The sequence below is a fragment of the Eublepharis macularius genome, chromosome 12 (genome assembly GCF_028583425.1).
Source record: "Eublepharis macularius isolate TG4126 chromosome 12, MPM_Emac_v1.0, whole genome shotgun sequence".
Taxonomy (NCBI): domain Eukaryota; kingdom Metazoa; phylum Chordata; class Lepidosauria; order Squamata; family Eublepharidae; genus Eublepharis; species Eublepharis macularius.
The window spans coordinates 78,358,795-78,497,010 of record NC_072801.1 but is presented as its reverse complement, the minus strand read 5'-3'; the positions used below and the strand labels follow the sequence as shown (position 1 = coordinate 78,497,010).

Below are 138,216 nucleotides of genomic sequence, written 5' to 3'. Positions count from 1 at the left end.
AAATAGGGCTTTATACCTCTGGGGGATACAGAGGCGCCTTATGAAGTGGGCCACGCCTCTTGAGGCCACCCCTTGCCTGCCGGGAGGTAAGGCCACACTGTGCCATGTGTCTGTGTGAGGCTGTGGAGGGGGACAGTGTGCCTCCTGCCTCTGTGTGTGTGTATACGTTGTGATTTCTTGTCCTCTGCATGTGTGATTCTGTGTGTGTGAGCATCACGGTCTCTTAGAGTGTTTCGTAGCCCTGGCTGTTGTGCGGTTTTCCGTGGGGCTCACTGCTTCTCTGAGACCCGTTGCTGCATCTCCAAGGCGAGCAAAGCACTTGTGGTTTTATTTATTTGTGTGTCTTTTTGTGTTTGACATTCACATTTCAGTGTTTTGTGTGTGAATCTTCTGGCTGTGTTTGTCTCTCTCATGGGTTCAGTGCTGTTTGTGTGTAAACTTTTAAGATGTTGTTTTTGTCTGTGTGTCTTCCCTGGTTGCGATCTGCTTTTGGAAGGGGTTGACTTCTACCCTAGATGTTGTAATCTTGTGTTAGGCATCCGTGTGCTGAAACTCTGTGTTTGGGGGAAGGGGGGAGTTGTGAGATTCCCCCCCCCACACACACACACTTTGTATATTACAGTGTGTTTTACAAGTGTGTGGTTGTGGGGCCTCCCACTGTGTATTCTGAACCTTTTCGTAGCAGCACTTTTGGGAAGAGTTTTTGAGTTGTTCTTCTTGCCTCTAAAACTTGTGTCTCTTGTCTGTGTTTCACACCTGATTGTATCCTCTGCACGTGGGTGGGTATTTGACTGTCTGTTCCTTTGTGTGTGTGTGATCTGTGTGACAACAGTGTGATTCCCTCTTCCAACTCCCAAAACCTTCCAAGAGGAGGGAAGAGAGACACACTCCCCCGTCTTTGTGTTTCAGGGTGTGTTGTGTTACTGCTGTGTGTGTCCCCATTTGTTTTGAGTTGAACTTGGCAGAGGAAGCCTATGTGTGATGGGAGGCAGAGCTGAATGAAGGCAAAGGTGTGTGGAGGGTGCGGGTGCGGGTGTGACAGCTGGTTACCCAAGTTTTGAGTCTCTCCTTGGGGTTCCCATGTTGTGTACCTGGGAAGAAGGGGAACCCCCTTTCTGTTGTGATCTGCAACCCCTGGAATGCCAAAGGGTTTTCCCCTAAGTTAGTCAGCAGAGTCTCTTTGGGAGGGGGGGCTGGCTGAGCCATATGGCATGGGCATCCCCTCTCCCCCAACCCACAGATAAGCACCCCCTACTTGTATATGAATTTTACATTCTGTCCATCGAGCCCTGGGCTGGAGGGGCGGGGGGCTGCATGCCATGGCACGACCCATCATGGTGTACGCTGTTCAGTGTTTGATGGGTGCCTGTGAGTATTTGGCAGTCTCTGCAGGTGTGTGTGTGTTGTTGTTGTCCCGGGGCAGGATCTTGTTGCCTCTTGCGGCCTTGTGTGAGTATTGTGCCTTTCTCTCCTAGTGTGACACCCTCTCTGACGTGTCCACAGTGATGCGAGGACGAGAGGAGGAGATGGACTGAAGTGCCTTCCCTTCCCTTAGCGGTCTTGAGGGGGGGGGGGCGCCGTTGCTGGTGCTGACTCAGCGCTGACACAGCTGTTCTCATCCTCCTGTGTGTGAATGTGTGGGGACCGTTCATTGTCTCATGAATCACACACACACACACAAGACACACTGCCCCGGTCCCTACAAACAGGCTCCCAGCCCACATCCCGGAAAAGTGTAGGTTGGAAGCTCTCTCGACCTATTCAGTCTTCCCACACAGTTCCCTCTATGCCCCCCTCACTTCCCGCCTGCCAGGAGGGGAGGGAGGAAAGTGGTGTTTGCTACCAGCTAGAAGCATGCCCCCCCCAAATAGGGACCTGGGGGGGCACTGAGTGGCCTCTGAGTGACTCCTGCCTCTCATTCTGTCCCCAAAGGACCCAGGACTGTGGAGTTGCTTGGTGTGTGTTTTTTTCTGTTGCTGCCGCCGCCCGTGCATCTGGCCAGGTCTTGAAAGGAGCTGCCCCCCCCTGTCTCCTGTCCGTGTTGCACTGGGCAGCTCCAAAAACCACCCTCCCTCCTCGCTGGATGCTTTTATGTCCTGCAGCATGCATGCTTACACATGCGCTCCTTGCACACTCGTGCTGAGCCTGGGTGCACTTGCGCCCCGTAGCCGCTCCTGCACTCCTCCTGAAGGCCCCATGTCCCCGCCATCATTTCGGCGTCTGTATTTTCCCACAAGCTGGCCTGTGGGTCTGTGGTTTCTCCCCAACATTTAGACTTATGCAAGTTGCACTGGTGTGTGTTTTGACTGTATATCTGTTTTATAATCTATGCATGGTCCCGCATATTTTTGCCTATGATCTCAGAGCGTGGATCCATTGCGTCTTGTGAGGGTAAACCTGTGTGCGCCCCAAAATTCCTTTTTGTACGCTAGTGTTAATTTTAACATGACCTACCCCCTAGCTGTGGCACACACAGAATTGTAGAACCATAGATTTGGAAGGGGCCTCCAGGGTCATCTAGTCCAACCCCCTGCACAATGCATGTTGAAAGCTGAATTGCACAATGGTTATAGGTGAGGCTAAAATGGAAGAAATTGTTATGTGGGGCTTTAGGTCCCAATATAAACTATAAATTAAAATAAATTATAAATTAAAAATAATAATAAATCATCAAAATGTTTCCAGTGCCATACTGTTCCTCGTATTCTTGCATTCTTTGTGCTTTATTGCATGTGCCCCCTTCCAGACACACTGCATTGTTTCCCCGTTCTTAAACATTTGCTTGTGTGCGTCGGACACACAGATCCAAGCACCCTCACTGCCTGCGTATCCGTGTGTGTGTGTGCCTTTACTACTCTCTTTGTTTAGTCACGCTTACCCGCGATGCTCATGCTCTTGTGAGTGAGTTGCCATTTCCGTTGTGGTTTCTGAGCATTTGCGTTCTTGATGCTTCCCTTTTCTTGTAAGTCCACTTGACCCAGGAGAAACTCCTCTTCGGAGAATGTGGCAACAAGAAGGGGAAATCAGACGGCTGTTCCCCAAAACATGCTACTCAGTGGACGTGGGTGGGGGGCAGCCCACAGGCCTGTCGCTGATAAAGGGGTTCGTGATCTGGCCCGGGGGAGCATTGATCCGTGCTCTTCTGCTGCTACCAGCCCCGCCTAGGGGCATTTTGGGGGGAAGGCCGGTGGTGCAGTTCTTTCCACCCCACTGCTTTCCGGGTAGCCACCCCCGGGAACTGCTCTTTCGTTTTCCTGGTGGTGTGGGAGTGGTGGAGATCCCCTGTGCATCTAGAGTGTAGTACAGAGGGTGGCTTGCGCGCATGCACTGGGAGAAAGGGTGGCCGGATTTGCTTACCCAGAATTCCGTGTGTGGGGGGGGAGGTTATGGGGCGTGGCTGGGGAGAGAGCTGCACTGTGGCCGCCATGTAAGAGAGCGCATGTACAGAGCGCATGTGTGTACATCAGAACACAGTGAATTTTTTTTTTTAAACTTCCAAGGCAGGAGAGGTAACTGTGTAGTGGCCCCTGCTAGGTTGGGCCATTTCCGCTCCTGGGCTGTGTGTATACAGCTGCTTACACAGGAAATGGTTTCTGAAAGGGGGGGCTGCTTCCTGTCTTCCTCCCTTTCTGCCACTCAAATGCTCTGCTCTGCTTCCTCCCCGGGTACCCAGTGCCGGATGACATCTCCATTATTCCCCCCACAATGCGCAGTGGGCTTCTGGAGTGAGGGGGGGATGGAGTTCCTCCGGTCTGCAGTTGCCTCACCCTGCTGGCACAAGCGGGGCAGAGCAAGTGGCCCTCAGGGACGCCTGCGCATGGCCGTTAAAACACACGTGTGGGCCGAAGGGGGTGGGGATCGGCTGCTTCTGCAGTCCGAGGGAGGCAGTGTGTGAGAGCCGAAGGCTGGGCGTGCTTGACACAGGCCAGCCTCATCCTCCCACATGATTTGCACTGGGATGCTCCTTCTGACTTGCGTCAGGGTTTTGCCCAAAACCTTCTTGGTGCTCAGCCGGTGACGGCAGTGGAACGGAGACAAGTACGGGTGGCGGGCAAATCGCTGGCGAAGGGGTCCCGATTTGGCAGTGTGTGTGTGGATGCTGTGAAACTGCTTGTCCTGGTGCGTCTCCACGCAAGACTGAACACAGGCGTGTTGGTGTGTGAAACAGCACTCACAAGCTTGTGGTCGGCTGTGTCCTGGGCACATTAGAAATCCAGAGTCTGAGTGAATGAGGCACAGATGTGATCGTGGATGGGAATATCGTGTGTTTATGAACATGTAAAGCACATTCGTGCGTGAGCATAGGGAGGGCTGCGTGTGAGCCGGCTGTGCAAATGTGGAGATTGGTAGCTGCCGATGGGAGCCACAGAGTACATGTGTGCCGTTTGGCTCAGAGAGAATGGGCAGGTATGAATACTCATGGATTAATTTGTGTTTGTGTGTGTGTTTGTGCATCTCTGCTGAGGAAAAAAATTGCACCCAAAGCTGTGTACGCACATGGCTAAACAATAATAAACGAGCTGCAAAACGGAAAACACCAACTGAAAAAACTAGAAGCTGCCAGGGCTAGCCCGAATCCAACCAGGTAAAATTCCACTCCGAGTAAAATTGAACCAGTTCCATCAGCCAGCAGGAAAAGCTTTCTGGTAGAAGTCATACTTTAACCTGATGGTGAAAAGCCAGTCCAGGGATCCTGCCCTGTTGATGGGACCTGGAATACCACTTCCCCACCTAACCGAGTGGGTGGGCCATAGGGCCGGTAGACGCATACAGATTCCGGGAGGGAGGGGAAATATACTGGGCACTGCCACTCAGTTGGTCGTCTGGCAGTCCCGGTGTGATTGGGTAAGACATGTGGAAATCCTGCATTTCTAAACAGATTGTGTGAACTAGCTTCAGGAAGATCCTGGTTTGGGCACAGGCGTGTGCAGAGATCTTCAGACCTCTACGCCTCCTGTTGAGCGTCCTTCGTGGGCTTACGTGCCGTGTAATCTAGCTGCTGAGGAGAGGTGTTCTTTTCATGAAGCTAGCACGCCATGAGAGCGAGAGAGAGCGCGGCACATGGCCTGGGCTTGTCTGGAACACGCAGCTCTTCTTGAATAATGCAAATAATGTTCAAGCACAATTCCCCTGGCCTGTTTGTTAACGTGTCCCACCTTTCCTGAACGGCTGTGTGTCGGGACAGTTTATCGCCAGCGTATGAATAAGAGCAAGATGGGTAGCCGTGTTAGTCTGTCCGTAGCAGTGGAAAAGAGCACGAGTCCAGCAGCACCTATAAGACTAACAAAATTAGTGGTAGGGTACCCTACCACTATCAGTGGTAGGGTACCCTACCACTAATTTTGTTAGTCTTATAGGCGCTGCTGGACTCGTGCTCTTTTCCTCTATATAAGTAAGAGCTCCAGCTCATGTGGAGAGTTGGCCCAGGGCAGTAGCCGCGAGTACGAGCCGGGCTTGGTGAGGCCCCAGCTTCCAGTCTCACCTCTGCCACACTGTGACTCTGGGAGTTCTCTGAACTGAGCTCCCTGCCCTGAAAATTAAATCTAAAAAAACCTTCCATAGGGAACATTCATGGAATATTCAGTGTCATGAGTAATGGAGCCAGGCCTCGGCCCAGCCTCTCTCTCTCTCTCTCAGCCTCCCGTCCACAATATTGGGATCCTGATGTGGTCTACCTTACAGGGCTGTGAAAGGTGATAATGCGCGTGACTGCTTTAGATTAATGCAGTCTTGTTTAAGATTACCATCCAAGGCAAAGTTGTCTAGCTTTCCTCTGGTGGTGTGTTAACCTGTGATGTTGTGTCTATACTGTAATAGCTTGTGTGTAATTTCCACCCCCTCTTGACTTATTTGAGAAGGTCCAGGCTAGAACAGAAGAGCCAGGCTGTGGTGTGCAGGTGTCATGTGTAGGGTTGCCAGCTCCAGGTTGGGAAATTCCTGGAGATTTTAAGGACAGAGCCTGGGGAGGGGAGGGGTTAGGGAGGAAGGGACCTCAGCGGGCTATAACACCATAAAGTCCACCCTCCACAGCAGCCCTTTTCTCCAGGGGAACTGATCTCTGTGGCCTGGAGATCTCTTGTAATTCTGGGAGATCTCCAGCCACTACCTGGAGGTTGGCAATTCTAGACTCATGTGCTTTCTGCACATTGCTGGCGTTTGCAGTCTTTCTGGAGTGCAGCCGATGTATTCTAATAACAAAGTAACATTCTCGTACACCTGTATAGATGTGTTGGGGGGCTGGTTCCTGCCAGGATCTGTCCCCCCTCCATTCGAGGAGCTATGCTAGAGCTCCATCCCCCCCCCCCCCCATTGCTTGCTCTGTTACAGCCGCCACCCCGCCCTGCCGGGAGCCAAACTTAGCTCTGGCCTTCGCCTCTTCCACAAATAGCCGTGGTCTTTGGCTTCTGGGTTGCTGTTAAATCCTGACGCTCTCCCTGTCTGGAACTCAAGGTTGGGAGGGGGGGGGTCTTTAATCCTGCACTCTGCACCAGGGTCCAAAGTGCCACTGTTTGGGGGCGGTGGGTGTTGACAGTCCACCACCTTTCTCCCCCCATCCTTCATTTCCACAGTGCCGTGGGTGGGCTCACGAGACGCCAGCTGGCTGTCGCCTTTGGTTGGTGGGCAGGCCTGGCTTGCTCTGAGCACACTGGGGGCCAGGCCAGCCTGTCTGGCTGGGGCTTGTGGCAGGACGCAGACACACTTTGGGATGTGTGTGATGAACGGTGACCGGTGAGTCACGGGTGCAGGGTGGTGACTGGAGAGGGCTCCGCCAAGCCCCCGTTTCCTTCCTCCTCCCGTGTCCTGCCGTGGCAGCGTGGGAAAGTTCTTTCCCGGCACGGCACTCAGACAGACCTGCCTGGAGGTATCTTGTTCATAGCTGTGATGTGGGGAGGGGGGGCAGGGGAGGAGGAGCATCCGAGTCTGTTCTCCTCCAGCTCTTGGGTCTCGAAGCCTGTCGTCAGTCCCACAGTGGTGATGGTTAACGGTGCTGAGAGGCAAGTGCCGCAAGTGCCGAGAGGGTATTTCTCTGCTTAATCACACCCGGCGATTGATCTTTCCAGGGGAGGGGCGCGATTTCTCTTGTTTTTCCAGGAAATGTTCACAGTCCCTCTTTAGGTCAGGCCCTTTATTGTAAGGGCTGTAACTTCAAGATAGCACAGAAATCTTCCTCAGGTAGCAGAATCTTGGTGCTTGCCTTTCTAACACCTGGCCTGCTATTCCAGCTCCAGTTTAATCGTCCCAGTTACGGATTCTGCCTTCCCCCATCTCTTTTTCTTGGAATGTTTCTCCCGGCTTTTCTTCCTCTCCTCCCCCCCGCCCCATTTGACGTATTTCAAGCAGACACCTAAGAGGGCCCTGAGCTCTTTGGAGGTTGAATTTCCTGGTGAATTTCTTGGCTGGAGTGGGAACAGGAGGCAGTGTGTAGAGACCCAGGAGTATAGCAGTGCTGGGATTGGGAAATATTGTTTCCCCCCGTGTCTTAAGCTGTGAAAGAAGTTCATGCACTCATTAACTCAAGCTGTCTTGCGTTTGGTGTGTGTGTGTGTCTTAAAAAAATGCGACACATTGCCCTGGAAATGTTTTCTGCAAAAAGAGGAGAGAAAAAAGCCACGTGTGATGTGGCTTTACTCATATTTCGGATTTGGAGTATGAGTGGCTGAGCATGGCTCAGGATTACCCTTCAGTGCCGTCCAGTGGTACCCCCCACATTGCTGGTTGCAGGGGAGGCTGAGAGTTACAGCAACAGTCCCATATTGCAGATCGGTGGAGTTTACAACTATCCCGTCTATGATGGTCTTAGCACTGGGGGGAGGGGAGGGGAGGGGGGGCTGTCTTATAGCAGCTTTAACAATGAGCTGCCACCAGCTTGATACGTATAGGCAGAATACGACCATCAAATGCAGGCTGTGCTTTGGAGCCCCATTAAATGCATTTGGAAATCTGCCTTTCCTTTGAGGCTCAGGGTGCTAGGCACACAGGTTGTTATCAAGGTGCAGGCAAATAATTAGAAAACAGGATATACAGACATTTTAAGTGAACTTGCTTCGCTCAGCAGGTTCGTGCATCTCACCTGAAAGCACAGAGTATATAGATACTTCAGGTAGACTCTTTTCAAAGCTTCCAAAAAGAAGGCCGTGCCATAACTGTGCTGGCCTTGCACCATTTCTGCTGTTTTATTAATAAATGCAGTCATCTTGTCAATATAATGTATTTATTTTATTCATGTTATTTATAGTCCACTTTTCTCACTGAGGCGCAAGGTGGATTTCATAATGTAAGTCAGTACAATCGGAAGGATGAAGAGATATTGAATAATGTAATAGGACTAGGATTGCAGAAATACGAAACAAAGCATCAGTATTGAACGTGAATGCTGTGAGAGCAAGAGAAAAACATACAGTGGTAATACATATGCACATAGTCCACAGTCCTGTTCCCTCTATTGAAACATCTTCCCGAGTCATTCCCTTGTAAAGTAGCATTATCCCTTTATAAAAACACCCTCCCATACCATTCTGTTTACATGGTATGAGGAAAGCCAAAAACATGGGAGCCTTTTTTTAAACAATAGAGGCGAAGGGAGAAAGTGGGGTGGATCCTCTAACAGAGTTGCACGATGGTGTAAGAAAAACAGTGCAACGGAGTTTGATAAGGAGCATATCAATCTATTTCAGCCACCCTTCTGTGGCAAAGAGCTGGGTGCAAATCCTCCAGTGGACCCTTCCCCCCCACCCCTGCACCTTGCCACTTTTCTGTTGGCGGCGCATTCGGGTCTCCAGCGCACAATGCACACTGCAGCAAAGACACCCATGCTCAAGCACGTGCAAAGACTGCTGTGCTCTTTCCATTGCCGAGAGGCGTCTGTAGAGTTCCTAACTGATACCAGAACACTGATTGAGGCTGCCTTCTCCATCTCTGTGATTTCAGGCCTTGTTAGGAGACTGACGTGAAAGATGATTGGTGGCCACTTGAAGGACGTTGCATGATTGGCTGTCTTCTAGGAGAGAGAGAGAGAGAGAGCGCCACTGAGAGCGTCACTGGCACGGTAGGTGAGCAGCTGCTGTGGTTTGCAGGCAGAGGGAGGGAAGGACTCTCGGGCAGAGCAGGGGTTAACACGGGAGAACATCAGGGCTGAAGCCCTGCCTTCTCTCTCCACACGAGGGAATTCCATTGGAGGAGAGCAAGAAGAGGCCCTGCCCTACAGGGGGCGGGGTCTGTTTTCATTGATGGAGATGCACAGCTGATTAACTCCTTCATGGCTGTGTCTGATTGCAGTAAAAGAAATGGAAGCAGGAAAAGAATTCTCTTGCTCCCTGTTCCTTTGGCAAGGCAATTCAGGCCAACTTGAGTGGTGGTGGAAGGCTCCGTGTGTTCTGTTTGGAGACCCACGGCCACCTGGAAACTCTAGAACGAATATAGACATTAGAGAAATGATGTGAAACAACCACAGTGGTTTTAAACCGTGGTATTGTTTCATGAAAAGGCATTTAAACTGTGATTTATTTCGAATTCAAAGCTATTTTTGGAGGAGTTGAGTCCAGAATGAAAGCAATTGTTTTTACTTTATGTGAAAGTTGGAATGCATGCAAAACGTTTTTAAAAAAATCAGTTAGGTGCCCACTAAATGCCAGGCTTCCCAACGTATATTTATGTATAATATTTCTGCAGGGCTTGGGTTCTAAACCCATTTACAATAAAGAGGACGCTCTTGCCCCGTGGCTTTGGAGTGACTGTGATTTTTTTCCCCTTTTCCCCCCTCAGCGTTGCATGTGGCTGTGACCAGAGAAAGGAATAAACCAACAGCAGAGAAAACACAACTGGCGGGCGACTGGGTGGGGGCACCCGTCGCTCAGATCCGGGGGGGTGGAGGGGGGGGAAACAGGACGCATCCACCACGGAAGGAGCGGTAAGAATTTGGATGGGGGGGCAGGATGGGGAGAAGGGGATTGGGCTGTCAGTGGGGCAGGGAGGGGACGTAATTTTTTGAGAATAAATGAATGCCCAGTGAAAGAATTGGGGAGGGCATACCAAGGACGTCATGTATGGGGAGAGGGGCAGAGAGAGATGCATGGGTGAACTGTCAGGTGGGTGTGACTTGAGGGTAGAGCCTTGAATGAATGGGGCGGGGAGTGGTTAGTGGGTGGAGCTGAAGGGTGGTGGGGATTGATTGGTGGGATGCTATTAGAGAGAAGGAGATTTGTGCAAGAAGCTGGGTTGGATCCAACCAGCTTTCTGCAGGTGAAAAAGAGTGGAAGCCCTGTGGAGGATTATAGGACCTGCCTGGACAAAAGTCAGGTGGAATGGCGGCTATATTAAGGAGAGGAATTGGGCAAGATGCAGCAAAAAAACCTGTTTGGATTCCACATGCTATCTCCTCCTCTTTGTTTTCTAATAATAATAAATAATTAGATTTCCCATCGGGCTTTCATTGTTCAGCATGCTTTGCATCTTCGTTTTCTTGTTGTAATTCTTGCAAGAACCCTGCGGTGTAGGCGAGAGGGATAAGCTTTGTTTTCTCTCTTTATCGACCCCAGACTGGATGCATCGCACAGTGGAACAGCTCGGGGGCCGTGCTGGACGCGATCCCTTTTCTGTCGGCAGCCTGAGCTGCAGTGGAGCTTGGAGTTCTTGCCACCCTCGCCCATGGCTCCCGGGCGGCAGGTGGGTCTCTGGCAGGCTTGGACCCAAGCCGGCTGCTTTCGAGTTTTAGGCAAGGGTTGCAGGGAGCTTCTGCTGGTGTGCCAACAATGGCGCACGCGAGTAATGTTTTGCCAGACGTAACGTGATTTGGTGGATTTCGGTGTATTTTCACCCCTAGGCTGCTGTTCGGGGGCAAAGCAGCCAAGTATTAAGCTCTGATCATTGCCTTTGAGCTTCTTTCTTTTTCCTCTGCAAACAATTTTGTTTCCAAACTGTAGGTGGCCATAATGAGGACTAATCAGGGCTTTTTTCTGGGAAAAGAGGTGGTGGAACTCAATGGGTTGCCCTCGGAGAAAATGGTCACATGGCTGGTGGCCCCGCCCCCTGAGCTCCAGGCAGAGGGGAGTTTAGATTGCCCTCCCTACCACAGGCACCACAGGCCACCGGCCATGTGACCATTTTCAAGAGGTTCCAGAACTCCGTTCCACCGCATTCCCGCTGAAAAAAAGCCCTGGGACTAATGCTCATTGACTTTACAGAAGTAGACAAAGGGCAGCTTCTCTTGCAAAGAATCCTGGGAAATGTAGTTTTTTTTAAAGGTCCCAGGAACCCCTTCCTTGAGTATCCGCTTTAGCCTCCTTCTGAAGCTATCCAGGCTGTGTGTAGGAAAGCTGAGGCATTCAAGCTGGTTTTAAAATTGGCTTAAACTTAGAAATACACATCAGAATGTTTGAAGAAAGGGTTTCCTTTTTCCTCTTCTGGATAAAAAAAAGAGGCTTCCTACTGAGCAGGTTTGCCAAACCGAGTCTAAGAGGAAAGTTGAGTGTCTAGATCTCGCTTTGCTTCGGCACGTCTTTCTCCCAAGCGCAGCCATGGTTTAGACAGGCTAACCCCGAACCTGGGGCGTGCTGAAAGAATTATGAAGGAGAATGTCTCTGGTCATGTGCAGAGAATGTACTGCCCCCGTGGCAGAGACACCACCGCCGGCCTCCCCCACGGCTCTTGGGCCTGCCGGCGGGCTTGGTCCCTGCCCGGTTCCCCAGAAACTGACCCCTGCCCTTGTCCCTTCTCCCCTTCCTCCTTGCAGGTGCTCTGCCAGTGTCGGGCAGCCTCAACTGCCTCTGCACCTGCCGCCCAACCATGGCTCTAACATGGGGCAACATGGCAAGGGCTATTTCCCCCCCGGGTAAGTGCGTCTCCTTCTGTTTGGGGCATTGGGGACCCAGGGGGCAGGGAGGTGGCACATCCTGGCTCCTGGTGAGCCCCTCGCCTCTTCCAGCAGCTCCACTTTGCCGAGCCCCGAGTTCCACCTGCCCAGCGGTTCTTCTGGCAGAGCGCCAGAGCACAGGAGGCCAGTTCCCTCGCCCTGACTTTGCTCTCAGCCCTCCCACTGCCGCCATTTCTGATGGAAAAACTGCAGGCGCCTCGCTTTCCACGACCAAATCGTGGCGCTCCTCTTTTAAAATGTATTTAAATGTAATCTATCAAGTAATGAATGACGGGCGAAAGGAAGATAAACGGATGCTCCTTTAATCAGTGGACAGTCCACTTTCAAGTGGCTTCATTTCAATCATTGTCATGCCAGTCGATCCCATCTGTAGGATCAGAACTCTTTTACATCATGAAGATCCAAGATGCTGGGCTTCCGAACCCACCAGCACCCCCCCGCCGCCCCCCCCCGGTCCCAATTCTGTCCCAGGAGTTCGGGGCTTATTGGCACCCTTGGTCGCCTTGGCACGAGTGACATTTTTTTAAAAAAATGATTTTATTTAAAAGGAGAAATAGAGAGTGGACAGTATTACAGTAACAATAAAGCTAATAAATCATGCACAATTTAACGTTGTTATGAATAGTAAGCAAAAGAGGAGTTAGCCGTATTAGTCTGTAGTCGCAAAATAGTAAAGAGTCCAGTGGCACCTTTAAGACTAACCAACTTTATTGTAGCATAAGCTTTTGAGAACCACTGCTCTCTTCGTCAGATGCATCGATGCATCTGACGAAGAGAGCTGTGGTTCTCGAAAGCTTATGCTACAATAAAGTTGCCTGTGACGAAGAGAGCTGTGTTTCTCGAAAGCTTATGCTGCAATAAAGTTGCATCTGACGAAGAGAGCTGTGTTTCTCGAAAGCTTATGCTACAATAAAGTTGCTTCTGACGAAGAGAGCTGTGTTTCTCGAAAGCTTATGCTACAATAAAGTTGCATCTGACGAAGAGAGCTGTGGTTCTTGAAAGCTTATGCTGCAATAAGTTGCATCTGACGAAGAGAGCTGTGTTTCTCGAAAGCTTATGCTGCAATAAAGTTGCATCTGACGAAGAGAGCTGTGTTTCTCGAAAGCTTATGCTGCAATAAAGTTGCATCTGACGAAGAGAGCTGTGTTTCTCGAAAGCTTATGCTACAATAAAAGCTGCATCTGACGAAGAGAGCTGTGTTTCTTGAAAGCTTATGCTACAATAAAGTTGCATCTTCTCGAAAGCTTATGCTGCAATAAAGTTGGTTAGTCTTAAAGGTGCTACTGGACTCTTTACTATTAAACAGCAAAAGAGTGACAAATAGTGCATAGAATAATGCACAGCAAAATAAAGATCAGTTACACGAGTGACCTCTTGTGCTGCTGCTGACCCCTTATCCCTCTCATTACCTCCTATCTTCTTCCCCAGGAATCTGGCCCCGCGCCCCTTGCATGGAAAGCTGGAGGCGATCCACGGCTGTGTCCAAGCTCTGTTGCGAGACCAGGGACAGCCTCAGCTCTGGGAACAGCTGGGAGAGATCTATGAGTCCGAGCAAGACTGCGAGGAGGCTGTTCGCTGCTATCAGAATGCAGCCCGCTATCAGCGTGACTACGGGAGCTACGGCGAGATGCATGCCCGAATCGGGCGCCTGCAGCAGGTAGGGGGTGACTCGGCTGAGCGATGCGGGGGGAAATCTGTGGGTGGATGGTTTGGACGTTGGGGCATCTAGTCAGGGAGGGGGAGGATTTTATCGGGGCTGTTTGAGGTTCCCTCCTCCGCCCTCAGTCCATCGCAGCCTTCCCTGCTCCTCTCCGGCTAGGCTCAGCTGTGGAACTTCCATTCGGGGTCTTCTCATCACCGGCCGAAAGCGTTACCCCCCTTGCAACAAGTTTGGAACCTTCTGCACCTTGAGGTGAGCTGGGAACGGGCGAAAGGGGCGGGGTGCCGAGGCAGGAGCCCCGCCTTGCTGCCTGACCAGGAGGCGCCTGCTCCAGAACTGAGCTGTTAGGAGAAGGCAGCGAAGGGGGACTTACGCCAGGACTTACTTTCTTCCTCTCTCCTCCCGCTGCCTCCAGAAGCGGAATTTCTCGGCCAAGCGCAACCCCCAGCTGAAGAGACCTGGGCCACCGATGGAGCCACCTGTGGTCCAGCCCATCCCCCCAGTCCAGCACCCAGCCCACCCTGGGCACGGCGAAGAGATGCCCGCCCCCATGAAGAGGCGCAGGAGCACCAGCCCAGACCAGGTATCAGGAATGCTCCTTGCTCTGGGGAAGGTGCGTGGAAGACTCCCCTGCTGGGCGCGCCGTCTCCTGCAGTGACCAGTGGCTCTTGTGTGACCCTTGCCTCACCTGCCGCTTCGTTTTCCCCGCATGCTTTGTGGTTTCTCTGTTGCGCTTGGGGATAAACAAGTGTGGGTTCAGGAGGGCCGGAAGGCCCCCTTGATGACTGCACGTTTTCTGGGTTTTCTCTTTCAGTAGCAGAAGGGCCCCTGAGTCTCTGCATGCTGGTTGACTGATCAATTTCAGCCTAAAAGGGATAAGAGAGATGGGGGGAAACGGTTAAGTGGGAGGGGTGCATGGAGTTTAAGACAACCTGACCCTCTTTTCTCCTCCTCTCTTCCTTTTTCTCAATGCCTGTCCTGGAACAGAATGGCAGTGGGGTAGGCCAGCACCCCCCTGGGCCTGGAGTCCCTGGAAACCCTCATTACCAGCTGCCTAAACCAGGATTATGGAATCCCCTCCATGGAGAGACGTGGGGTGTGGAGCGCAAGAGCGTGGCTGCCCCAGAGAGACAAGTAATGTGATGCTCCTAAGCTGGGCTTGCTCCTCCTCACCTTTTAGTGTTAGGAGTTACCGATATTCCATATGTTTAGCATGTAATTCAGTGCTGTTGCATCAGCTATGGGGTGGGGCCGTAGCTCAGTGGGAGTGCGTGCACTTTGCATGCAGAACGTCCCAGGTTCGATCCCCAGCAAGTTCAGATAAAAGGATCGGTTAGCAGCCAACAGGAAGGGCTTTTAATGGTGACCCTGGGGAGTCAGCGCCTGGCAGAAGAGACAAGACTCGCGGAGGGGGTGGGGGGGCTGACTCAGTGATGTGTGGTCAGTGAAGTGCTTCATGAATCGGGCTGCTGGAGTCAGAGGCAAAATGCTTCTGAGTAACAGGTGCTGGGGAGTAGTTGCAGGGGCGGGGGGGACTGGGGCCTTGCCTGTCAGCTTCCCTTTGGACATCAGACAGGAAACGGGTGCTCGGTTAGATAGGCCACTGGTATGAGCCGTCGGGGCTACTCTGCCATTCTTAGCTCCAGTTTGAAAAACCACAAGTTTCTAGCTCTCGTGACTGCTAAATCAAAGGGGTGCTGGCCTGGCGCTCTCGTCGCTTTCCTTTCCCTGCAGCAGCTGACCTTCGCTTGCTTGCTTGAGGAAGCCAAAGCCTCTTCCACTCTCAGCCCCTGTTTTGCCAGGCTCTGGTGACGGGTGACTGGCAGGATGGTTGCATGCGGGCGCAGAAGGCCCTGCTTGGCAGCGGGAGTGGCCGAGCTGATCTTGCGAGCTGTGCACTCCTGGGCTTCGCTCCACAAAAGCTTGACAGCGCATTTGTGCCCTGCTGCGACAAGCAGTCCCTTCTGTGACAAACTAATCATTCCAAATAGTTGACAGGCACAGGAGAAATGATGTAAGCATATGCGGATATTCTCAGTTCGAGTAACTGGTTCTAACGGGTAGCTGGAGTTTTCGGTTTAATGTCTTTCTTCTCCCATCCCAGGACCAGAGGAGCTCCGTGGCTCACCCTTTCCCATACCCGTCTCCCGCCTACGGCTCGCATCCTCCCCCCCACCGCCTGCCAGCCATGGCCCCCAGCCCCCGCACACCGCCAGCACACCGAGCCCCTCTCGAGAGCCATGGCTGCCTGGGCCGGCCCAACGGAAGTGACCTTAGAGACAGCCGAGTCCCCCGGGCACGTCCAGACTCTACCGCCACACCAGCAACTGTTGCCTGCGTGCCTTACGCCCCACGCCCGAGCCCGGGAGGGCCTCCCGTCACCAGCAAGACCACCCCGCGGGGGCAGCCAAACCCTGACAGCCTTGTGAGTGAGACTGAGATTGTGGGAGAAGCTGAAATTAAGTCAAAAGAGTTTTCGGCTAAACCTCAGGAAGAACTTCATGACAGTTAGAGCGGTCCCTCAGTGGGCTTCCTCGGGAGGTGGTGGGCTCTCCTTCTTTGGAGGTTTTTAAGCAGAGGCCCGAAGGCCATCTGACAGCAATGCGGATTCTGTGAACTTGGGCAGATCATGAGAGGGAGAGCAGGAAGGGTTGCATCAGTGTTTAGTTCTCGTGGCCCCCTTCTTACATGCCCAGGGTAATGCCGATGTCCACCTTGGGGTCAGGAAGCAATTTTCTCCAGGGATCCTGGAGGTTTTTTGCCATCTTCTGGGCACGGAGCAGGGGTTACTGGGTATTTGTGTGTGTGTGTGTGGGGGGGGGTATTTGTGAATTTCCTGCATTGTGCAGGGGGTCAGACTAGATGACCCTGGAGGTCCCATCCGACCCTGTGATTCTAAGTCGCGTTGGGCTGAGTGTGGTTCAGGATTGCCTGGGTCTCAGAATCCTCTGGCAATAAGGTCAGACGTCTCCGGCTGAGGCACAATATCAGGAATTGCTGAGGGCAGAGTAAGCCGAGGCAAGGCTGGGTGTGGGAGCGGCCCTGGGGTGAGGAATCGTCTGCTTTTTCCGCCTTCCGATCAAATCCTGTTTCTGCTGCTTCCTTCAGGGCCCTGGCCATCACCAAGCGCCGGCAGCACAGCAATCGGGCCCTGCCCAGGAGAGCAACGGCCGCAGACCGCCACCGCCGCGCTCGGCGCCTTGCCTTGCTTCCCGCATGCCGTCCCCTCCCACTATCACCAGGAGGGCTCCCCCAGCGGTGGCTCCATCGCCCACTGCCGCACCGTGCCCACCGCCGCCTCCCCCGCCCCCTCCCTTGCCCTGGCTGAAAGGCCCAGCGTTCAGTAACAAAGCAGGCGAAGGAAAAGCCAGCGTGGACCCCCTGGAAGAAATTCTGTTTGGGTGCGGGGAACCCCATCGGGGGGAGCCACCTCCCCTCGGGGGCTGTGACTCTGAGTGCAGCTTCCAGGACTCCGCCACCAGCAGTCCGAAAGGGGCCTTCTCTCACCCCAGGGAAGGGGGTGTGGACAAGCCGAGCCCACCAACTTCGGCCAGCCCAGAGGCCTCCCCATCCTCCGAGTTCTGGCTGTCCAAAAGTGGCATGGAGGAGAAAGGTTCTGGGGACACAAGAGCCCCGACCCCGACCCCTGCAATTACCTCAGGAACCTTCAGGCCACCAGAGAGCCCTCCTCAGCTGTCGGCGCTGCCACAACCCCCACTCCTGCCCCCGCCCCCGCCTCCACCCCCACCGCCACACCAGGCCCCCTACCCAAAGACCCCAGACCCAGCAGTGGTGCCCCCAGCCACAGAGGCCTCCCCATCCCGCCTCTTTGACTTCGCCAGCCCCCCAATGGAGGATCAGTTTGAGGAGCCCCCTGAAATCTCTGCTGATGGCCTAGCAAATATCATGAAGATGTTGGATGAATCGATCCGGCAGGGAGAGGAGGAGCGTGAGGAGAGCTTCCCCCCACCGCCTCCCCCTGCCCCACTCCTCCCTAGTCCCCCACCTTTGGCACGACCAAAGCCCCCAACCCCGTCTCCCGCCTCCTTTGATTACCCCAAGCCCCCCGGGCAGGATCCGCCTGAGCCACCCTGTTTATACCGCTTTGGCAAGCGAGACGGAGAAGAGCGGCCCCCGGCTGTGGCGGCGGCGGCAGCAGCAGGGGGCAAGTTCCCCCACCACAGCACTGCTTCTCTGCTCAAGTCTTTGGCCAATGTCTTGGAGGGGCAGAAACACTCCTATCGGCCCAAACCACTGGCCCCCCCTGGTGCTAAGATTGTCCCTCCGGCCAGCGCCAGCCAAAGTGCTGGGCCTCACTTCTCTACCTCAAACCAAGCCTGGTCTGGAGGGGCAGGAGCGGGAGGGGAGCGGGCAGCCACCCCCCCTCCGCCACCCACCACCAGGCCCATCAAGACAGAGTCAGAGGTACTAGAAGAAATTAGCCGAGCTTGTGAGACGCTGGTAGAACAGGCAGGGCGTGAGCAGAGCCCCCCTCCGCCAGCCACCCCCCCGCCAGCCACCCCCCCACCCCCGCCTCCTCCCGCTTCCCCTCCAGCGCCTTCCCCACTTCCACCTCCTCCTCCAGCCCCCACACCGCCACCCCCTCCACCCCCTCCACGCCCCAAGGATGAGTCCCGCAAACGGGATCGGGAACACCGGCGCCACCGGCGGTCTGGTAAGGACGGTTTGAGGAGGCACCGAGAGAGCAAGAATCACAAAGAAAAGAACCGGCAAATTCTGGGCAGCTTGGACGTACAGAGCACTGAAAGCCAGGCCCGAGAAAACGGGGCCAAGCCACCCCCTCTGGCCGCCCCACAGCCTGAGCGGAGACCTCCTGTGAAGAAGGAAGAGGGGACCGCGAGCTCGGGATCCACCGTCGTGTGTTCCGCCGACCTCCTCAAGCTGCGTTCCTTCACGGAAGGGCCCCCGAAGGAGCTGAAAATCCGCCTCATCAAGGTGGAGAGTGGAGATAAGGAGACCTTCATTGCCTCCGAAGTGGAGGAGCGGCGCATCCCCTTGAGTGAGCTCACCATCAACCATTCAGCCGCGGAAGTGGTACGCGCCAGCAAGTGAGTGTCGGGCATTCCGCCCGCAACTGCCCGCCTGCCCCGCTGCCTCCGTTTCCAGCCTCCCGTGTGCCATCCTAAAACACAGCACAGCCGCAAGAGATCACCACATATTCGAGGCAAACGGCAATTTTAAAGAGCAAACCTTACAACATGATAAAAGGGGATCCGTTGCTATGGCTCAAATCAGAATGCAGGCATTGGTTGTCCTGTATGAAATTGTCCCAGGTATAACAGGCTCCGGTCATATAGGAACGAGAGCTAAAATGGGAAGCATTGGATGTAACGCTGGTCCCGTTCTCTCGTCCAGCTCCAAGGGGGAGCCACACACTGCCTTTTAATGAGGCCTCCTGTCCAATGTTTGTCTGTATGCATTTGCGGGGAGGTAGACAAAAAGAAATTCAACGTCTTCCCCTAGGCAGGTGCCCCAGATTGCCTAACCCATATAGATTTTTGCAAACTCTGCCTCCTTTGCATAATTTATTCTGGCTTTGCTACTGAAGGGGAGGGGCAACAAGCTGTCAATATCCCAGAAGCTCCACGTTTCGTCGTCCCCCCCTCCCCCTTTCTAAGATTCGGCAGGCATTGCCGCTGCTCTCAAGTATAACTTCGCAGCCAGGAGGGCCTGGAGATTGCTTTTCCAGCGTGTGTACAAAGGGCGAGGTTGCATTTCCGAGGAACCGAGTTCTGGGACTGGCTTTTGCCTTTCCACGGGATCGCGCTGCACCCTGAATCCTTTCTGTAACTTTACTATCACGCTCGTTTAACACGATGACATGTCCCATTTTACCATGTTGGTAATTTTTATTTGAAAAAAAGGTTTGCATTTTAAAATATGCAGCGTCATCAAGCACAGACATTGCCTGCTGGGAATGAGTTGTGCCCCTTGCTGCTCCCCCCAACCCCCCCCCTCAAAAGAGGCCCGGTCCATTTTCAACCCGGACGTCTTGCAGCCTGCGCTAGGGGCAGACGGGGTGGGGCGGGAAGGGTCAAAGGTCTGGGAAGTGGTTAGTGGGGTGGGAAAGGTCCATGGGGGAGCCCGCATCTGGAAAAGCTGGGCAGAAGCCCTCTGTTCTGAGGTGCTAGCGGCAGTGGGTCCCTCTTATGACCACCTGAGTCTGCCCCCACTGAACTATTTTATTTACTTTATTTTTAACCCACCTTCCCCGCAAGCGGGCTCAGGGCGAGGTACAACATTGATTAAAACACAACTTAAAATCAATTCTGAAAACAGATAAAATACTGTGCCCCTATTGGGTTTTGTGGAGCCTGATTTTAATAGCAAAATAATAAAAAAAATCTCTACCAGGGAAGGGTCAGTTGACCTCACCCACTTCCTCCTTTTGCTTCATTATTATTTCTCCCGCCCACCAGCGCATGTTGGCTCTCTCCAGAGCGCCAGCAGGCAGAGATTGGGACGGGGGAGCAAAAGATGGAAGCCGGGTGAGGGGGCCCTGGGAGGATTGTGCCTAAACCTGGGTCTGCTGGCCTTTGCAGGCTTAGGGAAACATGGAGGGCAGGGCGGGGGTGAGGGGTGGTGGCAACGGTGATGGGAGGGCTTCTGGAACAGACTGTTTGGCGTGCCTCTTTCAGTCATTCTGTTCTCGGAGAGTTCAGCTTGTCCTCTTATTTGACTTCCCAGTGTTTGGGCAGTGATGAGGGGGGAGGTGGCCTGAGGCTAGATAAAGCCTTCCACGGGGAGGCCTCGGGGCTAAAGTCCGGGAGTCGAGAGGCTGAGCCAGGACGGGTGCCCTCTTTGGGATTCTCTGGGTCAAGAGAAGTGGGGGTGGAGCAGAGCGGAGGCTTCGGACGGTGTCCTGGTCTCAGCCCCAGCAGCAAAAAGTGTGATGTGGGCCTGGCCCCTGGTTCTGCTATAATAAATGACAATGTTGTCATTGTTCTAAGGGCTTCACGCATATTATCCTCACAACAGCCCAGTAAGGTAGGCCAGTAGGCCATTATTGCATCCCGATGTTGTGGCAAGGTGGTGGCGGCTGAGGCTGAGAGACAGTGACCTACCTATGGGGTTACATAGGATGTTAGAGGCGGAGGTGACATTTGAACGCAGGACCTTTTGAATTGCATATCAGTCTGTTATCCCCCATGCTTCAGCAGGCGTATAAAGTTTTCTGTGGTTCTGTCCTCCAGTCTTTGTAATGTGAGGCCAGCTGGTTAGAGGTGGTCACTTTGCATATGCTCAGGGGCACTCCTAGCACCTCTGCAGAAGAAGAGGGCCCTGACTGACACATGCATGACAGGCGGGCTCCCAAAGCAGCCCAGCAACCCAGTGCAGCTGGAAAGAATAACTTCAGGCTGGAGGATCCTTGTTGAGTGGCAAGCCGTGAAAATTCGGGGGAGGGTGGGTTTTTTGGTGCCTTCCTATGTCCGGCAGAAGCCTGATAAAATGCTGTGTGTGTATCTTGCTTCTCTCTGCTTTTAACCTCACAACATCCCTGCAGAGTAGGCTAGACTCAGACAGAGTGAATGGCTCAGAATAGCAAAGAGTCCAGTAGCACCTTTAAGACTAACCAACTTTATTGTAGCATAAGCCTTTGAGAGCCACAGCTCTCTTCGTCGGATGCATTATGCATCTGACGAAGAGAGCTGTGGCTCTCGAAAGCTTATGCTACAATAAAGTTGGTTAGTCTTAAAGGTGCTACTGGACTCTTTGCTATTTTGCTACTGCAGACTAACACGGCTAACTGCTCTGGCCCAGAATGATTTCTTGGGTGAGTTTGGGACCTGAAATCGGGTCTTTTTGCTCCTAGGTTGATAAATTAACCCTGGCCCTTTCTGCGTCAGCCTGCCCTGCCCTTGGTAACTGTTTTCCTGCCCTGCCGTTTCATTGTCTCTTCCTATACCTGTCTCCACAGGCATGCCAAGGTGAAGGGGAAATTTAAGGAGTCTTACCTGTCGCCTGCCCAGTCCGTCAAACCTCAGATCAACTCAGATGAAAAGCTCCCCCGGGATAAACTCAACCCTCCCACCCCGAGCATATACGTGAGTACCCTTTTTGTGGGGGGTGAGGTGGTGGGTGCCGTTGGCTAGCCAGTGGGAGGGGCAGGACGGGTGTAATGTTCTCACGAGTAAACATAGATGGGATTTGGGGATCCCCCAAGCATTTGCTTCCTTCGATAACAAAAAGAAGCGGCAAGATGTTAGCCCTTGTGCCACGCAGGATGGGTATGGGTTTGCCAGGTGAAATCGTGGAAGTCAGAAAAGGCCTAATCGAGACTTCTGATGGTGGGGCGTGGGAGGGAGGGTGCCGTTTCATTGCCCTCCTTTCGTAGGCAGCAGCAGGGTAAAACAGGTGTAGAAGATTCACGCCTGCTTGAGGGGGCCAGTTAATTTTGGCATGGGCTCCAGCCAGCCTCCGTTCTGGAGTTGTCGTATCACCCCTGGGCCCCGGTTTGGTGGAGCCTGTTGATACGATGTATTGTAAGCGACTTCCGTGGCTGTTACTGAGATGGTCAGACTCCTCTGGGGTGTGGCGCTGGGTGGCATCCGGGGGAATGTTGCTTGAACCCTATAAAGGAACCTACATAAAAAATGGCAGACGCCCTCTGCCCACTCCCTGTGCCTGAACATCGCGCTTTTGAACCCATTCTTCAGAGCCCTCTGCTTGTGTCTGCAAACCTTTCCGGAGAAGGCAGCATTCCACGGTCTCGAGTCCAGAGTGGCCGTTGCTGCTGCTCGCCCTTTAACCCACCCCGAGATCAGGGCCTTCCTCTGTGGCTTTGCCGTTCTTGTTACACGGCCCTTGCCTTGTTCGTCCGGAGAGAGACGGTGCTGGACTCGGCCGCTCTGGGATTGCATGTTCCTAGAGAGCTGGAGGACTGAGCGCCTGGATCTCTGGGACTGCATGTTCCTGGAGAGCTGGAGGATTGAGCGCCTGGATCTCTGTCCGAGTGTAAACTTGCCCTGGCTTCGTCTGAAACTGGCCTCTTCACCAGAGCTGAGGATGACGGGGCGTTGCGTCGGCGTTCCCATTGCATGATAAAAAAAACCACATTCAGATTTTCATAGCTCTCAGCCAAACCCGGGTTGGGGCCTTGCTTCAGAACCCCCCTCCCCTGTGGCGGATGCTAGTTTCTTGCTCATAGCGGTGGTGTGAAATGCCTATTTGGGTTCTGCGTTGTTGCCTCGGGGCGACTCCATTCCTTTCAGCCAGAGTTGCTGCTGCACAGGCATTAGCCAAGCGACTTTTCCTTTGGAGATAGATCAAAATGGGTAGCTGTTTTAGTCTGTAGCCGTAGAATAGAGCAAGAGTCTAGTAGCGCCTTTAAGCTGTGACTCACAAAAGCTCACACCCTACCACAAATTTTGTTAGTCTTATAGGTGCTGCTGGACTCTTTACTTTTTCTTTGTGCCTGATGCACAGCCAACATAGATTGGCAGCTCTTTCGAAGAGTGCCTCCTCTGAGTCCCTGGTTGACTTTAGAGTAGTGCTTACCCACGGATGCTTTCAGGTTAACCAGAACATTGTTTTGATTGACTGACTGACTGATTGATTGATTGATTGATTGATTGATTGATTGATTGATTGATTGGCCCACTTTTCTGTCTCAAGAAGGGAGCGCTGACTCTTGACGGCTTGTACCCAGAAAGTCATGGTGGCCTCTGCGTTGCCGCTGGACTTGAATCCTGCTGTCCACCTTTCTCGAGGGCACCTCAAGGCCCGGGGCAGGCAACAGCCGTATAAAAACAATTAGAACAAAGATATTTGCCCAAGCTCACGGTTGCTGCTGAGAGAAGTGGCTTGAAGCTCTTGGAAGCCAGAATGAAAAGAGAACCCCCAAGGCGGAGTGCTGTCTCCCATGCCTGGGCTTGGATAGTTTCTCTTCCGTGATCCTCCCCAAACCTTCTACCATCTCTCTCTTCCACGTTGTGTGTCCCTGGGGCAAGTCATACCTCCACATCTTTGCTCAGGGGTAAATCCTCTGCTTGGCTTGTGGAACAGCCTGGGTTCAACTCCCAGCGTCTCCAGGTGAAAGGACCAGGCCGCAGGTGACGTGAAAGACTTCTGCCCGAGGCCCTGGGGAGCGGCCGCCAGTCTGAGCAGACAATGCTCACCTTGACGGACTCAGGGTCTGACTCGGCTTAAGGCCGCTTCATGTGTCCGCGTGTGCTTTGCATTGTGGGGCGCCTCTGGGCCGGACGTCTTGGTCTCCCTTCCCATGCCCGAGAGTCGGTGTCTGGCTCCTTGCCTTCTTTTTAGTTAGCGTCTTGGATCTCGTGCCTTAGATCCGTTGGCTGTTTGGGTGGCTTGAAGTTGCCGGCCGTTCCCAGCCTGGTTCCATCAAGAACTTCCGTCCTGTTGCTTCTAGCACAGAACTTTGGGCCCCCAGGCTTAGGCCAGATTCTTCCTGCGGCGGCGCCTTGAGCGTCCAGGCCCTCTGCTCAGTGTTGCCCCTGGGCCCGTGCTCCTTCACTGGCTTGGCGAAAAAGCAGGGAAGGAAGGTCTTCCGCCACACAAGCAGCGCCCTTTGCGTGGGCCATTCGACAGATCGTGGAGTCTTAAGGCCTGAGTGAGCAGGAGACAAAAGCCAGCCTTTGGGGTGGTTCTGAAGTCCCTCAGTAGCTGGCCATGTTGGGGAGGGGGCATTGAGCTGAACTGGGGGCCGCTGAAGGAGGTGAGCCCACCAGGAACGCGGGGCCCACCGGGAGAGGCGGGGCTGCCGGCCTCTGGCTTGGCGGACTGGCCCGCTGCTCCCGGCTCTCCTCACTGGCCGGCTGCGTTGCTGCTGAGGCCTGTCGCTCAGAGGTCCAGGTGGGCTTCTGGTCTCTCACGCCCTTTCCTTTCCTTCCTCCTCAGCTGGAGAGCAAGCGGGACGCCTTCTCCCCTGTGCTGCTGCAGTTCTGCACGGACCCCAAGAACCCCATCACGGTCATCCGGGGCTTGGCTGGCTCCCTCCGCCTCAGTGAGTCGTCGAGACGCATTCGGGGCTGGGGCGTGTGTTGGGTGGAGGGTCCGAGTAGGAGGCGGGGGGCTTGCAGGGACCAGGAGATGGGTGAGGGGAAGGACTTTGGTGGTAGACAGCGTGACATCGCGCAGTTCAGGGGCGTTGGGTCTGGGGAAGAGTTTGAGGGGAGGGGTGGACAGTCCGGCAAGAAAACGTGTGAGAATGGTTTCCCTTGGAATTGGGGGCACGTGGAACGGGTGGCAGCTTTTCAGCGTCCCTTCATGACTTCTTCCCTCCTCTTCCTCTCAGACCTGGGTCTGTTTAGCACAAAGACGTTGGTGGAGGCCAGCGGGGAGCACGCCGTGGAGGTCCGCACACAGGTGCAGCAGCCGTCGGACGAAAACTGGGACCTCCTAGGCACGAAGCAGGTGTGGCCGTGTGAGAGCAGCCGGTCTCACACCACCATTGCCAAGTACGCCCAGTACCAGGCCGCCTCTTTCCAGGAATCTCTTCAGGTGAGGAGAGCCCCGCTGCCTTCTGGCCCCACTCCTTCCCCAGGCCGATGCCCTTCTCCTCGGGGCGAGGGTGTCTGCCACAGCCTGGGCTCCCCGGGTGCCCCCCTCGGAAGGGTGGAGGGGCGGATTCCTGTTCTGACCTTTTCTTATCTGGGGGCAGGAAGACAAGGAGAGCGACGAAGAAGAAGCGGAAGAGCCGGACAGCACCACGGAGCCTCCCCCCAGGTAGGCCGTCCTGTCCCTGGCTCAAAGAGAAGGGGCCTGGGAGTTGGGGAGGGAGGCTGTCGGGCCGTGGCAGCCTCACTGGGGTTTGCAAAACTATCAGGGTGCTTTGAGGAGAATCTGCCTCTCTGCGTCCCCCTCCCTTACCTCATCACCTTTTTTGGTTGGCTTTTTGTTCCCTATAGCAACCCCGACCAGAAACCTCACCAGATCATCAAGTTTGGGACCAACATCGACCTCTCGGATGCCAAACGGTGAGACGGGGAGGGATACTAAAGCCTCAGGTTCTTTGTTCTCTCCCCTGCTCCTACTTGAATGTGGGAAGGGCCAGATCCAAACCCCTGGACTACAGAGACAGGGTCTTTGCCCTTCAAGCTTTAGTCTGCCACGTGGGTGAAGCAGAGGGCAGTGTGGGGTTTTCAGCCCCCCCCCAATAACATCCTGCCCTTTTGACATGAGATACTGGTTTGTATTGGGATACGGCCTGTGTATCAGAGGGCCCCTGCAAGAAACTGGGATTGTGGGTTTCGCTTCAAGGCTGATTTCAGCGGCTGTCGGTTTAGCCTGCTGCAGCCAAACAGATTGTAATCAGTCTAAGGACTCCAGAAAGTTGAGTGTGTTGTGGCAGAAGCTTTTGTGAGCCCCAAAGCCCACTGATGTCAGATGCACGAAGTGTTGCATTCAGTTGACAGAGAGAGTGATACCCAAGGCTGTTCTAGCTGAATGCAACGTTTCTTGCAGCTGGGAAATTGGGCTCAGTCTCACGGAAGCCTTTGCCACAATAAATTCGTTGATCTTTGGGGTGTTGGAGACTCTTTGCCTTTTCAAGGCTGTGGTCTGTAGTCACCCATCTACAAAGAAACCTGCAAAGGAAATATACAGTGTGAAAGTGCTGAATTAAAACTCATCAAAAAACAAAACGGTACCGCTCATCCTGACTTAAACAGAGACTTGCTTTTTCATTACTCACTATAATTTCTAATAGGGCCCACTTTTTACAAAATTTAACTGGCTCTTCTTAACGTGTTTTAACATGCTATAACTTTTGCCTGATGTCAGTTAATGTTTTAATGCTTCAGGCTGCTGCTTCCTGAATTTATTGGTCTCTGTCTTACTTAATTATATTTTTGTTTATCTGCACCCCTCAGAGAGAGGCTGGAACCTCCAAATATCACACCTGAAAAATGTACGATGGAATTCACACTGAGCTTTTCTCTGACCCCCCCTCCCCGTTTTAGTAATTTTCCTATTAAAGATGTGGAATATGATTTCCTCTTTGTTGCATCTGAGGAAGTGAACTCTGACTCACAGAAGCTCATTTTGGAGTGAAGTCTGTTTAGTCTTTCAGGTAGAAAAAGTTGTATAGCCATATTGGTCCATGTAAAATCCCCAAACAAGAACAAATTTCAGGCAATGCCTTTTATTGAACCAACCAAATTAGCACAGAACACTGCAAGCTTTCATGCTCAACAGAACTCTTCACCAGCTTGGAAGTTACAAAATTTTAAAAGATACAAGGCAAAATCCTCAGGCTGCCCACTCCCCTTCCGTCTTACACAGTTTTGTAATATTGAGCCTGATGAAAAGTTCTGGTGAACTCGAAAGCTTGCACAATATTTTGTGTTAATTTGGTTGGACCAGTAAAAGGTTCAACATGGATTTTGTTTCGTTTTTTAAAGTGTCACAGGAAGACTTCGGTCTATATTTTTTAGTCTTTGCTGCCATCCTGTGGCCATAATTTGTCATTGCAATGGAGGGTAACTAATTGCACTTTGCTTGTGCCTCTGCGTCCCTATCAGGAAATGCAGTAAAACATATGCTCTCTGCTGCCTCTCAGTGGCCATATTGGGCAACCGCCACCCTCTGATGTTGCTCTATCTAACCTGTTTCCCTGCGGCCATTTACAGCCATTGCAAGAGTGTAAACTGATGGTTTTATGCTCCCCCTTGTGGCTGCACCTTGTCATTGCGGTTTAATGAGTTTCTTTGGTGCCCTCTAGTGGTCATAGTGGGTCATTGCTGGTAAGGCTTCTTTGCAGTTATGCTCCCCTTTGATTTGTTTTTAACTTTTCAGTTATTTAAAAAAACCCCACACATTTAAAACATTTCTGTGCCACCTTTCCACCCAAACAGGGTCCCCAGGGCAGCTCTTCAATGTTACTACATGCAGTTTTTACTGAGGGACATAGGAATTTTGGATATATACCAGTACTCATTGAGGCTTATGTAGCACTTTGAGTTTTTTTAACGTTTACTCAGCCTAGCCTTGTTATACCATTGAAAAAAATGGGTTTGAGCATTATAGAATCCTGTTACCCATAAACATTCCTTTGAGGATTAATAGGAAAGAGTCCAGTAGCACCTTTAAGACTAACCAACTTTATTGTAGCATAAGCTTTCGAGAACCACAACTCTCTTTGTCAGATGCAACTGACGAAGAGAGCTGTGGTTCTCGAAAGCTTATCCTACAATAAAGTTGGTTAGTCTTAAAGGTGCTACTGGACTCTTTACTATTTTGCTACTACAGACTAATATGGGTAACTCCTCTGGATGTTTGAGGATTAATGATATAGTTTTCAAACACTATTGCCTCTGGTTTTCCAATTATTTCATTTGGATTATTTTGATTAATGTCTTAGTTTTCATGACTTGCTGTTCTGATTTCTCAATGCCCTGCAGGTGGAAGCCACAGCTGCAGGAGCTGCTGAAGCTGCCAGCTTTCATGCGAGTAACTTCTACGGGGAACATGCTGAGCCACGTGGGACACACCATCCTGGGCATGAACACAGTGCAGCTCTATATGAAAGTGCCGGGCAGCCGCACACCCGGTAAGGGACGCGCATCTGTGTGTATGTTAGTGTCACTGTAGGCCTCCAGTGCAAGCATGAATTGCAGTGTCTCGTCAGCTTTGATATAGCTAATGCTGGCTTCTTTGTTTTTTCTTTGCCAACTTCACGGTGCTGATTTTAACATTCAAAGTTCCAGGTGCACAACCCCAGAGCATTTCTTCCCAAATGCTGCTGCTACTCCTCTGCATTCTTCTAAGACTGTCCTGGTTTGTGTTTGATCTGTTAAGGAGACAAGGTCAAGTTCTGCTAGAGGCAGGGCCTCTTCTGCTGCTGCCCTGGAGTGATGGAATCCCCTTCTTCAGATAATTTCTCTTGCTACCTTCCTGTTACATGTTTTTTTTCCAAAAGCACCTAAGAAGCTTGCTGGTTCAGGGTGCCTTTTGGTAATTGTGTGTTTGTGTTATGTGCCATCAAGTCACCTCCAACATATGGTGACCCTATGAATGAAAGACCTCCAAAACATCCTATCATTAACAGACTTGCTCAGATCCTGCAAACTGGAGGACGTGGCTTCTTTTATTGATTCAAACCACCTCGTTTTAGGTCTTCCTCTGCTGCCTTCCACTTTTCCTAGCATTATTGACTTTTCCAGAGAATCTTGTCTTCTCATAGTGTGACCAAAGTACAATAGCCTCAGTATTGTCATTTTAGCTTCTAGGGAGAATTCAGGCTTGATTTGATCTAGGACCCACTTATTTGTCTTTTGGGCTGTCCATGGTATCCACAAAACTCTCCTCCAGCACCACATTTCAAACGAATCAATTTTCTTCCCGTCAGCTTTCTTCACTCTCCAACTTGCACATCCATACATTGTAATGGGGAATACCATAGTTTGGATTATCTTGACCTTGGTTCCCAGAGAGCCAACCGGCTTGTGAATTGCATTTATTGAAAAGCAGCCTGAGTATCTCTTCATTCAGCAGTGGATACAGCCCTTCTCCGAGCCTCTGTCCTGCCTGGGGTGCCCGTTCTTCCCTAGGAATCTGGGAGTGACATCGGACCAACGCGGACTGCTGGGGTCCTGATCTATGTGGGTGTTTCCCTTTGCAGGTCACCAGGAGAACAACAACTTCTGTTCAGTGAACATCAACATTGGGCCTGGCGACTGCGAATGGTTTGCGGTCCATGAGCATTACTGGCAAAGCATCAGCGCCTTCTGTGACAGGTGGGTGGGGAGGAGACTGGGGGAGGACGCCTTGGCCCCCTTGTAGAGTGGGTGGATCTCCACCTGGGAATGTGCTAGACTTTGTCTGCCCGGATCCCAGATGGATCTGAGCTTGCTTGCACGTCATGGTCTGGCAGAGGCAAGCGATGGCGCGCTGCACTCTCTGCGGCAAAAAGGCCCTGGCCATTCCCTGCCTCAACGGGTGCGGTTGTCTTACAGGCATAGCGTGGATTACCTGACTGGCTCATGGTGGCCCATCCTCGAAGACCTTTACCAGTCAAACATCCCCGTCTACCGCTTCATTCAGCGGCCTGGAGACCTGGTGTGGATCAATGCGGGCACTGTGCATTGGGTTCAGGCCACAGGCTGGTGCAACAACATTGCCTGGAACGTTGGCCCGTTGACAGGTAATGAGCTGGGTCCAGATCCTTACAAGGATGGACAGGAGCAGAGGCCCCGGGCTCTCTTCTGGGTAGCAGAGCTCAAGTTCTGAATGCCTGAGGTCCCAGGATGAACCCCAGGCATCTCTTGTAGTGGGGCTGGGAGAGATGCTGCAAGGCAGGCCGAGGGGCAAACTCGGCATACCACTGGCTCATCTCTCAATTTGTGGACTCGGCGTGTTCTAGAGGTGAACGAGGAAAAGGGCTTGCCACGGGTCCAGTGCAGCCGGTGCGGGCAGTCCTGGCTTCCGTTTTGTGTTTCTAGCTAGATTTTAGAATCTGTGGGGAGATCTTAAGAAACATAAAAGTAGGCTTCACTTAAAAAAGAAAAAGGTCTCCCGCTATGAGGGAGTCTGTAGTCCAAAGTGATATTTGAAGTCCAATTTTTTCAGTTGAAACGCAGCTGTCAGCCAACTGTGCTGCTGTTCCTCTGTCTCCTTTTGTTCACATGAAGAGTTATTTTAATCTACCAATTTAATTTGACACGGTGCTTTTTGCATCCTTGTTCTCTTATGAGCGAGGAAGGAGCCAGGAAATGGAGTTGGCTTCAAGAGGGATCGATACGCCCCCACTTCTCTGGCTTTGTCCATGTGGGGGTCCCCAGACTAGGGCCCAATGCCCCCTGCACCGGGGGGGGGGGCGGCACTGCTGACCTCTTGGGAGGAAGGCTGCTGCTCCGAGCAGCCTGGGATTTGTTGTGGTGCCTCCTCTGTGCAGCTGGGAAACAGCAGGAACTAACAGCGCAGCCGCTCGTCGCGATCCTTCCCAGGGAATTCTGGTTGTGGGGGTGGTCCTCTCCCCCTAACTGCTCCCTTTCTGCTACGCAGCTTACCAGTATCAGCTGGCCCTCGAGCGCTATGAGTGGAACGAGGTGAAGAACGTCAAGTCCATCGTCCCCATGATCCACGTCTCCTGGAACGTGGCCCGCACTGTCAAGATTAGTGACTCCGACTTGTACAAAATGATCAAGTGAGGACTGAGTGACCCTCTCCAAGTGATCTGCTGGCTAAAGTGGTTTTGTCTGTTTTGCACTTGCTCTCCAGCCCCTCCCTCCCTCCTGCCCCAAAGCTCCTTCCTTTGCTGGGGAGATGTCCCTCAGACATCTGGCCCTGCCGAGTGCGTGTGTGTTGCCGCATCCAGGTGTGATCTGTGGCCTTCCCATTTCTGCCTGTGAGGGGAGGAGATGGGCTTGCTCATTCGTAACAGCTTAAAGAACAGCAGGAACCCAAGGGGAGATCCTTTCCCCTTCACTTGGGTTGGGGGGGGGCACACATGCTTCCCTGGGGTGCTGGGTGAATCACTCTCCCAAGTGTATTCTTTCTGTCCTGAAGGCGAGGAAAGGTGTGTGTCTGTGTGTGTTGCTCCAGATAGGTTTATTGTGACTGGGGGAGCTCGTCCTCCCGCTACCCTTCCGGCTTGTCTCCATGTCTCTTGCTTGCTCCCTGCTCCAGTTAATGGCTCCAGGCAGAGATGGATCCATGTGTCCTCATTGCTGTCCGCACTGCTTCCCTCTCTTTCTCAGGTATTGTCTGATGCAGTCGATAAAACATTGCCAAGTCCAGCGTGAGAGTCTAGTGCGGGCTGGAAAGAAGATCGCCTACCAGGGCCGGGTGAAGGATGAGCCAGCCTACTACTGCAACGAATGCGACGTAAGTCTCTGTGGGACGCTTGTGCCGGTTCGAAGAGGTGCAGGCACTCTCTTGCGGGCTCGCTGCCTTCTCGGCTAGGTGCCAGTTCTTCTGCAGGGCAGGATTCCTCCTGACCTGCATCCACATCAGAGGCTGTGTGTTCCCCTGCAGCTGTGGCTGTGGCGGGTGGGGTTGGCCTTTCCCTGCTGGTGCACATCCACCGTGCTCCGTCTCCGAAGGGCCCCCTTTTCAGCAGCTCCTATCAATTCTTCCTGGAATGCCGGAGTGGAGAGACGCTGTGCCTTTGGGGCTGGTTTATCTTTAAGGTGCCTCCTCGTGACTCACCTCCGTTTTTGCTCCTCCTTCGTGCCCAACTTTGCTGAGAGTCAGGGCCCTTAAAGAGTATTTATTTTTATTTGTTTGCATATTTATATCATATTTGTATTCCGCCCTCCCTGCAAGCAGGCTTAGGGTGGATAACAACCTTAAAATCATTTAAAAACGTTCCATATTAAAACATTAAAACATCATATAAAAATAGCACTCTTTTGCCTGGCGGCAGCAATACAACTAATAACCAACGATACAGCAGTACAACTGGCTATAGCAGCACAGCAACAGCAGCTGAAAAACAAACAGTGGTGGGCAACTTTCACAGGGAGGGGGGTAGATGTTGCATCCTCCGGCCAGTGGAGGCCCAGCCTCAGCCATGAGCCTGGCGGAACAACTCTATCTTACAGGCCCAGCGGAAAGATAGTAAGATCCTGCCGGGCCCTGGTCTCGGTAGATAGAGCATTCCAACAGGTAGGAGCCAGGACTGAGAAAGCCCTGGCTCTAGTCGAGGCAGGCCTCCTTGGGGCGAGGGACCGATAACAATTGTTTTCCTCCCGATCGGAGGGTCCTCTGGGGAATTTACAGGGAGAGACGGTCCCTCAGGTATGCTGGCCCCAGTCCGCACAAGGCCTTATGGGTCAATACTAGGACCTTGAACCTGGTCCGGTACTCCACCGGCAACCAATGCAGCTTGTGCAGCATTGGTGTAGTATGTGCCCTATTTGGTGCTTTCATAATGATGCGCGCCGCTGCATTTTGCACCAGCTGCAGTCTCCGGGTCAGGCTCAAGGGTAGGCCCATGCAGAGCGAGTTACAGTAGTCTAACCTAGAGATGACCGTTGCCTGGGTCACTGTAGTTAAGTCACAGGTAGACAGGTAGGGGACAAGTTGCCTGGTCTGCCGCAGATGGAGTTGAAGAATGGAAGCAGTTAGTGTGGGTTCTTTTGAAGAGGAGGAAACACCTGATATGCACCGAGTAGTTGGCACCCTTGGAAAAATAAGGAGCAGCCGCATCCCGAGCCATCAACCGAACGACAAAGAGTCCCCCGTGGAGTACAATCAAGCACTCGCTCAAAATTGCAATGTACCACAGTTTCTATTTATTAAAGTTCAAAGTACTCATGCAATAAATATCAGTAACTTAGAATTATTTAAGGTACAATATATCACAGTCTTACCTTTCAACTGGCACACTCAAAGTAAATCATATCCGCCAGAAATCCTGTATCGATACTCCCAGCTTAAATACAAGGTAAAACTTCATTCCTAAATACACCATGGCTGGGACAACATGAATAAATAGTTGATACGGAAGACATATAATTGTGATTTAATTCCTCTGCTGTTAAACCCAATAATCTGGGGACTGACGTTGTGCCTACAGTGTGTGGAGTCAGCTTCTTACTTCCACGCTGCAACGTTTGTGCAGGCGAGTCGCATGTGATGTCTTCACAGATACAAATATACAAACAGGTAAGTAAAGATAACTCCACGTTAGTGCTTTGTAATCTCCTTCATAGAAATGGCAATGTTGTTCTAATATGTTTTTCAGGTGTATTACACCTGGACTCTGGTAGGAGCATTGATACAGGATTTCTAAGGGATATGATTTACTCTGAATGTCCTGGTTGAAAGATAAGATTGTGATATATTGTACCTTTATTCACAATAATTCACTGATATTTATTGTTTGAGCACTTTGCACTTTAATGATTAGAAACTGTGGTACATTGACATTTTGAGTGAGTACTTGATTGTACTCCACGGGGGACTCTTCGTCTTTCGGTTGGTTGCTTCATACCCGTGGGAGCCTCGTGTGGTCATTTGGCATCCCGAGTCATGCCAGCAGCCTGGCCAAACCATCCAGAGACTCGGCAGCTCAGGTAGACGAGGGGAGGAGAACTTGGAGGGACTGTGGCTGGCACGCGTGGCACGCAGACGGTCCCAGATTCAACCCCCGTCACCTCCAGTTAAAAGGATCAGGTGGAAAGGAAGACAGGGCACCTTTCTCCACCGGAGACCTTGGAGAGCCACTGCCTGTCAGGGGAGACTGGCCTGGCCCACAAAGGCTCGGACTGAGGCGTTTGGACAGACGGAGCCACTGCCTGGCAAAGCAGAGAGATCCTGAAGCAGAGGCGGAGGGCATGGGAGGGCGTGGCAGGCTTGCCAGTGCTGGGAACTGGTGGGGCAAGAACACTGACTGGTTTTCACCTGTCACCTGCTTTAGGCCTCCCTCCCTCCAAGGGAGTCTGGGTGGCAGGCCCAGTTCTCCTTGGCTGCGTTTTGCCCTCACTGCAAGCCAGGGAGGCGGCTCAGCGAAAGGGAGACAGGAGAAGGCCTTCCAGGGCTCCTGGGAGGAGCAAGTTGCGTGGATGTGAGAAGGAAGATCTTTGTGGCCAGCGTTCCTCTGGCACACCAGTGGGGCTCCCAGTCCCAGCTCCGAAAGGGAAACTGGCCCTGGACCTTTCTTATCAAAGAGACCCTGGGAAGAGCAGCCCTAGAAGGCAGCGGGACCTGGAGATTCTCCAGCTGGAGGGAGGTCACAGATAACAGGGTGAAGACCTCTACGGAGGAAGCTGGAATTGCAAGGCTTCTAAAATTCCCAGCTGAGGAAGCAATGGGGGGGGCAAGGGGGAAAGAGCCAGAAGCCTGGATACTCTCTCCCTGTTCGGGAAGTGGGTTCAGGGTTTGTGCCTTGCCCCCCCCCCCATGCCTATAAATGTTGTGTTTGTCCAGAGTGGTGATAAACTCGGCCTCTCTTGTGGGTGGGGTTTTCGTAAATCTCCTAAGTCTGGCTACAGCGGAGTTTGCTTTGTTTTCTGATAAGAAACTTCCCCGTGTGTCAGGAGGTCCCCCGCAAACCCCTTTCCTGTTGTTTGGATTCTGATGGCCACCCGTGAACTATGTTGCCCCTTAGAGAGCAGCCAAGCTCTTCCTCTTCACTGGGCACGCTGATGCCTGAGAAGGTGAATGGGGTGGAGTACAGAGAGGGCAAGCGGTAGCCGGGCGGCCATACTGGGAGCACGGCTACCGGCAAGGGTTGCTGGCTGCCACCCGAGTTCTTTGACCCCAACCCCATGGGGGGCCAAAGAGAGGAACAATCCCTCGCTTGCATCCGTTGACACCTTGCCAAAATACCTGCTGAGATTTCTCACATAAGTGTGAGATTCTGGGTTTGTTTGTTTGTTTTTAAAAGGTGGTAGGACTTCAGTGCAAGAAGGGTGAAGGGAGAGGGGGAAGTTCCAGGACAGCCACCCAGGGGCGGTGGTAGCGGGGTGGGGATTGGTTTCCAGAAACTGCAATGGAAGCTGAGGAAGGAAAAGTGCTTGATGGCCTAAATTTGAAAACAGAGAGGAAGAGGGGAGGGAGCAGACATCCAGGCTGGGCTGAATTTAACCTGCAGTTCAGAGAGAAATGGCCGAGGGGGTGGGGGGTGGGTAGCAGTTGGGGGTTGAACTTCACCAGGAGTATCACTTTTTATGATAGCGAAGAGTCCAGTAGCGCCTTTAAGACTAACCAACTTTATTGTAGCATAAGCTTTCGAGATCCACAGCTCTTGTTGTCAGATGCAACCGTCAGGTTGCATCTGACAAAGAGAGCTGTGGTTCTCGAAAGCTTATGCTACAATAAAGTTGCATCTGACGAAGAGAGCTGTGGTTCTCGAAAGCTTATGCTACAATAAAGTTGCATCTGACGAAGAGAGCTGTGGTTCTCGAAAGCTTATGCTACAATAAAGTGGGTTAGTCTTAAAGGCGCTACTGGACTCAACTGTTTTGCAACTACAGACTAACACGGCTGACTCCTCTGGATCTACGACCACTTTTTATGAGGAAGTGCGTAAAGCAGAACCTTAAGAGGCCATTTCTGTGAAAGGGATATTGCTGTTGTTTTTAATGTCTGTTGAAAGTATGTAAATGTTTCTGTTTTTTAAAAGATAGAATATATTATTGGCTTTTAATTCTCATAATCCAGCTTGAGTCCTCTTAAAAATGGTGGACTCTACATGAAGTAAATGAATCGATAAATGTGAATGGCTCCGACTAGTTCTTGGTTTTTCTTGTCCCCTCCCTGGCTTGGTGGGGTGTTGGGAAATGCCTGGAGATTTGGGGGTACAGCCTAGGGAGACCCACCAAAGCAGCTGTTTTCTCCAGACGAACTGGTCTCTGTGCCCTGGAGAGCAGTTGTAATTCTGGGAGAGATCCAGGCCCCAACTGGAGGGTGGCAACTGCCGGTGAGGGACGAGACCTCTACCCACTGGGAGAGATGGTCATAGGTTTGCGTCTCCCTCAGGTGGAGGTTTTCAACATCCTCTTTGTGACCAGCGAGAACGGCAGCAAGAACACCTACCTGGTGCACTGCGAGGCGTGTGCCCGCAAACGCAGCTCTTCTCTCCACGGCGTCGTGGTGCTTGAGCAGTACAAGACGGAGGAACTGATACACATCTATGACAGCTTCACTCTGGTGAGCATGGGGTGGGGGTGCTGGGCTAGCTGTGGATCGTGTGCAGGGCCTGCTCTGGTTTAGCATCCTGCGCTTTTCTAGCCGGGATCTGCCCTTTCCGCACTGATGGATTTGGGGGGAAGCAATGGCACCACCTGCTGGCAGATAGAGGGAATGTTTTTCCTGATCAGAGCACTTCAGGGCAGTCTGAGGCTGTTCAATTAACTCCAGCGCATTCCCAGGGAGGGCGTCAGGCGCATGTGGGTGGGAAATTTCTGTAGCTCTTGCGCACTTGCCAGCTTTAACTAGCGTTGGCCAGGATGAAAGCCTCCCGTTCACTCTCTTCTTTCTTTGACAGGCTGCGTCACCTAGTTCAAGATGAGCCATACCATGCCTGGACACGGATGCCTGGGCTGTTCCTCCAAGCTGGCCTCTTCCCCCTCTTCACCATGTGCATGGCAGAGGGGGTTGTTCATAGCCTGGCCCCCTCCTCCCTCCATAGCAGCTGAGCCTCTGATCCACTCATTTATGCCCGCTCCGAGCCAGGGCGGGACAGAACTGGCGTACCTAGATGTCTGCCCCCTCTCCCCCACAATGGATCCTTTTTAATTTATTCTTCAAAATGAACCTTTTTTCTTCTGGGTGGTGCTGATTTTGTATTAAAAGAAAAAAAAACAAGAAAAAACTGGATTTAAGAAAAAAAATAAATAGAAGGGCAAGAGAAAGAGACTGGCCAGGGTGTGCTGGCTGGCTTCTCTGGTGGGAGAGGAAGCGTGGGCCAGTGTCCCGTCCCGTGTCAAAACCCACCGTGCCCGAGCGCCCCCCGAACAAGGGTCTGGGGCTTCGATACAGAGGAGAACAAAGGACTTTTCCTTCTTCGCAAGAGCATTACTATTTCACTTTCTCAATGGGATGGAAAGTGAACATGTGGAACGGAGAGATGGCTTTTAATTTGGGGCACGTGGTTTGTGTTTTTTTTTTAAAGCAAACAATTTTTCTCTTGTTGCAAAATTTAAAGGAAAAAGAGAAAAAAAACGCAAGCAAGCAAAAAAAATTAATACGGGTTTCTTAACACAGGACTTTTTGGGGGGGTTCGTTTCTCTCTCTGGTTGAACTCATTGGGAGGGAGGAGAGTGTACATTGATTTCTATATATTGGCGGGGTGGGCGGGGGGCAATTTTGCGCGTGTGGTTTTTAACGACGATGATGGATATTGATTTCTTACATCCTTTTATATATTATATATATAAAATATAAGGAGGAAAAAAATCCTGGTTTGTATTAGAAACTGCTTTTAAAAAACACAAAACATAAAAACACACACAGAGAAAGGAGTCCGGTGGAAATGTTTGTGCAAGGCACCAGGGAATTCCTGTGCAGCGAGTTGCAATGGTGAAAACAGCCCTGTGAGAAGGGCTTGGTGCTGGCCCCAAATCAGACACACGGGTAGATGGGAGAATATTTTGCAAAAACGGGGGAGGGAGCTTATTCCTCTCCCCCCTTTCTTTAGGTGGTCTCTTAGCCCACCCTTGTGCCATTTTGGACTGGGGAGGTGTAATGGGACCCTTCATGCTGTCCTTAATCCCCTCTTCCTTACCTGTGAAATCCCCTTAACTCTGCCCAACCCTTCAAATCCTTTAACTCTTCCCTCTCCACCTTCTTTTTTCTCACTCAAACCCGCCCCCTCTTCTAAACTCTGCATGCTTTAGGCTCTAAAGTTCTCACTCCCAATTCATAGTTTTAAAACCAGAAATGTCTCAGATTTGGGGTAATTTTTTTTTGTTTTTCTTTTATATATAAGTATATTTTGTGTGTGTGTTTGTACCTCCATGCCTCAGAATTGTTTGCAATTTTGTAAATGTTTTCTTTCTCTCTTCCTTCTTTTAATTTATATGTCCTCTTTTTTGGTAATGATTTCTCTATTTATTGGTCCTTTATTGGGGTTTGATCCAACTTTTTTTAAAAAGAATCTTTTTACAATGCTGTTGTATCTGTTTTTTATTTTTAAAATCTTTTTGTTTGTTTTTGTTTCGACTTCTCTCTGGAATTTTTGTTTGAATTTCTGATTTTTTTTGGTCTGTTAATATTTTCCTTGACATATGGTGCTCAGTCTTCTCATACGGGGGGCGGGGGGGGGGCGTTTAATCCTGAATCATCTGTTGATTTCCTTTTTTTAAAGCAGACTCACCCCACCCTGCATTGTAGAGCTCTCTTCCTTCCGAAACCTGCACTTTTTAATTTCCCGATTTTTTTCTTCTTCTCACAAACACACTGAAACAAAACAGATGAACATCTAGCGTCTTTGGAAACAAAAATTTAAAAAAGGATTCTTATTGTACTGTAGGGGACAAGGATAAACAAATCTTATTTTGTAAATGTAAAAAAAAAAATTAAATTAACTCACAGAGATAAAAGAATCCGCCCTCTTTTTCTCTTTTTTTGTTCTGGGCTGTGTGTGTTCGGGGTGGGGTGGGGGTGGCATTTGCAATTGACCTCATTTGGCTGGTGCTGAAAGCCATCTCTCTGCGTTCTCCTTTGGGTGGGACATTCTTGCGCAAAGGTCCACCTGAAAGGGGATTGATTCCCTGCGGTTCTTGGTTTGGGCCACTTCCATAGGAATTTGGGGGTCAAGGGCCCAAGACCGCTCTTGTTGGAACTCCTCCTGGGATGAGGCTAGCGCAGGAAGGACTGGGCCCTGCAGGTTTGATCTGATGGGTTAGATCTAATAGTGCACGCATCCTGCCTGCGAGCAGCGCCCCGGTTCAACCAATTGTGGTACAGGCTCAGCCGGTGGTGGGAGCATGCCCGCTATTGTTGTGACCTAGCAGGTCAGTGCCGTGAGGGGGTGGTTCAGAAAGGGAAACATCTTTGGAATTTGAGCGCATGGGACAGCCTTTCACGCACACACCGCCTTGGGGATGATGCAGTGAGCCGGAATCCCCTGGATGGGCTTGGGGTGGCTGGTTGTGTTTGGTGCAGGCTCTGTGGGTGTGTTTGTGTGTGTGTGTGTGTGGCATTCCTAGATTATCCAGGAGTGTTGGAGGCTGGGCCAGCAGCAGGGGGTGGAGATGCCTCCGAGCACGTAAAGGATGCTGTGAAACTTTGAGCCAAGCCAGAGCTTTGCAGGAAGGGAGCGAGAGAGTTTGGGGAAGAGGCCAGCCCTGTCCCATCCGTCGAGAGGCCGCTGGAGCACAGGATGGGCTTGGACAGCCGTTGTCAAAGGACCATGTCGGGATCCTCCGATCCAGAGAGTGGCCAGGGGGCCTCTCCCCTGCCACCCCCTCCCTATGCTGGGGAAGGGGCTTTAGAGCTGCGGGGGTCACTGGACTGCTGGGCTTGTGCAGTGCTGGTGACCCTCCAGAATTTGCTGGTGGGGGTGCTCAACCTCCTCTTGGTGGGGGTCGTCTTCGGAGTCATCTTGTTCCCCGCAGGGGTCCTCTTGGGATTTGGATTCCTGTGCCATTCCAAGGTAAGTCCGCAGTCACACATCCTACTCCCCCCTCCTCAATTTGCAGAGGCTGCAAAACAAGTGGGGGGGGGCGCACACGCATTGCAAGAAGCGGAGGCAACCAAGGCTGGGAAGATGGCATCGGGGGCAGAAACGCGCTTGGGAGCGCAACGTGTGTGCGCAGATCAGCTTGCCAGTGCAGCGGTGGGCCTTCCTGGAGTAAGCCAGTCTCCTGCTGCATCCTCCTCCGCTCCGGAGGAAGGCTTCACACCTGGCTTAGCTGAGTGGCAGGATATGTGCTGTTGTTTTAAATGTGGCAGCCTGATGCTGAAGGACGCAGCAGAGTCCCTGAGCATGTCCAAAGCGCCCTCCATCCCCCACGGAACAACCAGACCCAAAGCTTGGGGGAGAGGCTTCAGAGGCAGAGGTGAAGTCTGCAGCCTGCTTAAGCCCTGCACCTCTTACTTTAAAAAAAAAATAAGGCTAGGCATGTTGCTGATCCACCTGGGTTGGCCAGTCTCAACATTCAGCCGCTTTGGTTGTACAAACCGGGCTGTTGATGGCGAGGGAAGCAACGTGCTGCCCCGAGGGCTGGAGCTCTGTCCTCTCCTCCTCCCCCAAATGAAACCCGAATCCTGTCAGCTAAAGTGTATTCAAGCTTCTTTCCTGGCACCAACGGAGTTAAGATTTTCTTTTTAAAAAATTGCTAGTCTTAAAGGCTTCCCCAACTGGCTATCTCCCCCGCCCCAACACGGTCCATCTTCCCTCTGTGTTCATCAGCCCCCTTCCCCAGCCAACTGGCTCTGCCAACTCCAGGCTGGGAAATCTGGAGTTTTGAGGGTGGATTGTGGGGTTTGGAGGAAGGGAGGTCAGCAGGGTATAATGCCACAGCACCCACCCTCCCATAACAGCCATTTTCTCCAGGGAAACTGATCTTTATCATCTGGAGCTCAACCATGATTCCAGGAGCTCTCCAGGCTCCAGCTGGAGGTTGGCAACACTAGAAGCAACACCCCAACGTGCTTCCCAGTCTTTGGTTCCTTTTCTGGGTCCCCTTTTGTGGATGGGCAGGGATGAGGAAGTTGCCCAAGACCAGCCAGTGAGTCTGTGGCAGAGGAAGGAATTTAAATCCAGGACTCTGTCCTCTGTCTTGGATAACTCAGGCGGTCTTGTTCTCCCAAACACTCTGAACCAGGCAGTTTGTTTCCCGCTCCCAGTCCTCAAGTGGAGGAAGCAGATCACAGAGATATTTTTGGAAGTGGGGCTCAGGGCACCATAGTCAACTGGAGAGTTGCAGGCCCTTCTTCAGCTTGCTTGGAAGGCCAGCCCACATCTGCCATGGGCAAGAGAAGCACTCGGCCCATGCTCGTGGTGCCGCTGCTCCAGGCCTGCCTGCCACACAGCCTGTGTTGTGATAATTGCACCTTCAGCAAGGTTTTGTTGATGTTTTTAATTGCTTCCAAGCAGGCCTGGTTTGTTTTGTTTGCGTTAATGGCAGGCACCAGCCTGTTGCCTTTTTCTGGGAAGTTTCAGGAATGCTTCCCTTTGCCCACCCACCCCCACCTCTCCCAAAACAGGCAGGGATTTTCTAAGCCCTGGAATTTAGTTAGCTATTTACCACCACCACCCCCTGTTTCCTCTCCCCTTTTCCTCCGGAGTTGGCCCAGCAGCTGTGGCAACTCTGGGGTGGTCTTGGCAGAAGGGGATTTTGGGCGGGCGGGGGGGGGGGGTTCTGCTGTGGAATGCTGTGTGGCCTCAAGCGGTCTTGGTGCCTGTCACATCAACCTACCCGTGGGGGCAGGCGGCCAAATCTGCCCGGTCACAAGCTCATTGCTGTTCGATTCAATAACAACAATAATAGTAGTAGCAGAAGCAGCAGTAGTAATCTCCTTGATGGTTTGCAGGGGTGAGGGAAATATGCTGATTGCAAGGCAGATGGCTTGTGGCCTAGGATGGCTGGCCTCCACATGTGAACCAGAAACACGAGCTGAGAGTCAGGTTCATGCTTGTGTCTGCCTTAGGGTTGCCAACCTCCAGGCAGGAGATGATCTCCCGGAATGACAGCTGATCTCTGGACAAGAGAGATCAGTTCCCCTGGAGAACATGTCTGCTTTGGAATGTGGACTGTATAGCATTATACCCTGCTGAGGCCCCTTCCCTTCCCAAACCTCCAGGTATTTCTCAAGTGAGAGTTGGCAACCCAGGCGCCTTCTCTGCAGTAAGCTTTTCTGAGTACCTCAAACACCTGCCTGTCAATGCCCTCAGTCACAAATTGGAGAGCCCCACAAAAAAAATAACTGGAGAGCCAGTGTGGGGTAGTGGTTAGAGCATCGGCTTAGGCTCTGGGAGACGCAGAAGCTTGCTGGGTAACCTTGGGCCAGTCATGGTCTCTCAGCCTAACCTACCTCACAGGATTGTTGTGAAGATCAAATGGAGGCAAGAAGAATGATGTCAGCTGCTTTGGGTCCCCACAGAGGAGAAAGGTGTGGGTATAAATGAAGAAAATATAAATAAGAAACCGCCGAGGGGCTTCCGCATGCGGGCCATTCCGGGCTAGCGGAGATCAGAGACGGGCGGTAGGAGACATGGCAGGAGCTCATCAACGTAGGGGGGGAAATCCCCCGAGGCATATCCCAAACCATCACTCTGAATGTTGCAAAGGGGGAATTCTTGAGCAAGGAGCCACTGGGCACGGAACTCTGGAATCTGGCGCCAGGATCTCCTCCTTGTGCACCGTGACACAAACCAGATGCCAAACCCCAGTGGCTTTGATAACCTCCCGGGGCCAGACAAAACGTGCATTCCAGAAAGGCCGGCCCACCCTGCCCCTCTTGCTGCAGGGATGTCTGTCCAGGGCAGGGGTGTCTTTGCAGGAAGCAGCCTTGGGCCCCTACCTGGGGGGCAGAGAGGGCAGCTGGGAGCTGGTTGGCCTTTCTGAAGAAGAGGGGGCAGCCAGCAGGGTTCAGAAAGGGGTAGGGGGATCTCCTACTATTACTAATGGGGATAAAACTATTGTGATAGCGATACCACTTCTGGAGTGGAAAACAGTTTCTCAACCCTTACCTCCTTTACCCTTTAGTAAAAACGCTGCAATCTTTTATAAAGCAATGCAGCCAAGGAGTTATCCCGGAAGTGTGCCTGGTCTCTGAACTACAGAGATCAGTTTCCCTGGAGAAAACCACAGCACAGGACAGACTTCATGTTGCCACATGCCTGCTGGACTCCCTTCCCTTCCCCAGGCATCGGCCCCAAATCGCCAGGAATTTCCCAAGCCAAAGTTGGCAACTATAGTGACAGCCGCAAACTGGCTGAAAGGAAGGGCAGCTTTGGGGAGAGGGGACTGACAGTCGATGAGTGAAAGCTGGGTATGCCAGCTACAAAAGGAAAGGGCAGGGAAGACTTCTTAATCTGGGCCCCATTCAGTACACCTCTTGTGGCAGCCCCCCGCCCCCCAGGGTCAGGAACTTACGGCCTGTCCTGGTGAGAGCACATGAGGCCTACTTGTGCATGGGGTGCTCGTGCTCCTTGCATATAGGCGCTGGCTGACTGTGGTCTGTCTGTCTCTCTCTGCAGTTTGTGAACACCCAGGCCCAATATTGCACAGCCCACCTGCACGATACCGGCTCCGTTGCTCTCCTTGTGGTCGGATTCGCCCTGCTGGTGCCCCTCCTGGTCTTGGCGCTGGCAGCCTATTGCCGTGTGGCACGCCGCCTACAGCTCGGCTACTGCCTCATTCCCTACAGCAAGGCTGTCTACAAGAACCTGCCCGCCTCTCGCTATCATGGCTCCAGATGCTGCTGCTGTACCCAGGATCTTGACTCCGTGGAGAAAGTTTGGGTTTGAGATTGGAGGAGGAAGGGAGGGGTGGTTTGGGACTGGGTGGGGCATAGAAGTAAGTGGGGGAGGGAGAATGGAAGGAGTCTGTTAAGAAGCATCTTCTGAGAAATCTGGGCTGGAGAGCTCGGGGGGACTGTTCACCTCACCCCTGCAACAACCAGGGGCTACTTTGCAGCAGCGAGATGGGCCACGGTGCATCAGGCACTCCCTGAACACAGGCTCACAGGTGTGCACTCCTACAAAGAGTGGGGAGAGAGGTGCTAAATGCCATCCGAGACTTGTGTATCCACTACCAGGGGGGGCGGGGGGGAGAGGAAAGCGGATTTGGCTATTTGCACAAGAATTGCAGCACCAAAAAATATCCTTCCGTGGATCATAAGCAATTCAGCCTGGAAAAGGATCCATACATGACTTTGCCTGACTCTGGGAGTGGGGCAGGGAAGCAGATGCACCCCCACCCCCCACTGTCTGGTTACTACATATTTTTGAGTGCCTCCAGGGATCTTAACAGGCAGCCCCGCTTCCCCCCAAAAAGAGCCAGAGGGGTGCTGATCTCAGATTGTTTCTCTCATTGCTGAATGGGAGTTGTTTATATGTGGGAAATTTGACAATTAATCCATTCTAGAAGTTGGGATGTGGCTGATGTAAGTGAAGTGGGCAAACGGAGGGAGGGAGCTTTCTACCCCAGCAAGAAGTTCACCTGCGGCCAGTGGAACTCACTGGGACATGAAACCCACCTGCAGTTCTGAGACTGGCCAAATGATAGGAAATGGAGGCTGGAAAATAGCCCCATGGATTGTTTTGCAGCAATATCAGAACTTCAGCGCCACAGAAGTGCCCAAGGTGAGGAGTGGTCTTCACCTGCATCAAGGGTGTGGGCTGCAGATCTTGCACTCATCGGCTTTTTGCTGTGCTTGCCTTGAATTCTTGCAATATTCACACACGTATGCAAAGTTTCTGCTTGGCTCAGGCATTGTTGCAGGCATAATTATGCCCCAGAAATGTATTCAGACCATTTTTTTTCCAATATACTTTCTTTATTTGCTCTGTTTGTTCTCCTTTCTTGTCAATAGGCTCGTGAAGTGGCTTATCTCATTCTCCTCTTCCCCATTTTATCCTCGCCACAATTGTGTGAAGTATGTTAGGCTGAGCGTGTGTGTGAGGCCAAAGGTAACACAGAAAACCTCAACGGCAGAGTTGGGATAGGGGTTCAAACCTAAATCTGATACTCTAACCACTACACATCACTGTCCCTCATATGTTAACTATGCCTTTGTTGCACATTGTGAGGGCAACTCCTAGGGACTCCCCTACCCTGTTGTTCTCCAAACTTTGCTTGGTGGAAAATTGATGCCTGCATTTTCTGCTAGGGAAAGGGCATGCGTGCGTCGCACACAAGAAGTTTGCCAAGCTCTACAATTTGGAATGTTTTTTTCTCCGTCAAAAAACGGTGGGTTCCAAACATCTGTGGCCATGAGGGCTCGGCCGGCCTGAGTGGAAGAGATCTCCACCTGTTCTCTGACCTACTGGAACCGGAGCTGGAATGGGTTGTGTTTCCACTGATCCCTTCCACTGGGCCTGCCAGCTGGGCGGGTAAATTGGAGTTTGACCCAACGGTTGCCTGCCCCCCGCCCCCCCCAAGAACTGGGGTGAGAAATTCAGAGTCCCATTTCCCAGCACTTCTCTTTTCCTTCTTTCAACCCACCAGGCTAACTGGAAGGCTTTGGTGCAAGAGAGAAAGCAGCAGCCTGAAGCCACACACACCTTCCTACTAGATACCACTGACTGAGTGAGGTACGGATGTGGAGAGAGAACATGGGCACTTGCGGTTTGTTCCCCTCTGCAACTCATGGAGACATGAAAGCTGTTACACCACTTCTCAGAGTCTAGAAACTGTCCTACAGAACCTCTGTTCACTGCAGGCTTCTCCCCTCCCACAACTAAGACACTGGACCCCTGCTCTCTCGTTTATACCCATTCTTTGGATTTGAAAATAACTGACTGAGGCTTGTAACCTGGGTTCAGATGTAGCCTGGATCACGGAATCGCTTGGGAGAGTTGTAACGTCTCAGTTCTAGGGTAAAATAGTAAAGAGTCCAGTAGCACCTTTAAGACTAACCAACTTAATTGTAGCATAAGCTTTCAAGAGCCACAGCTCTCTTCGTCAGATACATCTGACGAAGAGAGCTGTGATTCTCAAAAGCTTATGCTACAATAAAGTTGGTTAGTCTTAAAGGTGCTACTGAAATCTTTACTATTTTGCAACTACAGACTAACATGGCTAACTCCTCCGGATCAATTCTAGGGTATGAGCTTTTGAGAGTCAGATATCTGACGAAGGGAGCTTTTACTCTCAAAAGCCTACACCCCAGAAATCTTGTGGGTCTTTCAAGGTGCTACTGGACTTCAATCTTACTCTTATAGCATCGCAGGTTCTCTATCCAGCCCCCTCCACTTCTGACCATAATGATGATCAAACATTTTGCTTCATAAAAAGGGCTACAGGAACCCCACATTCTCTACCCGCGCCCCGCCACACACACACACAATGGGGGGATTCACCGACTGCTGTGTGGCAAATCAGGGTTGCAGGCAGTTGAGGTGCAAAGCAAACCTGCGGAGAGGCTGACCCTGTGCTTTGGGCCTGGAGAGGGGAATATCCTGTTCCAAACAGGATAAGGAAGAGTTGAGTCAGCCCTGGGCGCCAAGAGGCTCTGCTGGAAACTCCACGTTCAGGGAGGAAGGAACCTCGGATAAGATAAGACAGCTGCTGTTGGCTCCCCCAGGCTCCCCATTGTGTTTTGGGAGCAGCACAAGCCGAGGGGGACAGACCCCCCCCCCACTGTCTCTGGAGGGGCCTGGAGGGAGAGGGAAGGAACTTCTGCAGGTTTGGCAAAAGCTCTCCTTACAAAACTAACAGTGAGGGAGGCTGGGACGACACCCTTCAGGGCTGGGTCTTGGAGCCTAGTCGATCATTCTTAATCCACGTGGTATCGTCAGGGCTGGCAGGAGTATGTCATTGCCCACAATTGTAGAACAGGAGCCGAATTCAACAAGCTGCCGCTTTGTTTAGAAAGGGGCAAGTTTCTAGCCCTTAGCATTTGAAGACGTATCGGGAACACTTGGTGAAACCCTGAGAGTTGGGGCAGGGGGTGACTTGAATTTCCAAGGACTGTGAACCTAGGCAGATCATAGGAGGGAGGGCAGGAAGGGTTACATCAGTGCTTCGTTCTTGGGGCCCCTTCTTACACGCCCAGGGTAATGCCGATTACTACCTCCTGGTCAGGTAGCAATGTCCCCCAGGCCACTTCGGCTAGAGATCCTGACAGTGTTTTGCCATTTTCTGGGCACGGAGCAGGGGGGGGTCACTGGAGGGGTGTGTGTGTGGAGGGGGGGGGGTAGTTGTGAATTTCCTGCATTGTGCAGGGTGTTAGACTAGAGATCCAACCCTATGATTCTATAAGTCTATTCTACGTGAGGCTTTGGGGCCCTGCCCTTGAAATGTATACATGGGTTTCTTGTTTGGGATTTCAAAAAACTCCCCACAAATACAACATGGCTCTGATCGTTACCTTCCAGTCTCCTGGAAGGGGAGTGCTTAGAACACGAAGCATGATTTTACCTTTGGCTTTTACTGCCATTTCTGAAAGACTTGGAGAATTCTGCATTGGGGACCATGCACCTCCGCACGTACGACACTGCTGGGTCCCCTTGTCCCTTGCCTCTTCTGTTGCAGGGAAACGCCAGGGCAGGAGGCTGCCTCTCCTGAAACAGGCCTCCCCTTCCGCACCTCACGCCTGTTCCTTTAGAAGGGGAGCAAGGCTGGCTCTAGGCATTTGGTTACCCCAAGCAAGGCATCCACATTTCCTCCTCCAGTGCCGGCCAGGTCAAACCTCGGGGGGGGGGCAGCTTGGGCCAAGTGGGGGGGATGCATGTCACTTCCCCGTCACTGATGGCCAGGTGTGATGGGAACCCCTGCTGTGTCTTGGTTCCCACCCCATAGAGGCACTCCAGCAGACGTTTGGGTGGCTTGACTGACAAGCTGGCCGAGCTGTGAGGATAACAACAACAACATTCAATTTATATACCACCCTTCAGGACAACTTAATGCCCACTCAGAGCGGTTTACAAAGTATGGCATTATTATCCCCACAACAACAAACACCCTGTGAGGTGGGTGGGGCTGAGAGAGCTCCAGAGAACTGTGACTAGCCCAAGGTCACCCAGCTGGCTTCAAGTGGAGGAGTGGGGAATCAATCCCAGTTCTCCAGAATAGAGTCCCACACTCTTAACCACTACACCAAACTGGCTCTCATGCACTCAGAGAGTAAGATCTGGGTCCAGCGACACCTTAAAGACCAACTGGATTTCCAAGGCTTGAGCTTTCGAGAGCTCAAAGATCTCTTTGTCAGAGGCCACTTGGGGGGCTGAATTTTTGAAATCTTCCATTTCCTTGTGTAAAAATAGGTGTTTCTAGTCCTGTCTGCGGAGACAAAAACACTAGAAACTATGCAGTCTGTCTCTCCCACCGCCAGGGAAAGAGGAAGATCAGGTCCGGTTGACAGCCTAGGCTGCACACTGGACAGAAAAGGTTGGGGCTAAATTTAACAGAAAATAATATTTAGCAGCCAAAAGAAAAGGAAGGAGAGGAAGTTGCTTCTTGTGACCTAAAGAGGCCCCATTGCTGCTCTCTCTGTCCTTCCTGCTGATCGGAATCACACAGTGTAACCTCCCCCCCCCACTATTTCCTGGAGGGAAGACAAAGACAGCAGAAACAACAAAGAGGAAGCTTGTTTCCCCTCCCCATTTCAACCACCTTCCTCCCCACCCCCAGGGCATCTCAGGTAGCCCAGGCAGATCAAAGGGAGGGCTGTGGGCCTGCTGGAAACTGATTAACTCCACTCCAAGGCTGCATTTATCTCCGAGGTCACTAATGGCTGACCCCCCAGTGGGGGGAGATGGGGGCCACACAGTTCTCCGAGAGGGATACGGGAATGAGAAAATTACCACCACTTCAGGGCAATAGCCAGACTTTATTAGATTTAATAAACATCTTTAAAATGCAAACACCTGGCTTCCCTAGTCCTGGGAATGAGGAATACTTTATGCACCGCAAATCAGTCCAACGCGGGCTTGATAGAAAAGTGCTCGGGCAAAGCCGTGGGGGAGATCTGAACATGCGGAAAAAACCCTAGGAGTCCCTAGGAGTTGCCGGACCCGTTTTTTTTCCAAGAGTCAAGATGGGCCGCTCTCTGCTGGTGTATCAGAGGTACTGCAGGGAAGCCAAACTCTCAAGCTCTACTTCAATGGAGACGATGTGATGTCCAGGAACCATGGCCAGGCCCAGGACTCGGGGTTCTCCCGTGGAGAAGGAGTCTGCAGAGGGAGAGGAGGAGACGGCAGGAGTACATCTGTCTCCCTTGTAAACCCCCCCTTTCTCCAGGGATCCCAGAGGCTTGGTTACCCAACTGCACCCCTCTCTTCTCCAAGAGGACCAGAAAGGCCTAGCCTCCACCCACCTCCATCCTGCCTCAGAGAACCTGGGAGTTCTCTCCCAGATCCCAAACTAGGCTCAGCAGCCCAAGCGTGCAGCTTCTTTGCACAGGTAGCAGTCCAGTTTTGAGAAGATGCCATGCATCTATAAAGTCCCTGGGAGAGTACTTTGGCCTATGTTGGTGTTGCATTTAAATAACACTTTACTGCGGCAAACTGGGGTTAGGACTCACCTGTGGGTTTGAGGTACTCTTGGGCAGAGCCCAGGATCACGTTGCAATCTCGGTCGGTGCACAAGAAACAGCCCACGAGGGTCCGGCCGTCTGTCATGCGGATGCGCATGCTCTTGTTGAGGAGGTTCTCCAGCTTGCGACGGGAGCGCTGGTACGATGACTCACCTTTATCCTCAACGGATTCCTGGCAAAAACACCCAGCCGGTTAGTCCTCAACAGTATTCTTTTTGTAACAAAAAGTTGCCAGTACTCATAAATAAGGCTGTGCCAATTTTCACCGATTCCCCCCTTCAGACTTGGGAGAATCATGAAAAAAGTTACCAGCTCTCAGTACCTGTGAGCATCATCCCAAAAACAGCTCTGGTCTTCAAGGGCCACAGGACTTAGCGGACACTTCCTGATTAACTTTACTGATCGCATTTTGATCCTACCCTTTCCCCAAAGGATAGCCCAGTGTCCTCCCTGCCTCCATTTTATCCTAACAACAACCCTGTGAGGTTGACTACACTAAGAGGGAATGATTGCTCCAAAGTCACCTGATTTGTTTTATGATGAGCAGAGATCTGAGCACACTCTCCCCAAGCATAATCCAACACTCTAACCACTGTGCTACACTGCTTCCCTCACTTCCACATTGAACTCCTTTAATTTGTTTGCTTAACTTTATTTTCAGTTTTAAACGTAACCAAGTTTCTTGTTGTCATGACAGGATGAAGATATAGTTAATGCTAGGTCACAGATCCAGGAGTTAGCCGTGTTAGTCTATACTAGCAAAATAGTAAAGAGTCAAGTAGCACCTTTAAGGCTAACCAACTTTATTGTAGCATAAGCTTTCAAGAGCCACAGCTCTTTTAGTCAGATGCATTGTCAGCTTTCGAAAACCACAGCTCTCTTCGTCAGATGCATCTGACGAAGAGAGCTGTGGCTCTCGAAAGCTGACGATGCATCTAACGAAGAAAGCTGTGGTTCTCGGAAGGTTATACTACAATAAAGTTGGCTAGTCTTAAAGGTGCTACTGGACTCTTTGCTATTTAGCTAATGCTAGGGAATCTCTCTCTTGGGCAGACTCCAGAATCAGATGTGACCTCCACATCGGGTCTCATTGACCAAAGAGAGAAACTATAGCAGAGGGTTAAGTGGTTGGGTTACGAATCAGCCCTCTGCTGGTTCGACTTCCACTTCTGCCCTGAGCTCAGGAGGTGGCCTTAGATCAGCCTCTCTTCTCAGCTCAGCTCCCCAGCTGTATTGTGGGGATAATAACAACACTGACTTTGTTCACCACTCTCAGTGGGGCACTAATCTGTCCAGAAGGGTGGTATATAAGCACACTATTATTATGATTATGATCATCATCATCATGGAGCACGCCATTCGCTGTATGTCTGTGAGTCAGACCCTTAGTCCATCCTGCTCAGGACTGGTTACTCTGATGGGCAGATGATCTCTGGCCCAGAAGGGTCTTTCCCAGCACCTCTTAAATGACAGCTTTTATATGGCGATATCAGGAACTGACCACAAGATCTCCTGCAAAGAAAGACTGTGCTCTAGGGACGAGCCCTGCTTCTCCCCAAAGTTAAGTATTTATTTACTTCCAAATTGCTTTGGAAACTGACTTTTGGTGGGGTGACTTTTGACCGGGTGAAGATACAGCCAGCATGCAATTGTTCCCTCTGCTGCTGAGAATGTTGGCTGGTGAGCAGCACAATATTCAAGAATATAGACGCTACTCTGGAGTAACTGGACTGCAAAAGGGTGGTTTGAACCTCTCTGTGAACACCAGAGGACTCTTTCACACCCACAAAAAGTGAGCCCTTTAGTGTGTGGGGGGGGTTCCATCCACGCACAACCACCAAGCTGGGCCAAACTGGTGTAGCCAGAGGTGAAGCCTAGAGGGAATCTGGCCTCTGCAGTGACCTCTTTTAGGGGGCCTTAAACAAACCATCTCCCACCAAAAGGGAGAGGAATAGGAGGCAAATAATACAAGCCTACCTTGCAGAGTTGTCGTAAGGCTGTCGGCAAGCGCAAGCATGTGAGATGCTTTGCAAGCTAACAGGGCTGCCCATTGGAGGGGGGGGGGCACTGGCACCTTCTTTGCTACCAAAATAAACAACCCACTGTGAAAACAGGCTAATTAGAACCAACGTTTAAAGAAAATCTTTTTATACAATCTCTCATACACACACACACAGACAATTATAACAATTAAAGCCACAATAACAAAATAGCATAAAGTGTTCTATAGCCAACATTTACAATAGCCAATAGTGTGTGGCTGTTGCAAATATTGGCTATTGTTATGATTGTCTGCTTGTGTAGGATAAATTGTATACCAGACTTCCTTTCAACTTTGGCTCTAATTAGCCTGTTTTCACAGCGGGTTGTTTAGTTTGCAAGTATTACACTGTGCATCCTGTTGGTCTTTGCTACCACTACCTGCCCCCTAACCCCGCACCTTGGCTCTCTTTGACGACCTGCCTCCCCCCGCCCAGATTCTGGCTCCTGAGAAATGATCCAGCCGCAGGTGAAGTGAAAGACTTTGGTCTGAGACCCCAGAGAGCCGCTGCCAGCCTGAGCAGGCAATACTGACCTGGATGGACCAGAGGTGGGGAGGGGCTGTGGCTCAATGGCAGAGCCTCTGCTTGGCATGCCAAGGCCCTAGGTTCAACTCCCGGCATCTCCAGGTGAAAGGACCAGGCAGGTGATGTGCAAGGCTTCCTCAGTGCGAGCTGCTGGAGTCCCCCACCACCCAGCTGCGGGGCCTGCACAGCTCCTACTTACCCCGGGGCTGGGGCCGTCCTCGCAGCCGTTCTCCTCCCCCCTTTGCCGCCGCCGCTGCTGCTGCTCTGGAAGCGCCGGGGCCGCCATCTTCCACCCCCTTCCCACCCTCCTTCGGCCGACAACAGAAGAGACTACAATCCCCAGAAGTCCACGCGCGCCTCCGCAGAGCAAGGCGAGTCTGGGAGGGGCGAAGGAGCTCCCGGCAGCCCGTGCGCGGGATTTTCTCCGCCCTGCGCAGGCTCCGTTTCCCGTCGGGCGTCGCGGCCGCAGAAGGGTTGCCATGGCAGCGACGGACGCGGCGGCAGCGGCGGCTCTTCCGGATGGCCGCCTTTCGGCCCCGCTACTACTCCCCGCAGGAGGTGTCGGTGCACAACCGGCCTACGGACCTCTGGCTCTCCTTCTTGGGGCGGGTCTATGATCTCACCCCCCTGGCGAAGGAATACAAAGGTAGCGCCCCCCGCAAGACTACCCCTCCCTGCCCCTGGGATGGCCAACAACCTGGAGGGGAGGGGGAAGATATTGTTATTATTGTTGTTATGATTACAGGTGGGTAGTAGAGGGACAAGACTTGAGTCCAGTAGATCAACAAGATTTCCAAGGAGATAGATCAAGATGGGTAACCATATTAGTCTATCTATAGCAATAGAAAAGAGCAAGAGTCCAGTAGCATCTATAAGACTGACAAAATGTATGGTAGGGTATGAGCTTTCCTGAGCCACAGCTCTGGTATCTAGTGGTAGGCTCATACTCTACCACTAATTTTGTTAGTCTTATAGGTGCTACTGGACTCTTGCTAGATTTCCAGGATGTGAACTTTCTAAAGTCAGATACGTTATTGTTATGATTAATGTTATTTATAGTCCCCACTCTCATGGCTTTCCCTACTGTTCTGGCAATGCAAAACTGAATTATTCAAAAAGGCTTTTTACTGAAATAGGAGGGCTGTATTATAGGGAGGGAGTCTCAGATGCTCCACTAATGAGTTAGGGACCATAGACCTCACCACTATGTTGCCTTACGTACTATCTGTTGTTTTAAATATGTGCTCCTATGTGCCACCTGTGCTTCATGTTGTCTAATGTCAGCCTTGGAATTGCTTATGTTCTGTTTCAGCATTTCTTCAACTCTGTATTGGATTCTTGCTAATGCTATGTCTTGTAAACTTGTGTTTATTTACCCTATGGCATTGTTTATGGAAATGTCCTTGATATTCTCTTTAGAAAAAGGATTTTCTTTTCTCTCCCCGTCCTGCACTGCTTTTACCTTCCCCAGCACTGATGCTGGAAGTTCTTAATGCACAAAAGGAAATGGCCCTTTTGGGAAAGGATCCTTTGCCTTGCTTTCAGAAGCCTTACTGCCAACGAGTGAATAATGTAGCCTTAACTCAAAAGTATCTTGTGGCACTGATGAGTCAGGAGAAATGGGGTATTAGTCCATGAATGCCCCTCCCACAGGTATCTCTTAGGAATCTTTAAGGTGCCCCAAAGGTTCCGTTTTGGTTTTGCTGCAACAAATGGCTCCCCCCCCCCCCCCCGCCGCCGCCTTTGGAAATTGTTGACTTGGTTTTCTCTCTGCCTGTCCAGGTGATCTCTTGCTGAAGCCTCTCCTTGAAGCAGCAGGGAAAGACATCAGTCACTGGTTCAACCCCAAGACCAAGGATGTAAGTCACCAGCCGAGTCGCATTTTGGAGGAAAGCATGTTACTGGCCCACAGGTAGTTCATGCCTAGGCCTCTGAGTGCAGTAGGGCTTACTCCTAAGTGCACAGTCTTGTAGCTGAAGTTGTTTAGAGGCTGTGACTGGGCATTAATGCTTATCCCTATGGATTTCTGTTCAAGTGGCAGTTGTGAAAGGCCAAGACCTTGAAGAGCCACTGCCAGTCAAAGAAGGCAAGACTGAGCTCTTAGTTCTGGCACCTGAGAAGGAGGGGAGTAAAAGCTGAACGCAGAAAAAAACTAATTTTGTAGTAAACCAAAGGAAGTATTATTTGGACAGAAACACTTTGCTAGAGTTGCAGTAGGACTAGCAGCAGTTTTGGTTATTGTTAAACTTTATAACTTTCAAAACAATAAACTCTTCAATGGTGCATTATCATATAGCATAATCATTACAAACATTTAAACTGTGAGTACATTTTTGAAAATGTTGGGTATGTCTATAGTCTAGATAGGAATTGTCATTCTCTAATGCTGTAGGTTGTCTGGGATAAATATCTTCACTTTGAGTGAGTAGAATCCTGTCCTAAAAAAAGCAGCTCATTCTTTCCAAAACAGAAAACTATTCACAAAAGGGTTTCTTTTGTATCCCCCAAATTCTCCAGTTTTTTTCAGGCCTTCACATCTCTGGCCTTGGCTGATTCTCTAAGCAACAACTGTGCCCAGTTTTGTCTGCTCCACGATTTGACAGATACTATTCTGGAAAAAAATCTCCCTAACAATGTGATTTTTATAAGTTCTGTGTCCTTTCATGCCATAACTAATGGATATCGCTTGTTCTTTCTCCCCTGTCTGTATCTTTTTGCATGGACTTCAGGTAGAAATTGATGCCACCCCCCCAAATCACAGACTTTGACCATTCTTTGATTCCTTCCTGGTGTCATGATGAATTTTTTGACAATTTCTTCCTTAAGTTTGGTGCTGCAAATGGAAAGACGTCAAAGAGTTGCATAAAGAGGCACAATTGTTTCTGCTCTCGCTAAACCCTGAAGAAGGTTTTTAATTTTGAGCCTGTGCCATTTTGTAGGCCATTGTTGAAATCCCTTTTAACTGAAAATGGAAATTGGGGCTCCTCTTCAGTCTTCTCTTCCTTTCCAGATCCAGATGCACATCAACCCCCTCACAGGCTGCCTGAAGTACTACACTCCCCAAGGTCGCTTTGTGCACATCCCTCCTCCACTGCCTCGCTCGGACTGGGCTAATGACTTTGGTGTGCCCTGGTGGAAGGATTCCAGGTATGAGGTGGGCATCTTGTCTACCAAAACCAGACACATTCGGATCATCAACACTCTGACTTCCCAGGAGCACACGCTCGAGGTGAGTCCCATTCCACTCCCGCCAGAGAAGCAGGGGGGGGGGAATCCACAAGACATGGGGGCTGCTCTTCTTCTTAGCATATTGTACATGCAGAGGGATGCAGTTTGTGATATTTATTTATTTGCTCAATTTATGCCCTTTCTTTTCCCTCATTGGGTACCCAAGCAGCTTACACCATTCTCCTCCATTTTATCCTCACAACAACCCTATGAGGTAGGTTAGGCTGAGAGTGTGTGACTGGCCCAGGCTCACGTTGCAGATGAAACATTGTACGTAACCATGTAATCACCCTTGGTTTGGGGGATTGGTGAAAGTCACCTTCCTCTCGTGCCAATGGAGAATCTAGACAGGATCCAAGCTGAAAAGAAATTTGGGGGGGAAGCCCCTTCTAAACAGATGTCAAGTTTTATCTTCCTAACTTGTCTGGAAGAAGGTAACACTGAGGTATCTCATCAAAACACATCATATGTAAGAAGTAGTTATCTATCTATTGAGTATTTACCACTGCATATTGAAGGAAGTAACACAACAAAATGAACAGTTTGAAAAATCCAAACCATCCTTTAATTTTTTTTAAAAAAGTAATTCCTCTGGATTTCCTGTTTCCTTTGGGATCCAGAGATGTTCCTTATTTCCCCCTTTTATTATATGTGGAGAGCATGCAATAAAACATGGCTACCTTCTCCTGCGGAGGACATGGGGGCTGAAGAGATTTGCTTAGTTCTGAGATGCATTCAGCCTTTCTGCAGTTCCAACGGTGAATGTAACACGAAACATCTGCAGGTGTGCTCCGAAGAATCCATGTGGGAGATCTTGCGACGTTACCTTCCCTACAACGCTCATGCAGCCAGCTATACATGGAAATATGAAGGGGTCAACCTGGACATGGACCGGAACCTGGAGCAGAACCATATCCCAGATGAGGACGAAGAGTTCTTCAACCTCAACATGGATGCTGATGCCTTCACCCCGGCCATCCTGCTGTACTTTAACGATGACCTCACTGAGTTTTAGGTATTTCCCGCAAGAAGAAGGAGGGACAGTTGCCTGATCAGGGGAAGAGCTGGGCCTGTAAGAGCCCTACTGCTTCCTCCCAGCCCCTTAAATTAGAATTCTGTTTTGTTTGTTGGTTGATCTGTCTCTCTTCCTGCCGAGACGTGTTCTAATCCTGTGTCCTCTCTCCAGCACTGATTTTTTTAAAGAACAAAAGGGCCTTGATGAATCAGAGCAAATGTCCATGTAGCCTACCTGGCTTTTTTTTTGCCCAGTGGCCACAAGCACCATTGCTTCTCTGCAATTGGTATTCCCTTTAGCCATCATGGCAAGTGGCTGTTCATAGGCTGCTCCTCCTCCACAAATAGATCTTCGGAAACTTTTTGAGCCAGTGTCCCATCCCCCCATGTTGTGGCAGTTAATGCCATAACTTAGCAAAGCAGAGGGCCTTTAGCTTGTGAAGTAGATTCATTTCTTCTTTAGAGATGGAATTCCTTTATTTTGTAAATTTAAAATCTACTCTCAGAGTGTTAGTAGTATCATCTAATACTTTCTGCGGTAAGGTAATAAATGGGATTATGAGAGAGCATTGGAAGATGTATTGTCGAAGGCTTTCACGGCCGGAGAACGATGGTTGTTGTGGGTTTTCCGGGCTGTATTGCCGTGGTCTTGGCATTGTAATTCCTTACGTTTCGCCAGCAGCTGTGGCTGGCATCTTCAGAGGTGTAGCACCAAAAGACAGAGATCTCTCAGTGTCACAGTGTGGAAAAGATGTTGGCAGGCTAACAAACACCAGGCTAACAAAACATTCTACCCCCGACAATAGCCCTGCAGAGAAGATTAGCACATCAAGCACCAATCCATATGCCAAAGAACCTCCTCGGGATACAGTGAAGCCTCCCGCCATTAGCATTCCACACCCTGGGAAACTCTTACAGGATGACTCAGCTCAACCCCACCCCTCCTGAGTAGATACAAATGACCTGCCAACATCTTTTCCATACTGTGACACTGAGAGATCTCTGTCTTTTGGTGCTACACCTCTGAAGATGCCAGCCACAGCTGCTGGCGAAACGTCAGGAACTACAATGCCAAGACCACGGCAATACAGCCCGGAAAACCCACAACAACCAGCATTGGAAGAGCTTCCCCGTTTGAGAAAGGGTGAATTTTCTCCGCACCCTCCATCAACAATCCTCTCCGTGTGAACTGTGGGAAGCTTGGTGAAAGAAGGTGATGGGGGACTTGCAGAGAGAATGCTTCCGAACCCTGAGGGTGATGTCCTTGCACTCTTTGAATGCCCTAGGTGCAACAATGCAGACCTGCATATCCTGCAGTGTTTACAAAGGCCTTTCAACCTGTTTTGGAACTGGACACTGAAACGGCAGCAACGTGAGACCAAGCACGGCTGATGGAGTTTCACACTGGACTTGAGGCACTAGACTGATGCATTTCAACTTTTTAAAAAAATACTCCGGTTTGAAGTTCTGTTTTTTGTATCAAACAGGGACAGCATGTCTTTCTAGCAACATTAAAGCCTTTATTATAAAACAGACATCGTGAACATCTTGTAGCAGAAACAGAAATGAGTATGACATAAGCCTGTTTAGCTTATTAGGCCTATCTTTGGCTCCATTCAGATCTTTCATATCTGCTTGAAAGTGAGAGGTACCAAAATGATTATTGTGATTCAATCAGATAACTGGATTCCCCAAATGTAATTTTATGGACCCCCGAGGATCTCTCTCTAAATCTTTTGTGATAGGCATGCCATTTACCATGGTAGCCACTAGATGTCAGTGTTGATTTGGAACCGAGAAGAACTCCTGAAATAGTTTTAAATATTGAATGTGGATTGTTGTATTGGGTGATTCGTTATTCTGCTGCACCATGACAATCTGAGAGAGCTCTACTGGTACTCTTCCTCGCAGGGGGAAAAACTTACGGCATCCAAACTCAGGGCCAGGCACAGCGGAGATCCACACAATCAAATACAAATAGCAGTCAGAGGAGGGGGAAGTTGGGTCAGAGCTGTGGCTCTGCAAGAGGGTTTTTAAAAACCCTTTTCTTCTGAAATGTTTTCATAGTATGAATTGCCATGTATGAGAAACAGGTAGGCTCAATATGGCTATCTGTGTTTTCCTCCACTGGGCAAGCAGCAGTTCAGAGGGCTTGTGTGTGTAAGTTGCTAAATAAGAAAAATGATGGGGGGAAGGGTTAAAGTCCCCATGCCCTAGCTCCTTAACTGAATCACACCTTATTCTACTTCCATGACTTTAAAAAAAGGGCGTCAGGGTCTGATCAGGGTTCTCCCACCATGACATCTCATTGCACTTTCAGCTGGCAACACAGTGAAAACCAGTGGGGTGCAGAGAAATGTTTCAGTCATGGTGGAACTCCAGTCCTTTGATAAGAGTGGTGGGTGGGATGTAATATACCAAAGGTTGAGAATGACTGGTGTAGTGGATACCGTGTTGTTCCGAGATGTGAGAGCGCCAGGCTCAAGCCATGAAGCGCTTGGGGATCTCATAGTGGTCAGTTGGTTGGTCACTCTCAGTGGAACCTACCTCCCAGGGTTGCTGTGAAAATAAAATTGGGGGCGGGGGGAGGAATGCATGCCAGCCTCTGTGGAATAAAAATGTTACAAACAAAACTTAGACAGTTCATTACCTTTTATTACATGTAAGGGAAACTGTTGACTAGTGCTGATCTCAGAGTGCTGGATCAGTTTAAAAAAAATCGCCCCTTCCCCAATCCTAAAGCATATTTTGGAGTCAGAGCATTATTATTTTGATGTCTATGTCATATTTGGTTTTAACATTTGGGAGGGGCTCAGAATCAATATTCAAAATCTGCTTTGACATACAGATACAAAACAAAGTTGCAGAGAAGATAACTCCATATGTTTTGGTGCTGTTAATGGAAAAGTCTGCCCCCCCGTCCAGTTTTCTTTTAACATATAATGTGCATGCATTGGGATAGGGGACCTGGTAGCTTTCTCCTCACCCAGGATTCTGAACATTGTCCTCTGGCCCCACACCATACAGTTCTGTGTTCGGATTCTCTCCGCCAGGTCTTTGCAAGTACTGTATTTTTTTTTTTTATTTCTAGTCTGCCTTTCTCCCTCAGACTCAAGGCAGATTACACAGTGCAAGTGAATGCAATATAACGAACAGCTAGCCAAATACAGTATGATCAACAGTTAGGATATTCAGTCAGGTACAATAGGGTATGGTAGCAGAAATTCTGAAAACGAGCATAAAGCCCAAATAGAGATACAAAACTTTTCTGAAGCAAAAATTAACGTCATCTTTAGCGATGTCATTGTCTATAGTCCCTGTCCCTTACTAAAGTATTTCTTTGAGCTAATTATAAGCAGGGCTCATTTTGAGGGGGAACGCACAGGAGCGCAGTTCCGGCAGTTCCCCAAAGAGGTCACATGTCAGGTGGCTCTGCCCACCTGACTCTAGGCCATTTTGGGCCCGTTTCTGCCTGGATTGGGGCCGAAACGGCCCGGATCGGGCCTCTGACAGGTGGTGGATCACTCTCCCACTCAGCAGCCGCCTGATCCTGGCCATTTTGGGCCTCTTTTCAGCCATTTTCAGCTCCTTTTTGCCATTTTGGGCCCAATTTCAGCCCTGGATGGTCAGGATTGGGTCCAAAAAAGCCAGGCTAGGTGATGGCAGGGGGTGTGGCATATGCAAACCAGTTATGCTAATGACACACTTCTGGTGATGTCAAGGGGCGTGGTATATGCTAATGAGTGATGCTAATAAGTTATGCTAATGAGTTCCTCCAGCTTTTTTTCTACGAAATGACCCCTGTTTATAAGAAACCCCGATAATCAAAGCAGAAGACCCTCCTGAATACTTCAGTTTTGCATACCTAGTGGAAAGCAAGGAGGGGGGGAGCTTTCCTGATCTCCTCAGACAGACGCAGACCATTCCATAAAATGGGGGCTACTGCAGGAAAAGTGTACAAGGGCAGCAATTGATTTTGCCCAACTGCAGGGTGGTATCTGCAGAAAGCTCAGTTCAGAACTGGAACAGAAGGAGAGAGGCGGTTGCATAGATATAAGAGGGGCCAAGGTCATGAAAGGCTTTGAATGTGATAGTCATGACCTTGAACCGAGCCCAGTAACTGATGGGTAGCCAATGGCGTGACTGCAGAATGGGAGTGCTATGCGTGCTCCATCTACCTCCTGAAAGTAAACAAGCTGCTGTGTCCTGCACCAGCTGGAGTCTCTGAGCTGACTTTGAGTAGAGGGTATTCTGAGTCGGGAGAAGATCATCTTTGCAGCTGAGTTTACTTGCTTCTCTAGCAGCAGTCCTGGATCCAGTATAAGCCTAGGCTCTTAACTGAGTCTGCCAGGGTCAACTGAATCCCACCCAAGGTCAGACGTACAATGTCCTTCAAGAGCGCCGCTCTTCAAACCAGCACCATTTCTGTTTTGTCTGGGTTCAGTTTCAATTTGTTTGCTTTCAGCTGTTTTACAACAGTTGTCAAGGTGCGACTCGGTACCTCTAATGCATCACCAGGGCATTTGGATAGCGAGATACAACTGGATGCATATTCATGGCATCCAATTTCTTAGCTACAAATTACTTCTCCTAAAGGCTTAACATAGAGGATGAATAACATGGGGGATAAGATTGCACCTTGTGGAACCCTGTAAGGTAATTCTCAGACTGAAGGTAGCTGGTCTCCAGTAGCAACCCTTTTGAGTCCATTCCATGAGGAATGATTTAATCCAGTCCAAGGCACATTCTTCTGCCTCCAAACACCACAACAGGATAACATGGTCTACTGTATTGAAGGCTGCGGATAGATCTAGGAGGCGCAACAGTGAAGCGTGGGCTTCGTCTACATTCAGGTTGAAATCATCAACTGGAACTACCAGAGCCATCTCCATCCCATGGCCTGGCCTAAAATGAGACCAAAAAAGGTCCAGAGCATAGGGAGTTGTCTAAGGAGGCCTGGCATTGGTCGGCTACTGCTCTCTCGACCCCTTTGTCCAGAAAAGGCAGATTAGAGGCTGAGGGGATCATCAGCTGCATCATTTTTGTCTAAGGATGTTTTTTCAGTAGCGGGAGAACGACTGCCTCTTTGAGAAGCTGAGGGAAAGTGCCTTGAGTTAGTGACCGATTTATGATAGAAATTGAGGGTTCCTTTACCAGATTTTAGCGGCCAGGATGGGCAAGGTTCCAGTGTACAAGTAAGTAGTGGCCTTCACACTATTCTGGCAATATCCATCACTATAACTGGGTCAAAATACAACGTGTTAAGCATTACATCCGCCTCGCCTATATTACAGCTGGCATCCGGATCTGAGCGAATTCGAGCTATTTTATCAGCAGAAAACTTTGCAAAAGTGCCACAGCTAATTGCCTGTTCTTGAGCCAGTGAAGGTCAGATTGAGGAGTCAAGAGCTGTCGAGATACCTTAAACAGTTGGGATGGATGTGAAACAGCTGATGCAGAAAAGTAAGTCCTTTGCTGCTGTCACTGCGGCTTCATAAATCTTCCAGTGGGCTCTGTAGCATGCTCTATCGGATTCAGCACAAGTTTTCTGCCCGTGTATTTCTAGATGCCTTCCAGCCTTTAGATCACCCAGTTCTGTGGTGAACCACAGGCCTGGCTTTCGCTGCAAGGGTGGGAGAGGTCAGCGAGGAGCCATCTTGCCAATAGCTTCAAGGAGCTTCAGGTTCCACGCTTCCACCTCAGCCTTAACAGAGTCTGTGCTTGGAATGCTAAAACAGAGCGTTTGGGAATCCAAAGGATCCATAAGCCTTTGTGGGTGGGTCTTCAGGGCCATATTCACCCTTGACTTCACCAGATAATGGTCAGCCCATGGTTCTGGCCAACTCTCCAATCCGGAAAGAAGACCTTCCCTCAAAGGCTCAGAGCAAAGGATTAAGTCCAAGATGTGGCCTTTTTTGTCAGTATGAGAGTGGCCGAGGGCTGCCAAGGAAGCATTGAAACCCTAGGTCGGCCCTGATGTGGAGCATTCAGCACGGATGTTGAAGCCACCCAGAATGATCAATCTGGGTGTCTCCGGCACCTGTTTCCAGCCCTTTCAGAACAGCTGTTTGTGACCCTCCATTTCTTAGCTTCTGGGCAAGATGCTGGCCATTTGAAATGGAGAGGAACTCACCTGGTTCCCTGAAACGTTTCTTCTCAGGAGGAGGGGCAAGTAAAATGTGCTGAAATCTCTCCTGGCAGGGGCTGAGTCAAGATCTACCCTGTGGGATACTGTATAAATTAACCTAAACTAGGCATGTAGTTACTGCATGCATTCTGATTTTCAAAAGGCTCTGTCCTCAGAATTTCAAAGTGTCTGACAATATTTCCAAAAAGGATTTAACTATTTAAAAGGCGCTGTTCTCTGCTCATCCGGGAGCACCCCAAGTTTGTTCCGTTAGCCTTTGGTCACTTCTAGACCATACTTTGTCAGACCCCTGAAGTTCTTTGGCAGCAGCTACTGAGAACACGCCTGTGTGTGTAAAAACTAATACTTTCAGTGAAATCCTAAGCAGAGTTACTCCAGTCTAAGCCGATTGAAATCAATGGGCTTAGGTTGGGGAAACTCTGCTTAGGATTTCACTGTTAGTTAATGTTTGAAATCTAGCTGGAACACATACAGAGAAACAAGAGATAGACAACTCTAGGCCTGGAATATGGTACAGGAACATCTGTGTATCCTGCTGGGGGGATACCCGTGCAGGAGAAAAGCTGAGTCAAACTCAGCCCATGGGAACGGAATCCCGCGGAGAGGTATAGCCCCTCTAGCGAGCTCACTTGAGCAGTAATTGCTTAGGGGGTGTTTCTCTCTTAGCGAGAAGCAGCTGGGCTCCCTGCCTGCTGACCCTTGTCTGTAGGCAAAGTGACGTCCTTTGAGAAGAAGGAGGAAATCTTTCTTTAGAAGAAGAGAATGTGACAGATCTCAGGGGAGGCTGAGCAAAAACAGCCTGTTAACTTTCAAAGGCAGCATCCACTTCCATCCTAAATGCTTGGGAGTGTTATGTCTAAACTAGTACTGCAGGCCCCAGTTAGGAGGAGTCTTTGGGGATCAAAGGGACATAGCCAATTCCTAAATTTATATGGCTTGTGTGCATGCCCGTACACACGACAGGAATGCAAGAAAGAATGTTTTCTTCCATTGTGCATATTGGAGCAGAATAGTTTAAAGTACCTTTTGATCCAAATAGATACGCACATCTTCCACAGCCCTAAACACATAATATGGCAGTAAGCCCTGTGGCTGGCCATGCCACTGTCTTCAATACAGTATGTTTAAGATTGGGCTACTTAGCTTTCCAAGGACTGTTTCAGTTCCAGCAATGTCTTTCTCAAAAGTCATCTCCTTGTTGCCACACCAAGATGTGCAAAACTATGAAATGAACAAGTGCTACTGGACTCTGTTTATGGATTACTCTGAACCCCAGTGTCATTTCTCCTTTCCTGCTGGTGTTGCTGTGTTTTCCCATTTCTTTCACAAGTTGGCTTGTGGCAGTTTATTTGGAGCGTGAGAAACCAAGAAGTCTTGCCTTGTAATGTCCTTCCCTTCCCCAAAACCTAAGGGAAACAGCACCGAGAAACTTGGAGAAGCAGTTGTCCATGAGAGTGAAAAATGTTTTTTTCCCAAGCTTCATTTAGTTATGAAGCTGGATCCCTGTTTGCAGACTCCCGAGCTGGCCATGTTGGTCCATGCTTCTGTAACCTCGAGGCTAGAGTACTGTATGTGTGCTACACGGGACTGCCCTTGAATACTATCTGCAAACTTGAGATGGTCAAATTTGTTATCAGGTGCTAGCCAGTAGGACCAGATCACCTGTATTCCCAAGTCCCATTACTGGCTGCCTATTCCTTTTCAGATCCCATTCAGGGTGTGGGCGCTTATCCTTAAAGCTCTTTATGGCCTGCCTGGAAAAGGGTGCCTGCACATTCCCATATGGCAGCTCCATTGTTTCTAGCAAGGTCTATTTTCAGAAAGTCTTTGATTAAGGTGCTTTCTTTAAGGACCCAGGCTTTTTTGGTAGTTGCTCCATACTTGTGAAAATGCCTCTTGGAAGAAGTTTGAGGGCTTCTGTCCTTCTGGATCTCTGGTTAGGCTGAAAAGAGAATTATTCCAGAGACTTTTTAAAGTAACCTGTGTCTGGGCAAAGAGGGTAAATAGCTTGTTAGCTGGGCATAAAGTGTTTTTTTGGAATATATTTTATGCTTATTGTTTTAATATGTATATTTTTATCTCTGTTTGTATACACCTATTGTATTTTAGAATGATGTTATACACTTTGGGTCCTGAGTTGTTCAGGAGAAAGGTGGGCACATAAATATTTTAAATAAATAAATGTATAAAGTGTTCCGTTTACTTTAAGAAAGAACACTGAGTATGAAGCAGCACAGGTACTTTTTGTGTGTCACTTATGACTCTAACTCTGTAAGATAATTAAAAAGAACATTTTTTAAAAAAAACCCTTCAAGTGTGGAATGTGTCAATTTTCAGTGTATTCCCCACGAAGTCTACTCAATGGGTCTTACTCTCTGGAAAATGTTCTTAGGATGAATTGAGGGTTGAATTGAGGGAACTCGTCTCGTCTGTTTCGGCTCTAAGCTGCTTAGGGTGCTCAGGCTCTGTTGAAACTGCAAGAGAGGCCGAGGTGGAGGCTGTCAGGTAGTTCAGGCTGAGCGGAGGTCCTCGCAAGGACAGGAAAGGCAGGCACCACTGGCTGCACGGGGCTGGCCTTCGAACCAGGCCCTGTCTCTCCATAGGCAGACTTGCACACTTCCGCCCAGGCTGAACCATCATCTCGCACCTGCCTCTCCTAAGCGCTGCTCCCCTCCACCCCACCCGGTTGGTACAAACGGCTTTTGGGAACCCTGGGCAATGTTCGGAAACAGCAAAAAAAGATGCACAGAGGTGTGATGGTTCTGAGGTGGCCACTGGCAACAGTTGAATCAAATGGCACAACCCAGAAACATACCAGGAAGGTGGAGGTTGGCTGTACTTGTGCAGTTGCGGTTCAGAGGGAAGGTGACTACATCCCTAACTGCCCCTCAGAGGTACAGCAGGAAGTCCAAGGGCACTCAGGAAGTGAGCCCACTACAGCGGAAGTCCTGATTGCTGGCCTGGGCCTATAGTGAGTCTGAAGACCTACCAGCATACGTCTCGATATGAAGAGGGAGTTCCTATATCGGAGTTCCCTTATGGGACCAAGTCAGGTGGAGAAAGAGGTGGCTTGCTATTTCCGTCTCTTCCCAGTTGCGGTGGTTTCTTTCTGCCCTTTTGTTAGTCCTACCTACAGATCTCCTGATCCTGTTCTGCACCCTTCCCTTTTCTTTCTGATCCACCACTCATGGGACTTTCTGTGAAATAGCTGAGTGGTATGACATAGTAATGTGGTTGAGGGAATGGCTCTGGTGGGCTTGCAAACCACAGGGTTGGGCGGGATGGGTGGAAAGGAACCAATATCTCCAGGACGCATTACCAGAACACTGGGAGTAGAAAAGAGCAAGAGTCCAGTAGCACCTGTAAGACTAACAAAATTCGTGGTAGGGTATGAGCTTTCATGAACCACAGCTCATTTCTTCAGATGAACATTGGGGGAGCTCAGTTCTTGGTGTGACAGAGCATGACTTTGGTAGGACTGTGGTTAAAGTACCTCAGAGAATCCTTCCTGGTGATTTGGACCTCAGTTACTCCTGGAATGAATGTCTATCTTTGTATTACGATACCTGTCTCAGTCCCCACCATTTGGAGAGTCCTCAATGGGTATATCTTCCTCCTTCTGGGGGTTCAGAATCTCTTCTCAGCTGTGGAAGAGATAATGGGCATCTGTCTACCTCCATGTAATGCCAACGAGGCTCCTGGCTCTCATGACACTAGGCCCACTGTCTTATCCCTGAAAGCTGCTGTAGGAAAAGGAAAAGGCCTTCTGTAAGCATGGCTTTACGAAACGGAACTTGAAGGTGAACATTGCCTTGTGTCATGGAACTAGCTGGTCCCATGATCTCAGGGAGACTTCCACCTGCGAATGGATTGCTACCATCCATCCTCCAGTCTCCACCTAGAAAAATACGCCGACCCAAGAAAACATGGAGGCTGTTGGTCTGCAACTGTTGTCTCCTCTTTCGTATGTGCTGTAGCTGTTTCCCCAGGCCAGTCTGAACCTTCTCTCAAACACATTTTAAAAGAAACCGAATACTTCTCCGCCTTATCACATATTCCAAATTGGCTATTCTTTCACCTGGTGTAATGTGGAATTAAACTTGGTTAAGATCCTCCACTTTGCAGTAGATGATGGAACTCCAGTCCAGCCAGCGGTGGTTTTTGCAGAGCCTGGACAGGTGACTGTCTCTAACCAGAACATTCTCCAATGTTTCTTGTTTGCTAGAGAGCTGAAATGAGAAGAACCACTTGTGGGGAGATGAGAGTTCCCCCAGCCAATTATAATGTTGTTGTGACTCTTAAGACTCTTGATGGAATGCCAAGGAGTGGGAGGGCTTGTTAATTCCCCCCCCCTCGCCCTTGTATGCTTAAAGTAGGCAAGGGTATCAATTAATTGCCTGAGGTTATAGGAAGAATCTTCAACAGGTGCCAATGGCACTCTGAGTTTTCTGAATCAAAGTTTAGTATTCCCATATCTCCACACGCTCTCACACAAAGTGTGTGTGTGTGTGTATTTCAGCCATACTATAATCAGCAGGGAAAAGGCCTTGAATGATTCTCCCTCAAGCCAAACAGAAGCAGTTCCCTTGAGAGAAAAAACGGGCTTATGGTGTAATGAGCAACACGTCTTTGACCCTCTTGAAAGACAAGATGCAGTTGGGGGTGAACTATTGAGATAAACACTACACTTTCTCCCCCCCCCCATTAGTATTATGCTGTAGGTTTCTTGATGGGATTCCTGATGGTTGCTGCATTGTGGAGAAACATCAAAGGCAGGTAAGAGACAGAAGAAAAGGGATGTTTTACTCTTCCCAGGCTTGGATGAAGAGCAAGGAGGATGAAGCCACAAACAACTAGGGTTGAGATTCGGAGGAGTTTCCCTTATTTGGAGTGTTCTGTTTTGTTCTCATTGCTGTTATTTTTAACAAACCAGTCTCATTGTGCTCGAGCCAGTTGTGGGGCTTACATCCAGATTTTGCTTTACCCCTTGAATATTCTCCCTTTACGTCAGGAAGAGAAATGCTCTATACATGAACTGGAAACAGCATTTTAGAGCAAAGGATTTTGTCAGCATGAAACCTCCAAGGTTCTTCCTGAAGCATTGGCTTTTAGCATTGCCAAGGAAATGACATGAGTGGACGGGATTGGCGCCCAAGATCCTGGAGGGCTTCAGAGGGTGTTGCGTTAAATATAAGAGCCAGGTGGGGGATAACATTCATTTGGCAAACTGTGTGTCCTCCAGGCACAGTTACTCCTCAGTGGACACTTATAAGTAGTCTGGGTGAAGTGGGGAAAACGCTCCCTCGCAAGGGCAGAGCACTTTCATTCAGGAATTACTTTTTTAATAGCTGGATTGTGTTCCATTTCTTTCTTCAAAAGGGAAGCTCCCATCCACAATCATTTAAGAAGGGTAAGGCGACCACTGATTACAGTACCACTATTTTCAGCCTGGATATGACATGGTTTTAAGTGGGCTTGCACAGAAAGATGTTCTACCAAAATAACATCTTCCAAATGAAATTTAGGAATGCAGTACTGGTATGCAGGTGGATTTAGCACCTGGGACCTTTGTACCTAGTGGTATTCTTATTTCATGCTATTTTTACTTCCAACAAAGTGACAGATGGAAGGAAATCTGCATACTGGTATTCCTGAAGATTATTAGGCAGTGGGTCAAATTTGCTGCTCTGCATACCACAGTGTTACAAAAGGGTTAGGGTTAGAATTGCACCTGTGATTCAATATCTGTGACAATACCTTTTGTTATCAGCTTCATCTCAGATTTCAAGGTGAACCTACTTTTGTTTAACATTACTCTTATTTTTTGAGAACCACAGTTCTCTTTGTCAGATGAGCTACGGTTCTTGAAAGCTTGTGATACAATAAAGTTGGTTAGTCTTAAAGGTGCTCCTGGACTTTTTACTATTTTGCAACTACAAACTAACACAGCTAACTCCTCTGGATCTATTTTTTAATATTCTGGTACAAGAATTAGGAATACACTATAATAGGATTTTTTAAGTGAGTGGGACAACATGGGCAAGGACTTTACATCTTCTGCATTTATGTATTGTATGAAAAATATTATTCCATAACAAGTCTGTTATTTTAAGTGGGACTACTCTGGTCTGTAGGCCTTGCATTTGAAGACAGTCTTTTGGTAAGACCTTTATCTTACAACAAATATCAGAAATATATATAATTTAAAATAATCTGTTAAGGAGGAGGGTAGATCCCTGACACTGTTTGAAAAGCATGGTTAAGAAATAAAAGAGAAATTAAAAAATTAGCATAAATTTGTCTAACTAATATGGATGGTGGAGAATCAACTGTGGCAATAGGGTATTAAAAAGTATGTGAATTACATTCCTGTAATGTTCCTATCCTTTGTAGGAATAGTTTTTAAACCACAGCATAACACCAGATCAACCAAAATTCTGAGCGAAAGAACAGAGAAGTTAAAAAAAAAATCTGGTCAGATCATGTGGAATAAAATTGTTATTCTATTGTTCCAATTAGCTATAGGTAATATTTATTTGTTTAAACAGTTTCTTTGCTGCCAGTGGAAATACATTAGTAAAATACTGCATTTTGCCAAATTAGGTTCTTGTATACGGGACAACGTTTATATACTCACAGGATAAGGATCAGTGTAACTTCCTTTCATAGATATCAACTTAGTAGTAAATGAGCCTTAGTCTACACTGGATCTTTACTAGGTTCAGACAAACAATCCACTTTGGATGTCTGCATGCTTTGATAGCAGAAACCGTAGGCCCTTTCCAACCTTAAATGAAGTCTTACCTTCATCGTTCTTTCTTGTTATAAGCAAAGCACCATGCTTATATTTGCACAGGTATGCTTTTTCAATTTACTCAAAAATAGCAATGAGACACTGAACTGAGAGATTATCTTGAGGCTTTCAAAAACTTGTATTGTTCAGAACTTACTTTTGGTTTTGGAGCCCATTGTTATAATATTATTAAAAAATTTTATCTGCAACCACATTTTTTTTAAAAAAGCTAACCTTTTCTACATATTATTGAAAGTCTTAAATTTTAAGCTTAAACAAATGTTTAACCCATGAAGTTTGTCTATATTCTTTATAAAATGCTTCCTCATTTACATTGCCTTTTTCATTTATAAAATGAAAGGTGGAATTATAGGCCATGATCTGGCAAAGGGTTATTCAGAGGGACTTTTAAAGTTTGTGTAACAGTGTGCTGGATTGTGGCCCATACATATGCTCAAAATAGTCTTTAAAAATGGTCCCTAACAGTTTGGCAAGAGAAAACAGTTTTTAAGAAAGGCAGAAATAACTAATAAGATATTTTCCTCTTGGAAGCCCTGCACTTTCATTTTACATCAATTTGTTCCTGTGGGGTAAAAATATTGCTATGGGGTAGATAGAATCTCCCTGTGTGTTTTTAAAAGGACATGTTGGTCTTTTAAAAATTTGTGGTTGCAGAAAAAAATTACAGAATATTCTTTTAAAAGAAAAGGCTTTTTTAAAACATTTTTTAAAAAACTAGAAAAACAGCAGTCTGTTTACGTGAATTTGGATACAATCTTTTAATGAACTGCAGTAATCAGTTTTTCCCCTCCCCCCTTCTCTTCTTCTTCCTTTCTTGCCCTAGAGGAAAAGGAGTGAAATAAACCACTCCCTTCTGAAGTATTTAAAGTTAGAAAAAATAAAGGGGGGGGGAGAGGAAAAAACCCACCCCTATTCTTTCTTCTGGTGCTAGTAAAGCAGCCACAAGCACACACAAAAGTCATGGTCTGACTAGTATGGAACTAGTTAACCTTTAACAATTTTATGCTGATGTCATAACTGAGCATGAGTACTGATTAATCCAACCTTTTCTCTCTCTCTCTCCCCCTCCCTGTAAAAAATATTTTTATTGAGGGAGGTGGGGGTGGGGGGGAAAGAGCATAAGAAAAAAAGAAATAATTTAGAGCAGCCATCTTTGTTTTATGCAGAAATCTTGTCAGTTTCCCCCCAGTGCCAGGAATGTCTAAATATTGTTCATGATCACAGATCTTGGAGATTGAAAAGAAAATATAACAGCAAGAAGAAAAGGCCTTTATCTTTATTATCAATTTCTTTTCTTGCATGAGATTTTTTTTTTAATTTGGAGCTGATTTTTGAGAAGGGGACAGATTTTTTTTTTAACCCTAAGGAAGAGGGGGTTAAATTAAACCAGCCATTTTGGTTTTTTTTTTTTAATATAGGGGGGGCACATATATATTTTTTACCTCCTGGGGGGGTCTGTTTTAAAAATAATTTAAGGGCGGCCATTTTTGTTTCTTGCTCTTGTGGAAAATATTATCCTGAACTCCCCCCTCAGAATTTAAATATATCTTTACTCCCCCCTTCTAATTTTTAAGGGGGGGGGCGAGGAAACATTTTAAGGAAAGACAAAGTTGTACAGAAGGGAGAGTTCTTTAATCCATGGGACTTTTCATTTTTTATTTTTTTGGACTGAGGTGATTTGAAGGGGGGGTGGAAGAGCTTTTGTGTGTGTGAGGGAAGGGGGGCCGACCCCCCCTTCTGCTTTTCTCTGTGTTTCCCCCACCCCCCTCCTCCAGCACCACCATGGCTTCCCCTCTGAGGGAGGACGAGGAAGAGGAGGAGGAGATGGTGGTGTCTGAGGTGGAGGGGGATGAAGACGAAGAGGAGGAAGAGGAGGAGGAAGGAGCAGGGGACAACAGCCCAGGCGACATATTCCCGCCCGCTGCTCAGGCTGAGGCTGCTCCGCTGACACCAACAGCATCAACTCCAGCAGCAGCTGAGGGGACTGAAGCGCCGCCAGGTAAACAACACCCCCCCTCCGCCCCCTCCCCCCTGTAATTTCTCCCTCGGAGCTTTGGCGCCAAAATCAGAACGCGGCGGGGGGGGGGGTGGGAGGAAAGAGGGGGCTGTTTGTAAACAAGCAACGGCTCTGGAACGTTGAGGGGCCGCGAGCTCCAAGCCGCCGCCGCCGCCCTGCCCCCCCCCCCGATCCGCGCGCGCGCTGCCCAACGGCTCTTTCCGGAGCGCTGAGGGGCCAGCAGTTCCACCCCCCGCGCTGGCCTCTCCCCCGGCCGCGGCCCGCGCTCCGGCGCCTCCTCACCCGGCGCCGGCTGCCCACTGCCCGGCGGCGGCGGCGGCTTCGGAACTGGGGGGGGGGGCGCTGTCAGTCCGCGCGCAGGCCACTTCCCCCCCCCCCCCCGCTTTCGCCTCGCCGGCCAGCGGCTATGGGCTGCCCGGGAGTTCCCAGCCGCCTCTTGCGACTCCCTTCTTGCCCGCCCGGAGGAGGGGGGCTTCGTTCCCCACTCCCACCTTTGGTGCTTTTTTGTCCCCACACGTGCTAGTGGGGAGGGGGTTTATAAAAAGGTCCCTCGTGCCCTCCCGACTTTCCCACTGTCCCAGATAAATAGTGAGGTCCATAAAGACTTGTCTTCTCAAAAGCGTTTTCCTCCCTTCGCCCCGTTTGGGCTTCATCCTGTATATACTGAGTACCCTCAGTAGAAAATGAAAGTCATATTTATGGGGCGGGGGGGGGGAATAGTCTCCAAATCACCGCCGCCCCCCCCCCCCCGGTATGAAGTCCTTCAGCCTGCGCAGAGGACACACTGTGGGTGGGAAGGGATTGCCTTGGGGTGGCAGCGTGATGCAGGTGGGGAAACTGAGATCAATAGGGTTGGGGGGAACTGGGGCTGCTGGTGGTTTGGCACTGGGATTGGAATAAGTCCTGTGATTCACAGAGGGACGCTGAAAAGTGTGCCCGAAAAGTCATGGCCATGGTGGTTAGTGTGTCATTATTGACAGGAGCAGAGGACTTCCTGGCAGCAGGACAAGGGGATGGATGGGAAATGATAGAGACTGGCAGGAGTGTTTGGCATGTGGTGACAGGACAGCAGTGGGAACAGAAGTCCTCTGGCGATACTGGGGAAGAAGGACTGCAGATGATGAGGTTCAGCAGTCTCCTGGAATATCTGATCCATCGGCACTGCTTTTGGAACGGGGTTGGCTGGGTGTCGTGTGTGGCCTGTAATTGGTGTTTAGGCCATTGATGGAAATTGGTGGGGAGACACCGGGCGAGGAGGGATCTGTGCCTCTGGAGCTTTCAGTCAGTAGTAATATTAGTATTTGTACATGGCCTACATTGAAGTGCTATACAGCAGTAAATAAAAACAGACCTTGCCCACATACTTAGTTTTGAAAAGACAAGAGTTGGACTCAACATGAAGAGATTTGGAACCTGGCAGGAAAGAAGCTCTTGGATGGTGGTATGATGTGAATTGGATAGGTTCACGGCTAACCAGGTGATGTTGCGAGCCTAGCTTGTTTACAGGAACCCATTGCCAACCAAAAATCAGAGAACAGATGAGGGGAAAATTCCTTTGGCACTTTAGATGGCCACTGTCCTGCAAAATGATGTTCAGATAATTGGCAGGGAAGACCTAATGCATTTAAAAAAAATTCAGCTCTAAACTGATAAATGCCACCCTCCCCCATCAGTGTCTTCCTTGACCTGTATTTCAGCATCACATAGCACTAAAAATATCAAATAATAAATTATTGGTAGATGTAAAGAGAAGACTTGTTTGTTTGCTTTTGATTTAAGTACTATTGAAAACAGGATGAAAACAAAGTGAGAAGCAAAACGGCTTTCTGTCATGCAGGGTTTGTCAATGGATTGGGTTGTATGTGCTGATTACCACAGGAAGTGTTTCTTTGATTGTGAGGTTCACATATCTGCATTGGTAATTCTGCTGACACTGACTCTTGAGTCTTGGTGAGAAAGGCGGACTATGAATGGCGTCAATAAACAGCTGGATGGGCCAGTCCCATGTTTTATGTGGCTTTCTTGAAAGTCCAATCTGTGCTTAAGGTCCTCTGGGGAGCTTTAGTTAGAGTTGTATTTCGATCACTTCAGTAGATGAGTTGTGATGTGTGGATATGTGCACCAGTCTATTGAAGACAACGCGGAGGTGACAAGCAGTTCCTAAACAGAATCCTAGAACTATAGGGTTGGAAGGGACCTCTAGGTTTATCTCATCCAACCCCCTGCACAGTGCAGGAAATTCACAACTACTTCCCCGCTCCACACGCCCAGTGACCCTTGCTCCATGCCCAGTTGATGGGACTGTGACTGTTTTACAATTTGATGAAACTTTTCCTTGAGTTTTGGAAACGGCCATGAGAGCAATATGAGAATGGTCCTGAAAGAATGTACTGTTTTGCTGTACCTAAGGTGTGTTGGTTGTCTACCGTAGCTCCTCAAAAGCACTAGTAAACTGGGTAATGTGATCATTGTGGAAAAAGTGTGGCTGGTCAGGTTCAAATCCCTGCTCTGCCATGGAAGTTTGTTGGGTGAACTTGTGTCAGCCACACACACAGCCTAATGTACCTCACAGGGTTGTTGTGAGGATAAAATGGAAAATGATGTAAACCACTTTAGGTCCCCACTGGGGAGAAAAGTAGGATATAAATGAAATAAAATCAAAAAGAGTCCAGTAGCACCTTTAAGACTAACCAATTTTATTGTAGCATAAGCTTTCGAGAATCATGTTCTCTTCGTCAGATGCATGGAGGGCAGAAGAGAAAGTGATTCTCGAAAGCTCATGCTACAATAAAATTGGTTAGTCTTAAAGGTGCTACTGGACTCTTTTTGATTTTGCTAGTACAGACTAACACGGCTAACTCCTCTGGATAAATGAAATAAATATGTTAATAAACTTGGTCAGTTCCTGTTATTTGTCCCAAGTCTTTCCAAGAAGGGATGTGCATGTTTATACAGACACACATATTTAAATAAACTGTAATTCTGAGAATTTATTAGGGAGGCCATGTTTGTAGCCAATGGATAATGTATACCTTTTCTGGCTGTGGAAGAAATTTTTGTTCATAGGGATCTGTATTAAAGCTGGAGGCCTTCAGAAGTTTAAAAAGAATCTCAGGTCTCTTATTTTGTGGCGATAGATTTTTTTTTGCTATGGGACTGTCCTGCTTGAGGCAAATGTGACCTACCCATTGCGTGTTAAGAGGAATTTGTTGGTCCTATGTTAGGTGAGCCCTGCCCTGGATAGTCCAGTTGAGCCTCGTCAGATCTCAGAAGCTAAGCAGGGTCGGCCTTGGTTAGCAATTCGATGGGAAACTTCCAACAAAGACCAGGCAAACTGGCAATGGCAAACTGCCTCTCTGTTAGTCTCGTGCCATGAAAACCCCAGCAGGGGTTGCCATAAGTCAGCTATGACTTGAGGGCACTTTCTGCCACCACATGTTAGGTGAAGTACAGTGTGTGTTTATGCTTTGCACAACCCAAAGTTGTGACAGCAAGTGTGGTGTAGCAGTTGGAGTGTTGGACTAGGACCTGCGTTCAGGTCCTCACTCATTGGTTGACTTTCAAGCAGTCGCTTCTCAGCCTATTTGAGGTCACATGATTATTCTTGAGGGAAAAAAACGGTGAGGTGAGGATCATGTACAGTGTCTTGGGCTCTGATGGACAGGCTATTTATTTACTTATTTACATTCTTTTTAGTCTGCTTTTCTCACTGAGACTTCAAGGACTTTTAAATAAACAATGTAATAGGGTTTATAAATGCAAATTTGTAAGAATTTAAAACTAGCAGAATGTATAGATGGATAATAAACAAATCTTGGTGCTCTCTACAATGGTCAATAACTCAGAAAATATAAACTGTAATTATATGATATATTTATCCCACCCTTCTTCCCAGGAGTTCAGGGTGCTATGCATGGTTCCTCTATTCATCTTTATAACCATCCTGTGAGGTAGGTGAGAGACTGATTGACCCAAGGACCCAGTGAGCTTTATGGCAGAGTGTGGATTCGAACTCAGCACTCTCTAGACCAAATTTAACAATCTAACCATCACATCACACTAACTGTCTGCTTTTATTTATATGATTAACATAAATATAAGTTGGCCCTTTGGCCATGCTGTGTCATGACATCTTGGCTTTCAGTCTGTTGAAGGGAGAAATTTGCTCCTTTGGCTTCCATGTTCTCTGGGGCAGGTTATAAGGTTGACAGTACTGAAAATGTGGGGAACTGATACAAATAAGAGAAATTAGCTGACCTGGCTCTTCAGGCTCAGCCCTACTGTGGGTACAAAGGATGGCTTTTCTCTTACTTTTTGTTGAGAGGGGAGAATAGAACTTAAGTAGGACTTTTGATAGCAGCCAGTGCGTAGTTCCCCACTAAAATCTGTGAAGATTTCTATGGCAGTCAAATGTGGGGTGGAGGTGGGTTCCATTTTCTTTTGCTATGCTACCCAGACTTTCCTCTATAGAATACTTCTTAGCATAGTAAATACTTTACAGTTTTTACATACGTCATCCTTATAACCAAGGTTCTTTTGGCTGATGTTCACTCCTAGTTGGGATATTCTGTGTGATGAATGAAACCAGCTCTTAAATTCCAGTAATCTCAGCATCCTGGCTGGTAGAAGTTGCCCAAAACATCAGAAGATGGTCTCTCAGGTGTTTTCAAGTTTTTCTCCCATAGCTTGTAAAAACGAAAAGCACACAGATTGAAAAAGTAAGGCACATACTTTTGCCAGCAAATTGTCAGCTAAGAAATGACATTTTCATGCTGTGGTGACTGCATCAAACAGTATATATTTTCAGCCCTGCTTTGTCTTTTACATAGTGCTTCTGGAGCTGATGTTAGGGACAAGGAGCTTACTCCCCTAAGCAGTGTTTCTTATGCATGCACTACAGAAGAACTTGTGGTTCATGGGATTTTAACAGCAGTTACCAGGATCACAGAGAGATCAGTGCCAACACATCATACTTTAACATGCTCTGATGCATCACAAATGCAAGTGTATTAAGGAAAGGAACAATCACAACAACAGAATTCTGCCCATAGAGCATTGCTTTACATGAGAAAGAAACTCAGGTGGGGGGCATGCAGGAAAGGAGAATCAGGTCATTGCCCAGAGGTGGTAGAAGGAGGATCAGGGGCAGAGTTGGGGCAATGGAGAAGGCTGGGCTGTATTCAGGACTGTGCTTCACAAGGAAGAAAGCCAGCCCACCACTCAGCACCTTTGATCAGGGTGAGCTGGAAGCACAGAGCAAGGGCAACGGCTGGCTTTGCTCTGAACAGAGAAGAAGATGGGTAACCACAAGAGGATAATGGTGGGGAGCAGCAAGCAACCCACCAGTGCAAGGAGAGATTCCAGAGAAGCTAAAGAAGTGTTTTGAAAACCAGCTCTGTCTCTGATTTTCATAGGCTTCTGGTTGCAGATGACTTGGATCACTTGCTTGACCCACAAACGCTTGCATTCTGATAGTTCTTGAAGGTAGCCTTGTTCAGCCAATCCTCTTCTCCAAGCCTGTCCTGCATTTCAGCAAGGTAATTTCTTTCCCCCTCGCAACAGAGGAAGGTCTGAGTGATCTGGGATGAAAACCCCTAGTGCTCTGACTTCACCCGGCTGTGTACAAGCGCAGATCTCTTGGCCATGTGTGCCAACAATGTTCCTTGCCAGCTGGTGCCCTTCTAGTCCAGATTTGTAGCAGTGTAACTGGCTAGAAGACAAGCGCCCTGTTTTCAGCCGCTGGCTGGAGATGACAGCAGGTTGTCAAGTTATTTTTGAACATCCTATGGCTTTGCTCTTGTCTTTTTCCTATCATACTCAACTCTTGAGGGGCCGCCATTTAAAAAAAACCTGTTTCACTATTAATCTACTGTAGTGGACAAATCACAGCATTGAGGCATCTCATAAATCTTGCCTATTTCACTGAATACGTTGCGCTCCCTCCCCCAACCACCCTCATCCCCGCATGCCTGTTTTTACTCTGGTGATTAAGATTTCTCACTAATGGAAATGGCAGTTATTTTCCTCCATTAACTGACAGATAAAAGGCGCTGTTCTTCCCCTCCCCCCTTCCAAATTGGCCGTCCCTTTTTAATATTAAATTGAAATACACAAATGCCGTTTGTCATGAAAGAGATGGCAATTGTAAGCAGGGTTTGGTCTTCAGTAATTTGTAGTTATGGCTACACATCTACATTCCTACCCTAGTCTCGCCCCCCCCCCCCCTCCAGATCCTTTGTTAGCTTTATATAATATATATTTTCAAGGTAGGGAGTAGAAATGTCACGTGTGTGGAAAATTCTAGTTGATTGCTTGCCAAATATAAAAATCTTCTGCGCATGTGTGCCAATATTATGATTAGGGAAGGGGGGGAGAGGGGGGAGAGGAATGCGTGGAAGAAGTAGGAGGAAAAAAGATGGATAGATGGATTAGAAATTGACAAGAGTTGTGGGGGGAGGGGGTGTCTGATAAGCCTACCCTGATGTATTCCCCCCCTCGTATTTGTCAATTCCATCCCACCAGAAGCGGAAGGAAGGCGGCGTTGTATGAGGGAAATGCAACAAGGTGAATCAGCTTGGAGGATTCAGAGATAAATGTTGTATTGTCAGAAGAAGCTAGGGTTGTGCCAGATGCAAAATGTAGCAAGCGGAGAAAGAGAGGGAGGAATGGGAAATGGGGGCCTCAGTTGTGGTTATTGCACCAATATCCATTAATCTTAACAGCATTTGTTATCTGAGGTGGGAGGAAGCTTTTGGGAAGGGATAATTATTTTGGCTTTATTTGCAAGATGAAAAAAATGTTTGATTGGCTAAGTGTAGGCAAGGATTGTGTTATAATTTACAGCCTATGCCCAATATGAAAGGCTTCCTCTAATGGAGCATCAGCATCTTCTTGGTTGGCTAAATCCACATTTGCTTTGTACCTGTTTTTAATTTTAGGCACTACCATTAGGAGAACTGCTAGGAAAGATAGTGTTTTGGGCTGCAGTTGACCAATCACTGGATTGTTTTGTAAATCTGGCAAGATTGCCAGCGTTGTATGAGTTGGCTGATCTCAGATGTCTGAGGGTGGAGAAAGTGCGAGGGCAGATCTGAACTGGGAAGGTGGGCTAGGCTGACAGTGGCAAAGTCTAAATGTGATATTCTTTTCTCACAGGCCTTATTTAGCTCTCAGCATAACTCCCATGACTATTTTGAGTTTGGCAGTGTCTGAAAAGGAGGTTGGGTTGGCGTGAACAAGGAAGAGCTGGCTGGCCTGCAGTGTGGATATAAAATCCTGTGGGGAGGGAGAAGGGGTTGGTTTTTTAGCACATCCGAACAGAAAAAAACCCACAGGCTGTGTGTTTATCCACAAAGAGTGGACTCCGTGCTATTCCCACGCACGCTGGCTCTCTCTGTAGTCAGTATGTTTAATCTTTGACCTGGAGGAACCCCCCTGCGGGGGCACAAGAGGGCAGTTTAGCTTCCTGCAGCCCCGTTTAGCCTGCGACCTCTCGGCAGAGGCTGCTGGCGCAGTGAGCCAATTAGTGCCAGCTGTGATTTATACAGTAGTTTGTGTCCTGTGGCTTGAGGGGGTGGGGTGATGGGAAATGAGAAAAGAGGGGCTGGGACATAAGAGCAAGATAACGCATTGTGTGTAAGTCATCCAACAGACAGTGGGTGGCTGTGACTCCTGGCTCCCTGTAGTTGAACTGTGGAGTTGGAGGCAAATGTCTCTGTACTGGTTGTGCTCCCGAAGATGGTCCCCAGTCTAGAGCTGCATTCCTTAATCACACAGAGTCTCAGATTTTTCTGGGCGACTAAGGACGGGGCGGGGGGCGCAAATCCAGTGAACGTGTCTCAGTCCAGCAACCGTGGAGGAAGGAGAGACCATGCGGTTCTGCTGTTAGAGAGAAAAGAATGAAAAATGGTTGTTGTGGGTTTTCCGGGCTGTATTGCCGTGGTCTTGGCATTGTAGTTCCTGACGTTTCGCCAGCAGCTGTGGCTGGCATCTTCAGAGGTGTAGCACCAAAAGACAGAGATCTCTCAGTGTCACAGTGTGGAAAAGATGTAGGTCATTTTTCCACACTGTGACACTGAGAGATCTCTGTCTTTTGGTGCTACACCTCTGAAGATGCCAGCCACAGCTGCTGGCGAAACATCAGGAACTACAATGCCAAGACCACGGCAATACAGCCCGGAAAACCCACAACAACCATCGTTCTCCGGCCGTGAAAGCCTTCGACAATACAAAGAATGAAAAACTTGCAGGTGAAATGGAAAACTGAGCAGAGCCAGCCACTAGGCCTGGGCAAGCTGTATATTGTCTCTGTGGTGCTTCTACACTGTGGGTTGCTTGATGGGCCTTAATGAAAGCTGTACATGGGCTTTCTCTGTGGTGGCCTCTAGCCTGTGGAACGGCCTGCCTGAGGAGGTCAGGAGAGCCCCATGCCCCTGGCTTTCCACAAACAATGCAAAACCCAATCGTTCTAAAAGGCCTTTTTGCTCAGGTAGGAGGGCTATATTGTAAGGAGGGGATCGCAGATGCTCCGCTAATGAGTTAGGAACCATAGACTTCACCACTGTTAATGCTATGTCTTTGTGAACTTGTATCTGTTTACCCTATGGCATTGTTTATGGAAATGTTCTTGATATTGACTGTACTAATCTCCCACTGTGTAATCCGCCTTGAGTCTCAGTGAGAAAGGCAGACCATAAAGAACATTAAATAAATAAATAAATAAATAAATAAATAAATAAATAAATAAATGTGTTGGTCATTTCAGTGGTCCAGTGTTAGGAGTCGGTGTTGTATAATGCCTTTGAGAAAGAGTTCAGGATCCTGTTTAGCTACAAAGCCCACCACGTGGACTTAGAGCTGTTTTACACAAGGTGGTAGGACGAAAGCTTCCCTACATGTAGTAAATTAGCACATGAGACCCTAATTTCTTAAACACAAGGAGGCTTTTTTTAACATGGGGAAGTATTTGAAAACAAGACCACCCAATTGCAGTCTGAAGTGGTAATGTCCACTACTGCAGCTTAACATGGGGCATAGTGTACCTATTCAGCAGACTGAAGTAATAGAATTGTGAAGTGATGGAGTGGGCCGACCCACTTCAGAATGCGGGTGGGGGAGTTTGAATGTTCCCCCATATATACATGATTTTTTTTAAAAAAACCAAAACCCTAGTAAAGCAAGAAAAAATCCTGATTTATCAAACGCCCTATTATGCTAGTTTTCCACTTGCAGTCTGACATGGTACAATCTATCCCAGGGGTGGGCAATTGTTTTGGCTCAGGGGCCACTTTGTGGGAGCGGAGGTTAGCGGAGGGCCGCACCTTTTAAAATGATTGCATTCATTAGTTAATTTTGCATTTCAGAAAAGGTATAAATTGTATCATAAAAATCAATAAATATAAATTAAATAAAATAGTGGTAGTTTTATTCAATTTATTTATTGTGCTAATTTCATATCATCTATAGCTGCAAGCACATTTATTTTAGGAAATCTCGGTTCAAGGCGGATTTTTCTGACTGTCTTGGCGGGCCACAAAAAACTCTGTAGCGGGCCGCATGTGGCCCGCGGGCCGCAATTTGCCCACCCCTGATCTATCCTATCAACTCAGGAGTCATTCTTGTTGCTTCCTAATGCCCACATCCACCAGGCTGTATAGAACAGCTCTTAGGCAGATGACTTTCTCACAACTCTATCGCATTTATTATTCCACTGTTCCTCCAAGGAGCTCAGGGCAGCATACCTAGTTCTCACAGCAACACTGTGAGGAAGGGTAGATCAACTGACAGTGACTGGGCCAAAGTCACCCAGTGAGTTTCATGGATGGATGGAGGCTTGAGTGTTCATCTCCTGAGTCCTAGTTCAGTAGTTAGCACCATTACAACTCGCTACCTGTCTCTCACAGGGTGACTGTTACAGCAAATGTAGTGGTTTCACTCATCTGAGCAGGGCCTTCTGCAGATGCCGCTCTACAAACGGGCAAAATCAACAACTGTCCGTACACACGCATTCTGTGTTGCGCCCCCCCCGCCTTACTGGAATAGCCTACCTGAAGTTAGGGGGGTTCCCACTAGCCTGGCTTTCTGCAAACTATGCAAAACTGAATTTAGGAGAGCTTTTTGACATAGGCAGGAGGTCTGATCTGTACGGAAATATTTCAAAGAGATGCATTGATAAAAGGATAGGAACTGTAGACTATACTAATGTGTACTGTCTGTTACTATACATATGTTCCTACTGTGTAGTTTCTGAGTTGTTTCGTTTGTCATGTTTAATTGCTTAGGCTCTGTTTCAGCATTGTTTCAGCTCTGGATTGGATTGCTGCTTGTTTGGCATTTGCATACCCTATTGCATTATTTATTGAACATCCCTGCAGTTAATTGTATTGTCTTACACTGTGTAATCCTCCTTGAGTCTGAGTGAGAAAGACAGACTATAAATAATGCAAATAAATTATTCAAAGGGATTATAAGAAATTTTATATACTGAAAGAGGCGGCAGGAATGAATATTCATTATTGTCCCCATTTTACAGATAGGGAACTAAGGCTGAGAGGTACTAACTTGGCAATCATGCATTTTGTTATTGTTTCAGTAAACTGCATTGTTTTAACAAAGTATTGAGTTTGGTCAGCCAGCTAAAATGAATATTATATTATCTCAGCACAGATGCTGTTCTGAAGATAACATTTTGTCCTGGGTATCAAATCAATTTAGCCTTGTGTCTGAGCAAAAAAGGGAGATCTATATGCATCTCTTGTCAGCTATAGTTAACATTTTCTTAATGGATTTGCCCAGTTAAAAATATAAATAAAAAACCATACATATTGTTCAGTGCAAGTATAGGCAACTTTTTTGCCTACATTTTAAACAATATATAGTTTCTTCCTGTGAAGATGTTGGCGTGCCAGTAAACAAAGTGGGTGGGATGAGGCTTGTACTCAGCTAGACACATTGAAGCATGCCAAGCCCTGGTATTTCTGCCAGCAACTCTGGGATTAGCCTTGGCAGGGGCTGTACAAGTCTGTGAGGGATCGTCATACGTAAGCTGTACCTGTCGCTTTCCCCTAAACCTCTGGCCCCAGCAGTGCTGGGTGAAGATCGGGCCTTGGATGCCAAGCAAAATGGTGTAGAGTGCTGCTGTTGGCATGTGTGCTGGGAGTTGCCTACCCCTGGGCAGTGAAGATTGATTCAGTGGGTCAGTGGAAGTTCTGGCTGGTGCTTTCAGCCATCAAAAGGAAGTGCTGTTAACTACTTATCCATGAGAGGATATTTCCAGTTTTAGAAGCTTTTAAATTTCTGCTTGAGGTAAGCTACCAGATCCAATTTAGTATTCTTGTATTTGGATTTGGCTGAGGGGAATGTAATAATTTCGTCCGTGGAGTGAATATTGACTTGGGTAAAAAATGTTTTGGCATCAGCAAAGGCTCACAGTTATCTGTTGATGCACTTCGTGGCTGTGAATGGGAGAAAGTTTATGAAAAGAAGTTTCTTCCAGTTGACTGCTTTTTGCAACTGGAATAGGAATATGTAAGTGAAGCAGAATCTTTTATATTAGGTATGGGAAAAGGCACAGTGCTGATTTTGAACCTGTCTTGAGTCCAGGCCCAATGTGCTGTCGGCAACATATGCATGCCCTGTGTGAGCGTATACTGATTTGTTTATTCTTGTATACACGTGCAAAAGACCATTCCTCTCCTCCCATTTTAACACCATTTCGACTGGAATATAAGTGAGTTATCCTTCTGTCTCCACAAAGTCCCTCAGCTGTGGCAGCCAGTGATTGTGTTTGTTCCTTGAACCCCTTGGTGACCTTGACCAGCTTGTATTCTCTTGGGCAGCTTATGTTCAGACACACGGCAAAGTTAAGTGGCTGCCTTTGGGAGTCTTTGCTTGGCCTTTCTTTGACTCTCTTATATTGCCTAAGCAGGCATCAGACCCATAGTATTCGAGTCCTGTGAGAGGAAACGGGGAGACCAGATTATGACTCCACTGATGTCAAGGCCTTGGGAAGCAGTCCAAGACAGCCAGGGACAGGAAAAGCAAGCCAAGCACTAGGAGGTGAGGAAGAAACCAAGGGTCGGAGCCATGGAGGAATCTTCTTCATCATCAAGTGACCTCACCTACTGTTCTTGTCAGAATGCATGCAAACGCACACTGGAGGGTGGTGCCCTTTCCACACATGCACACTAGCAGCAGATCCTTTCAAAAAATAGCAAAAATAGCAGCAGAGCTCTGTATGGCCCAGCAGGTGCAACTCACTGAGGGTCCCGATAAAGAGAGAAGTTGTGCTGGCCAGTTCTGTGTTTAGCCATGCTTTGTGGACAGCTATAATTGCACGCTCCCGTTTTATACATGCAACACCCAGCACAAACCTTGTTGTTTGATTTGACTACCTTTGCTCAGTCACCTATTTCTATCGATGCAAGCAGCATGGTTTTATTGTTGTTGTTGTTGTTATTTTGCATAAGAGGTGCCCTGCTGGATCAGACCTAGTGGTCCATCTAGTCCAGCATCTCTTTTCACACAGTGATTAACCAGTTTCTAAGCTTCTAGTGTAACTTTGGTGCAGTCAGTTCTGGTCAGAGTGAACAGCCATTTATGTTCACCCAGTGTGGAATGCTGGTCAGAGATGACTGGGGAAGGCAACGGCAAACCACCCCGTAACAAAAGTCTGCCAAGAAAACGTCGTGATGCAACGTTCCCCCATGGGTCAGTAATGACGCAGTGCTTGCACACTGCCTTTACCTTGGGTAGGGTGACCTCCCTAATAGTGGATTAGTGGTTCTTTCTTTGCCCTGTGCCAATTTTTTGTGCCTGGTAGGGGATTGGATCCCTCATTATGCTTCCAGATTACAACAGAATATAAGTATATACTAATGGTAGTATCAAGTTAGCAAAAAAGTATTCCCCACCCCCACCCCAAGGATCCTAGGTTAAGTTCTGACAGGCTCAGAGTCATCCAGGAAGCTTCATGGACGAGAATGGTCTTTCTGCCCTGCTTGCCAGAGGCCGATTGGCCTCTCTGTCGTTTCCATGTTCAGTTCTGTATTTTCCAGCCTCAGTAGCCTAGCCTAGCCCTTGACATTTCTTGCAGCTGTCCAAGGTTTCTTTTCTCCTCTCTTGGCCAGTGTCAGACACAACAAAGGCATCTGTTGCCCCAGTTTGGAGGGCCTGACATACCCGCTCCTTCTGGCTGGGAGACAGGTTTTTCCGAGCATTGGCACTTAGCAGGGTTACGTCCCACATTAATCACAGCCAGGTTAACGGAAAGGCTCTTCTGTCTTCTTCTCCGCCCGCCTTGTCTGGCAAGACAAGAGAAATCGCTCAAGGGGGCAGAGTGGCTCTGGAGCGCCTAATTACCACTGAGCCGGCTGTCCTGTGATATTAACGAGGCAGCGGCGTGTGCAGCCTCTGCCTGCGGTTCATGGTAGATAGAGCCTTCCTCTGTGCACCGAGGGGAGCAGGAGGTTGAAAAGCTGTCGGAGAAAACGCAAAGGATTAATGGTCCCTCCTCTGTCTTAATATACTGAAGTAATTTCAGTTGATTCCGGTGGAGTCGCTCCTGATTTACAGCAAGTGTGAACAAGAGGGGAGTTGGCCCGGGTGACTCCGATTAGAAGTTATGCCTCATAACAGCCTCTGTTGCATAGCAGAGTGACTTCGTAGCTTTGACGGTCAGCCCCCCCCCCCCCCGCTGCATCCCTCCGCAAAGCCATGAGAATCTTTTTTCTTCCTAGCTTGCCATAGTCCTAGGCAGGTTGCAGTGAAACAGCCAAGTTATACTGCGGTGCTTCTGGATAGTGCCTCCACCATCTCCAGGTTCTGCGGAGTTATTCCTTCATCTCCCAAGTCCTACCATTAAAAGGAGTGTCCGGTCTTGGCTTTTAATTGCCACAGCACACGTGACCCGCATGACAAAAGGAATGATCACCTTTCTTAAGGTTTGGAGATATTACCCTGAGTTGGCCTTAATGGCTGTGGTCAAGCCGCCCATCAGGGCTTGAGGGAAGTGACCCCCCCCTCACCTGAATGGAGCAGGCAGGGGTGTGTGTGTGTGGGTGTTTCTCTACTCCTGCTTATATTTGTAAATGCAACAAATGCCACAAAATCACCGTCTCCAAAGGGATCCAACCTGGATAACTGCTACTCTCTGGAACCTTTCGCCACGTGGAGAAGTGGGGTGTGTGACAATAATGGAATCATGTTTCCTTAAAAAGAGACTGTGATTGGCTGTGCCTGAGCCAGAATGGAGGACCAGACATTCCTAGAAGAAGTGGTGGTTCCAACAGCAAAGCCAGAAGCTTGAAGCCAGGTTCTAGAAGTAAAGCCAGCAGGTTTGAAGCCAAGTCCCAGCAAGCTTAATAGAAAATGGAGACCTTGTTGCAAAAAAAAAAAAAAAAACAGCAGCTGATGTGTTGCCCGAAGTCTTAAAACATCTTCTTCAGCCAGTACAGAGGGTCTAGGCTGACCCAGGAGCCTAGGTGCAAAGAACCCAATTGAGGGGGTTGAAGTAGATGAGCTGCTGATGGGCTTGGATTGTGAACTTGTGCCGTCAGCAGATAAAAAGCAGAAGGGTTTGTCTGTCCAGGAGTCTGCCAACAATTATGACCGTGAAAAACTGGAATGCAATGAAGGAGGAGGCACATTGAATCTCCACAGTGAATGGAGTGAGAGACTTTTTTTAAAAACTGAAAGCTGGGAAGTCAGACAACCTGAGAGACAATAGGTGTAACATAATAATATACCCACTGTTGAGTTTTAAAGAAAGCCCAGGGAAAATTATCCCAATGTGGACAGGACTGGGAAGATCTGGACTTTCCCATCCACATGGGTACAGCCCAGTTTAACTGTGATCTTTCTCAGAACATCGCAGCAGATCTTGCGAAAGAACATGAAAAAAAACCGGGAAAATACTGGCAGTGCATGGAAGCACCATAAGATGTAGGAAAGGGGGAGAAAAAACCCTCTTCCCAAGAGCATCCAAGTCAGGGTGTAATAACCTGCGTGTACGTGAGCAAGCACAGTCTGGACTGAGTAGGTCAGCTGTGATGATCCTGCAGAATGTGCTGCCAGATAAAGACTTGTGGCAAGACTTGGGTTTGAAGCTTGGTCTGAAACCAGATTTGGATCGCCCTGAAAACCATTTCAGTAGCAGCAAGAAGAAAAAGACAGAGACTGCTTCCACAACTTGCCGTAGCGAAAGATTTTGATTCAAAATTCTGCATGTTCGTAATGGAAATGCGCCTGAAAGAATTTTTGTAAGCACCAGGAATGACCCCCCCCCCAGACCTGGAATCTTACTTAGCCCCAGAAGCAAGAGAAGTGCTGCTCGTCAGGAAACCGGGGAGGGGGTGATTTTGAATTAAGGTGTTTTGATAACACGGCTACACCAGGGCGAGTTGAAGAACATTGGAAGATCCCAAAATAAGTGACTTCTGCAAAAATGTAATTGCTATTTGGGGGGGGGGCTTCTTTTGCTTTGTGCTTGGGTGGGAAAAAAGAATGTTGCTTGATTCTTTAAGTGTGCTGCTGTAGCATAAAGCAAATGTAAAAGAGGTAAAATGCCTAAGGCATTCTTTCTGGATAGCAGCTGATATGGCTATGAAGAGGATTTTAAAAAATCCTGTATCTCTTGGGCATGTCAAAAATTCATTCTTAGGGCTTTTGCTAAGTGTAAAGACTGCTCAGGGAAATCAAGAGAGGTTGAAATGCAGAGGCAATTCATGAGTTTAGGAATGTGCCTGAGGGTGGAACCATGGCTTTGAGTCAGAGAGGAAATGTGATTCCAGCGGGGTAGTTGCATTAGTCTGTTGGACCAAAATTATATAGGAGTCCAGAAGAAGATTGGCCACTGTCTGGTACAGAGCACTGTGAGCTGACTAACTGGACATAAGGTAGAAGGTAGCCTCTAAGGTTGCCATGGCATGAGAAAAGCCCCCAAGCATAGGCGGACCTTGCCTTATCTCCTTACCTGCTCTGAAGTGTGTTACGTGCTTTCTCTGTATAAGGAGGATGGTGTTCAATGATGCTATGGTAGAACAGACCAAAGTTCTCTCTTCAGGTCTGGTAATGCACAGATGGGCGATGTTGCATCCCCAGAGACCCCTTTTCTTGTTTCGCCATCTGCCTGGCCTTGTTTCTGTTTGCTGTCTTTCTAACTGGTGTGGCATATGTGCTTCTAGCTTCTTATGCCAGCAAGCCCCCCCCCCCCTCCTTTCCTGCCTTCAAGTGTTTTTTCAAGCAAAATGAGCCAAGGCCATTGTGCAAGTTCCTTAGGGGATAGTAATCCATGACCTTTGACCAATTTGGAAGTATAGGAACAGATGTTAGCCCTTCTGACTGGTGGGGGACAGAGGAGGAGTTAAAAGAACCCCTCATAATAAAAAGAATTAGAAACTGTCCAACCTCTCTGGATCAGGCTGACCAGAGGGGAACTGTGCCAGCATTTCAGCTTCCAGTAGCGTGGCCCCTGAGTGCAATACTGAGATTTGCTGGCAGAGAGCACAACATGGGGGTAGGAGGCAGGCAGGAGAGAAGATAGCGGCTCTGACGTGCCTGTAAGCTAGGAATGGTAACTGGCCAGAAGTGGCAAAACAGGTTTGTGAATTCTTTTTCCTTCTTTTTCTTTCTGTGTCCACTTCAGACGAGGATGATGAGGAGTTTCGCAACTTAGAGAGTCCCCTCATTGTCAAGAAGAAGAAACGAGGGCCCAAGAAGCAGAAGGAGAACAAGCCAGGAAAACCCAGGAAACGCAAGAAATTGGTAAGTGGAACAAAGAGAATATTTCTGCCTTCTCCTGGAAGTCTGTGTGTGTTTTGTACGTGGGTCAGCCTGTACGTGGGCGAAATCAACAGCAGCCCGTACATGGGCTTTCTCTGTGGTGGCCCCTACCCTGTGGAACAGCCTGCTTGGGGAGGTCAGGTCAGGAAAGCCTCCATACTCCTGGTTTTCTGCAAACAATTCAAAACTGAATTATTCAAAAAACCCTTTTTCTCAGCTAAGAGGGTGGTATTGAAGGAAAGGGGTCCCAGATGTTTCGTTAATGAGTTAGGAACCATAGATTTCACCATTATGTTGCCTTACATACTATCTGTTGCTTTAAATATGTACTCCTATATACTACCTGTGCTTCATATTGTTTAATGTAAGTTCTAGAACTGATTGTTCCGTTTCAGCAATTCTTCAACTCCACATTGGATCCTTGCTAATATTATGTCTTTGTGAACTTGTATTCATTTACCCTATGACATTATTTATGGAAATGTTCTTGACACTGTATGGAAATGTCCTTGCCACTGATTGTACTAATCCTACACTATGTAATCTGCCTTGAGTCTTGGTGAGAAAGGCAGAATATAAATGGCATGAATGAACGAACGAACGAACGAACGAATGAATGAATGAATGAATGAAAATGAATGAATTTGTATGGCACCATTATCAGTTTCTGGGCTCTTTGAAGCTGATGGGGGAAAGTGGAAAACTGTCTCAGCAATCCCTGTCCTTCCAGTGCTGCAGAGACAATTAAGAAGAAGTGGCAGAACATGACATTCTGCCAAGAGGTCCTGCTGGCTTTTCTGTATTTTGAGGGAAAGTGGATTATGTGTGCCTGCAAAACATGAGTTTTCTCATGTGCTAGCCATGCCTTTGGGCCTCTCTTTTGAGGCCCTGCATCCCATTCAGGTGTCTTGTGGTGATACAGAAAGTTTCCTGCCTGAAACTCCCTGCTGCTGACTTGCCTGCTCCCTTACCTGTTCCATGGCTTTCTCTTTGTCTTGTAAGTGTCCAGAACCCACAGCCTGTTTACTTAGCTAAGCCCCTTTGCTGCACCGTAATTAACAGGTTACCCTCTTCTTGGCACGGGCTTGTCTGTGCCCAGCAGGCAGCCTTGTCATTAATTAATGCTAATTATCTTGCTCGCTGCATCCTCCCTCTCCCCCCCCCTCTTTCTCTTGGCAGGTCAGTGAGGATGAGTTTGAGTCAGACCGAGAGGAGTATCGGGCCAAATCGGAGAGCGGTGGAAGTGATTATGGGGGAGTGGGGAAGAAAAAGCGAAGGAAGCATCGGGAGAAGAAGGAGAAAAAGACAAAACGGCGGAAAAAGTCGGAGGAAGATGGAGTGCAAAAGCCAAAGGTAGGAGGCGAAGACGACTGCCTTCAGTCTGGACAAAATCCCTTCCCTCATTTAAGAGATCACTGGTGGGGAGAGACAGAGGAGACCCATCTGTGTTTGTTGTCCTGCATTTCATCACTCTTCCCCAGCATGAGACTGAAAGTGCCGCCTCCCATCTGTGCTGCTTCTGGATAAGCTTTGGGGACGTGTACCTGCATGCTCCCTGCAGTTCTGCCCAAGGCTTGTGTCCTGTGGGTTTCCTGCACACACCTCCTGTGCTCCACTGCCTACTGCAGTTCTTTATCTGCTGCTGTAGCTGCTCCTTTGTTCATGGGTGCTCCACTTGGGGTGCAAGTCCCCATTCCTGGGCTGGGGTCTGCTGCTTGCTTCTTGCAGGTTCTTACTTTGCGAGGACGTCCAGTAGCCAAATGACACTCTCTGGACTGCTCCTCCTCAAGGCATCACCTGAACATTTTACTTAGTGGGCCCTAAAGTAAAGTTTCCAAGAACTTTGATACTTGGGGAATGGATTTTTTTCCTCCCTGCATTAAGGTTGGAGGCATATTTCACTATAGACTCTAAAGAGAGAGAAGTATTTTCCTCCCCAGCTGATAGAACAATGGGCAGGCTTTCTCCTTGCAGCTGCAGGGTAGCTCAGTTAATACAGCCTCATGTCTCTCCTTCCCCTTTCCCCAGTCAGCCAGGGCTCAGGAATGAGGCTGTGCTTTCGAAGATTATTCTGTGTCTATCAGCACAGCTGCCTCAGGGAATCCCAGTGCATCTTTATTACATCTTTGGTTTGATTTCACTGCCCACAAACAGGAAGAGTTAGAGGGGACTGATGTTCCTGGGGTGTCTCCTCTCCAAAGAGCATGTCCTGGTGGTTTCATCTGGCATGGTGGCTGAAGTTTTCAAGGCACACTTCAGTGACTTAAAACATCCTGAGCCTTTGATATTCCTTTGAAGGTGGAGCAGAAATCCTCTGCTCAGCTGCTCATGACGTGGGGGCTGGAGGATGTGGATCACGTCTTTACTGAAGAGGACTACCACACTCTGACAAACTACAAAGCCTTCAGCCAATTCATGAGGTAGGTTGAGTGGGTGTGGGTGTCTTCCTGAAAGGGGGTGGGAATTGGGGAGCTACCCATTGAAAACAAACGGACTAAAGGAGCGCCTGCCTGTATTTGGAGAGGTGGCTTCGTAAACAGTGTTGAATACTCATTGGGGTTGGTTACATTCATATCCTACCTTTCTGCCATCCTGGAATTTATTTATTTCCTTCTTTCATATGCTGCCTTTCTCCTCAGTGGGGACGCAAAGCAGCTTACATCACTCTCTTCTCCATTTTATCCTCACAACCACCCTGTGAAGTAGGTTATTCTGAGTGTCTGTGACTGGCCCAAGGTCTCCCAACAAGCTTCCGTGGCAGAGGAGGGATTCGAACTTGGCGCTCCCAGTCCGGCACTCTGATTTCTACACCGCACTGGCTGAAGTTGGTGCCCATGAGGGGTGGGGGGTGGGGGGTTCCCACGAGGCCTCTCATCCAGCCTGGCTAAGCCTGCTGAGCGTCATCCAGGTGGCGGTGTCATGTGCACATCCTCCCCTGGGCACGTCTTGTCTGTGCCGTGCTCTCGCATTCTGTGTTCGGTAATGTCATCTGAGGATATCCCAGGTATTCTCCTGACCTGCTTTCTGGGGAGAAAATAATTCTTCTCTCAGGGAAGGGATGATGAATCAGGCTCTGTTCTGATGCCAAAGTTCACAAATGAGGAAATGCTGTGGGATTGCCAGTCTTTGCAGTGGAGCTCCCAGCAGGAGCTCCATCTTGCTGGCCTTGAGAGAGCTCTTGGCTGACCCTCATTTTGTGGGTGCTGCACAGCAGTGTGAAATAACTGTTTGAATGTAACTCTGTTCCTTGGCTGTATAAAGAAAGGACAGATGCTGGGAGAGGAGACAAGAAATCTGTTCGTGTAGCAAGGACGTAGTACAGCAGCTAAGAATCTCTCTTTCTAAGTCCGTGGCCTTGTGCAGTGCAAGCACTGGAACGAACGCCCAGCATACCCTCAGCGCGGAGGGCTTGCCTGGCTGTGATTCAGTCCAAGTGAAGCTGGAACTCCCGTCGACTACAAGAAAGCAGCCGGTGGCTTTGGCAGGCCCTGCCGTATCTCCCCTCTTTGGCTTGGCGGGCAGAGACGTATTCCGCCGCCAGCAGCCCTCTGTGACCAATGGGAGAAATCCGGCACCGAGGCTCGTGGGATTTAGAGGCCACCTGGGCCTTGCCGGTTTTAATCACGGCAGTGATTTGTGCCAGGGGCTCAGGGGACAAGCTTGCCAGTGGGGCCTGAGGAAAGGAAAATTCTCAGCCTGACTCTAATTAGCTCTAAATTGCTTGGCACTTGCCCGTACCTGAGACAGCTTGCCGCATTCTCCTCCTGCTGCTGCTGGGATCAGCCAAGAGCTCTCCGGAGACCGGTGTGATGGAGCTCCTGCTGGCAAGGCGCCTTTGGAGCCTTCCCTTTTACATGTTCCCCGTGGCTCCCCGAGGCTTAAAGATCTACTGCTGTGTGTTTGGGGCCTGCTGTGTTCCTAAAAGGCAGTGCGTAATCGGGGCTTCTGGAGGTCTGCTGCTGCGCCGTACGCTGCCCTATCTGGTATTGCGTTATCCTTCCGTGTGCAAAGTGCTCTACTATTCCTGCTTTTATTATTGCAACCATCCTGTGACTTTCAAGTATGAGAAAGAACAGGTTGTCCAAGTCCAGCAAGACAGCTTAGAACAAAGCTATTGAGGCTTGAAGTATTCATTGAAATCCCATTTTCTGTTATCCATGGTAGCGCTGCGCAAGAATGGTGTTCTAGTGGGGATTTTTTGTTTGTTTAATCTCTACTGCCCCACACCCAGCCCTGCTGCATTTTTTCCTGCACCCCCTGGTCAACAGTATCATCTCACAGCTGGTGGGGTAGCATGGTGAGGGCAGAGAATGGTAGCCCCCTCTTTACCACATGGGTTTCATTAGCTGCTTTCGTGAGTGGAGCACAATTTACGACTCATATAGCCAGGGGTCAAGAGAGGTGGGCAGCTTTTCAAGTAAGGAAGGAGAGAGAGAGAGAGAGACTTGTATAAGAGACAGGAATAAAAGCGATCAGAGCAAAAGAAGAAACAGATTAGTTTAGCTCAAGAGGTCTGAACTGGGGAGGAACTCAAAGCTGTATAACTTGGACTCGTATTATTGGGCTTAGTATTAGGTGGGTAGCAGTGTTGGTCTGCAGTGGAAGAGCAGGACTTGAGTCCAGTGGCACCTTAGAGACCCACAAGATTTTCAGGGAGCAAGCTTTCGAGAGTCAGAACTTACACCCTGAAAATCTTGTTGGTCTCTAAGGTGCCACTGGACTCAAATTTGGCTGTGTTATTAGGGTTAAACTTCTAGATGGTGTTTAGGCCTGGAGGACCCTGTTTCTCCGCCAGATGAGATTTGGTGGGAGGTCTTTCCAAGCCCCAGCACTGGCGTATGCAGTTCTGTTGTGTATCACTCATCCATCCCTACCTTCTGTTTTTCCTCCCCTCCTACCAATCCTTTCCCTCTCCCCTTCTCGTTATCTGTTTTTAATATTCTGCCTCTCTCTGTTTCACTGAATGCTGAATTGTTCCCATATGGAACCACAGTCTGAAATATGAAGTAATGCTGGTCGGCCATTTCTTTATCTTGTTGTTCTGCTTGTCTCTGTCCCCTTTGTCCCTCCGTCTCCACCTCCCTACCAACACACTTTCCCAGACTCTCTCAGCTTGCTAGGCATGGCAGAGCGGCTGCTGGCTTTTTTAATGCAAGCTTGTCTTTGTCTGTCAGCCCCGCCTATTTCTGGAAAGCATTTTGAAAGGAAATAAATGCAGATTTTTTTTCCTCCTTCAGTACAAGTGCTTACCCGCTCCTCCTTTAAACACAAGAGTTCATATTTCTTTAATGGCGTCTCTTAATAGTCTGCAGTGCATTATGGGCTGAGATGACCATTAATAATTAAGAAGTCAAATTGAATAGTCAAAATGAGATCATAGCTCAGGATGGCATAGCAGCCTCCTGATTGGCTCAGTTCATCCTGTCTTGTAAACCGTGGTTTAGAAGATCAGGGACGTGTCATGACTTACAACTTCCCCCTCCCCACCCTACCCTCTTGTGCCAGTCGCCTCCTCCATTTCCAGGTTGCTGCAATCATATCTTACCATGATGCCCAGAACAGGCAGAACAGACACCTGAGCCAGCCTCCAGACCGTGGTAGCAAAACCCACTTCAGATCCTGGCTTGGAGTTTTTCTCAGTTTGGGTGTCATGGCAACTATGGTTCCAGCAACCTGGAAATGAAGGAGGGAGTCAATATGTAAGCAGAGAGAAGAGCTGTTGGGGAAAATGGAGTCTGCATGCTCACAGTTAGGAGGACTGACCAAATAATAACCTTATGGTCCTCCCCCAGCTTCTAGCCCTCATGTTTTTAGGCTTCTCTCCATACCCTTGAGGGCCAGAACCTTCCTGTTTGGAAAAATATTAAGACAGTCAAGCAACAGTTCATGCCTCCAAATGCCTTAGCAGGGTCAGGCAGGATGGGTCTGTGTCACAGGGAGCCCCTTCTTTTGTTAGCCATGATGAAACCCTTCAGGTAAACATGACTCAAAAGTGTTCTCAAAAATCTCCAGGGTTGCTTGGGTGGAGCACTCCTTACTCATGGGAAATGTCTCCTTTAGTAACAGGACTGGGTCTCGTGATGATCTTTGGTCCCCAAGAAGAGGGGGCTTCCTATGATTTTTCCAAGCTGACCCTGTTTGAGGGCAGAAGGACCCTCAAACTACTGGCTGGCCCCTGTGCTTGCCATGTGGCCTGCATTGGTAGCAAGAGAAACTTGAGCCACTCTGGATATGCAAGAGATGGCCAGCACTAGCAGCATCTGTTCCTGCCCAGTCCATTCTCTCAAGAAACTTACCAGGCCTCTGAATAACCTGTGGGAGGAAAGGGGGGAGGTGGTTACCCTGGAAGATCCTGATTTGTCAGTGGAGATGGCACATCCTAATCTATTCAGTAGGTGGAGGCTGTTATTGTCTCAAGAAATGCAAGGAGACAATAGCTTCGAAGTTCCCTATGCCTGCTGATCATCACAAGCCACAGCACAAGAAGTCTAAGGAGCATAAGGAAAAATACTCTGAGGACCATGTTTATATCCCTTTTCAAGGAAAGGGATATCCTAAGTGTGAGCAGAGTTGGTGGTGGGCTTGTCTAACTTACGGGCTTGTCCCCTGAACCATGTTGCAAGAAGAAGGACAACCTTCACAGTGTGTCCAGCTCCTGAAATGAGGGAGTGTCGCCACCTTGAAGACCTGTGTTCAGCCCTGTTCTTTGAGGCAGATTCCCATTATAGAGAGTTAGCTCTCCAGTGGAACAAGTGTACTTGTTTCCATGATATATTTTCCTCTTTCCAAGAAGGTGCTGGAGATGTCTCACGAACCAGTCGAGGAAGAAGGTGGTTCCAGCTGCTCCCAAGAAGGCTTTTCCCATCTCTCTCTCAGGCCCAGCTCAGTACCTTTTCCAGAGCCCTTTGATAAGAGTCTGGACACAGAATGGTATGCATGCAGCAGGGCTCCCCTCAGACATGCCCTCAAGTTTTACTCTCTGTCTTCCAGGACAAGCGATAGGTTGAAGATGCACCTGGTGGATGCACCAGTGGTGGGGCTGTCCTCTGCTCTGCTCCATACAGATGTTCTCCCTAGGGACCTTTGTGATAAAGGCACAGAGATGTCCTGAAGGAAGAACTTAAAAGCCACAGCAAGTACAAGAAGAGCTTCTACCCATGGCAGGTTCTTCAATAGAGCCATCGATCTCCAGGCTAGTGCTAGTTAGCCCCTAACTCCATCCAGCTGGTACCTTGAGCTATAGTGGTGCGCAGGAACACTTGGCTTCGCTTTTGGGAGGTGAATCCTGGGTTCGAGGCCTGCTTGGCTAACTTCCTGTTGTTCAGGAAGGGGGGACTCTTTGGAACTTATTTTAACAGGGACCATGGAAAAAGAAGAAATCATTGTCCTTTCTTTGGAAAGAGCTGCCCTTCAAGCAAGCCTTGCTGATTTCTGGATCCTCATCTTACTCCAGAGGTTTCAGACCCAGATGGCAGACCGCTAAGTCCTCAGGCAGCTCTCAGATTTCCAGTGTGATCATCATCATTGGTGTCTTCTTTCTCTGAAGGAGGAAAGGAAGCCATCAGGCATGGTGCCAGATTGTCCCCACATTCTAGCCGAGAGAGGAAGCTGTCTTCAGCACTTCTCCCTGGCCTGGCAGAAGCCCACTTCTGACAAATGGTTCCTGGAGATAGTATCCAAAGGTTACACCCTGGAGCTCAATAGTTGTCCTCTGCAACAAGTTGATTCGCCTTCACAGGATAGCAGACAAGTTAAACATCAGCGGGTCCTACATGCCATTCCACCACCTTCCAGACATTGGAGCCGTTAAGCCTGTCCCAGAGGAACAACTTCAATTGGGTGTCTACTTGATTTTTTTAACAGTACCAAAAAGGGTGGGTGGAGATGCTCAACCTCAAATGGCTGATCACAGGATGAAGACAACAGTTCTGCATGGAGATTTTCCTGTTAATACTCGTTCAGAAAGGGATTGTCCAACTTCCATTGACTTGTCAAAAGCATATCTCATATACTCATCAGACCATCACATCAGAGATTCCTGGGATTCATCTATGCGGGAGATCACTTCCAGTATCAAGGTCTGCTATTCAGGCTTTCAACCGCACCCAGCGTGTTCACAGAATTGCAAGTGGCCTGCATCCTGTTGCAGTATGTCGCAATTTTCTCTTCCCTGGGTCACCTCTTGATCCAATCACCAATCCAATCACCAGCAGGCTTAGAGGGATGTGTAGACTATGAATGATTACCAACAAGCAGATGGATGTGTGACAACTGCGACAAACAACCTCAACCCCAATCAATGGATCCAACATCTGGGCATGATGATAGGCACCCATCATGACAAAGTCTTCCAAAGTGTAAAGATAAGGGAAATAGCTGCCATCTCAAGGGTCGCACTGGAACCTCAAGTAGGAGATCTTCAACAGAGAACCATGAATTGTGCTGGTTCTCCATGAGATTCATTTGTTAGCTGGTAGAAAGCACAGCAGGTGACAGACAGGTGTGTGTTCCTGCCTATGATCCAGATAATGCTAGATGAATGAGCGGAGTAGGTGCTTGTGGTTCCATTCCAGCCAAGGCGCTCATGGCTCCCTGGTATACTTAAGTGGCATTCCTAGAAGCCCTGGCAACTCCCGGTGTGCCAGGATCTGCTCATCCAAGAACCTGTGTACCTGTGCTTTCTAGTCTTTTGGGGTGGGATGCTAAGTTTGAAACTGTGAAACTTCCAAGGACTGGATGGGCTGAGCATGAATGCCCATGCCTGTGGTTCTGTTGCCCTCCACAGGTCTTTCACCCCCTCCCCATGAACAGGAGAAGCAGATTCAGTGAAGTAAACTGAACAAATCCATAGCCATGGACCTGTTTATGTGGCGTATTTGATTTGGAATATGGTTTTCAGTCCAGGTTCAGACCAGGTTAGCCCCGGGATTGTAGGCTCCCAGGATTCTTGTCTGACAGATGCGGGACCAGAGGCTCAACCAGTGAGTCCTTGGCTGAGGTGGGGCTTGAGACTGCATCTTCATTCACTGGGCTGTGTTCTAGGAATTCACCACTACAGAATCAGACATACAGCCTTCCTGTCAGACCAATAAAAACACGTAGTACTGCTCCTTGTGCACAAACACCAAGGCTGGGAATGTCTACTATCCAAAGTCCCAGGGGTCCTTATAGAGTGGAGCCCTGCCAGGTCAGACATCAACGTGCTAGTTCTTAGTGCTGTGTGTTGACAGCAGATGGAGTGCTGAGGGCAGCAAGATCAAGGAGGCGCAGCTTTTGCAGCTAGGATTATTGCAAATGATGGATGTCGTGTGCTCTGGGGCTCTTGGCTGGGGGGCTGGAGGGAGGAGGGGAGGTCAGGGCACTGTGGCCTCTGGTCCTGTACTGCAACACCAAGCTTTGTTCCAGAGAGTGCAGCCTTGGCCTCTGTTGGATTAAATGGAGCATTGGCTTGTTCCGGTTTGGCAGTTCTTGTCTTCCCTTGAGACCGATAAGATCTGAAAGGAGTGAGCAGCTGTAATCCTCGCTTTGCTGGGCTAGAAGGTTACCACTGTATGCCCCCCCTCCATACACACAGGAGAGGGATGGAAGGATTCTGTATAATGCTTTGGGCTGCTGTTGCATTGGGCAGGCCTGCTTCTGCTTCCGCTTGATCTTCCAGCAAAGCAAGGGGTTGCCTTCCTGTGACTCACATGCTATATCCATACTTTTGAGGTCCGAAAGGACCTATTCAGACCCAAATCCCAAATGTTTATAGCTATTATCTACTGTGCTTCCTGGGGTAGGAGTGTCTGGTGAGGGCTTGCCCTTTGACAGATGCACTTCTGCTGAATCAATGCAGCTTCTGGCATGGATACTAGGAGGAATAGGGCAAGAAACATTTTAAGGTTGTTCTTGGAGGATCTACGTGGCAAAATCCTCAGTCACTGCGATTGAAAACAGTCTTGTGCAAATATATTTGCAAGCTGCCTTGAAGACCTAAATGGTAGAAAGGTGGGAAATAAATCTTGGAAATCATAATCCACTTGTGTGCTGTCTTGGTAATATGATTATTATTGTTCCTTGGAGCCACTCTTGTAGGATTCTTCTCTGTAAAAAGGCAATCTGAATAGTGACTCAGATGCTTCCACTTCTGTCTGGAGATGAGGCCAGCTCCCATTCCTGCATTGTGCTTAAGAGATGATTTGAGAACTGTGCTCTTCTGGTAGCCAAGCACCTTCTAAATCTTACACTAACTGTTTGAAGAACCTGGGTTATACTCTGGATTGGAGAGGCAGGGATTCATTTCCTTTTGGTCCTGTACATAAAACTCTCGTGTAGAATATAGAGAGAGAGAGAGGAAGAGAGATGATAAACATATGTCGAACAATTCAGTACACTTGTGTATGTGTGTGTACTGAAGTGTTCCACCAGATGTGAAACCTAAAACGCTGTCAGTGCCACCCTCAGCAGTTACACCCTTCTAAGTCAGTTGAAGTTAATGGGATTAGAATGGTGTAGCTCTACTTGGGGGGCACTGTGTGTTCCTTACTTTGGGTGGAAACACTGTGATTGGTGGATAGATGGGGGAACCAGGATTTGTGGTTTCCCTAGGAACAATGGAACCAGGACTTCTGGATAGTTCTTAAAGGAAAATGTGAGGAGCCAAGCATGCTAGAGTGAGGAAGAGGGTTGAGAGCCAGCAACATTCTTAGGGTGTTGTATTGTCGAAGGCTTTCACGGCCAGAGAACGATGGCTGTTGTGGGTTTTCCGGGCTGTATTGCCGTGGTCTTGGCATTGTAGTTCCTGACGTTTCGCCAGCAGCTGTGGCTGGCATCTTCAGAGGTGTAGCACCAAAAGACAGAGATCTCTCAGTGTCACAGTGTGGAAAAGATGTAGGTCATTTGTATCTACTCAGGAGGGGTGGGGTTGAGCTGAGTCATCCTGTAAGAGTTTCCCAGGGTGTGGAATGCTAATGGCGGGAGGCTTCACTGTATCCTGAGGAGGTTCTTTTGCATATGGATTGGTACTTGATGTGCTAATCTTCTCTGCAGGGCTATTGTCGGGGATAGAATGTTTTGTTAGCCTCGTGTTTTTCAGAACTGGAAACCATGCTCTGTTCATTCTTAAGGTTTCTTCTTTCCTGTTGAAGTTTTGCTTATGCTTGTGAATTTCAATGGCTTCCCTGTGCAGTTGAAATTCACAAGCATAAGCAAAACTTCAACAGGAAAGAAGAAACCTTAAGAATGAACAGAGCATGGTTTCCAGTTCTGAAAAACACGAGGCTAACAAAACATTCTATCCCCGACAATAGCCCTGCAGAGAAGATTAGCACATCAAGTACCAATCCATATGCAAAAGAACCTCCTCAGGATACAGTGAAGCCTCCCGCCATTAGCATTCCACACCCTGGGAAACTCTTACAGGATGACTCAGCTCAACCCCACCCCTCCTGAGTAGATACAAATGACCTACATCTTTTCCACACTGTGACACTGAGAGATCTCTGTCTTTTGGTGCTACACCTCTGAAGATGCCAGCCACAGCTGCTGGCGAAACGTCAGGAACTACAATGCCAAGACCACGGCAATACAGCCCGGAAAACCCACAACAGCCATTCTTAGGGTGTCTTTCCTAGGCATAGAAAAAGGCTTGTGTGGAGATTACGCATTGAAACGAGGTGCTTGAGCCCCTAATATTTTGTTCCCTCCCATTTTCTAGGCCTCTTATTGCCAAAAAGAATCCCAAGATTCCGATGTCCAAAATGATGACTATCATGGGAGCCAAGTGGCGGGAGTTTAGTGCCAACAACCCCTTCAAAGGGTCAACGGCAGCAGTGGCAGCGGCTGCTGCTGCAGCAGCTGCTGCCGTAGCTGAGCAGGTGTCTGCTGCGGTGTCAGCTGTCACTGCTGCACCTGAGCCTCCCCCACCACCACCACTGCAGCCGCCTCAGCCTGCTCCCCTCCGCAAAGCCAAAACCAAAGAAGGCAAAGGTGAGTATTGTGGATATGTGTGTGTGTGTATAGGGTGGGGTGGGGTTAGATGGAGCTCCAGGCTGTGGAATATCCAGTTCTGGTGAGGAGGGGCTGGTAGGTAGAGCCAGGGGGATGGGTGGTAAAGTTGTAGTTTCTTTTGAGAGGAGTGTTTTTGAGGGGGTTAGTGCAGGTTGGTCCAGGGCCAGGACTCCTCGGGTCTCTGAGATGGGGATGAGTTCTCATGGCTTCTCTCAGAATGGAGAAAAAGAGCAGTTTAAATTCAAACATGGGACTCTGGTGTCCAGGGTGACTGACTTCTCTGTGGGATCTCTCACCTGCGAAGGACCGGGATTATTGGCTCCTGATCGATGGTGCTACAGTACATGAGACTCCACTGAGAAGCACTGACTTTGGTCTTTGATAGTGTTTTGCCACCTTAGCTTCATTTTTCTCCAAGGCTGCATTAAGGCAATGTTTTTACATAACGTAGTTGTTACGTCTGAATGCAGGCAACCCAGCCAACCAGGGGTTGGTGGTTGACCCCAAGGTTGTACCTGATTTATTTTTCAAATTATTATTTATATTCATTCTGTTTGGTTTGTGACATCTGCATTCACATCTGCATTCACAAACCACAGTTTGTTGTCTAGTACCACCTCTTACAGCACCAACTCAGGTTTTGTAACTGACATGTGGTAGACTAACCAGAATTAGTTTTGCAAACCACAACTTGAAACAAACCAGAGTGCCTCATAAGAATTTTTATTAAGGATTTTTAAACAAGATATTAAAAAGATAAAAAGGATTTTTTTAAAAAAAAAGTCAAAAAAGAAGAGAAAAAAAGGTAAAAAAAGAACACTAATATAAAAAGTATGGGAATAATCTCCAATTTTCTCTGTAAATATATAGGTACTACATATTATACACTCACTCTAAAATTACTATAAACAAATATTTCTCCTTTCCCTCTAAACATTTTTGCCTCTTAATCTTCAAAAGCACATATCATCAGTTAATTTATTTCCATTTCCCGCAAAAAGTCTGTAAGGGGTTTCCAGGTAGCAATAAATTTAGATAACGTCTTTTCCCTAATCAAGGAAGTAAATCTGGCCACCTCTGCAAGTTCCTTCACCTTCATCAGCCGTTCCTCTATTGTAGGTGATGTTGTATCTTTTCATTTTTGAGCGTATAGCAGTCTCGCTGCAGTTGTCATATACAGGAAGAATTTACCGTAAAAGTAGCCGTCAGAGTATATCGTGATAGCTGAATGCAGCCCCCAAAAGGTGCGTCATGCAGCAGTTTGGAAGAGGACTTGGGTAGCAGCTGAGGACCAGTTCTTTGGGAGGGGTCTTGCCAAGTGAAGCCCATCTCTTCAGCCAAACTTCTTCTGCTCTGTCCCCTTTCAAGTGAGAGTTGTCTTTCTTCATAAACTTCAGGTCCAGGCCACAAAAAACGGAGCAAGAGCCCTCGCATCCCGGAGATGAAGAGGAAGGGCAAGGGGAAGCGGATGGCGCCTCTGAAGATCAAGCTGGGCATGATCGGGGGCAAGCGCAAAAAGAGCAGCTCAGTAAGGCTCACTTTGTGACGGGGATGCGAGAATATCACTTTCGGTGCAGGGAGGAGGGAAGCCGGTGGGCCCCTGCAGAACAAACAGGCGGGCCTCTTATGATTTGGGGGGTGGGGGTGGGGGGGGAGTCTTTTGTACCAAAATAACTAATTTCTGTGACCTGTTTAGTAGCATGCAAATTAAGTATATTTGCATATTTCCATGCTTCGGTGTGCTTCTGCTAGACATTCTGTGGGGAGGAGGAAGAAGAACCAGCTAAGCCATTGAAGCCCTGGCCACTAGAAGTGCTCTTTGCTCCCCCTGGTTCCCGAGATACCCTCAAGTACTGCCCACCGACTTTGGTGGATTTCTTGGGGACCAGTAGTAGTGAACTCGATTTAATTTTGGGTTGCATGATGTGGCTGCGCACCTGCATGTTATCTCTTCCTATCCCCACCTGGATCTCATAACATGGGACTGTGACACCAAATCTCCCTCCTCAGACCATAACTGAACAAGGTTAAGAACCCTAAGGAGAGTCTGGCTGGACCAGGCCGAAGGTTCACCTAATCCAGCATCGTGTTTCTTACAGTGGCCCACAAGATAGCTCTAGTGGGAGGCCCTCTAGTGGGGCCTGGGGGCACCAGTGGCCTCCCGATTCCACAGCTGGGGCTCAGAAGCCCACTGCCTCCAGCACTGCCTTTTTGTCGTGTGCATGGTTCAGACTTACCCCGGGGGAAATCTGCGGGGTTTCACGTCCAGCACTTTAACAAGTTATCAGCTTCCTTTAAAAAATTATTTCTTTCTCAGTTCTGCCACCTGAGACCCTTTTTGCCTTATCTCCTGCTCCCCTTTTCTCCCCTGCGCTCAGTTTGGGATGCCAGAGATGGATGGCAAGCTGCCTTCTTTTCCTCTTGCTTACTTTTGGGGCTTGAGGCTAAACTAAGGGGCCCAGTGACTCCCTTCCCCCTGCCATCATTTCCTTTCCCGTCATTCCCCTCCTTTCTGCCTCTGCAAGGGCCTTTCCTAATGGAGGGCCGCTCCGGTTATGTACAGCATTTGTTTCAGAGCGACGAGCTGGGAGAGCCAGAAGAGGAATCTGACCTTGACAACTCCAGTGTTCACAGCTCCTCGGTGCGTTCAGACAGTTCAGGGAGGGTCAAGAAACTGAAGCGGGGCAGGCCTGGACGGAAGAAGAAAAAAGGTGAGCGTGGGATGTAATTCACCAGCAGGGGACACGCACACACCAACGCAGCTGCCTTCTTTCCCGCTGTGGTGGATGGTCTTTGCATTGGGGTTCTGAAGAAACAATCCCGATAGCTGTGTGCTCCATTCCAGAGTCTGTGCTGATAATTCAGGGGTGGGTCCAAGATCTTGACTTGTCCGAGGGATCCTTTCCACTCTTTCACTGAACCATCCTTTGTGATTTAAAGGGAGATATTGCTGAGCGGCCTCTTCTCCCTGTCATTGTGGTGCACAGTTACTGCGTTTCTGTTATATCCCCTCTTTGGGACTGTTGGTAGATGCAATTTGATGGGTGCCGCTGAATTTCCTGGAGAATGGGCTGGTTGCTCACAGTCCCCCCAAACCTAACCCGCTTCAGTTATGGAAGTAGGTTGCACTTGGCCAGGGAAGTTCCCTCATGCATTCTGCTTTCTCCCTACTTCCTGGCATTGCAGTTGCTGGCGAAGAAGAGGCAGACGGCTACGAGACAGACCACCAAGACTACTGTGAGGTGTGTCAGCAGGGCGGGGAGATCATCCTCTGCGACTCATGTCCCAGAGCTTATCACCTGGTGTGCCTGGATCCGGAGCTAGACAAGGCCCCCGAGGGCAAGTGGAGCTGCCCCCACTGTGTAAGCTACTCGCCTTTCTTCCTTGTTCTCTGCACACTGGCACCTCCCACCCCTGCCTCCCCCACTGCCAGGGAAGGAACTCGCCAGCCGCAGCCCTTGCTCCTAGTGTAGGTTTAGCTGCTGTTCCAGAGCAGGGGCCCAGAATTCTGCGCTTACAAAATAACGATACAAAATTTAAATCAATTTAAATTCTGTAGCTGAAATGGGTCATGCAAAAGTTATGAATTTGCATGTACTGATTCAGAGAGTTCTGGGTGCAAAACGGGACATGTTTAGGTTAGGGATGGTGGGAAAGATTGGGGTGCAGAGTGACTGTGGGGGTGCTGTGTGCATAGAGACAAGGAGACGAGGGCTCGGGTTTAGCGGAGGGGCTGCAAGCTGTCCACTCAGCTGCCTTGTGGTTTCCAATCAGACCTTCATATGGTGCTGTTTACTTCAGAACTCTGAGGATCAAAAGTCCGCTCTTAATAAAAGTGGGAAATGGTGATGCTTTCCATTCTGATGCTTTGCTGGAAGCTGCAGTTTGTTCTGCTGGGGTGCAGGCGTCTGCCTTTCTCTGTAGAATCCTCAGAGTCATTCTTGAGGGCAACTCTAGGCCTCCTAACCGATGACTGCCCTTTCATGGCTATTACTTTGTCCACTTCTTGCTTTCCTTTGCTGAGAATTCGGGCTATGTGAAGTCAAGCTCCTAAATGTTCAAAATCTATCTGAGTTCTTACCAAGATGCTCTGGCTTCTGTCTTTTGAACCTTAACTGATGTAATGCGCCCCGAGCCTGTTTGCGGGGAGGGCGGAATAGAAATATAATAAATAATACTTGATGCACCGGTAGCCACAAGGCCCATATGTCATGATCCAGCTTTCTCTCTTTGGTTGGGTTGTGTTCCTGGCTTGCAGGAGAAAGAAGGGGTACAGTGGGAGCCGAAGGAGGAGGAAGACGACTACGAAGGGGAGATGGACGATGCCGAGAAGGAGGAGGAGGATGACCACATGGAGTATTGCCGCGTCTGTAAAGACGGTGGCGAGCTCTTGTGTTGTGATGCTTGCATCTCCTCCTACCATATTCACTGCCTCAACCCACCGCTTCCGGAGATTCCCAATGGGGAATGGTTGTGTCCCCGCTGCACGGTGAGAGCAAAGGGGAAGAGCCCTGGTGGTGGAACGTGGGAATGGCTGGTCTGCGAGGGAGGGTGACACAAAAGACAGCTGCTAAAAGACAGATGCTTCGCTAACGAGTTAGGGACCGTAGACTTCACCACTGTGTTGCCTTACATATTATCTGTTGCTTCAGATATGTACTCTGATGTACTACCTGTGCTTTATATTTGCTTTATGTTGTCTAATGTCAATCCTATACTTTGTATTGGATTCTTGCTACTGCTGTGTCTTTTTAAACTTGTATCTATTTACCCTATGGCATTGTTTATGGAAATGTCCTTGATACTCTTTGGAAATGCACTTGATGTCAGACTGTGGCTTATTAAAAGTTGCAATCCAGACTATCTCTTGCAATTAGACATGAGTCCATTGGTTTCAAAAGATTTTACTGAATATAAACAACCATTATAGTCCACTGGCCAAGATGCAATATCTTGGCTGGTAAACGGGTATTGTTACGAACGGAGGTAAAGGTTAAGGTACAGAATAGCAAAGCCCAGCAAGTCCCATCCTCCCCACATAGTTCTCAAAACAAACGGCTTGAAGCTGAGAGAGTGAAACTTTCCCAGGGCTGGAAAGACTGTAGTCAAAACTTTCCTCTTCTTTGAGATAACTGTTACTGGACTGCTTGTCACCTGCAAAAGAAGAGCTTAAAACACTGACAGGATTAAAATGGAGTCTCTCTGGTTAGAACACACAAGGAACTTATGTCAGACCTGACACTTGATACAGATTGTACTAATCGCATACTGTGTAATCCGCCTTGAGTATCAGTGAGAAAGGTGGACAATAAATAAATAAATAAATAAATAAATAAATAAATAAATAAATACTCCACTCTTAAGTATGTTTTCCAGGCAGTGAGGCTCCCAGGCTTCAGGAAGGACTGCCTGCCCAGCAAGGCTAGTGGAATGACTGCCGGGTTCCTGGTGTCTCTGATACTTGTCTTTCCCATTCCTAGTGTCCCATGCTGAAGGGCCGTGTACAGAAAATCCTCCACTGGCGATGGGGGGAGCCTCCAACCCCAGTTGCTGTTCCCCTGCTGTCCGACACCAAGCCAGAAGACCCACCGCCCAAGACACTGCAAGGGCGATCGGAACGTGAATTCTTTGTCAAATGGGTCGGCCTCTCCTATTGGCACTGCTCCTGGATAAAGGAATTGCAGGTACGTTCTTTGTCTAAAACTGGGACAAAAGGCCCAAGAGAAAGTGAGGCTGTACTGTTCCAAGCTCCACTGTGGCCTGGCCACATTAAGTGGTCGCTTGCAGGACCCAGGATCTGGTCATGCAATTTGAATGTTGTGGAGAAATCTCTTTGCCTCCAGCATACAGTCTGGGGTGGGCAGGGCCAGTTCAAGACAGTCAGTCACCCCCGAATAAAGTAGCAGTCAGCAGTGGTGCTGCCGCCGCCGCCGCCACTGCCACCACAGGAGCTTGGCTTAGACCCAGCTGGTAGCTGCACAGGCCCAGGTGACGCCCATCCCTTCCAGTGCTGCTGATGGCTGGGAACAAGACAGTTCTCTGGCTACATCAGCACCCCTCTCCCTGTGCTGCCCCAAGTAGTTGTTTGGGTGGCTGGGTTGGAGAACTGGCCTGTTGGGCTGGGCTGCTGAGGACCTTCAGATAATGTACATAAGAGGAGCCCTGCTGGCTCACGCCAAAGGTCCAGCATCACAGTGGCTGAGTAGAGAGGAACTGCAGTGTAGGGGCTTGGCTTAACACAAGGGAGACCCACATTCGAATCGCTGCTCACCATGAAATCCTCTGAGAGACGTTTGGCCGGTTATTCTCTTGCTAAACCTCACTTGCGGATAAAGTGGCGGAGGAGGCGAGAACCGTGTACCCCGAACTCCTTAGAGAAGGGCTGGGCTCAAAATGTAGTTTAAAAAAATGCCCTGGGAGAGCCCAGAGCAGAGGCACAGAGGCTGAACTGGCATTCAGATTGTGCTGCCTTCAAAAGCGAAGGTCCTTACTGAGGGCGGAATCAGTGCTTAGTTCTCCTGGCCCCTTCTTACATGCCCTGGGTAATGCCGTTCACCACCTTAGGGTCAGGTAGCAATTTTCCACAGGCCAGTTTGGCCAGGGATCCTGAAGGTGTTTTGACATTTTCTAGGCATGGAGCAGGGGGGTCACTGGGGCAGTCGGGGGAGGGGGTAGTTGTGAATTTCCTGCATTGTGCAGGGGGTTGGACTAGATGACCCTAAATGTCCCTTCCAACCCTATGATTCCCGTTTTCTAGTATTTCTCATTTGGAAAGAAAATTCTCACTATCCATCTTCTCCACACCACATATAATTGCTATTGTGTCTCCTAATCCCCCCTTTGTTATTTGTGTTTTTAAAGCTCAAAAGCCCCAGCTGCTCTAGCCATTCCTCACAGGGGAGGTGCTCCAAGCCCTTGATTGTTTTGGCAGCCCTTTTCTGCCCCTTTCTCAGCTCAGAGACATCCCTTTTTGGGAAGACCATCTCTTTCTCCTGAGGCATAATTAGCATTAAAACAGTGTGACCACGGCTATGGGTTAGATCTCGTCATTCGGACAGTCTGTCCCAGCAGCAGTCGCCTCTCCCACACACTTCATTTTGTAGAGGCTTTTGGTATCTCAGTCCCAGCTGTTCAGACCGGACGGTGGCACGTGCATGGGGTCTGGGTCTGTCTTTGGTCATCCTAGCCAGTGAGAGCCCGTAGCCCAGCACTGGTTTCTAGTCTGCCTCTGCCAACCAGATGCTGGGCATGGGTATTCTTCTGACCCTCCTTAAGGCATGCATCCGGTCGTTGCTGAGCCAGGTCTGCTCTATGTCTCCGGACTCATCGTGGCTATTCTTATGTTTGCATCTCCATTTCACTCCTGTCCTGTCCCTCCTCCACTAGCTCGAGATCTTCCACCTGGTAATGTACAGGAATTACCAGCGGAAGAATGACATGGATGAGCCCCCACCACTTGACTACGGCTCTGGCGATGATGACGGCAAGAGTGAAAAGAGGAAGAACAAAGACCCTCTTTATGCTGAGATGGAGGAAAAGTTCTACCGCTATGGCATCAAGCCTGACTGGATGACCATACATCGTGTTATAAACCACAGGTCAGCCGGGGCAGAGTGAGTGAGTGAGTGAGTGAGTGAGTGAGTGAGTGAGTGAGTGAGTGAGTGAGGAGGAGAAAGGCACAAAAACTAAGACTGCACTCCTCGTCCTTTGGCTTCTGTCTCAGTGGCCAGAGGGCTCTTAGGCTTGGTGAGACTCAAGCAGCCTTTGGAGAGAGACTCTGGCCCAGCCTTTAGACCTTGGGTATATTAAGAGCTGTCTGTCTGTGCTAGTGGGGCCACCAAAAGAGCGTAGATTGGGGCACAGATGTCCGTGGCATCGCTCAAGGCATCTCCCAGGTTCCTGTGAATCCTTTCTTTTAAAGACAACCAAGCTTCTGGCCCTCAAGACTGCAGAAAAGAGTTCGTAATGATTCAAATGTACAACACTTCTCATGTGCCTTCTCCAAGAGAATATTTTTGCTGGAAGAAACTCTTAGTTATTCTTGGAGGTGCAACCTTTATTTTCTTAAGGGCATGATACCTGATGTCTAGGTTTAGCCATATTAAGTGGATCCTGCCAGCTTGCTTCTGCAATGTAGCCCAGTTTGTGTTTTTTCTTTCTTTCTGGTTTTCTCTCTTCCTCTTGCTTTACTTGTTTTCTGCATGCAGTATTGATAAAAAGGGAAATTACCACTACCTGGTGAAATGGCGCGACCTTTCCTACGATCAGTCCACGTGGGAGGAGGATGAGATGTCCATTCCTGAGTATGAGTACCACAAGCAGGCCTATTGGCAGCACAGGTGAGGAGGAGCCGTGCCCCCCCAGCCTCATGGCCCCGGGATTGGAAGCGGGAACAGTAACGAGGGGCAGAGCAGGACAGTGACTCCTTAGGTTGTTCTAGTGGATGTGGGATGTGTGACAGGGAAAAGCCTGACTAACTGGTGTCCTTCTCTAGGGAGCTTATTATGGGTGAAGACCCTGCTCAGCCCCGGAAGTACAAGAAGAAGAAGAAGGAACTGACGTCAGAGGACCCTCCAAACTCTCCCACCAATGATGTGAGCTCTGGGGCAATGGCTGTTAATGTGGTGTGGCAAAGAGCAAGGCTTGCAGTGGCCTTGTGTTAAGTCTGTCGCTCTCCTTTCCTTCTGCAGCCCACAGTGAAATATGACAGCCAGCCACGCTTCATCACCTCCACGGGAGGTACGCTGCACATGTATCAGCTAGAAGGCCTTAACTGGTTGCGGTTCTCCTGGGCCCAGAGCACAGACACCATCCTGGCGGATGAGATGGGTCTTGGCAAGACCATCCAAACCATCGTCTTTTTGTACTCGCTGTACAGGGAGGTAAGGTGTGATCTGTGCTGTAGAGCAGTGGAGAAGGTCAGCCCTGCATGGGTCACTCCTCTCACTCGCTGCAAGGATAGGGCCAGGAAGTGTTGGGAGAGCCTGTCCTTTCCAGGAGGAGGAGGGACTCCCCAGTTCTAGTTCTGCCCACTTTGCAGAGACTGCGTGTGTTCAGACTCTGCTCCTTTCCTTCTCCTTCGGCTAACAGTCCCCAAGATCCACCCCCGATGCCTGACCCGTGTGTATCTTTTCTTCTGGACCTCCCAGTAGGTTCTTTTGCAGTGTGATCATGCCTCCCCTGCCCTCCCGCACATTAACATCCTTCCCCAGCATTAGGAAGAAAACTCGTTTCCTGTCTCAAAGGCATGGAGGAAGGCGAGCCAGGGAGGAATGGGGCAGACAGCAAAAGGAGGATGGAATCCTCATATGGAAAAAGGCTGTTCATCAAGATCCCCAACCTCACTTTTTTCATGCAGCGGCCAAAACTGTGCTGATCCCCCCCTTGTCACTCCATTTTCCCTCCAGGCTGCTTCCCCAGAGCTTTTTTGCTGCCCGGGGCCATTTCCCCACTTGCGCTAGTCCCCATTCTCCCTCCTCCCTCCCTGAGAGAGGAGCCTGCTTCTCTTTGTTCTCCAGTTCGCTTGGGATGGGATAAACTGGTTTTCTTGGCACTTCCTGAGAGCTGGAGCCTGTTCAGTACTTCTTGACTCAGAGGCAACACCGTCTCTTTCCCTGACCTTCACTTCTCCTTTGTGGTCTCTGTGCAGGCAAAATTCTGAGGTTTGGTACCTGCTCGGAGCATCATTAGGAACCTTCCAAAGCGAAAGACGTTTTCTTTTCGGTTTGTGTGTGTGTGTGAGGGAGAGGTTAGCACAAAAAGCCCATCCAAACTCTCACAGGGTTTCAGTCAAGATTCCTGAAGGAGGAAGGATGTCTTATTCCAAGCCTGGTCTCCGCTGCTCTTGGGTCTGTCATCTGTGGGCTTCCACAGTGCAGGATTCTCTGCTGCTGGATTCCTCCTGGAGGATCCTGCCTGTACGCATGGCTGAGACCTGGAGATGCCTGTGGCCTTCTTCTTCACTCCCCGCTTTGCTTGCCCATCCCAGCCGGCTGCAGCACTGACGTCCTAATGGCAGCTTCCCAAACGAGGGCTCCCTTTGACAGCATGCCTTGCTGCTCTGCTGGAGCGGCCAGCTTCTCTCCAAGGGGGAAACAGGGCCTGGCTGTAACAGAGCAGCTGGTTGCTTCTGGCCTCTCCAGCTGCTAATTCCACCCGACGTGGCTGTGTTGCCCCCACTTCCAAAACTGTGGCCATCCCTACCCCCCTTCACCACTAGCCAGAGGAGCAGGATAGCACCCAGGGAAATGAGCTCCCAACCCAACGTGTCCCAGATTTGCGTATGCTTCTCTGTGATGTCTGCACATTGCATATAACACTGGCGTTTGGGGCAGTGCTACGAAAGCTGCCTCTGTTGGAGGCAGATGGTCAGTCCTTGGGGCAGCAGCTCTGTGTGTGTGTGTGTGTGTAATGTCCGTGTTGTGTACAGCATCTAGTGTAGCACCGGTGCTTAGTGAATGCTTTTGGTAGGAAGAGCGCACCAGGCCTCGGCAAAGGGCCCTTCTGCGAGCAGCTGTTGTTCCTGTGTGAACAGCTGCTGTGGCTGGCTGTGTGTCAGCGATCCCAGCAGAGCCGTGGGGAGAACCTTGCTCGTTCTGGCAGGCGGCGTTTTATGAATGGGTTTCTCTTTGCCTGGCTTAGCCCCTGGGAGCCAAAAGTGGAACGCTTGAGGGTTGCTGCATCAGGCTGAGTCAGGGCTGGGAGCTGCTGGCGCCTGCTTGGCTCCCCAGGGGAAGCTTCTTCCAAGCCTGAAGTGGCTTTCTGACGCTCGGTCTCCTCTCCAGGGCCACACCAAAGGGCCTTTCCTGGTCAGCGCTCCGCTATCCACCATCATCAACTGGGAGCGGGAGTTCCAGATGTGGGCGCCCAACTTCTACGTGGTGACGTACACGGGGGACAAGGACAGCCGTTCCATCATCCGGGAGAATGAGTTTTCCTTCGAGGACAATGCCATGAAAGGCGGGAAGAAGGCCTTCAAAATGAAGGCAAGTGGGAATGGGATCCTGCCGACTCCAGCTGCAGTAGGCCTCTCCTTTGGACCTTGCCCTGGGTCCAGTGCAAAAAGAGGGCAGCAGCAGCCTGACTTCTAGGGTGAAAGGTTAACCCCTTCCCTGCCAAATGTTTGCTTGCTGCCTTTATCCATGTGCCACACAATGCTCTCTATCTGGCTGCCCATATTTTCATTCTGCCTTTTGTCCAAGAAGCTTGAGATGGCTTACATGGTACCCCTGCCTCCATTTTGTCCTCACAACAGCCCTGTGAGGTAGGTTAAGCTGACCCTCAGTCCCCCAGTGAGCCTGACTGAGTAGGGGTTTGAAACTGAGTGTTTCCCGCCCAGCCCTGTAAGCAGTACACTGCAGGATCTCTGGACTTTTTTCCTGACCGAAAAGGATTGAGTTCAGTGGTATCAAGTTAATTCCATAGAGAAGAGACTGTTTCTGATGGGCAGAGGCAGCTTGAGCATGGTTGGACTAGGCCCTACTCTGGCATCCCAGGTGAACATACGGTTCTGGGTTGGAGCTTTGTGGTGTTTCCTCAATGAGGAGGACAGGGCAGGATTTTCAACTGCTGGGTTTTCAGCTGCATTACATGCATGCAAAACTAGTGATCTGTTAGCCTGAATGTGGGCCTAGTTCTGGATCTGCTCCTCTTGTGCAGAGGAGGGCTAATCTCTCTTGGGGAGGCCTCTGTCGTGGTAAGTGTGGAGCACAGCTGTGCTTAAATCCCCGTTCTTCTACAGAGAGAAGCTCAGGTGAAGTTTCATGTCCTCCTCACCTCCTATGAGCTCGTCACCATTGACCAGGCTGCCCTGGCATCCATCCGGTGGGCCTGCCTTGTCGTGGATGAAGCTCACCGGCTGAAAAACAACCAGTCCAAAGTGAGTTGTGAAGTTGTGGGTGGGTGGGACAAAGCAGAGTCTGGGGGCTGGGGGGGGGGGCACTGCTCTGGGCAAGGGGAGGGGGGTGAGGCTGGTCTCCCTAACAGCAGCACTCTCCCTTGGCTCTAGTTCTTCAGGGTATTAAATGGTTACAAGATAGACCACAAGCTACTGCTGACAGGGACTCCGCTGCAGAACAACCTGGAGGAGCTGTTCCACCTGCTGAATTTCCTCACACCCGAGAGATTCAAGTATGACCAATCTGCTCTTCCTTTCCCCGCTGTAGTCAGCCATAGAGCTGGTGTGCTTGGCCTTGAGATAGTGGCAAAGTAGTTAGCCTGGAAGTAATAGGGTGGGATGGCTATAGGACTCAGTCTCTAAGGTCTTGTCCCAAAGAGTGAAGGCATGCATTGGGGCAGTTTGACTCATTGTCTGTTAACACCAAGAGACCCGTGAGGAAAACTTTACTGAGATGTTTTTTCAGCATTTGAATTCCTGAAAGGATGTCTCCCTCTGCTGGCCAGACTTGCACATCTCTACCACACTGGCCTGGCTTCTTGTTCATTCCCAAGGGAGAAGTGGCCAGTGGCGTTTTATGTTGCTTGTAGCAGTCCCAGCAGAATTTGGGCTTCTCTTTCAGACAGAGGAGAACATCAAGTGATGGGTGGCTGTAGTGGACATATGACTTCTAGAGGCTTCAGGCTTCACCAAAGTGGGAAGAGTGGGCAAGAGACAAGGCTTTGGTCCAGCCTCTACTGAGGAAGCTGCTCAAATATATCTTAGTCTTGAGCTCAGAAAGTAGAACTAACTGATTGAAAGCCCCCTCGCCCATCTCTATTTTAACTAGAGTTGATTGTGTGGTTTGGTGTGGGGGCCTCTTACACTGACACAAGCCAGCAGGCGAAATCCAGAGCTGAGCTTTGGCATTCCCTCTCCACATTCACATCTCCTGTCCCTGACGCTTCTCGCTCTGCCACTTGCCTCTCCCGCCCACGCCTATGTCACGGCAGGATCATCCGGTTTACAGATTTAGCAAATGTCATGCAACCTGGTCTTGGAAGTTGTGCCTCGCTGTTGACAAACGTAGGGACTTCCTACAGAATCTGAGCAGGGCTGTTTATGACTTGCCTCCCCCAAAGTCACAAGAGTGGTTGGCGGGGGTTTCTGACGTTTGTAAACATTCATGTCCGAGTAGCTCTTCAGATTCTGTTTTCTTATAAATTCCTTATAAATTTTCTTATAAATTCCTGTGATTTGAAGCACCCATGAGCAAAATTGCTTCTGCATTGGCCTGCGGTGCCTTCCTTTCTCTGTGTGGTTTCCTCCCTGTTTTCAAGTTTTATTTTGGCAGATTTATAAATGAGAAAATACGGAAGCAATTGAAAATGATAAAATGGAGATCCAGCCACTGCGCTCAGCTACAGTCCCCAGAGTGAACAATGGCAGGGTGTTTGGCCAGCAGCATTACGCTGGGTCCCTTGTGATGCACTTCTGCATCCAGATATGGGGGTTCCCCCCTCCCCCCGCCTTTCTGCTGGCACGCATGAAATGGTCCCTGAGGGTTTACCGTAATTACTGCTTTGTCTCCTCGCCTGTAGCAACTTGGAAGGCTTCCTGGAGGAATTTGCAGACATCTCCAAGGAGGACCAAATCAAAAAGCTCCACGACCTCCTGGGGCCCCACATGCTGCGCCGCCTCAAGGCTGATGTCTTCAAGAACATGCCTGCCAAGACCGAGCTCATCGTCCGGGTAGAGCTCAGCCCCATGCAGAAGTATGAGACTGGGGGAAGGGGCAGGGGAAAAGTAACTTATGGGGGTGTGAGCACTGTCACTGGCGAGAATTTACCAGTGGAAGCGAGGATTCCTGGGTTTGGAAAGGAGGCTGGGTGAGGGTGGGTTACAGTTTGCAGAGGTAGAGGGGTTGGCCATTTCAGGGGGAAAAGACCAGGATCCTGAGTTGCTATTGTCATTCATTCATTCATTCATTCATTCATTCATTCATTCATTCATCATTCTCTTTTCTCACTGAGATCCAAGGCAGATTACACAGTACAAGTGAAAATACAATATAATCAACAGCTAGAACACTCACTGAACAAAGTACAATAATGAGCAACAGGAAGGACATTCAGGGAAACAGATACAATAGAGTATGGTAGCAGAAAATTTGGAAAAAAACATAAAGCCAAAGCACAGAGATAGGAATCTTTCTAAACCAGGCATAACTAATTTACATGGCATGTTTAGCTATGTAGAAACTCCCTAGTAGGCACATGTCTACATCAGCAGACAGAATCCAGCAGAGTAGCATATCGTTCCTGTCCCTACCAATGCATCTCTCTGACCTACTTCTTACAACACACCCCTATAATCCGGGTAGAAAGCCCTCCTGAATAATTCAGCTCTGCATAGTTTGCAGAAAGCCAGGTAAATGGGAGCTTTCCTGACCTCCTCAGGCAAACAATTCCATAAGGTGGGGGGTCATCACAGAGAAAGCACATATGCAGGCAGTTGTTGATTTTACCCAGCTGTGTAGGCGGTATCTGCAGAAGGCCCAGTTCAGATTAACAAAGCTGCCATGGCAGAACATAGAGGGAGAGGTGGTTGCACAGATACAAGGGGCCAAGGCCATGAAGGACTTTGAATGAGATAGTTGTGACCTTGAATTGAGCTTGGTAACTGACGGGCAGCCAGTGGAATGACTGCAGAATGGGAGTGATACGCACACTTTGAGGGGAGGCCTATGTAGAATGCATTACAGTAGTCTCGTCTTGACGTTACCTGGGTGTGAATCCAGGTGGCCAGATCAGCCAGGACAAGGTAGAGGGCCATCTTCCATGCCAGTCAGAGTTGGGAGAAGGCCTTCTATGCAGCTGCGTCTACTGGCTACACTAGCAGCAGTGCTGGACCTAGTATAACCCCTAAGCTCTGGAAGGATAGCTTAAATCTTGGGAGGGGGGGGGGGTAAGGCCAAATATCCTGGAAATCAGAACTCCTTTCTCCTGATTGACAGGAAGTGGTAGAGGCAGCTCTTTGTTTTGTTCAGCCTATGAAGTTTTAAAAATAAAATAGCAGTTAACAATGGTTTCTGTTTTCTCTACATTCTTTACTACGCTAAAAGGCCACCGTTGAATGATAAATCAAGCTCCATCTCATTTAGATGCTGTTTTTCATGCCATGATGCAGCTACTGTGTTTGTTCATTTGTGGGGGTTTTTTAATGAGGGTCCTGTCAATCTTTCTTTGTGTGAAGGGTGGGTGGGCCAGCCATGGCATCTTTCTGCTGCTGGCATGTTTGTTCCCATCTTCTTCCTGCACCCCCCCAATCAGGAAATACTACAAATACATCTTGACCCGCAACTTTGAAGCTTTGAATTCACGTGGAGGTGGAAATCAGGTTTCCTTGCTGAACATCATGATGGACCTGAAGAAATGCTGTAACCACCCCTACCTCTTCCCTGTTGCTGCAATGGTATGTCCTGCACTGCCAGTTGAGTGGGCAGGGCTGGAGCAGTACACTTGGCTGGGACGGAGGGTGGCCTGTGTCATGGAATGTATGTAGTGTCCAATGAAAGGAAAACCCTCCCGAATAGTGAACTTCTGCATTGATGAAGGCTGTCGTGTTTGCCTTGGCAGGAATCCCCCAAGCTGCCAAGTGGAGCCTACGAAGGAGGTGCGCTCATCAAGTCCTCTGGGAAGCTGATGCTGTTGCAGAAGATGTTGAGGAAGCTGAAAGAGCAGGGCCATCGGGTGCTTATTTTCTCCCAGGTGAGGCCGGGGTGGAACCTGAGCTGTCACCCTCTGAGTGCTAATTGTGTTTGTTGGAGGGGGGAGTGGGTGGGGAATGTGCCTTATCAGGTGGAGAGTTTGCTTTCACGCAGTAGTTAGCAGCCAATTGTGTGGAGCAGGGAGACAGCATGGTGTCCAGTCATGGGGAGAGCATTCCTAAAAGGTATGGAGAAGAGCTTGCTCTGAGGCATCTAGTTTTGGTGGCCATTTCATGGCATGGCCCTTAAGACCCAGGGGGAGTAGGAGGCATGTTCGTCATGTAATGAGCAGCAGGAGTTTTAGCAGGAAGTGCGAGGGCACCATGAGTCTCATCTCAGTCATGGGTATCTTTTCGAACCCCAGATGACAAAAATGCTGGACCTTCTTGAGGATTTCCTTGACTACGAAGGGTACAAGTATGAGCGCATTGATGGAGGCATTACCGGTGCCCTGCGGCAAGAGGCCATTGACAGGTTTAATGGTAAGTGTGTAGGCTGTGGGAACCTGCATCAGCCTTGTCCATCTAAGTGTCAGTTGCAAGGGAAAGATACTGGTCTTGCTTGAGAAAGATGAGCAGGAGTTGGCATCCAAAACTGCAGATGAGGGAAGCTGGTCAAATGAATCAGGACAGCCAGAGGGAAGCGCCAAAAGGTCCTGAGTGGTGGGTACGCAGTCCTGCCTCAAGCCAGAACACCAGCAGGGCCAATGCAGGGCAGAAGAGAAAACCTCCAGCATCTAGTGTGAGCACAGCAACGGGGGGAGGGAAGACTAGACATTTTGGAGATGAAAACCTTCAATCCTGGCCTTTTAAAAGTTTCTAGGCACTTCAGCATCACTTCGCAAAAGTACAAACAGTTGGAGCAGAAAGTTGTGATAGCCAGATAATAACTGTGCATTCTACAGATTAATTTATGGGCATAAAACCAATCCCATCCCATAAGATTCTGAATAGATGAGATCTAGAAGTGTGTATACCTTGAGGAGGAGGTGCCTGGTCCTTTCCTGGTTGCTCTTCTTGTGCAGTTTAAGGGGGAAAGCCAAGTTTTGCGATCTTAATGGCAGCGATATGCACATGTTTCTTCTGTGGGGGTTCTGCTCCCAAGTGGCAAAGCTCTTCCGTGAAGTAATCCTGAGTCTGCGTGAGTCTGTTTCTGAGCACCGCCTCTTCCAGCTCCCCGGTCCGTTTGCCCTCCATTTTTGTTTGCTTGCTGAGTCCCTTTTTCCTTTTCAGCTCCGGGAGCTCAGCAGTTTTGCTTCCTGCTCTCCACCCGGGCAGGGGGTTTGGGCATCAACTTGGCCACAGCAGATACCGTGATCATATTTGATTCGGATTGGAACCCTCACAATGATATCCAGGTGGGTCCTCTGTTCTTCTCTGCTTGACTCCTGAATGCTCTCCTCTCAGGGATGTCTGCTTGCAGAAAATCAGACCCTAAAGTTTTGCGCCTTGGAATCCTACGGCCTGTGGTGGAGTGCTGCATGTGTCTCTGGATTCATAGACAGCCCCTGCTCTAGTTACCTTGTTGTGTGTGGCCACAACCAATTGTCTCTGCTCTCTGTTTTGGATGGATGGGTCACTACAGAAAGGGTGGGAGGGGGAGATGAAGAACGTTTTTTCTCTGCATTAAAAGGCAAATACTGGTATTAAATTGAGTATGTCAGACTCGATCAATGAGCCTGGGGTGGTTGGATGGGACCGGTCCCATTATCGCAGATTTGGAATGGATGAATGAGGGTGTGTGTGGCTAGATTGGCCACCCCGGATTAAGTCTGTTTAGGGAAGTGGACGTGCTGTCGCTGTCGCTGACTAGGTTTGGTGTTTTCTCTCTCCTTTCAAAGCTGTAGAATGCCAAAAGAGGGATGGGGTGAGGGGGACATCAGCTAGCTGTAGGAACAAAAAAAAATTTCTGAATGACAAATTCTTCTTCTATTCCCCACCCCCCTGACCCATAGACAAAGAAAGTCCAAATCAGACCCCCTTCCCCAGTTCAGAGCCTGCAACCATGCCTGTTCTGCGGACCAAATCTGGACACACACACACACACACACCCTGCTGCCATCTCTCTTCGTGTCATGACCCAGTCCCATATCACCCTTCTCTGATTCTTCCCATCTCCCCTACCCCACCAATTCCTCAGGCTTTCAGCAGAGCTCATCGCATTGGCCAGGCCAACAAAGTGATGATTTACCGGTTTGTCACACGGGCCTCGGTAGAGGAGCGGATTACGCAGGTGGCCAAGCGCAAGATGATGCTGACTCACCTCGTGGTGCGGCCAGGTCTGGGCTCCAAGTCGGGCAGCATGTCTAAGCAGGAGCTGGACGACATCCTCAAGTTCGGCACTGAGGAGCTCTTCAAGGATGAAAACGAAGGTGAGGGCGTTGCAGCTGCCAGGGTTGTTTCAGGAGGTGGACAAGGGCAGCCCCAAGTAGGACACATTGCAGTAGCCTTGCCTCATGGTTGCAGAGACAGGAGCAATTGCTGCATGTTCAGCATCTCAGCGGAAAGCGTGGATTTGGGAACACTGTGCCTGGGCTCCACAGGAACTGGGTCTCCCAGGCACAGTGATGAATCAAGGAACTCTGGGAGTTGACCCTTGAGGCCTTGAGAGAACAACCATGGCAGGTAAATTGTAACATACTAGGGAGTGAAATCTATTGCTGTTTGACCACAAGTGCTAGTATGCTTTGCGGGAACTTAGCAGCAATTTTCCAAGTCCCAGCCTTGATCCACTGCCTTCTCTTCTCCCTTCTGGCTCCCCATCTTGTCACAGGGGAGAACAAAGAGGAGGACAGCAGTGTCATCCACTATGACAATGAAGCCATTGCACGCCTGCTGGACCGTAACCAGGATGCCACAGATGATGCGGATGTTCAGAACATGAATGAGTACCTCAGCTCCTTCAAGGTGGCACAGTACGTGGTTCGGGAGGAGGACAAGGTGAGAGGGAGAGGGGACCAGTAGCCAGGTGACAGCAACTTGTAAGAATTTGATAAGCAGTGTATTGTGCATTAGAACATAATAAGAACAAACTCCTGTGTGTTTAGCTCTAGAAAAATATTTTACTACATATCAGGGTAAAAAGGTTACATTGGTGATAACACAAAGAATAGCTATCTAACTGGCTACATCTTGATGATGAGACTAGAGTGACCTAGACTGCAGTCTTAGACAGACACTCTGGCACACAGACTAAACAAACAGCAATAAAACCTTAGTATATATTTCTAGGTAATCGCCCCCCCCCTAATAAACTGGTTGCCCAATAGTGAATCCCAGATCTTCTTCATTAAGCATAAAGACTCCCCTTTCTATGGCAAGAAACTTAACTTGACAGCTAAATGGTCGTATGCAAACTAGTTCACTAACTAAGTATCATAATAACAGTTTAACCCTTTCATGACTGAGCGCAGACCACTTGCTAAAATCCCAACACAACGGAAGCATGGCCAGCGGATTCTTGAGCTTATGCCGTGCAGTACGCATGTCCCTGATGGCCTCTTTCTCCTGCAGATCGAGGAGATAGAGCGGGAGATCATCAAGCAGGAGGAGAACGTGGATCCTGACTACTGGGAGAAGCTGCTGCGGCACCATTACGAGCAGCAGCAGGAGGACTTGGCCCGCAACCTGGGCAAGGGGAAGCGTGTGCGCAAGCAGGTCAACTACAATGACGCGGCTCAAGAAGACCAAGGTCAGCACTCGGGTGCCCCCCCTCAGAATGGCCTAGGTGTGCTCTCTTGGGGTGCAAAGTTCCTCACCCTCATGACAAAATGGTGTCAGACTCTAGCAGCTTGACACCCCAGCCTCTTGAATCTGGAAACTTGTAAAAGAAGGAAGGAAAACAGTCTTTGTGTTGGCAGTCTCACATTTGTGCAAGCTGAGTGGCTTCTTCCTCAGGGGTTGAGTTGGGCAGAAGGGGAGGGGCTGGAACCAGATCTGCTCTGTGCTCTGAGGCATCTTTAGGGCCCAGCCGCCAGAGGCCGGTTAGTGGGCAAGGCACAAGACTGAGCCCTGGGGATACCGTGGCCCAGCATAGATTCCTAATGTGTGACCCCCTGGAAATATCCTGGCAGCTTGGCCGCATATGACAGGCGGCGTTTCAGGGGGAAAGGGAGGAGGAGGTTGATGAGTTCCTCCTCCAGCACTTTGCACAGAAGAGGTGAAATCCTGTGGTCTTAGTACAGCTCCAACAAGCTGATTTATTGGGGTAGGGAAGGAAGACACGTTTAAACTGTGATAGTTGAGGACTGATCGCTCACTGGCTGGCGGGGTGATATTGCAGACAATCAGTCCGAGTACTCAGTGGGCTCTGAAGAAGAGGACGAAGATTTTGACGAGAGGCCAGAAGGTGAGGACTCGCGTTTTCGTACTCCCTTGCTTGCCTCAGGTTGCCACCCCACCTGTCACCTGGCACGAGCTTCTGTGAAACAGAGAGTGGTGGATGAACGAAGTGCTGTGGGGGGGGGGGGCTTGCCGTTCTGACCTGGGGAGAGGCCCTTCTCCGGCAGAACGGTGTCAGGGCTGTGCGTGCGCTCATTCCTGAACCCCAGTCTGCCCCCGTCTTCCATCACACCCGCCGTCTCTGATAGGACCTCCTCCTTCCGGGTGGCCTGGCAGTGCAGGACGAGAGGCTGCTTTCTGTCATGTTGGCGGGCTGCACTTGCCTTTCTGGGATTCCTGCCAGCCCTCAGTGTAGGCCTGCCAGGGGACTGGGCTCTCTTCCTGTCTTCCCTGGGCCAAACAAGTGTCTGGCCTCAGGCAGGCTAGCATGGGGGACTTTGGTTCAACAAGCTTTCTACTGCCAAGCCAGGGGGAGGCTTTCTGGGCACCTGGCCATGCCTTTAGCAATGCTACAGTGCTGGAGGGATTGGAGCCTAAGACCCTGTCTTTCGCTGTGGTTGCCAAGGTCGCCGACAGTCCAGACGGCAGCTCCGGAATGAGAAGGACAAGCCTCTCCCTCCACTCCTGGCCCGGGTTGGTGGAAACATTGAGGTGAGAGAGCAGCCCCTTAGGATAGCTTGCAAGTAATCAGGTGGGTTGGGTTGGGTCCCCTTCCCTGACAGCCTTTGGCTCTGTGGAATGAACAAGCGGGCTTTACCAAAGACACACAGTTGAGAGGTTCCTGTCTATGCACAAAGCATAAGAGTGTTGGGAAGGGGGGCAAACTGATAGGAAGGGGAGATATTTGGCAGGCACTAGAGTTAAGAGCAGTGATACAAAAGAGTGTCACCCAATGGATTTCTGCTGTGTGCGTACTTGAGTGGTGGGAAAGGTGCCTGAAAGGATGGCTGCTCTCCCCAGCAGTGGGTCTGGATGTACAAGGTGCTCCAGACATCTGGGATCTTCTGGTTGCGCTGCTAATCGTAGTGCTTCCTTTCTCTCAGGTGCTGGGCTTCAACACGCGCCAGCGCAAGGCCTTCCTGAACGCTGTCATGCGCTGGGGCATGCCTCCTCAAGATGCCTTCACCTCCCAGTGGCTGGTCCGGGACTTGCGGGGCAAGACGGAGAAAGAATTTAAGTACGTGGGGGTGGGGGTGGGGGAATTGGAGCATGCTGTTCTGTGCCCTGGCCAAAAGTAGGGAGGGGCTGGGCCTCAGTCCTGGAGCATCTGCTTGGCATACAGAAGGTTCCAGGTTCAATCCCTGGCAGCATCTCCAGCAAAAAGCCACCGTTCGTCAGAGTGGGTGATGCTGGCCTCACCTGACCTGAGTCTGGCTCAGAAGAAGGCTGCTGCAGGTGCAGCAGAGGCCCCGCGAAGCCGAGTCACACACTGTGAGGCTCCTTCTGCAAAGTTACAGGCATCCCAAAATCCCGTTAGGCAAGCTTGGCCGCCCCAAGAATTCTTTTTGGAAAAGTCGCTTTCAGCCATTCTTGCTAAAAGATGAGCTTGGAAAAAGGATGGGCCCTGCCTGCTCAGATGTCAGAGGCAGGCTGGACCGGAGCCTTCTGATCCCAAAGGAAAATGGAGGGAAGAGAGTTGCAGAATTCACTGCGGGGGGGGGGCCAACATTCAGCCGTACTGAATTTTACAGGAAGGCTGTGTATTAGCCTTCTATCTACCCTGAGCCTCTCCGACAGGGCAGGCAAGTCAAATCTCAGCCCCCTCTTTGCCAAGTGATGATGGTTCTTACTCATCTGACTTCCCCATGTGAACGTTTTTCTGTCTGTGTTTCCTGGAGAGTGAGGCGAAGAGGTGACCCTCCCCTCCCTCAAGCAGACATAGAGAAGGGGAGCTGTGGCCCAGGGCACTGGGGAGCCCAAGGGATGGCTTCTGCAGGCTGGCCCACAGCGACAGAGCCAGGGGCTTGCTGGGTGACGATGAACGAGAAAGTCTGATGGCAAAACCAAGAAGGGGAGGGGAGCAGCCAAGCTGCCCTGCAAGGCCTTTGTAGTGTGTGCCTAGGAGCCATACAGGATGCTCTCCTCTTTCCATGGGTTTCCTCCATTGGTTTTTGGTGTTGCTTTGGGGATCTCAACCACTAGAGATCTGCAGCTGAAAGTTTGGCCGGTGACAAAATTGTAGGTCATCCAGGGCAGAGCCCCTCCCCTTTTTCTTCCCCACTGTTAACCCGCATAATGCAAACTGTGGCAGCTTGCCAGATGCAGAAGGCAGCAGTCGGTGGTGCGGTGCGTTGGTGATCATCCCCTTCTCCCCGCACTTGGCTTAGGTCCGCATCCAGCTGTTGGTTTTATACCTCCTCAGGGCCTACGTCTCCCTCTTCATGAGACACCTCTGTGAGCCCGGGGCTGATGGCTCAGAGACTTTTGCCGATGGGGTGCCCAGGGAAGGTCTTTCCAGGCAGCAAGTCCTCACACGGATAGGCGTCATGTCACTGGTGAAGAAAAAGGTAGGGAATCCAACACCTGAGCCAGAAAGCAAGCAGGTGGCATTCGTGAAACCATCCAATGCCTTTTAAAGTGACTTTGCATAAGGTTAATTGTCTTTAGTAGACATTCAGATCCTTTTCAACAAGAGACAGTCTTGAATATCTTGGAATTCCAGTGATCAGAAATAACGTTCTAGTCCTCGAGGTGGTGGAGAAAAGCCTGAGAATGTGCAGCTGTTGCCTTCTTAGAGGTTTTAGTATTAATGCTTGAGCCCTGGGAGTGCTAGAGAAGTTGCATTTTGGAATTCTGTGTTTTTGTGTGGCTCATCATGGCTGTAAGATTCCTCTGAGGAAAGTCTGACGGGGGCAATGGGGTGGGCTTTCCCCCACTTGGCATTGGCTGGGTTTGGTCACCCTCCTTGTTATGGCAGCTAAAAGGTGTTGTTCACAGGAGAGTGTGTCTCTTTTGCATGGGCAGGTGCAAGAGTTTGAGCATATTAACGGGCGCTGGAGCATGCCAGAATTGATGCCCGACCCCAGTGCCGACTCAAAAAAGTCCTCGCGAGCATCATCTCCCACGATTAAAACCTCCACCACCACCCCGGACCCCAGCTGCACCAACACGCCCTGCACTTCCAAGCCAGGTATGCCCCCTGGGCAAAGGATCCTGGGGCGGGCATTCTCTTTCCCAGATCACTTTTCATCACAGACCAGAACCCACCTCTGGGAGTTTAGATCAAGCCAGCTGGTTTCAGGGAAGTTGTTGCGGAAGATTTTGTTTACTTATTTGTATGTGTAATTTGCCTTCTCGGTGAGAACTGAAATTGGGTACAGAGAGTAAATCCTTCCAGATTAGTTCCAGTCATCAGGAGATCTGAATTATGCCATATAGTTCGAGTAACCTTCGGTTTGTATGTATCTGTGTACATGAACCCTGAATTTGGGCCACCTGTGCTTAATAAAGTGACAGCCATGCTCTATTAGTACTAGTGTGAAACAGATCAACATTCATTTGTCAGAATGTGAAATGTATTATTAATTGGGAGTGGCTTCAGTCCAGTCCAGTTACGAAATGGCCCTGAAGGTATCTAAGAGTGTAAGGAGATACGTATTTGGAGAAGGAAAGAGAGACAAGTATTCCAGAACTGGTTATCCATCTCACCAGCTACCCCAGCTCCGAGTGACAAAGGGGACGGGGGGATCCTGGCAGAAAAGGAAGAGCCAGAGGCCAAAGACGAGAAACCAGAGAAGGAAGCCAAGAGCGGCGAGAAGATGGAAACAGAGGTTTGTACTTCTACAGGGGAATCTCTTGCATACAGTTTCAAAGCTGAGTAAGGGGCTGTCTTGCAGTGGGACTGTGGAAGCTGGAATGACCGTTTTCAAAACTCTTAGGGAAATTGTTGGTAGCACCTGGTGGACATGGGTACAACAGGGGCCCTGCCTCTCTTCCAAAGGGCCTCCTCAGCTGTTATTTATTTTAAAACCCGATAGTTCCAGGTAAGTAAAGCAATAGCGCCACCTGCTGTCAGTGAAGATATCGCTACAGAAGGCACTTAAATGCCCTTGAGTGCTGTTGTGCGAACTGTCAAGCATTCTCAAGCCAGGTAGTGGTGATGGGACTGTTGGCTCAAAGGGTTGCTTAGCTGAAGAAAGTTTAGCAGCATGGTACAGTCTCACAGACTGGGACCTGTGCGTGTGCCAAATGTCTCCTAAAGGACAATTTATTCTTGAGCCATGATAGAATCATAGGGTTGGAAGGGACTTCTAGGGTCATCTAGTCCAACCCCCTGCATAATGCAGGAAATTCACAACTACCCCCTCCCCCGACTGCCCCAGTGACCCCTGCTCCATGCTCAGAAGATGGCAAAACACCTCCAGGATCCCTGGTCCGACCTGGGGCAACAGAAAACCACGGTAGTTTTGATCCTGTCCCCAAAGCATCCCTTTCTGAGGGCCATCTGCTTGCATCCCCTGGCTTTGCATTTTCCAGCCTTCAGTTCCTGAGCAGCCCATTGCTGACACCTTCCCTGGGGAGAAAACAGAGCTTGAGCCATCCAAGAAACCTGATGAAGAGGGATTGATGGCTCTGGGAGAGAAGGAGCCAGAAGCCGATCTTGCAATCAAGGAAGAGAGAGAGAAATCAGGTAAAGATATATAAGAGAGAGACTTTTTAATGAGCCTATGTTGGGGGGGGGGGGGTGTCCAGCTGGTAAAGATTTATCCACCTTTTGCAATGAACAAAAGATACATTTTGCTCTCGTTAATGGGCCTTGTGTTGGAGAAGTGCTAGGTTGGTTGAGTTTGCAGTTTGGATTGGCACAGTCAGTGTGATGTGCCATGAGCAATAACGGAACCGTGGCCCAAATGTCTTGGCCTTCTGTTCTTGGCTGTTCCTTAATGCACTGAAGGAAATAACACCTGCTTCTTGTTGACTTGGAGAAAATGAATCTGGACCGGGAGAAGGACTTGTATCGATGAAAGCTCCAGCCAGACTTCTGTTTTGGTTTCTCAGGAGGGCTTAGTCCTTTGGTTGTTCCTTTAAAAGGAAGATAAAAGGGAAATGCTGTCAGGATTGCTGCAGAAATCCCATGCAACTGGGATTCCTTCTCAACCTTCTCACCCACTCGAGTCTTTAGTACAGGTTCTTAGAAGTTCTTGGCTAGGTCTGACCCCCTCACACTATCCCATCCCTGTATTTTCCAAAGCTCCAGAAGCTGATCCGGAGAAACTTGTGGCAGACGAGAAGCCTGCCGAGAGCGAGGAGAGCAAGGAAAAGGCTGATGGGGAGATGCAAGAAGTGAAGAAAGGTAACCTGAGCCTTGACAGGCAAAGGGGGATGTCTGTGGCTACTGGAAGTCAGCCTGGCAGCATGACTGGAACCGGGGCTCGGGGCTTTCCGGAGCTTCTCATTGGAGGCAAACGAGCATGTGCAGGACTTGGGCTGGGCAGTCTTCTAACTCCCGTAGACATTAGAAGTCTGTTGGCTTTGGCTTTGCTTCTGGGAATGATCTGATGACAGCAGAGGCGAGCGCAGAGGCCATTTGGAAAGAGCTGCGGGAGAGTCCGTTTCTCCCCCGTCTGGTAGATGTTTGCAGGCAGATGCCATCTAGCCATGCGTGTCGTTAGAGGCGTGGGAGCGGTTCCTACTGAAGAACTGGCGGGGAGGGGAGGGGGAGCCTGGGGTTGGCTCTTCTTATCCACCTCCCCATTTTAACCCTAACCCTTTTAAAAGAAGAGGTAAAGCCCGAGAGGGAGTCAGGAAAAGAGCCCAGATCTGGAAATGTCAAGGAGGACAGCCGGAACAACGGCAAGAAAGAAGACAAGGCAGACAAACCCCGCTTCATGTTCAACATTGCCGATGGCGGCTTCACAGGTAAGGCATCATGGCGTGAGGCGTCTGCCTGCAGTGGAGATAAGCTAGGGCAGCACTTGCACAGCACTGGGGTGGTGGGAGGGTTACATCTGCTCATGTCACAGCGGCCTGCTTTGGCCATCAAGAGAAGGACGCTGGCAGCGTGTGTGTGTGTGTTGGGGGGGGCCTGGTTGAGCGGATGCGTTGTGTGTGCAGCTGACATGTGGGTGTTGCTTCAGCTGCTTGAAACAATATATGCCCACCCACTCGTTCTGAAGTGAGGCATTTAACTTGGATGGTTCTTCTGTCTTGTCTTTCACTTTAGAACTTCATACCCTGTGGCAGAACGAGGAGAGAGCAGCCATCACCTCCAGTAAGCTTAATGAGATCTGGCACCGCCGGCATGACTACTGGCTACTGGCTGGTATCGTCCTGTATCCTTTTTGACTCGTTAATTCCTTTAAGAGTGTGTGTGTGTGTGTGTGTGTGTGTGTGTGTGTGTGTGTGTCTGTCTGTGGACAAGTGGGGAGAGCAAATTTTGCTTCACACAAATGACTCATCTCTCCTCCTGTCTGAACCAGGAATGTGGAATTAGTGTCTACCAGTGTGTGTGTCGGGGGAGGGGGGGAGTGTGTAAATCCTAAAGGTGGGAAAACACTGTTGGGCACCCTAGATCGCCCCTTGCTGTTGTGGTAGAGGCGGCATTGGTGTGATTCCATATAAGGAGATTCCTGTGTGTCTTGCTGGGGAGTGGCAGGCAGCTCTTCCATTCAGCCTTGGAGGTTCCTTAATGCCTGCTGTTGCTGTTCAGCCATGGCTACGCTCGCTGGCAGGATATCCAGAATGACAACCAGTTTGCTATTATCAACGAGCCCTTCAAGACCGAAGCCAACAAGGGCAACTTCTTGGAGATGAAGAACAAATTCCTTGCCAGGAGGTTCAAGGTGCGCAGTACAGATGGGATCAGATGAAGACTGAGGGGCCGGGCTGTATTCTCAGAAGTCTTTTTTTTTCAGGCACAGTTTCTGAGTGTAACTTCAGGATCTGAGTCCAGTGGCACCTTAGAGACCAGCAGGATTTTTCAGGGTATACGCTTTTGAGAGTCAAAGCTTTGACCCTCGAAAGCATATACCCTGAAAGATCCTGCTGGTGTCTAAAGTGCCACTGGACTCAAATCCTGCTGTTCTACTGCACACCAGCATGGCTACCTACCTGAAACTGTGTGTAACCAGAAAGCTTGCTTTCAGCATTTAAAAACTCCAACTTGAGCATAAATTGACAGTGTCAGCATAACAACTTGAGTTAACTCCAGTAGACCTGATCATGCAAGCAGCACACAGTAGACACCGCATGTTCTCACAACTGCACTGTGCAGACACTGAGTGCAGCACTCTTGAGAACCTCTTCTTTGAAGAACAAATTTCTCACTCATATAGCTGTGGAAAAAAAAGTTTGAATGTGCCAGGGAGCTAGCAGGGGGGGATACAGGGTGGGTGGGAGTCTTCCAGTGCCGCCGCTCTTCTGTAGAGCGCCTTCCCATAGAATCTTACATTAGGCTGAATCAAGATGCAGATTCACCTGGGAGTTCTCTATTGAATCGGCAGTGCAGAGCCAGGCCTCCTTGCCGTGGGTTCTGCCCAGTCCCCTTGCAGGTTTCCTTGGGCCACGCTCCTGTTTCAGTGGCTCCATTTTCTCGTTGCTTCACTCTTCCCCGCAGCTCCTGGAGCAGGCACTGGTGATTGAGGAACAGCTACGCAGAGCCGCCTACCTGAACATGACTCAGGACCCCAGCCACCCGGCCATGGCCCTCAATACTCGCTTTGCTGAGGTGGAGTGTCTGGCCGAGAGCCACCAGCACTTATCCAAGGAATCTCTGGCTGGCAACAAGCCTGCCAACGCCGTCCTGCACAAGGGTAAGAGGCGGGCGAGGAGGCGGGCCCGGAGAGGACAGTCCATGTAAACCCCCCTCCCCCCACGCCTCTGTGCGTCCTTCTGTACCATACTCTAAATCCATTAAAGTGCGGTAATGATCAGAAAAGCCGCTGTGTTCGGTTGTCTCCTTGATCCTGCTCTGTGTATCTTTGGTGTATCTGCTTTGGTCTATCCATGGAGTTTCCCATGAGTATCTTCTGAGTATCTGCCAACAATCTTTTGTGAGCATTCTTCAAGCACATCTCTTATCTTTTGAACACTTTTTCTTGCCAAGCATGTCTACTGAATATTCCACAGAGTATCCTTTGGCATAATAGAGGAAGTATTCCATGAATTTCTCTTAACACAATCATCTTCAGTACTTTTGGTGTGTATATATATATTAATTTCCAGAATATTCTCTTGAGTGAGTGATTCTGGCATATCTGGCTGAGTGCCCCTTTAGTATCACATTTCTCCCCCCCCCCCCCGCCTCCACCTAGCATCATTTGAGTAGTACTGGTTGACACTTGTCCCTATCAAATATTAAGTGAATACCTGTTAAGAATTTCACTTCCTTCATCTCTCTGGTGCTTTTTTCAAGTATCTCTATTTGTTTCCTTGTGAGTTTCTCTGCTGTATCCCTCTCCCCTCACAAGTATCATGTGAGTATCTCTTGTGTTTAGTTTCCCATAAGTACCCTCAGTGTATTCATTCCCTTCTCCTCTGCAATTCATGCTGCATAATCTGGGAATCTCTAATGTCCTATGAGTAGGACAGTGTTCTCTCTCTCTGTGGGTGTGTCCAGTGATGGACAATCTGGATTATCAGATGGGTAAAGGCCCTTTTCCATGATTGGAAAAAATAAAGGTTTTATTTTAACTCTTTTAAGAGAATCTCTGGAGTAAGTTTAGCTCAGCATTATAGGCCCCAGGAGGGTATTGGAGCCACATACCCTGCTTGTTTTGCAAGATAACCATCTTTTATAGAACGTTGGGCAAGTGGGTAGCAGGTGCCTGGAGGAGTCCGCTGTGCCCTGGGCTCTGCCACCCTGACAGGTCTTGGTCTCTCTCCTCTTTCTTTTGCTCTCCTGCTGCCACACCAGTGCTGAACCAACTAGAGGAGCTTCTCAGTGACATGAAAGCAGATGTGACGCGCCTGCCTGCCACGCTTTCCCGCATCCCCCCGATTGCTGCCCGCCTTCAGATGTCTGAACGCAGCATCCTCAGCCGCTTGGCCAGCAAAGGAAATGAGACACAGACCACCCCGGTAACTATCTCCCCCATCTCCAGCCCACAAGATTGTGATGAGACTATCAGCATGGGCTTCATGATGCTGCTTTATGGTTTCCTTCATTTATATTACACTTTTCTCCCCAATGGGGACTGGAAGTGGCTTACAGCAGTCTCCTTATTTCCATTTTATCCTCACAACAACCTTGTGAGGTAGTCTAGGTTGTACGTCATGCCTATTCATGCAAATACAGTTTGAAGCAGAAGTGCGTCTAAAAGATTAAGGATGCAAAACGATATGCCCCATCTTGCCTCTTGAACTGTCAGTGCAGTCAGGACTTCTCGCTCTCTTTTCTCACAGGCGTTCCCCCCCGGGCCCTATGCCACCCCTCCAACCTTTGGGGGCTCTTTTGGGGCCAGTCCTGGAGGGGTGCTGCCCACCATGGGCGCCAACTACAGCCAAATGCCGACCGGCTCCTTCATCACAGGTTGGTTGTTGGGGGACAGAGATGAAATCATGGTAGGGGACAATCGCTGGCTGTGGGGCCTACTGTTCCAAGTTTTGTGGCTGCAGGGGTAGTGCTTGGAATGGGGTGGGGGGAGAGACTTCTGCCTTTACCCCAGCGTGCTCCTCACTGGGGTTGGAAGGAATCGAGGGTGGGCAAGGAGTCCTATGTGGGGCAGTAGGAGACAAGGCAGTGGGCTGGGACCCCACACAGGTAGGTTCTCTCCCTGGCTCCCGGTGGAGGGAGGAGTCGAAGAAGACTTCACTTGTTGTCTTGGAAGGCAGCAGCTGCCTTGTGTTTTGAGAATGCTGGGCTTAGAGCAGTCGGGAACCCGGAGCCCCCTTTGTGCCCCGCTTTTAGAAAAGACATTAGATATATGCATGAGGAAGAGATGCCTTGGCGGCTTCTATCCCAAACTGCAGCCCCTGTGTCCAGAGGTATGATCTCATGGAGTCTGGTGGGCCTGAGATTTGTGAGTAACACAACTGGAGGGATGGCGAGTTGGACCCCTGGTGCAAGGTGGTGGGGTAGAAGCAGCCGCAGGTTCCAAGACCTCTTCCCAGTTTAGCCTGCTCTTGTCTCTTGTCCTGCAGCCAACGGTCCTCCTGTGATTGTGAAGAAGGAGAAGGAAGGCGAGAGCCTAGAGAAGAAGGAGGCGAAAAGTGGGGAGGTGATTTGCATAGACGACTGAGGGGCACTCCTGGCTCGCCCACCTGGTCACGACTGGACAGGTGCCGCCTCTGGGCAGAAGGGATGTGCTCCCCTCAGGCCTCTCCTCCCCTTTTATTTTCTGATCACACTGACGGCTTTGCCTTGGTGGTTGCGAGCAGGGTGAACTGCCCACACCTTGGCTCCTCTGCATTTGATTTTGTTGCTGTCCCCGTGCCCCCCTCTTTCCACTTCTTGGGGGAGTGGGAGGTGGATTTCCAAGCTGACTGGCAGAGAACAACCAAGAGGGGGTTGGGAGCCAGGACTCCTGGGTTCTGTTCCTGGCTGGGGCTCAAGTGGTGTGGAGGAGCAGGAGAGGAACTTGCATCTTTTGGGTGTCCTGTCTGTGAGGGGGGAGGGGGCTGTCTGCCCCATGGCATCTGCCCCTGGCAGTGGTGGCTCTTCAAGCCACACTCCAAACGCAACTCTATAAATATGAATATATATATACTGTATACACTCTCATCCTGTATGTTTAAACCCCTTCCCACCTGTGCTTGAACCCCCCGTGGGGCAATAATGGGACTGACTGGGGGAGGGGGACCACACTCCCTAGTCATGGTCTGAGACCACATTGAGGGGGAGCCGACAGCTTCCCTCCCATATGAGGGGCTATGCGGGAGTCAGGTGCTGGATCTGTGCCTCGTCCAGGGGTGGCTCCTGGTTGGGGGAAGGGGCTGTCTTTCCCCCCTGCCCCTTCCTGCCTCTCGTCTTTGGAAGAATTTTGTCTGGGGAGGGGGGAGAGGCCACAGGAGGGCCAGGACGCACTCCTGAATTGGTTGCCGATTCTCAAGTCACTTCTTGTTTAAACCTTGCAGAATAAAGGCACACAGTTTCCTTCGCTACATACCCCAGCTGCGTTGTGTTGTCTTTGCTTGGATTGGGAATGTGGGCTTTGAAAAGGAATGCAAGTCCCCTTTTTTGTTTTGTGTAATTTAATTTAGTTTAAGACTGCCTCACACATTACAGATCACCTCCAGAAAAGACGTATGTGGGAATGGACATGAAGCCTGGGAGTAGGCAGTTGAGCACGATGATCTTGTGCTACTGTGCGTGCGCTACACTATGGCCAGGCACACTGCCTTGGTATGTGCAGTTAAACACATTTGCGCTTGGCAGGACCATTTCATGAAATGCTCTGTGGATTTAACGTTGACACCTCTGTACAAAATGTATTTCTGTATACAGCAGCTCTGGACAGAGGGTTGGATCCAGAGTGGGACATTCGTGCCCTCCCCCGGCAGCCTGCTGATCTCCAAGGAATGTTGCTCCCAAAGAACACCGTGGGGGGAAGGGGGGGGGGATCTGTGCCAGTTTAGTCTGCAACCAACCCAAAATGTGATCCTCAGTAGGACTGGGGTGGGGCCGTTGCATGAATAAAATCAGTCTTTGTAAGTAGTGACCTACAACGCCAGCACCTGGTAGCTGCTTACCCTTGAAGGCCGTTCAGATATTGCAGGTGGTGCAGAACAGGACTTCACAAATGGCAGATCTTGGGGGCATCGTGCCTGAGAAGCAGAACGTGGAAGGTTCCTGGTTCACTTCCTGGCAGTTCCAGCTCAGGGGTCTCAGACAGCAGGTGCTGGGCGAGTCCGTCCGTCCCGCTCCCCTCCCGCCACGCAAGAGCAAACAAGACTGGAGCTATTACAGACTGGCAGTCCCAATACTAGGTCAGCAGCATCGGCTGTCAGTCAGGATTCCAAGCACAACTGATTGCTTAATGCCCACAGAGACTTTGTTGAGCTTCCTACCTGTAGCTCAACTGCTTCTTTTATTCGCTCTCTCCTTGTTTAGCAAGCAATCCAATTATATGCTCCTTCAGACCTCTGCATCCTACATCGCAGATGGCATTTACAGCTCCTTGATCTCTCTAGGTTCCCACCACTTGATATACACACTTAAAGTGGGTATGTAGCAGCTGAGAACGCATTTCCCTGCTCTTCACAGTATCTCCCTTCCCTGCCAACACCCCTTTTGCCCCTGTGCATCCCAGCAGACTTGCACACACTGCACCAAGGCTAGCTAAAGGTTCAGAGCCCCCCCACCCCGGTCAGACAGGTGACCTCAGTGCTCACTTCTGCCAGCATTAAAAGGACTCCAAAATTTATTCAATCTTTGTTCCCATAAAAACAGGGGTGATGGTATTCATTTGACCTTCCAATTGTTTTCCCCATGCAGCCCAGAGCTTAAAATCCCTACAATTCTTCCTGGTCTCAGGAGAACCCTATTAGCCACTCTCATGGGAACAATTACGTTGGCACAAGCTGACTCATGTTGGCTCTGTGCTTTGCCAAGTTACAAACCCTGTCAGGGAATTTGCAGAATTACTGTCCCAGCGCTGTCCACATTTATGTGGCTCCTGTCTTTGGGGACTCGTTTCTGAAATTAAACCAGTCTCATGTTGGGAACTGAGACCTAATTACCGCAACAGCCAAGGCAGGGATTGCCTTACACCATCTGTGTTTATGTATTTTGGAAGTCATTGTTCTTGAATTTTCCAAAACCAGGAGAAAGAACAAAGCGAGGCACCTGCCATCAGTAGAAATATTCTTGGCAGAAGCTCAAATACACATTCAGCCTTATCTTCCTCAATGTAAGCTGCTTTGGGCTCTTACTGGGAAGAAAAGTGTGGTATAAAAGTAAGATTCCCCCCCCCCCCGTCTTCTGTATCTTGCAGATTGTCAGGATACTAGGGGCTGGAATTGGGGGGCTGCTTATTTTGCTGCCTGCTAAATTAGCTGACTAAAAGGCCCAAAAGAGGGTCCTTGAAATTTTCTGGAATTTCATTGCTTAATTGCTATGAAATTTCTACACTTAAGTATTTCCCCTCCTCCTGGCTTGATAACAGGTTGCCATCCTGATCACACAAGGTTGTGCATTTAAATGATTACCAGCTTAATTTTAAAGCAAGACTCATTAGCCACCAAAACCCTTAGTCACATCCCTCTGCCACCGTTCTGCTTTCAGGTAGCTGGCTGGCTCTCTTGGCTGTGCTGCTAGCCCTAAGCTAAGGTGGATCAACCCTTGTGAGTCACACAGCCTGCAACCCACAAAGGCCCCATTAAAATCCCTCGTCCGGAGTCATGAGGGACATGCCAGCCACAGGCACGGACAGGTGATTAAACAGGATATGATTGAGGAATGCTGCAATCCATCCTATGGAGAAACCAGGATCTGAGGGACCCCAAGCCAAAGAGATGAATTCAGGGTGAGTCAGCCAGATGGAGAAACCAGAGGAAGGAAAAACAAGATGGTTATATTATGCCTGCATTATACATGGGAAGCTCTTAGCCACTCAGTGGTTGGGAAAGGTCTGCTAAACTGGATGCCAGGAGATCAAGACCCAGGAGATCATCTCAAATGCAGAGTGAGGAAGATTTTATTGACTCCTTTTACTAGCATACACCCATCTTTCTCTACAGTATGGACCCAAAGCAGCGTATAGAGATCTCCATTTTATCCTAACAACCATCCTGTGAGCTGTGTTGGGCTGAGAGCGTGCAACTGGCCCAAGGTCACCCAGAAAGCTTCCACAGCAGAGCAGGAATTGGGTTTCCTAGTCTGGCACTAACAGCCACACCGGTTCTGTTTTGCCCTTCTAGGATTAGCCCCTACTTAAAGGACCAGTCAGTTTGTCCTCAGGCAGATCCAGACTCTTCTCCCGTTCAAACTGTCCAAGAGGTTGACAGCCATTTCCAATAGTTCTCAGACTTTCTGGAACAACCCGTGAAGCCAGTTATAATCTGGATGAACAGAAAAAGGCTCAGACAGTGTGTTTCTAGTGTGGCACTGAGGCAGTATCTCAGACACTCACCACTGTCAATATGAGAAGATCAAATCCTCAAGCACTTCGTCATGGAACTTCTGGTAGGCAGCAAACTTTGGCTATGTGAGGCTCGGCCTGCCTAGGCAAGAGAATTTGGATTGGCCACGGTGGCTTGGAATTGAGATGTAAAGCCTCAACACACACACAAGATCCCACTGGTGGGTCCCTTTAACTCATATGTTTGGAAACAAAGCCCTTTTTTCCTTTAATAAACAGATGACTGCCAAATTCAACACTCTTTAATTAAATAAATTACAACTGCCAAAATATTAAATGGAAAAACTTGAAACAATAAATACGAAATTAAGAACACATTTCACAGAAATGCTTTTAAAAAATACGACATTTATAACGTAACTTTCCCTGCAAGGAAACTGCGTCTAGGAAACGGCATCTTGCTACATATATGTCAGATGAGTTACAGAATCTGCCCTGTAGCTGGCTTAACCTTCCATCCCACCCCATAAGGGTGCCCTGACCAAAATGGCCTGATTCACTGGGAACAAAAGTGTTTAGCTGAAAAAGGTTTTTCAAGGCCACTGACGAGCTGAACCTTTCTGCCCCTAAATTGCCTCCTCCTCCACATTTCCAGTTGCTTTGTTGGGGGTTTTCTGTGGAGTGTCTTGAATGAAGGATGTCCAAGCCTGAACTTCTCACCATTCTTCCCCTCCGTATCTTTTCCCTGCCCACCAACCTCCCCTTCCACCAGGTCTTCTCTCCAATTATTCTCACTGCTTTGCCTCCTCCATTTCCAGTCTCCTGCCAAGTCATGCTGCTTTCCTTACAGCAATGCAAAAATCCCCCAGCCCTTCCTCTTCACCCCCTCCACAAAAACTCTGGCCTTGACTGGTCTCTGGCTGCCCTTCCTCTCCCCTTGCTTCTTCCCAGCAGAGTCATCACATTCATTCACACCCTCACTGCTCTCCTTAAACCCTCACATGCCCAGATCCAACACAAACTCCTCACCCAAACCCTTCAGGGCTCTGACCCCTCCCTACTTGTGTACTCTTCTTTAAATACATGTCTGACAGGGGTAACCTTCAGCCATGAGATGGTGCGCCGCTCTCTCATGCCTAGAACTACCCAATCATGCCTTGCTGCTTCCCAGCCTCTCTACACACCCATTTTCCATTTGGCACAACTACTAGCCCCTCTTCCCTCTGAGATCATGTCATATTTTTGTCTTGCCTGTCTTCCCAGGAATCCTAGCTGGTAAATACATGCATGTATGCTCTTCTCCTTCCCACTTTTTTTCATCTCCCTGTGGGCAAATTTTAATTCATGAGCTCGCTGGAGCAGAGGCCTGTCTTCTTGTGCTGTGTAAAATGTCCTTGCTGGTGATACAATAATGAAGACTTTAATGAAGACTTTTTTTTAAAGCCTTCACCCACAGATGCAAAACGAATGCAAAACATAAAACACATTCTGCACTTGAAAGGCAGAAACCAAATACTGGACACTGCAGTTAAGAAGACTCGTTTCCAGCTTCTCCAAACACTCGTGTTTCATAAAATGGTGAGTTCACAGGTAGAAAGATGCCCTCTGAATTGCTGCTCCAAACAACACTTTTTAAACCATATGGCCTCAATGGCCTCAGCCTGCATGGCAGGGCTCTTTGGAGATGCTGAGTACATTGGGGAGGGGATTTGCTGGTTCAGAACTGTGTCAAGCAGCACATGTGACAGAAATTGGGCTGTGAGAACAACTGCGATTCTTCCAGTGTAGTCCAGAAGGGATGCCACCTTGCTTCTCGTCTCCAACATGTACTATCAAGTCTGCCTCCTGCCATCTTTCCACCACCTTTTTCTCCTGGGGCATTCCACGGAGCACAAGAAGCAGTCCACAGCGTGAAAGAGGGGTCTTCTTTCTTCTTGGATCACATGAGTCCACTGGCTAATGGCAAAACCTCAGCCGAGTGCTGACCAGAGTGCTGGAAAGACCACAAAAGGCTGGCTGTAGCAGAGCTCACATGTATCAGCCAGTTTTGTTCTTCAGCTGCAGCAGGTCAGGAAGTACACTGGGATCACTACAGCCCTCAGATGACACAGCTGGTCATGAGTGACAAGTCCTTTATTTCAGGTGCATAGGCTGTGAGAGAAACAGGAGAGTGGCAGTGAGGTCAATGAGCCCTCAAATTTTTAAAATACCCTTTTCCAAACCTTATTTCAGCACAAGCTCCACTCTTATGATTCTCACACTCCTCGTAGCCATGCATTAAAGTATTAAATACAACTGTGCTCCTGCCCCTTGTCATGGCGCCAAAGAAAGCCAAAGGCCAACCCAGTGGCTGGCAGATCCAGTGGAATTAGAGGCTCACCTCTAAGATGCTCAACCCCAGCCCAAGCCAAAAGGGATGTGGGCTTGTCACCGAGAATTATGCCTCTCAACACTTCCCTGGTCTAACCCTATAAAACTGTTTGCCCTCTTGTAGCAGAAATGAAGATAAGAATTCTGTTTACTCCACATTTATACCAATCCAATGGGGAGTATTTCCTCTCTCAGGAGAATCTACACAAAAATTCCCAATGGAACAAACTGACGTTAGAACAGGCAAGGCAGTGCTATCACACTAACAACTATTCCACCCCAAATTAGACCATATTCCAACAAGCTGCTCCTCCCCTAAAATTTAAAAAGTAAGACTTTGTTTTTAGAGGCAGAAGAAGAAACTAAAGCACCGTGCATAGGCTGTTAAACTAACTCCTGATTGGCTCTATGGGAAATATTGACAAATGAACTGTGAAGAGTCTTGCCTTTGTGGTTTTTATAAACACCTGCATTCAAGCATAAAATTAAACAGATACAATATATGCAAAAATATCCTGACTATCCTTTTCAGAAACACATCAGCTAATGAACGAGTAAGAAAATATACAATTTATATGGGTATTTTATGGCTCTCTTTCTACATATATATGAAATATAGATCCAAACGAATTTGTTCAAGCTAAAGTTTCCATGAGATGCATCATCTCTGATGGTGACCCCTGAGGACTCGGGGCTATTTCTCTCGCGTCCTCCCTCTATGTGCCAGAATGGAACTTAAAATACGCGCACGCAGATTCAATGTTGTTACGGTGTTTGGATCCTTAACCACTAGTTTCAGGTGGGCAGCTGCGTTGGCCTGCTTTAGAAGAGCAAGATTTGGGGCCAATGATCTATGACGCACAAAGGCTCCTACAGGTCTGGCTCTTTTCTGCTGCTACAGGGAGACTAACACGGCCGCCCATCTTTCTCATAACCACTGTGAATGTCCCCATGAGACGAAAAGGCGACACACAAGCCAAGGCAATGACGTCTACGCTAGCGCTCCGTATGGCAATACACATTTAGCACAAAAGGGAACACGCGCACACACACGCACTCTCTAGCTAGTTAGGGACCTGCTCCCCCGGCAATCGACTACTCGAGCCTATCGATCGATTACTCGGCGCGCCCAGACTGGAGCGCGATACTCACGGTTCATTGGCTGCCTACGCCGGGGAGGTGCGCTGCGGCTCCTCCTGGGCGCATGCGCGCTGTGCCCGGCGCCCCCCTTGAGGAGCCTCCTCAGGGCCCTCCAGAGCCGCCACTGGCCGGCCTCGTCCTGCGCCTCGCCGTCCCGCTCCTCGCCGGCAGCGTCGTCGTCCGGGCGGCTGGCCTCCTGGCGCTTCCTCTCGGCGAGGACGACGCGCTGCCAGAGCTCGGGGTCGATGGGGGGCAAGACGAGGCGGCGCCGGCCGTAGCCGCTGCTGCGCCTCACGCCGGCCACCAGGAAGTTGCCGCGCTCGCGGAGGGGCGTGACGGCGCGGCAGTAGGGGCACGTGACCTCCTCCCAGCCGCCCTCGCGCGCCAGCTGGCAGACGCAGGCGCTGCAGAGCACGTGACGGCAGCGCGAGGGCTTCCAGGAACCGCGCGCGCCCCCGAGCCTGCGCGGCGCCCGCCCGCAGCAGTCGTAAGGCATGCAGCAGATGCCGCACTCCAGCTCCTCGGCCCCGCCCAGCTCGTCCGCCGCGTGACCCATCCCGCCACCCGTAGCTCGCCCGGGCTGCGACAAGCCCGCCTTGGAAAGCGAGTCGCGCCGGCTCCCTCCTTATATAGACGCGCGCGCGGCCACGCCCCCCCGAGTTTCAGCCAACGGCCGGAGGAGGCGTGGCTCGTGAAGGAAGGGACGCGCCCCCTTTCCCTTCGCCGCCGCTGAAAAGGACGGGCGTGGTGACGTCAGGCGCACAGTTGCCAACTTCTCTCCTCAGGCTGTGCTCCTGGGTCTTTTTACCAACTAGAGGGGAAAGAAGGTCTTGCTGACCTGGCGGGACGGGGGAGCCTCAACGGCATAGCTCGTTTAGGTCGAGTTGCTGTGGAGAGCAGAGGAGCAGAACCAGTGGAGAGAAGGCGGCAACCCAACCTTCCGGTGGCGCCTGGAACTCTCCAAGAATTCCGGTTGATCCCCATACGAAAGAGGCCAAGGCCCCCTGGAGAAAAGGGCTGCCCCTGTGGCATTACGCCTTTCTAAGCTCCAAACCCTGCCCCCACCCCCGGGCGCCACCCACATCCAAGAATTT

General features: G+C 49.4%; 6 protein-coding genes across 12 annotated transcripts in view; 4 read left to right on the top strand and 2 right to left on the bottom strand.

The window, feature by feature from the left end:
• The window catches only part of KDM6B (lysine demethylase 6B), a 72,655-nt gene extending 34,149 nt beyond the window's left edge, over nt 1-38,506 (top strand). For 2 of the 3 annotated variants that reach the window (XM_054992639.1, XM_054992638.1), the window contains exons 3-24: nt 8,929-9,046; nt 9,763-9,907; nt 10,536-10,662; nt 11,729-11,827; nt 13,298-13,526; nt 13,689-13,781; nt 13,945-14,112; nt 14,517-14,663; nt 15,634-15,954; nt 16,638-18,598; nt 21,469-21,595; nt 24,411-24,516; nt 24,808-25,013; nt 25,174-25,238; nt 25,421-25,489; nt 27,914-28,062; nt 29,134-29,248; nt 29,468-29,655; nt 30,516-30,657; nt 31,211-31,337; nt 35,940-36,110; nt 36,448-38,506. In XM_054992639.1, coding sequence (XP_054848614.1) covers nt 10,541-10,662; nt 11,729-11,827; nt 13,298-13,526; nt 13,689-13,781; nt 13,945-14,112; nt 14,517-14,663; nt 15,634-15,954; nt 16,638-18,598; nt 21,469-21,595; nt 24,411-24,516; nt 24,808-25,013; nt 25,174-25,238; nt 25,421-25,489; nt 27,914-28,062; nt 29,134-29,248; nt 29,468-29,655; nt 30,516-30,657; nt 31,211-31,337; nt 35,940-36,110; nt 36,448-36,471 — 4,629 coding nt within the window. In that variant the 5' untranslated portion in view covers nt 8,929-9,046; nt 9,763-9,907; nt 10,536-10,540 and the 3' untranslated portion in view covers nt 36,472-38,506. The remainder of the gene's footprint in view (nt 1-8,928; nt 9,047-9,762; nt 9,908-10,535; nt 10,663-11,728; nt 11,828-13,297; nt 13,527-13,688; nt 13,782-13,944; nt 14,113-14,516; nt 14,664-15,633; nt 15,955-16,637; nt 18,599-21,468; nt 21,596-24,410; nt 24,517-24,807; nt 25,014-25,173; nt 25,239-25,420; nt 25,490-27,913; nt 28,063-29,133; nt 29,249-29,467; nt 29,656-30,515; nt 30,658-31,210; nt 31,338-35,939; nt 36,111-36,447) is intronic. The other variant, XM_054992640.1, reaches the window with a different exon arrangement.
• A 505-nt stretch (nt 38,507-39,011) lies between these two features.
• TMEM88 (transmembrane protein 88) lies at nt 39,012-44,419 on the top strand. Its single transcript, XM_054992641.1, has 2 exons — nt 39,012-39,558; nt 43,111-44,419. Exons 1-2 carry the CDS (start codon nt 39,286-39,288, stop codon nt 43,378-43,380), a joined length of 543 nt encoding a protein of 180 aa, XP_054848616.1. The 5' UTR covers nt 39,012-39,285; the 3' UTR covers nt 43,381-44,419.
• Nucleotides 44,420-48,387: 3,968 nt separating this feature from the next.
• NAA38 (N-alpha-acetyltransferase 38, NatC auxiliary subunit) lies at nt 48,388-52,007 on the bottom strand. Its single transcript, XM_054994959.1, has 3 exons — nt 51,879-52,007; nt 49,101-49,284; nt 48,388-48,750 (listed from the first exon to the last, which is right to left on the bottom strand). Exons 1-3 carry the CDS (start codon nt 51,963-51,965, stop codon nt 48,638-48,640), a joined length of 384 nt encoding a protein of 127 aa, XP_054850934.1. The 5' UTR covers nt 51,966-52,007; the 3' UTR covers nt 48,388-48,637.
• Nucleotides 52,008-52,171: 164 nt separating this feature from the next.
• LOC129338275 (cytochrome b5 domain-containing protein 1) lies at nt 52,172-57,454 on the top strand. Of its 2 annotated transcripts, XM_054992353.1 has the most exons (5): nt 52,172-52,325; nt 53,462-53,538; nt 54,690-54,908; nt 55,692-55,922; nt 57,208-57,454. In XM_054992353.1, exons 1-4 carry the CDS (start codon nt 52,199-52,201, stop codon nt 55,920-55,922), a joined length of 654 nt encoding a protein of 217 aa, XP_054848328.1. In that variant the 5' UTR covers nt 52,172-52,198; the 3' UTR covers nt 57,208-57,454. The 2 variants fall into 2 exon arrangements, with proteins under 2 accessions (XP_054848328.1, XP_054848329.1); XM_054992354.1 differs by lacking the exon at nt 57,208-57,454 and having other exon boundaries at nt 55,528-55,698.
• Nucleotides 57,455-70,339: 12,885 nt separating this feature from the next.
• CHD3 (chromodomain helicase DNA binding protein 3) lies at nt 70,340-130,698 on the top strand. 4 transcript variants are annotated; one of them, XM_054992554.1, is made up of 40 exons: nt 70,340-70,882; nt 87,543-87,661; nt 88,859-89,032; nt 89,978-90,099; nt 99,378-99,649; nt 101,068-101,198; nt 102,246-102,381; nt 102,857-103,032; nt 103,929-104,159; nt 105,151-105,354; nt 107,057-107,268; nt 107,878-108,009; nt 108,165-108,264; nt 108,361-108,552; nt 110,455-110,655; nt 111,411-111,548; nt 111,678-111,799; nt 113,147-113,320; nt 114,878-115,019; nt 115,184-115,315; nt 115,679-115,796; nt 116,547-116,671; nt 117,454-117,685; nt 118,087-118,253; nt 118,827-119,004; nt 119,596-119,661; nt 120,220-120,305; nt 120,698-120,831; nt 122,017-122,161; nt 122,619-122,784; nt 123,306-123,424; nt 124,131-124,284; nt 124,846-124,947; nt 125,373-125,513; nt 125,818-125,926; nt 126,304-126,436; nt 127,210-127,405; nt 128,509-128,672; nt 128,997-129,123; nt 129,735-130,698. In XM_054992554.1, exons 1-40 carry the CDS (start codon nt 70,666-70,668, stop codon nt 129,830-129,832), a joined length of 6,087 nt encoding a protein of 2,028 aa, XP_054848529.1. In that variant the 5' UTR covers nt 70,340-70,665; the 3' UTR covers nt 129,833-130,698. The 4 variants fall into 4 exon arrangements, with proteins under 4 accessions (XP_054848529.1, XP_054848530.1, XP_054848528.1 ...); XM_054992555.1 differs by having other exon boundaries at nt 102,234-102,381; nt 102,857-102,912; XM_054992553.1 differs by having other exon boundaries at nt 102,234-102,381; nt 125,376-125,513.
• Nucleotides 130,699-133,923: 3,225 nt separating this feature from the next.
• RNF227 (ring finger protein 227) lies at nt 133,924-137,678 on the bottom strand. Its single transcript, XM_054994543.1, has 2 exons — nt 137,135-137,678; nt 133,924-135,763 (listed from the first exon to the last, which is right to left on the bottom strand). Exons 1-2 carry the CDS (start codon nt 137,676-137,678, stop codon nt 135,711-135,713), a joined length of 597 nt encoding a protein of 198 aa, XP_054850518.1. The 3' UTR covers nt 133,924-135,710.
• Between the last annotated feature and the right edge of the window lie 538 nt (nt 137,679-138,216).

Excerpts from the sequence above, each read along its gene's own strand:
- TMEM88 (XM_054992641.1), top strand. The coding sequence starts at position 39,286 with ATGGGCTTGGACAGCCGTTGTCAAAGGACCATGTCGGGATCCTCCGAT. Across the intron at positions 39,559-43,110 it reads GATTCCTGTGCCATTCCAAG|TTTGTGAACACCCAGGCCCA; the intron begins GTAAGTCCGCAG and ends CTCTCTCTGCAG.
- NAA38 (XM_054994959.1), bottom strand. The coding sequence starts at position 51,965 with ATGGCGGCCCCGGCGCTTCCAGAGCAGCAGCAGCGGCGGCGGCAAAGG. Across the intron at positions 49,285-51,878 it reads AGGACGGCCCCAGCCCCGGG|GAATCCGTTGAGGATAAAGG; the intron begins GTAAGTAGGAGC and ends TGTTTTTGCCAG. Across the intron at positions 48,751-49,100 it reads AGAGTACCTCAAACCCACAG|ACTCCTTCTCCACGGGAGAA; the intron begins GTGAGTCCTAAC and ends CTCCCTCTGCAG.
- LOC129338275 (XM_054992353.1), top strand. The coding sequence starts at position 52,199 with ATGGCCGCCTTTCGGCCCCGCTACTACTCCCCGCAGGAGGTGTCGGTG. Across the intron at positions 53,539-54,689 it reads TCAACCCCAAGACCAAGGAT|ATCCAGATGCACATCAACCC; the intron begins GTAAGTCACCAG and ends CTTCCTTTCCAG. Across the intron at positions 54,909-55,691 it reads CCCAGGAGCACACGCTCGAG|GTGTGCTCCGAAGAATCCAT; the intron begins GTGAGTCCCATT and ends AAACATCTGCAG.
- CHD3 (XM_054992552.1), top strand. The coding sequence starts at position 70,666 with ATGGCTTCCCCTCTGAGGGAGGACGAGGAAGAGGAGGAGGAGATGGTG. Across the intron at positions 118,254-118,826 it reads TGGTTCGGGAGGAGGACAAG|ATCGAGGAGATAGAGCGGGA; the intron begins GTGAGAGGGAGA and ends TTTCTCCTGCAG. Across the intron at positions 119,005-119,595 it reads CGCGGCTCAAGAAGACCAAG|ACAATCAGTCCGAGTACTCA; the intron begins GTCAGCACTCGG and ends GTGATATTGCAG.
- RNF227 (XM_054994543.1), bottom strand. The coding sequence starts at position 137,678 with ATGGGTCACGCGGCGGACGAGCTGGGCGGGGCCGAGGAGCTGGAGTGC. Across the intron at positions 135,764-137,134 it reads GCGTAGGCAGCCAATGAACC|CCTATGCACCTGAAATAAAG; the intron begins GTGAGTATCGCG and ends TTTCTCTCACAG.